The sequence below is a fragment of the Emydura macquarii genome, unplaced genomic scaffold (genome assembly GCF_026122565.2).
Source record: "Emydura macquarii macquarii isolate MOO-44397 ecotype Brisbane River unplaced genomic scaffold, CSIRO-AGI_Emac_v2 contig_1363, whole genome shotgun sequence".
Classification (NCBI taxonomy): domain Eukaryota; kingdom Metazoa; phylum Chordata; order Testudines; family Chelidae; genus Emydura; species Emydura macquarii.
The window spans coordinates 18942549-19067987 of record NW_027131500.1 but is presented as its reverse complement, the minus strand read 5'-3'; the positions used below and the strand labels follow the sequence as shown (position 1 = coordinate 19067987).

The 125439-nt window shown below is 41.3% G+C and overlaps 1 protein-coding gene and 1 long non-coding RNA gene across 2 annotated transcripts; one reads left to right on the top strand and one right to left on the bottom strand.

Moving 5' to 3' along the window:
* Nucleotides 1–15823: 15823 nt before the first annotated feature.
* On the top strand, nt 15824–16981 carry NPY2R (neuropeptide Y receptor Y2). The gene has a single exon (XM_067551991.1). The coding sequence runs from the start codon at nt 15824–15826 to the stop codon at nt 16979–16981; it is 1158 nt and encodes a 385-aa protein (XP_067408092.1).
* Nucleotides 16982–32772: 15791 nt separating this feature from the next.
* Nucleotides 32773–111507, bottom strand: LOC137155612 (uncharacterized). The gene is made up of 3 exons (XR_010920574.1): nt 111014–111507; nt 33877–34042; nt 32773–32973 (listed from the first exon to the last, which is right to left on the bottom strand). It is a non-coding gene; the product is annotated as an uncharacterized lncRNA (long non-coding RNA).
* Between the last annotated feature and the right edge of the window lie 13932 nt (nt 111508–125439).

Below are 125439 nucleotides of genomic sequence, written 5' to 3'. Positions count from 1 at the left end.
GAAGGGAGGCAGAAGGCACAGGGTTGAATAGGGATGAGAGGGGCAGGGACAAGCAGAGGTGGGAAACAGGGCAATAGCCAGGGGTGGGTGGGAGAAGGGCAGGCGCCATGGAGGGGGCAGAGACAGGGATTGAAGGAGATAGTAGTAGAGGTGGGGCAGGTAAGGACCTGGGGGGAGGGAGAAGCACAAGGGTCTAATTACTAGATCACAGTCCCCTACAAAACCTGCAATTGAACCCCTTATTCTCAAGTCTCAGCATTGACTTCTACTGGCAGTGTATGTGTCTCTAGCCCCCTCTAGTACAGGTTCACATAGACAGTAACAGCCTTCTACGGCTAGCAATTACTCCATCAGCTCAAGTGGTAGGATCTAAGGATCCTAGCCATGTTGATGACTGATGTAAGGGGTCAAAATGGCTCCACACGATGAAATTGTTTTTTCCAATGGCATCATAAGTTTTTGTTAAACGTATGAAATGACATAAAAAAGCCTACAAAAAAGAATGTTACGTTGGAACAGTCAAGCACTCAAAAGTTAGGAAATGCCAGGGGTCAGGTTGCTTGTGTAGTGCACAGGACGCACAATGCTCTGGGAATGAAACATGAAGGAAACATCAACCTTTTTTATTGCAGAATTTGGAAGGTGTGTGGTGAATGAGGGAGGGAACTGCAAGAAGAGAAAGAATGATCATGTGGCTATGGCAGCTGAAGAATTGGATTATACCCCTGGCTCTGCCACAGAATTCCTGTGTGATGTTAGGCAAGACATGTAAACCAATGTTTTCACAGTTGGCCACTGTGTTCTTATTTTCTGGGTACCCAACGCCAGATGACTGGGATCTGATTTGCAGAAGTGCTGAGCACTCACAGCTGCAGCTGAGGTCAATGGCAGCTATGCTCACAACACCAAGTGTTATTAAATGTTGAGTACTCTGAGTGCCCAATTTCCACTTTTCAAAGATAGTGGACACCTTTGACATTAGTCTCTGCGCTGCATGACTTGTCTAACGGATACATTACTTTTATTTCCAGAATAGAGTGTCCATACACAAGGAATCATTTTGGTCCATTCCCCCATGTAGACAAGTCCTTGGTTCCCCAGCTGTAAAATGGGGATGGAGCCTGTCATTGCACCTCACAGGGGCACTGTGGAGATAAAAGAATGTTTGTAAAGTACTAGAATTAGAGCGCAATGAAAAAGTTGATGAGGATGGTCAGCAGTAAAGAATGCATCATGCCACACGAGTTAGCCATTAAGTAAGCGCTATACCTTCCGTGCACTGAATGAGACAAGGGAGTCTGTGGGGAAAAAAATAGTCTTTAATTACATAGTCTCATTCTATCATAATACATATGCTCAAGGGAGGTTGAATCAAGGTCACATAGGAAATCCCTGAATTAAGGTTGCCTGACTTTTGAGTGCTTCACTTTGCAACTTTAGAATGTAGCATTTTTGTATGTTATAGAGTCTATACTTTGGAAGGACTGTGTTTGAAAACAAAGTGCTCCGTTCTGCAGCTGTTCAGTGCATTGAACTGTTGAATTTAATCATAGTCTACAGATGAACAGGCTACTGAGTCAAGCCTTTAGCAAGCTGAATGGTTTTTGAGCTAGTTGGTAATTTTTAATAGGCTGTAGCTTGCATCTTTGTGTATTGTTAGCAATCTGAAACTGGTACCTGTGCAGGTCTACCCATGTTCCGATCGTCATTTACTTGCACTAGTTCCATAATCTTCCAAGGCAATTATACTTTACCCGTGTGCACATACAGCTAAAGGTATGCCCTATTTTAGTTTGAAAAATATACAATCAAATATTTCATATTGAATCTCGTAAGAAGGGACAGGAAAAAATGAGTTTATATATGAACACTATGTTATTACAAATCTAAGTGTCTGGATACTTTAGTCTTAAAACATTTTTTTCTGGGCTTTACATTTTGTGCAGTGACAAGATACCAGGGTGACAGGCACCATATAAAATATCTTAGATAAAACAGATTTGTTTTCTCAAGGCCACACTTTCAGGAAATGCCAGGTGTTTTTTGTTTTTAACAGATCTACCATTGTTACATATAAAGCTCCATTTTGCAAACCCTCACTCACTTATGTACAAATAAGAATTTGTGGGATTTGGCTCAAATTTACATGCTGCAGAAAACTCTTAACTTTTAAAGATTAGTGCTCCCAGGTAGAATTCCCCCCCTCATCTCCAGTTCATTGGCAGTTCTGAACAAAAAGTTATTTGGGTTGAGCAGAAAATGAAGTTTAAAAAAAAATGTTCGTGAATTGAGAAGTTGAAAAAAATTCGTTTTGGGTTGAACTAAAGGTTTTAATCAACCCAAAATGTGTTGTTTAGCTTTTGAGTGTTAACAGATCATTTTTCATTTTAATATAATGGAAGAAAAAATAGAAACGTTTCATTCTGAAAATGTCAAAATAAAAGTTTCAGATTTTTAATTTTTTTTTTTTTTAAAATGTACCTGACTAAAAGCAGCTTGGCAAAGTTGATCTGAATTTGGTTGACCTGAATTTTCATTTTTTGCTAAAAAAATGTTTTGGTCAAAAAATTTCACCTAGCTCTGATTGGCATAATAGTTCTCCAATCTGTGAGTACATTTAGTGTAAGTGAATGAATAATAAAATTGGCTTGAACCAGGCGCAGTTTGAGCAGGCATGATGCAAACTTCCTTACTCACCTCTGCTAACGTTACAGTGTGATCCTACACTCCTGGCATTCTGATCTTGGGCATCTTATGAACAAAGTCTACCAGCTGTGGTGGCTGTGTGGTAGACAAACTGACATCTGCTGTAACCCCATTCACTTCTATGGAATGACACCAGTAGTGAGTATGATTTAGTGTCCATACACAGAAACCAAAGGACAAACTACCAAATTCATTTTTCAGAATTTTAATCTGGGGCTTATCTCACTGCTGACATAAGCAGGGAAACTCCATTGACTTCCAAAGATCATCAGTCCTGGAAAGCAAAATCCTCTATCTATTCATACAGTAAGAACACAATGGGCAGTAAATGTGTAAGCTTTCCCACCCTACCTCAATCCAGATGTGATAGAACCACCATGATTGATTCAATCTCGTACTTCTCTACTGAGGCTGCTGTGCCAACTCTGGTGGTTTGCTTCCCAGGGAAGCAGGTGAAATAAAAAAACCATCTTTATCTGACCCATCAAGAAGTGCATGTCTCACCATGTAAATGCACAATCATATTGTTGTTGCCCTGATCCTGCCCCCCTCCTCTGTTAGTAGCATTTGTCACGTCACGACAAATTGTTTGAAAGGTCTTCAGCAGCGGCTTTTTGTTTGTTTTGGTGTCTAGTACAATTTGGCATTATTATGAATAAAATAATAAATAAAACTCTAGAAACTGGAGTGATTTCATATGTCATTTCATATAAGCCACTCCACAAGTTACACTAATTTTCCAAACACAGAACAAAATATTAATTACAAACCGAACAAAAACATGGTCCATTCCACAAAGAGTTTGCAATCTCATCTATATTGTTTCCTTTCCCTAGTAAATAATTAATGCATGAAATCATTTAACAGAATGCACTTCTTTGATTTCTGAACCAACATATTTCAAGTCATCTGTTGAAAGTTTCCACTGCATTGCATTTTGAATTCCTCATTAAAAATATCTCACTCTTTAGTGGTGTAAACTTTATGAATCATTGAGATGTAAAGTACTCTTAAATTGCTTTCTTTTAAGTTCTCCTGCAAATTAACATTCAAAGGTATAAGGGTTATAAAAATGTTACACTGCTTAATTAATCTAACAAAAAAAATCAATAAAGCCTTCCCCCTACAAAAAATTAATATACAATAGAATTGGAGTGATTTTATCTAAAACCGTTAAAACTACATATATTGTAAAATACCTTAAAAAATAGAGTGCAATATAAATGTATTGAGAACTACTATTTTCTGTCGCCACATGACTTAGCTTTAGCATCCAGTGGGGTAACATACAACCAGACAATTGAGCAATTTTACAATATTTTGCAGCCTGATCTGGCAGATTCTAGTCAGACAAAATTCCTACTGACTTCATTTGGGAGTTTTGCCTGAGTGAAGACTGGATTAGGCCCATTACCTAGCAATCAGGGTATGGGTATGTGCTAGCTTTTATGGTACTTTTATTTAAATAATTTTATCATTTGCGTTACAATTTTAAGCATTATGGGTAAAATTTTCAAAAGCACCTACATCTCATTTACAAACATGGTCTATGTACAAAAGCCACACCCAATCAAAAGCAATGGTTCATACATAACCTAGGTACAATCTCTAATATGGCCCCCTAAACAGAGGGCCAGATCATGAAATCCTTCCTCACACTGGCCAGCAGTGTGGCTGGCTGATCTGAGGAAGGGTGTTGTGATCTGGCCCAGAATGGTTATATACTTTATTTAAACATAGGCTTTTTAATGCACTTTCAACTGCTTTTGGGTTATGTCAGGGCCAATATCTTACTCCATGATTAGTCCCATTGAAGTCACAGATACTAAGGTGTAACCAGCAAGAGTAAGCGGATCAGAATCTGGTGCTATAGCAGTAGTACTATTTACTTGGTGCAGAAATACTATAAAACAATATTGAACACTTTTCTTTATGAATGCCTGATTTACAGCCCATTAAACACTAAAATGAGACTTCTTATAAGGTGGCTGCTGCACCATGTGTGTAACCTAGATAATACTGTAAGCACACAAGGGACTTTCCTTTGCTCCAGTAGGATAGTGAACTTCTGAGATATTTACAGAAACATCTGGTCTTCCCTCAGGCAAAACTCCCAGGCAGGATGAGTTTGCTGGGATAGCTTTTTGAAAAGCAAAGGCTCATTAAACGTTAGGGTATGGCACAGTATGACATACAGGGGTTGGGGAGCTGTGTCATCCCTGCCCTGCCTTACATTGCCCTGCCCTGTCTTGGGTGCCTTACAATGCCTTGCTGAAGTAGCTCCCTCCTGGGATGCTCATAAACAGCCTTCCAGCATGCAAGCCACAACTGTGCATCTGTGTGTAACCATGGCCTGCCAGTTACACTCTGGTTCTTGGCAGACTATGGTAGGGTGACCCCAACATACCTCCGGTCCCAGATTTTTCCCCCGAAATGTATGTCTTGTCCTGCCCAGTCCCCTCCTGGACAGTTCAAATATATTAAGCTTGTTACTCCTTAAATAGAGTTACCCAGACACCTCAATTTAAACACACTGGATTAGATAAAACAATTGTATTAACCACAAAGAGATTTTAAGTGAGTACAAGTAATGAGGCTTAAGAGTCAGAAGTGGTTACAAGACAAATAAAGATAAAGCACTTACCAGTGCCTAACTTAACAAACTATATTTGATTCAAGCAAAATTTCTCATCCCATGTTTCCAGCAAGGTTACTGACCAAACTCTTCAGGTCAGCACCCATCCCACAAAGTCCAAAGGCTGTTTCCTTTTGTCTTCTCTGGTGCAGAGAATGTGATGGCAGGGGGAAGGAGAGAAGTGTCTTGGGGTGTTTGCCTCTTCTTTTTATAGTTTGCCCCACTCTTGAAAAAGATGTGCAGCTGGGAGCTAGGAGACAGTCTGCATAGAAAGATGTTCCCTGATTCCCTCCCCTCTGCCCCCCAGCAGTTTGAGCGGCAGTTGTCTTCCCTTCCTGCTCGATGACTCTCTTTACTACTTAAATGCAAATTAAGGAATACATACAGGCCTGGTCTACACTGCCGGGGTCGTCAATGGAAGATTCGCAAACTATGTACTGTAACCTGCGTAGCTCCCGTCAACTTACTAACATTCCCTTACCACGGCATCTCCACTGCACTGCATTGACAGGAAATGCCCTTCGGTCGATGCAGTGTTACTCTTTTTGGGAGGGGCTGCTTTACTGCGTCGGCCGGAGATCACTTCCAGGACCGACTGTGCCCGCTCAATCGATCCCGCAGTATTGATCCATGGAGCCTGATGCAGCCCTGCCAGTGTAGACAGACCCAAAGTCTTTGTTCAAGACAGGCCTGTTTGGTGCTATGTCAGTTCTGAATGTGCACTCTTAACATCCTACAGGGAAATCTTATAACTTCACGTACAATGTTGCCACAAACATTTTATCAGGACAATTTTGACCAGCAAATTATGAATTTTCAAATGATCCCTTACAAGGCATATTTTGTACAAAGATTATTACAATAGTGTATAGGGAGTGAATACAGAGGTATGTTCTATCACACACAGTTCTGGGTTAACTGCATCTCTGACCTCTTTATGGGCTTCTTGAGGACACCCCACTAAGGTCTCAGACTGTAGCGATCACCTTTCTCAGGGTAGGACCTCATATCACTCTTCCTTCAGACCAGGGATTTAGGGCTGCAATTCTTCCTACTCTTCATTGTGATCACCTTAGCAAGTCTGAGGTTTCTTCAGACTTTGCTGTCCTATTACTTCTCACGGACAATGACAGGGTTTACTAGCAATCAGCCAGTTTTCACAAAGCACAATAAACTTTCTTGGGATAGAAGCATTTCAGAGAAAACCTAGCATCAATCAGGGATAGTCAATAGGAGGACCGTGGGACAAATCCAGACTGCCAGATGCTTTTGAATGGACCCTGAAATCTTTTTATTTACTTATTATCATTACTGTTGTTTTATTATTTGTCTTTGGAGTCTGGATCTTGATATAGCTTGACCGAGGAATTTGGACCTTGACAAAAATAGACTACCCCTGTCATAAACCAATAAACAATTTACACTATGCTTACCAGTTGCCACCAATCTTCTACATAGAGACCATCGTAGGTTTCAAAGTCCTTGAAACCCTTCCAATAGAGTTTACTCTCTTGGTTAAAGTTTCATGTCAATTGTTGGATCAAGCCTCTAAGTCACTGCAAGCTGACCCTTTATGCCAGGGGTAGCCAAACTTACTGACCCTCCAAGCTGCATACGATAATCTTTGGAAGTTCGAGGGCCACAAGACACACACAACTTTTACACATGCATTTTAAAAATATTAACAACTTATTTACTGTTTCCTGGCTAATTACTGCTAGAGCTAGAGGTCTTGTGGGTTTCCATCCTGGTCATAAGTCTTTGGGAATCTGGTTGATACGTTGTCAAGACAGTATGGAGGAGCATGGTCAGATGTTGATTTGTAAGAACTACACATTTTGATTTTACAAACTTCATCATGGAGTGCAGCGATTGACAGCAGTATGTTGTGCTGAAAATTGAAATGAGTTGCACACTAGTCTTCTTGAGTTGAGGATACTTTGTTCCTGGCACTTGCTTCCAGAACTCAAGTGTAGACTTTAGAGCCTGGTCCTCCTGGAGTTCCAATAGTTTCATTTCTCCAGTAGATGTTTCCATAACCATGGTTTTTGGAATTAGACAGCCATCTTTGATCACATCAACCATAACTGGGTTGGCAAGAAAGGTAAAGCAGGATCTCAACTTCTGCAAGTCTTCAAACCTGGTCTGAAAGTCATCAAGCGGTTCTTGTAATTTTCCTCTGTACTCCTCGAGTTTGTGATCTTCTACTTCAAGTTCAGGGACTGTATTTACCCTGCTCTTGAGTTTGGGGAAAGTGGTTGAAGTCACTTAACATGATCTCTTTGCAGAAGCTTCATCTTGTTCTGGAAGTTGAAGACTGAATAAGGTCAGAAGTAATCTTATCCTTTCCTTGGTGTGCCAAGTTGAGAGTTTGCAGATACTGCATAATATCCATGAAAAACAACAGACCCTATATCCATTGCTCATCTTCCAGTTGTGGATAGGATTTCCCTTTTCTTCAAGGAAAGCACTCCAACAGTTCCAGAAACTTATTTAAGACATTGCTGATTGATAACTACCTCAAAGAGATGTTGTTAGGTGTATCTTCAAGATCCAGCTCTTTGATGACATTTTTTAACTGGTGATCAGTCTTCCCATTCGAGTGGATAAAATTGCCAATTTCTAGGATTGTTTTTGTACCGTGTTTTTACTTGAAGTATCTGCCTGCAAGATGTTCACAATGGATGATGCAATGAACAGGGCGAAAATCTGGAAATTTGGAACCACTTTTCAAGAGTCCAATAAGGCCTACTTTTTTCCCCACCATTGCAGGTCCTCCATCTGTTGCAACACAGACAAGTTTATCTAGCGGTACATTGGTATTTGTCAATGCTTTGTCAAGTGCATTTTTACATCAACACTGAGGGTATTTTCTTTTAGCGCCGCTACACCCAACATTTCTTCTTTCACGATTACGTCCATGGAAACATAGTGAACAAATATTGCTATTTGTGGTTTATCTTGTAATCTATGGATTCATCGACAGCTAGGCTAGAATTCTTTAGATCATTTTGCATCTTGCTTGAAACATCCGCAGAAATCTGTGAGATAAACATCTCCACGTTGTGGCACGAAATTGGAATTTGCTTTATTAGTCATTGAAGTTTGGTGTTATTTGGATCTAAAATGGCAACCACTTCTGCAATATTCTTCTTAACAAATTCTCCGTCACAATATGGACGTTTGGCATGAGTAATAATATCCCATGACATAACAAAATTAGATTTGATCATTGTGTCAGTTTCTTTACTCAATGCTGAAAGAAGTGTCTGTTGACTGTTCAGGCATAATTTTAATGCGGTTAGCTTGTTTTTCCTTAATTCTGATTCACGAGGGTATTTAGAGGAAAAGTTATTGTGATTCATTTTGTATTGACATTTGAAGTTGCTCGCTTTGTAGTGAGTGAATGATGCATTGCAGATAAGGCACAGGAGTTTACTGTCTTTAGCAGTGAATGCAAAATCTTCCTCTGGTTCTGGCTTAAAACTTTGGGTTTTTTCTTCATATTTGTGTTTCTTACAATTCGAAGATGTCTTTGTCATCCACGAAATTAGATTTCAATGTTAACCCTATTCAAAAGCAACTTACGAACAGTGTAAACAGCCTGCATTCTGTGGAATGCAGGGAGAGTGTGAGCACGTGAAGTCCGCACAGCACAACGTCTGAATACAGAATGATGAGATTTCCTGATAAAATGTGCGAACTTCTCTTGGCTTGGTCTCATTCTCCACCTACCAGACCGGAGGGGGCGGGGCGGTTGGGGCTTCTGCCGTGCGGTGGGAAGGGCTGGAATGGGGGTATATGGGGGCTGCACTTGAACTGTAAAGACCTACAGTTTGGCCAACGGTTTGGGGCTTTTGTTTACAGGTCCTCTTAAACCTGACCCCATTTATCCTGCCCCCTCAGCCTGGGATTTAATTATGCAACAGGTCAGGCTGGTCCCATTTCAAGGGGCCAGTCATCCTGTTAAACACGCCTCTAGCCCCAGTGATTTAGTTCCTGCAGGAAGCTTTGTAATCCTCCCCCATGGAGCCAGCATACAATCCCTAGCTCACAAAAACTGCACACAACATTTATAGATGCAAGAGGCTGAAGTTTCCATGCTATCAAGGTCTCAGATCTACCATCCATAGACTTGAGAAAGGTTAAGAAACCTCTATCAAGCCTTTTTCTGTAAATGAGCTTTGCGTCGTAACAAGTTTCATGGACTTTGTCTAGGGTAGCCTTCTTTTTCTCAGTAACAGAACTCTTCAACGACATGTGTACAAAGCCCCATTAACTAACAGGACCAGAGCTGCTCCTCATTCTTTGTCTTCAATCTGAGAACCTGAGAGGTCAAGTCGCTCATTTGTTTGACATATGACAACCCATGTTCCAGGGTGAGCTAGAGCTTGATGCTGGAGCTCTAGTGTGTTCCGGGCTGTAAATCAGGCGCTCCCAAATAAAAGTGTGCAGTATTGTTTTAACGGCAAAGAGGCGGCAGACTATTGTGTGCTCTGCAACAGCTCCGGCGTGCGCTCACTCTCTCGGCTATTAGCGGTGGGATTGTGGCTACCTGATTGCTTTCATGGGACCCGCCACTGCAGTTCCCTAACAGACCATACTCATTCCTATTAATTACAGGAGAACTCTTCCATCTCTACAGCTTCAGTGGTGCCTGAACCTATATTCATTTCCATACTACAAGTAGTAGAGTGTAAGATAAAATGGGTGTGGGTTGATGGGAAATTCACTTTACCAGGGTGGGAGCAACAATTAACACGCGCATTATATACATCTTATGCACCCAGAGAGGTTTCTTTTACTTCTAAAGAAGCAATAGTGAAGAAGCTAAGCTGCATGGTCTGGGTTTCATAGCTGTTTCCCATAGTTGATTAGCATGAAAAAAGTAAATGCGTAGACCATTAAAGCCAGTGTCTATTATTTCTCCTGCTACATATAAATGTACAGTTCCTAAGTGAGTAGTACCCTCATCATTACAGTTTGGGGGGGGGGGGGGGAGGGGAGAAGGAAGGGGTTGGCTCACTAATTTATTTGTAGTGGAAAGAATCCCCCCCTCTCCCTTTGAACTCTTTCCTGTTTCTGAATTTGTCATCATGTCACAGACAGGGAATGGATTTGCTCCTCCCTAGCCCCTATTGTCTGGGCTTCACACGATCCTGTGTTAATATCACTACATTATCCCGCTGCCGCTTCCAGGAACTGCTGAATCTCCCGAGCCGGCTCCAGAAGCACGTTCACAAATTACTCCCTGTGCTAAGGAAGGGCTGTCCTATGGCTGTAGTTCTATTGTGCTGGCTCCCTGGGGTCCTGAGAGTCCCACAGCCTGGCGTTGACTCTCTGTGGGGTCCCAGCTAGACAGCCCGCGCTCACCTACAGGGTTAGTTTTGACAGGGCTGTAAAGGTGTGGCGGGGGAAGGTGTTCGCTAGTGCATGGCAAAGCGGGGTTTGACTTGCCCAGCTAGCACGTGTTAAACGCACTGCCTGCCCTAGACGTTTAGCAGGTGGTAGTTACAACGTTTCAACACACCGCTTTCATCCTAGCCACGGGAACTCCGGAGCTAGTCGTGCCGTGAATGAGCAAAGTGCTCCTACCAGGAGAGGCAGTCACAGCAGCTCTCCGGCTCCTTTCAGAGTCTCCCACCCCCTGCTCCTTCCTCCGAACCACGCGAGATGGACAAGGGGGCGCTTGGGCCACCTGCAACCTTTTGGCTCCCACTGATGTTTGGCCCCACTTGCCCACATTTCAGCACCCCGCCAGCGAAGCTGGTGAGCCGCTCCTACGCCCATGTAGCCCCGGGGCAACAGCCCCACAAAACCCTAGATCCAGCAGCGGGGCCCGGATCCTCACTGGGCTGTAGGTGCTTAGCTCCCAGTGCCTGTGGGGCCCCGGGGCCCCGGCTCCATGTCCCCCCTGCCGATCTGCCACGTGCCGCGAACGAGCGCGCGTGCAGCCGGGGCCGCGTTTGTCGGCGGGTGACGAGCATCGCCCTTTAGTTTAGCGGGGCGATGGCTGCCGGGGGTGTGTGTGTGTGGCACGCTCGGGCTGGGGAGCCGAGTTTTTGCAGCACAGGGGCCCCTGTTTTTGTAGGGCCGCTGGATCCGGGGGCAATGGCAGCGGCACTGTGATGCCGCTCCCAACCCATTAGCCTTTGGGGGCGCTTAAGTCCTAAAGCTCCGCCCTCTCCCCTTCCCGCTCCCTGAGCAGCAGCCGCCCCCGACCCTGGGCACCTCCCGCACGCGGCGTAGCGGGGTCCCACAGCCCGGGGCCCGCAGCGATCTGGGGCGGAGCCGCCCCCTCCCCAAGTGCGGGAGCCGGGGGTGGGGGCAGCCAGGCCGAGTCCGCCCGAGCCGGGCTGGGGGGCAGGCCCGCTGCTGCTACGCTGCACGAAGGAGATGCCGATGCCGGCATCTCCGCCCCTCCCGGGCTCTGCCAGGTGACCGGCTCGTCACTGGCCGCCCCGCGCCGGCTCGCCCCGCCGCCAGCCGAGCAGGCTGAGGCCGGCGATGCGGGAGCAGCGAAGCCCGGTGCTGGGTGGCGGCGGCGCCAAACTTTGAACGCGCTCAGCGCGCTGGGACTGGCTCGCAGGCGGCAGCGCTGCACCGGGCACGGCTCAGCGGGGAGAGGCGTCCCGCGCAGCTCGGTAAGTCGGCCCCCAAACTAGCGCGCTAGGGCTCGGCTGGGAGGAGACGCCTGCCCGGAGCCTTCGGGTCCTGCCCGCCCCACTGATTGTCTACGGGCGGCTCCTTTCGAGCTCCGGACGTGGCCGTGGCAGAGCCGCTTCTCCGCCGCCTTCCCGCTTCGGACACGGGGCTGCTCAGCCCCAGCCACGCAGCCCCTGAAGCGAATAAAGCGACCTGTCATTGAGCCCAGTTTTCCCAACCCAGCAGCAGAGAAGAAAGGAGGCGCTCGCCTTCCACCGGGGTTGGCCCCCTCCGCAACCCTTTGAGACCATCCCCTCTGGGGCCAGGCAGGGGTAACCATCCCTTCCCCTCTGCGTCCGTGCCCGCCTCAATTAACCTTTAACATCAGACTGGTGAAAGTGACACGCTCAGCTCCAGTGTTTGAATGGCTCCTCACTCAATGAAGAGGGAGAGAAACGCACCTGTCATTGGGGACCCAAGGAATTTAATGTTCAGTGGGCACAGTCTTAAATACACAGTGCATGGCTCTGTTTTTGGTGCAAATGTTTAGATCCTGTTAATCAACAGGAGCAAGGTGGTCATTGGGGGTGGGGGGGCAGCTTCCCTAGAAAAGTGTACAGAGGATTTTTTTAATGAAGATTGGGGTGCATTTATTAAACATTTTTACATCCAGTCAAGCAAATTCCAAGTGCTTTCCACATGAAGCCATTATTTAATAATATATTAGATTGTTTATAAACGTAATAATGTATTATTCCCTTTTGATGCTCCTTTTCTCATGACTTCGCTCTAAAGCCTCTACATTCTATCATTCACCCAACGTTATAAACAGTTACATACATAGTTCTAATGGACCTGAGTGATTAGATATTCTAAAAATTATTTATGACAACGTCAACAATGCTGTGCAATAGATACAATTTGCAACTCTCACTATCAAAACTGAAGCGCTTACATTGGAAAAGGCTATATAGGTGCAGATCAGCTGGTACACAAGAGATAGTATAGATCAGAGAGATGTGTGGTTTCTCCAGTATTGTGGGAGAACTTGATTCTTCACCAGCTGTGCAAGCTAACAGTGTAGAGCTTGTCCAGTTTAATCTCATTTGTTACCAGAACTTTTATTTCTTCTCTGCTTCAGTTTCAAACCTCCTCCTCCCACTGTGCTGTGTTGACAAGAAATACTACCTTCAAAATGAGCAAACTCAGCACAATACAGGAACAAAGAAAAAAGTGGCAGGATGAAAGCTAATTACTTTTTTTTTCCTTAAAAGAGGGTGCAGGGAGTCAGGAGAAAGGAGGGCAATAGAGAAAAAAGTAGGGAGAAAGATTTTGAGAAAAGGAAGGATAAATGATTTGACATTGTATGTTTCCTCCACAGCTCGTCCAATGTCTCATGATGCAAATGGTTGGAACCCTGTAATGGGAATCCTGCTGTGATTTATAAACAAGATCTACTGGTATTCTCCAGTGCATAATTCTGAGATCTTTGGGAGTCTAGCAGTATTGGATTCTTACCAAATCTGCACTCCAATACCATTTACAGGTAGTTGTTAGTTACCAGGCCATTGTAAGAAGGAAAAGGCAGTTCTGAGGCTTTGCATAGGCTTATCTTTGTAAATTATAAAAAGTATTACCTGTATTTTTCAACATGACATTGACCAAAATAATACGGTAAGTAGGCACCCTGCCCTGCTAATGCTGCCACTATGAGCTGCTGTCTCAATAGTGCCATGCATGTCAGGCCTAAACCTACTTTTGTTGTAGAGTACATAAAGGATAGCACAATTCTTACTGGCTTAGCCCAAGGGAAGTGACTTTTCCGCTCACTCAGTCAAACTGCTGCTTTTAACCCACAAAAGCCTTCGTACAAATTTTACCTGTGATATTGTGTGAGATGCTTCTATAGCACAGAAGGGCTAGTCACCTGTTGGCAGACAACACTAGTTGTAGACGCCTGCTACAGTGGCCAGACTCTAATAACCAGAAACAAAACTGCAGATGTAAAGACAATCCAACTAGCATAGGCAATCCCATCAAAGACGTACATTTAGATGTTAAAACACGTTACCCTATAAATTAAAAAAAAAATATGTATTTTTATAGTGAACCTGCTGTAAAGAAAAGCAATATAAAATCTCAGATATTAATAGCAAGATTGTGTCTTTATGCTGACTGAGGGGTAGTATATAATTTGCACCATCCCAGGAGTAAAGGAGAAACCCCAGGAGGCATTGTTTCTCATAGACACCCCCTCTGAAGCACAGTTCCTTCGCTGCTTCCCCTGGCTCTGAAAAGGTGGTAGTGGGTGGGAGGAAGAGTTAATAACGTGCACGTGGCCTCTACCAGACATCTCCACACTGGTTCAGTTGCGCTGGCCAGTGCATTTCAGAGTAGACTGAAGGCTCTGCTTGTTCCCCGTCCAACACTACCCATGTACTCCAAAAGGAGGAGTAAGCAGACGCACAGTGCTCACTTGCTCTTTCATCCATCTGGGCAGTTCACACAGAACTAACTTTATGGCCCCTACTTCTCCTTACTCCCTTTGCACAGGTTTGTAGTGCAAGTTACAAATTAACCCTAAAAATGCTTTAAATACAGTGCACCAGATTAGGCTCAATTATATCCATGCAAGCTCATTGGAATCATAGTGTTGCATGGGTGTAGGTGAGCAGAATTTGGCTTAATATGGGCAAAGGCGGTAACAATATTTGATATCAGTGCCAAAAATCCCATTAGCCTCAAAGGGAAGAGGATGTGAACTGCTGTTCTCTTTCACTGTAGTCAGCAACTTCCAATGAGACAAATGGAGCATTTTTGCAAGCCTTAAACAATAAAAGAACCCATACCTAATTTTTATTTCTTGGTTTAAATTTGAAATTAATAGGTTATATAGACAACCTAGAACATTTCTGCTTGTTTCAGCTATTCTGCTTCTTACTGTGGTGTTCAGTTAAAGTAGTGTTTAACTGCCTTGTGATATTGGCTTTCTTAAAGGAAAAATGTCAAGAATTAGCCCTAATAGTGTAGATCAGCTTGTTTGTATTTACTAGATAGGAATATATGAATAAAAACGTGAATATTGAAAATACTTTGAGGAAACACTTGTCACTCTGCCCTTGGTGAAAGTTTGGAAGACCACTGTGTTGACATAGGCCTGTATTGGGTCAGCGATTCACTGGCAGATGTCTCATTAGTATTAATGGCATTTTTGTGTCAAAGTCAATAGTGGTTTGGAGTATTAGTTTGTGACAAAGTGGCTCAGCAGGGTTCACATCCTTCTTTTGTTCAAGTAAATATACTCCACTGTATTCAAATTGCATTTGAGCTGTTGTCCCAGATTTTCAGCAGGAGTTATGCCTGAGTAAAGATTATAGGATTGATCTTCACGCGAATGATGAAAAAGTGTGGACATACCAATTGCTATCTTGGAACGGATCACTGGCACATCTTCTGTAGTCCAATATCTCACCTCTGATAGTGGCCAATGCCACCAGCTTCAGAGGAAGAAAATACTGTAACTTTCAGGAAACTTCTTGCTGAACCCATTTATTCCCCCTTAGCCTGACCTAATAGCTCTTGTGATCTTAATTTAGCTATTGTAACATCAGATGCTCCTGTCACTCATATGAAAGTTTAACCTTTATTTGAAACCAGACTTATTAACAAAAACAAAATCCTATCGCTAATTCTACGTATTTTAACTTAACATTTTTGTATTTTTCTGGTGAAGTCTGCATACACAACCTTTGGTTTATTCCAATTTTCTATGTGTTTTTGCTGTGTTTCAGAGACAGCTCCACTGCTTATTTTGGAATAGTCCAGGTAGCTGCAAGCATGGGCCCTATGGGAGCACTGAATGAAGAGAACCACACAAATGATGTGAAAATGGAGTTATACACCAGGCTGTACTTGCCAGGTCTCACCACACCACTCAGTGAGCTGGCATCTGACCCCAAACCAGAACTGAAAGACAGTACCAACCTGGTTGAGGTGCAGATCGTCCTCATTTTTGCTTACTGCTTCATCATCCTGCTGGGTGTGATTGGCAACTCCCTGGTGATCCATGTGGTCATCAAGTTCAAGAGTATGCGCACTGTGACTAACTTTTTCATTGCCAACCTGGCTGTAGCTGATCTGCTGGTGAATACGTTGTGCCTGCCCTTCACCTTAGTTTACACACTGTTGGGAGAATGGAAGCTGGGCCCAGTGTTGTGCCACCTGATGCCTTATGCCCAGGGCCTTGCAGTGCAGGTGTCTACTGTCACCTTGACTGTGATTGCCTTGGACCGGCACCGATGCATTGTCTACCACTTGGAGAGCAAAATCTCCAAGCGAATAAGCTTCCTAATTATTGGAGTGGCCTGGGCTGTCAGTGCACTACTGGCTAGTCCCCTGGCCATCTTCCGTGAGTACTCTCTGATTGAGATCATTCCTGATTTCAAGATTGTGGTCTGCTCTGAGAAGTGGCCTGGTGAGGGGCAAATCAACTATGGCACCATCTACAGTATCTCTATGCTCCTGCTCCAATATGTTTTGCCCCTGGCGATCATCTCCTATGCCTACATCTGTATCTGGACCAAACTAAAGAACCATATCAGCCCTGGGGCGGGGAATGACCACTACCACCATCGGCGGCGGAAAACCACTAAGATGCTGGTATGTGTGGTTGTGGTGTTTGCTGTAAGCTGGCTGCCCTTTCACACTTTCCAGCTTGTCAGTGACATCGACAGTAAGGTGTTAGATCTGAAGGAATACAAGCTGATCTACACAGTGTTTCATGTCATTGCTATGTGCTCAACTTTTGCTAACCCCCTGCTCTATGGCTGGATGAACAACAACTACAGGACAGCCTTCCTCGCGGCCTTCCAATGTGAAGAGCGGCTGGATTCCATTCAACCGGAGGTATCAGGAGCATTGAAAGCCAAGAAGAACTTGGAAGCAAAAAAGAATCATTGCACTGGAGCCCCTTTCACGCAACCTACTAGTGTCTAAGAAGTCAGGCTTAAAAGAAGTAAGGAATACACTCTGGACAGAGAGATATCCGTTTTGACAGATGCACTTTTAATGCATAGTTTTAATCATATCAGATGGAAGAAAACCAAGTTAAAGCTTCTGTTCTATGATTCCATAAGGAACTGGTCACCCGTAACCATATACAATGACACAACTCCAAAGAAATATAAAAGAGATTTCATTTATGGCTGTCTGTATTGCGATTGGAAATAAAGCTCCACCCCAACCTTTTGCAAAGGTAGTAATGACAAAGGCAAGGAAAGCGTTTGCCATTCTTGCCCTAAAGAGGATGACTATATTAATTGTTTCTCAAGAGCCTCACAACTGGAAGTTGGCAGTGTGGACATTGTGTGCTGCAAATTGGGAATCCTTCAGAAGCTCAAAGGATACTCCCAAGCGTGAGGCTGGGGATTGGTGTACTCATATTTTCCATCTCTTCCCCACTGCAACTGCTCTCCAAAATGTGGGTTTCCTTAAGGAGAAGATACTTAAATATGAGGCAAAAATGGTGGTGCAATATGAATAGGATTGTCATAGAATAATTCCTAAAATCCAAATAAAATAAAATAAAATAATAATAAAGAATTTAGATCAGATGGGTTAAATTTCTTCCTAATTTGTAATCTGGTTTCTGCTAAAACAAGTGAAGTGATAAATAATTCCTTATGACTCTGGGGAGAAAAGTACAAATTTGGCACCTGATCCTGTATTCACTACATACCTAGACCTTTCATTCTGCATTAGAGATAGCTAAATAGGCCAATACATTTAAAGAGGAATTTGGGGCAGGTAGTGAATACAGGCTCAGGTCTATTGTGAACACTTCTTAAACTGGGAACAGCAAGTGCTTGAACTTCTAGACACTGTTTCAGTGTCTAAAGTACCATTAACTTTGTGGGTTTTGAATTATTCCTGCTTTATTCCTACATAATAAAGTAGGATGAAATTTGATCCCTTAGAAAGGCTGCTAAATATTAATGTGCTTTTCAGTGTTTGTGGTTTTCTGTCACACACATCCTGCCTTGGATCATTTCCTATCATCAGCCACTGTAAGATTATAAATATCTGAATGAAGTGAAAGCTAGTAACGGTATGCTCAGCTTACATATATTAACCAGTTAACTCTGCATGTTGTAGTAATAGTGAAATTCCTTTTGCTCAGGTAGAAAACTTGACTCCGTTTACTGTATTGTACATGGCAATGTGCAACGTTTCTGTGTCTTTGTCTAGCCTCATTGAATTCATTAAAGTTAAAGAGTTAAAGCTAATTTCAACCATTATTTTTTCCAATCTAATTTTGCTGCCTATCTTTGTGGGGAGGGAAAAAAACCCAAAATCCCAAGCTGCGACACTTTCCACGTCTCAGAGATATTTAGTGAGAGATATCATTACATTGCTGATCTTTATCAAGTGGGGAGATTCATCTTTATACATACAGTGTTGTGTGCTACTGGTGTTTACTCAAGTAAGGAAAGGTATCCATCATTTTTACAAAGGTAAATTAATACCTCATCTTGGGCTTTCATGGCCACAAATTTATTTTTGTCTCTGTGATAACAATGCCCAGAATGTAATTAGCCCAAGCTGTTTAAAAAAAAAACCCAAAAAACATACAGGCAAACAATTAGTGGGAGAGATTACTGATGTTTCAAACGTATGGTGCATACATTATTATTATTATGGAAATCAGTATAATTTATTGACAGTCAATTGTGTGAACTCTTTATGAAAAATAAATTAAAATGTTTATCCTCTTCACCCCCCCCCCCCAAAGCCTTCAACCTCACAACTCTTTAGATAAATGTTCTGTTTCAAATCTCAGGCTTGTTATAGATTATTATATAAACAGTCTTAAAGTAACTGTAGAGTGTTGTGCTAAAACTACAGCTGAAGGCCTGATTTTCAGTTTCATTATGGCTGCTTTGCATCACCTGGCAGCATAGGTGCTGGAATTAGGATGCTCCACGTCCCCTAGCTTGAAGTGGTTTCCATCATCTAATGGGTTTACAATTTGGTTCAATGGCTCTCAGCACCCCACTATATAAATTGACCTGTACACTTGTCTGGCTGTGTAAAGGGGCCTCAAACTGGGTGTAAATTACACATTAATTTTAAAGCATTTTTACATTACTAGAAAGGTGTAAAGCAGCTGTAGTGTCAATAAGAATCTATCCCGCAATGATCTGTTCTCATGGGAAAGCCAAGCCACAGTTTCTATCAGCCCAGTCTTGTTTTCCTTGTGCACCTAAAGCTCTGATTGATGAGGATTGCAGGCTCAATCCCTTATCTATTGAAATTAATTCTGGCAGGTCTCTCTGTGTAGATCCAACTGCATCTGCCACATCAGTTTTTACTTTGTACACTTAATTAAGTATATGTTTTTGTCTACTATGTGCCTCATTCTTATCAAAGCCAGCAGGGGCATCCTAATCCTTTATATACTGATGTATTATCTATTTAAGGTACTTCTCCATGGTCCCAATTACTGTAATATCTCAAATCTTTTAATGTACATATTCTCACAATACCTCTGTAAAATAGTGAAGTGTTGTTATTCCCATTTTAGAGGTGGGAAACTGAGGAATAGCGAGATTAAGACCCAGATCCTCATAGATACTCAGGCAACTAACTCGGATTGATTTCAGTGGGGAGTAAGGAACCTAAATTATTTTGAGGAACTGGGACTAAGTGACTTGCCAGGGTCACAGAAGAAGTCTCTGTTAGAGCAGGGACTTAAACCTGGGTTTCCTAAGTACTGAGGTAGTGTTCTAACCACTGGACAATCCTATACAAGAATTGTAAATGAAACTGGCATTAATGAGGATTAAACGGTCTTCATCTAGAATCTCCCTATAGTTCAGCCAAAATATGAATGAACAGGAAATAGATGTGTGAATTTGAAAAAAATAGTTATGCCATTATATATGTTATTAAAATAGAAGTTCAGTTATACACCAGAAGCTCATTTTACTGTTTCAGATGGGGCATTGTCTGCTGCGCAGTACAGCTGCGCAAAAATTACATAGCTGTGTAGGGCTGTGGATAAGAATATAGGAATTGAGGGTGTCTTCACTCCAGCCTAACCCTCTTCTGACTACACACATATCACGCTAACTCAAGGCTCGGATCCAGAGTCCTAGGACCCTGCGGAGCTGCAGGGTCCGAGCCCCAGTCATGCCAGGACCCAGGGTTCGAGCAATATTTCCTTGCAGTGTACATGCACAGCCCCACTTGATTCATGTTCTCAGAATGTGCTAGAAGTATTCCATATTCCCAGGGGCCAACTTCCTTTGTCCTCTCTGTCCCAACAATCTCCAGTGGACAATGGGAGTCACTGACCCCCCTACCCCCAGGCGTACAGCAGCAGCTCCGTGAGTCAGCAGTAACCCTTCCATTGTCTTCTCACCATTGAGCTGCAAACATACCCCTGGACAACTTTCTGTATTTGCAATAGAGATTGAACTGAATAAGCCTTTTGCAAAGTGAGCTGCTTCATGGTCACTGGAGCACAGCCAAATTTTGGTGAATCGCTGGTGCAAGGCCAGTAAAACTTGCACAAAAACACCAGGTATGACCATGGGTACCAGCAGATAGCTAAGCGGCTGGCAGCTCTGTAAATTCTCCAGCCTGGTGATCAATGCTAAGAGCAGATTAAGTAGCTCAAGAGTGAGTACCGGAAGACTATGGCCCAGAACCACATCTCCAGCAACTTGCCAACCTCATGCCTGTCTTATGAGGAGTTTGACTGGGTGCTGGGCTCTGTGCCCAGCAAGGCGCCAACCACGGTGCGTGATGACCTAGTCTGCCAGGATGGTGCCATGCTGTTCCCTGAATCCAGCATGGGGACTGATGGGAAGCTCCAAGTGAGGACCATGAAGTGACTCTGTTGCTGAAATTGGTTCCAGACCAGGCTGTGGAACAGGATCAACAGCAGATTTTGGGTGTTTGATGCCCCCCCCCCGCCCCACCCAAGGAACACTCCCCTGCTGAGCCTGCAGAAAACCCACAGGAGACAGAAGCCTCCCCCGAACAAGGTAACTTTCTGACTCCAGTTTAAAGTGTATTACTACAGTAATGGGAGGGATTTTCATTCTAAGGAGCAACGCAAAAGTTATGAGAAGCCCTGGCTACCAGCGTGGTGGATTGTATCCAGCACTTTGGTGTTTCCCATCTTCATCCCTCCCTTCCCCCCCAAAATGGTAACTGGGAATTGTAAATAGTAAAGAACCTCTTTAAAGAGTATTTTTACTGGAAAGTCACAGATTTTTGCTAGAGTCATTCATGTTTTCCTTTAAATAATGATGGCTTGAAGTTTGCTGCTCTGTAATCACTCATTGGTCTGATTGTGTGTGTGTGTTTGGGAAACAGTGTTATATTTCCAGATCTAGTTAATTTCAGTCCATGCAGTCCGCTGGAGACAAAAATCATTTCTCCAAAGTATAAGTGGGGTGTCATATTTTTGTCCAGAAACGGGCCGAGGGTGGAGAAGAGGAAGGCCGTGGAATTCTGCATGTCTGCATGCAGGCGTAACAGGGTAATCCATAGGTAAGCGAATGCAGCATTGTGTTAAGTCTCTCATAGATTTTGACCCACTCCTGGGTGCTGACAGCTGCAAATTTTTCCTAAAGCTGGAACTCCAGATAAATACATTCTTCCCTGCAATGTGACTTCCAGGGGCTCCTCAATAGCTCACTAGCCCACTGCACTCTCAGATGTGCTTTTCAGTCACTATTTGTGTGAATACATCAGCTGCATACAATGCTAGTTTCCTATGAGCAGCTTTGAACAGTTACATTCTCCAAAATGGTGAAAGGCCAGAAATTATAGGAAAAGCTTTTTGTAGAGGCCATTTGCCATCCCCTCACAACCCAAGTAGTTATGTATTTTTTTGTATAATACAAAAAGCTTGTAATTTTAAACTTACCATTGTCTCTGCACTTTTACAACTTTGATTAACCAGGCTGTGTCCAGAGAGATTCTGTGGACTGAAACATCCCTTTCACAATATATATTCGTTCAGTTTTGAAATGTAACATTTTATGTCATTGAGCTTCCGCAAGAATTAATTTTGTGCTCCTCCACTGAGCTATTTTAGACAACACAAGATTGTTTCTTGTCCTATTGTAGGCCTCTCAACCTCAGCTGGGTGCCATACAGCAAGAGCTCAAGCCCTGGCCAAACATACCTTCGCAGACCATTCCAAGAGGAAGCATTTCCTTGATGACATTATGGTTGAAGTTCTGAAGAGGGCTGACAAACAGGTCTAGTGCCAGAAGCAGAGGGATGTAAGACTAGAGCAACAGCATGCTGAGTGACAGGAGGAAAGACTGAGGTGCTAGGGCCTCTGGAAGATGGTTGGTTTTACTCAGGTCTCAGTGCTGCAATGTGGACGCCACAACCCCAGGTTTGATCCCAGGTTAGAAAAAAGTCTTAAGGTATGGTTAAGAATCAGCATAGACACTCAGGCCCAGGGTTCTTTAACCTGTGTTAGCTGACTTGAGTACCCTCAATCCTTGGTTTACATTGCAGTGTAGACACACCCTGATTCTTCATTGCCCTGCACCTTGTATAGTCATGTCTCATATGTAAAAGAGTCTAATAAAATGTGGACATTTCCAATATATTAGCATTTGTATTAAATTACACTTGGATTAGTAATTAAATGAAAACTATAATAAACTCGGTTATATCTGTTAGACATGAAAAGGAATGCTGTACATATGGAATAGTGTAATCCATTCATCGCTTTATGGACTCAAAAGTCCCTCAGAGCTTTTACTGTATAAATCCACATAGTGACCCACAGGGATGGATTCTGCATTGGGTACCCAAGTTATTTATATGGTCCTTTAGATGTAACTGACACTGGACAATAAGGTTACTTTGTGCCCGACAAATTTTAGGTTTCTTGCACCCAGAGACTAGGTGAGAGATGCATTAAAATCCCATGTACGTGTAAGACTATGAGAGATTGAGACCGAGACCATCTTTGTAGAATTTGCATGTATTTGTGCAGTGAATAGTGATATTCCTGTCCTAGCCTCATGGTTAAAACAATATTAAACGGTTTTGTTCAAAGGGCAAGTTAAAAGGTGGCATAGGGGACTGGCTGGGGGAAGGCAGGAAGAAGAGGGGAGTGTTCATTGTAGCTACTGTCTGACCAACCTGTAGCACCTCTCTGAGATGCAAGAGGGCAAGTGGGTGTAGAAATAGTTGCTTCAGACAGGAAAAATGAGGAAGCAAGATCCAGGGCTAGTGAGGAGGTGAAGGCATAACTGGAACCTTTAGTATGACTGAGGGAATTTTCCATTTTAGTGGCTACAGCTGGGTAGTCAGCAAAGTCCAATCCAAAGTGATCCAGGACAAATGAAGGTACAGAGGACCTCTCTGCAGAAAGGAGAGCCCCAAGGAACTACTAAGAGAAATTCCTGTGACTCTTTCAGTCTCATTGAAATAAAGTTCAGTTCATCTTACCAAGCAAGTGAATCTGTGTCTGTGTATTCCTCCCAGTGCTTCCTTCCATGCAGAGTGCAACATAAGCAGACAGCTCCCTATTGACTATGCATCTGAAGCAACTCGTGAGTTGTTAATTACAGCAAGTACATGGAATGAATAATGCACATGTGCTCTTAATATGTTTTTCAGGCAGGAATATATGAAAAATTGGTACTTAAGCAAACTAAAACCTTCCCCTTCTCAGACCACAGTCACTTCTCTGTATTATTGTGCACCTGTCCAGTGTAGCTAAGGGTGTAAATTGAAAACTGTGTTTGCACATCTGTGAATAAGGGTACAAACTGAATTTCTGATAATGCTGCATAAGAAGACAAGTCCTTGGTTTGACTCTCAGAACCGAGATTGAATTTGCAGGATTTGCAGTTAGAAAAAACATTTTTATTTGTAAACTGAGCAAATCTGGGCCTGATATGTACTCTTACATACAAGGAACCCCACAATATCAACTTGGCAGTATTTTACACCCATTTTGCACAGGTGTGTGAATGACTATAACAAGGCATAAGGCTTGTAGAACTAGGCCCATTATACCAACATCTGACCTCCACCTATATACAACCAAATTTTAAAAAGTGCACCTCACATTTGAGGGCCTAAATGTAAACAATTTAGGTGTCCCAAACTGGGCACTCAAAACCCATGGTCACTTTTGAATATTTGTCATATAACATTCCCAAACAGTCCCCATTTAGTAGTACACATCCTCTCCACTCTCCCTAGCATAGGTCTAGTGCTAATGACCAGAACTGAGCCCACAATGTAATTCTATGGAGAAAAAGCTGTCACACAAGGACAAGAGACGATAATAATCTTGTACTGTGCATGTGACAAGTGGTGGTGACAAAACCGAAGTATTTCAAAATATTACCTTATACTCTGAGATTTCCTCTGTGGGTTAGGCAGTGATTGCCATGGATTGGCTAGATAACCCATTCCTACTTTTTAGCTGGAAGTTTCCTGTGATTAAGAAGAGCTGTGACATGTCATGTGGTGTGCTATAGTACATGAAGCACCACAAAACAAATATACATAAGCGCCTAGTTCTTTTCTGCAGTACACTGGTGTAGCTCAGGAGTAACTTATGTCCATGACATAAATGGGTGTACAACTAATGTAAAGGAGAGGGAAAGTAGGCTTCTCTCTAAGGCCAATGCAGACAGGCAGCTGGTGGGGTTTTCAAAAGTGCTTGAAGCCCTATCTGCTTCTTTAGGCACTTAAATACCTTTAAAAATCTGGCACTCATTGTCTATCAAAAGTAAGCCCACCGATGGAGGGGAGGTCAAAGGGGGCAATTGCCTAGGGGCCTGGCAATTTAAAAGGGCCCGGGCGGATGGGAAGAGAGAGATGTATTCTTCTCTCTTCCATGCCCTCCCTTCCGCTGAGGCTCCTATTGCTCTCACTCTCTCTGCCCATCCCCTCAACTGAACTTATTTATTATGGAACCTGCATGGCACATAATAAATAAATAAAAACATCCAGCAGAAGTCCGCTCAGTCCTCAGCCATCCCTTTCAAGGGGGGGCCATTGACCATTTTGCCCTGGGGCCCAGAATTGCTGTCGGTGGGCCTAATAAAAAGGCAAACAAAAAGGACCACATCCATTACAAAACTTAGATTTACTTCTTTTAAATGTTGATTATAGGCAGATCAGTTTACAATCAAACTTATTTTGACACAATGGACATTTTTCACAGAGGAGTATTTAGATATACAGTACCTACACTAGGTAATTTAAGAAAGAAAAGGCTTTTAGGAAAAAGGGCTGTTATGCCCTTCAGTATTATAATTAAGTATCCAAGTTATCTGCTTGGTTTTTTTATTTTAATTATTTTGAAACAAGGGTTGGTAGCACTGGACTGGTTGCAGACTAGAGGGCCTTTTTGCTGTTAGGACTACATAGTATCATTTGACAGCTGCGTCTGTTCCTCCATGCAGGAAATCTGTTTTAACGTCATCTCTTTTGTTTGGTTCTTCTTTGGGAAGAGACATGATATTCTGACCTTCCAAGGTAACAACACACTTCAGTCTGGCAGCTTTGTAAATGCTGTATTTATCTCCAGATTGAAAAGCCAAAGGGAGTCCCCAAAGCGGGTTTCTGAGCTGCATTTCCTGTCAGTAGATTTAGCACAGGACATTTTCAAAGCTCTGTACACACATTAATGAATTGATACCTGGGCGAGGTAGCGCGCTGACTCCCCATTTTAAAAGGTGGGGAAACTGAGGTAGAAAAGTAAAGAGAGCTATAGAAAGTCACATGATAAGCCAGCAGCAGATATGGCTTAGAATTTGAGACTGACTCTCATTTCTGTGCTCGTTCTGCTGGACCATGCAATGTCCCTATTTCAGTGGCGTCTATATTGGGCTGCTCAGCATTGGTATTAAGAATACACTTCAGGCCTCCTAGGAATCACCAGCTGTGGATATTCTTGGCACTTATTTGACGGTGTATGTTCTCCAATACTCTGCCACTTGTAATTTCAGGACTAAAGAAGTCACTGTTCTCACCAACCACACTGTGGGACTTGCAGCTGGTTTGCACATCTCTCCATTCTCCTGTCAGCCCTTCTACTTATTTGTCAAAACTGTTCAGGTTGTCAAGCTTTTCAGTCTCATTTACACAGACATTATGGCCACTCTGATCAGATTTGTCACTCCTCTGTCTGGAATTTCAGGGAGCTTTCCAGGTGATTTCAGTCTCAGCTGGGGAAAGGGGTGGCTGAGTCATTCACAACGGACTCTCTCGAGATGAAATCTAAACTCCCTTGTTTCTGCTCATTATTAGCTTTTTTTTTTTTTTTTTTTTTTTTTGACAGAAATGGAAGGTTGCTCACCTTCCAGCTATTGCTTCAATTGGGTTTCACTTCAGTTTTTGTGTTTTGAGAAGTTAATCATTTGAAAAATTAAGATCAGAGCTTCCAGGTATTGATTGTGGTGTGTGGAGTATCCTGTTAGGCGCCCCACCTGCTTGACATTCATCTGTAAACTGGACAAGCTCAACTCTGTGGGTTTGTTTTAAAAATCCAAGTAATCCCTTTTCATTGGCCAGACAAATTCATATTTTTTTCCCACTGTTTGCAATCTCATCTCTGCCAGCTCATGCAGAGGAGTTAATTATTTCCCAGCACCATGAGTTCATTTGAAACTGCGAAGGATCACGAACAAGGGTGGGAGCATTTCTTGAACGCAAGGACTTGCCACTGCTTGTGCAGTACTGCAAAAGCACTTCTTGTGTTCCCACATTTTATCAAGCTTTAGGACAAAACAACTCCTGGCTGATTATCTGGAAATTGGTCCATATAACTGGGTTATAAAAATAAAGATTCAGCATGGATGCCACACTTTGTGACAATTAGCTTAGCGGCTAGAAGAGGCCCTGAAAAAAAAGATTTCATACCTAAGATTAGAGGGACACTGTTTAATGAAAGTAGAAGATTTATTTTTCAATCACATTGAAGCTTTTTAAAAAAAAATTATAACATGAATAGGTATTTCCATTTATTTAGGAGTCTTTCAGATAAGGCACAGCACACAAGCACAACCTCACACAGTTAAGGTATTAAAACTAGTCACTTCTTTCTATATGAATGCCTTACTAAATGGAATATTAGGCAGAGCTTTTAGGGAGACACAGATCTCTGGAGAAACTTCATTTTACATTGTAGACTAATAGTGGGGAAAATATTGGGGATCCTACAGTAAATCAAAGTATCTAAATGCTAGGCATAGATTTGGTCTAGGCATTTAATATTGGTCATTGTTCATGCTGTATTTCACACCAGTATGTTTAAACTCAATTATTCACCTGCTTGTCTGTGCTATAGCGCCAGTGAAGGAATATGTATCACGTGCTTTGACAGTAGCACATAATTGAAAACTTTAGGTTGGAAGCATTAACTAGGCCACTGTTCTTTGGGATACTAGCCATCCATCTAGTGCTCTCTTCCACTACTAGGAAGCAGGAGTCATAATAATTATTTGTGCTTATGTAATGCTTTTCATTCAAAGATCTCAAAACTCTTTACAAAGATGGATTAGCATTATCATCCCCATTTTACACATGGGAAAACTGAAGCACAGATGGTAAAGTGATTTGTCCATTGTCACCCAGTGAACCAGTGACAGAGTTGGGTCTTGAGCAGGAGTAGAAAGGGTATTTTGCCCCTGTATTTGGCACTGGTGCGACTGTTGCTGGAAAACTGTGTCCAGTTCTGGTGTCTGCAATTCCAGAAAAATGCTGATAAAGTGGAAAGGGTTCAGAGAAGAACCACAAGAATGATGAAGGAATTAGAAAATATGACTTATAATGATAGACTCAAGGAGTTCCGTCTATTTAGCTTAACAAAGAGAAGGTTAAGGGGTGGCTTGATGATAGTTTCTGGGTACGTACAAATATTTGATAAAGGGCTCTTCAATCAAGCAGATAAATGCGTAACATGATCCAATGGCTGGAAGTTGAAGATAGACAAATTCAGACTGGGAATAAGGTATATTTTTTAACGAGGGTAATTAAGCATTGGATTAATTCAGCAAGGGTTGTGGTGGAATTACCAGGAGGTAATGAGATCATTCTGGTTAGCATGAGCTGTAGTCATAGCACCCCAGCTATCTAACTAACTAAAGACTGTTTTCTTAACCGATTGGGATAGGTTTGACCAGCACGGTGGTGTAGTTTTTGGCCTATTTTATTGAGATCCTGGGTGTATCATCTGTTACAGACCACCAGACCAGGAGGATGAGGTAGATGAGGCTTTCTTTACTCAACTGGGGAAAGTTTCCAGTTCACAGGGCCTGATTCTCATGGGAGACTTCAATCACCCTGACATCTGCTGGAAGAGCAATACAGCAGAGCACAAACAATCCAGGAAGTTTTTGGAGAGTGTCGCTGACAATTTCCTGGTGCAAGTGCTGGAGCAACCAACTAGGGGCCGTGCTTCTCTTGACCTGCTGCTCACAAACAGGGAAGATTTGGTAGGGGAAGTAGAAGTGGGTGGCAACCTAGGCAGCAGTGACCATGAGATGGTCGAGTTCAGGATCCTGATGAAAGGAAGAAAGGGGAACAGCAGGATACGGACCATGGACTTCAGAAAAGCGGACTTTGATTCCCTCAGGGAACTGATGGGCAGGATTCCCTGGGAGGCTAATATGAGGGGGAAAGGAACCCAAGAGAGCTGGCTGTATTTTAAGGAGACCTTATTGAGGGCACAAGAGCAAACCATCCCGATGTGCAGAAAGAATAGCAAATATGGTAGGCGTCCAGCTTGGCTTAACAAAGAAGTCTTTGGCGAACTTAAACGCAAAAAAGAAGCTTACAAGAAGTGGAAGCTTGGTCAGATGACTAGGGAGGATTATATAAACACTGCTCGAACGTGCAGGAATGAAATGAGGAAGGCCAAAGCACAATTGGAGTTGCAGCTAGCAAGGGACGTGAAGGGGAACAAAAAGGGTTTCTACAGGCATGTTGCCAACAAGAGGAAGATTCGGGAAAGTGTAGGCCCCTTAAAGAAAGAGGGAGGCGACCTAGTGACGGAGGATGTGGAGAAAGCTGAGGTACTCAATGCCTTTTTTGCCTCTGTCTTCACAGACAAGATCAGCTCCCAGACTGCTGTACTGGGTGGCACAGAATGGGAAGGAGGCAAACATCCCGCAGTGCTGAAGGAACAGGTTCAAGACTATTTAGAAGGATTGGACATTCACAAGTCCATGGGGCCGGATGCAATGCACCCGAGGGTGCTGAGGGAGTTGGCTGAGGTGATTTCAGAGCCATTGGCTATTATCTTTGAAAGCTCGTGGCAACAGGGGGAGGTCCCTGAGGACTGGAAAAAAGCAAATATAGTGCCCATCTTCAAAAAAGGAGGAAAGAGGATCCGGGGAACTACAGACCGGTCAGCCTCACCTCAATCCCTGGAAAGATCATGGAGCAGGTCCTTAAGGAATCCATTTTAAGGCACTTGGAAGAGAGGAAGGTGATCAGGAACAGTCAACACGGATTCACCAAGGGAAAGTCATGCCTGACCAACCTGATTGCTTTCTATGATGAGGTGACTGGCTCTGTGGATGTGGGGAAGGCGGTGGATGTGATATACCTTGACTTTAGCAAAGCTTTTGATACGGTTTCTCACAGTATTCTTATCAGCAAGTTAAAGAAGTATGGGTTGGATGAATGGACTATAAAATGGATAGTGAACTGGCTAGAGCATAGGGCTCAACGAGTAGTGATCAATGGCTCCATGTCTAGCTGGCAACCGGTCACAAGCGGAGTTCCCCAGGGGTCGGTCCTGGGGCCGGTTTTGTTCAACATCTTTATTAATGATCTGGAGGATGGGGTAGATTGCACCCTCAGCAAGTTTGCGGACGACACTAAGCTGGGGGGAGTGGTAGATACCCTGCAAGGTAGGGATAGGATACAGAGTGACCTAAACAAACTGGAGGATTGGGCCAAAAGAAATCTAATGAGGTTCAACAAGGACAAGTGCAGAGTCCTCCACTTAGGAAGGAAGAATCCCATGCACAGCTATAGACTGGGGACCGACGAGCTGGGCAGCAGCTCTGCAGAAAAGGACCTGGGGGTAACAGTGGATAAAAAGCTGGATATGAGTCAGCAGTGTGCCCTGGTTGTCAAGAAGGCTAATGGAATATTGGGCTGCATTAGGAGGGGCATTGCCAGCAGGTCACGGGAAGTGATTATTCCCCTCTATTCGGCATTGGTGAGGCCGCATTTAGAATACTGTGTCCAGTTTTGGGCCCCCCACTACAAAAAAGATGTGGACAATTTGGAGAGAGTGCAGCGGAGGGCAACCAAAATGATTAGGGGATGGAGCACAGGACTTATGAGGAGAGGCTGAGGGAACTGGGCTTGTTTAGTCTGCAAAAGAGAAGAGTGAGGGGGATTTGATAGCGGCTTTTAACTACCTGAAAGGGGGTTCTAGGGAGGATGGGGCTAGGCTGTTCTCGGTGGTGGCAGATGACAGAACAAGGAGCAACGGTCTCAAGTTGCAGGGGGAGGTCTAGGTTGGACATTAGGAAAAAGTTTTTTACTAGGAGGGTGGTGAAGCATTGGAATGGGTTACCTAGGGAGGTGGTGGAATCTCCATCCTTACAGGTTTTTAAGCTGAGGCTTGACAAAGCCCTGGTTGGGATGATATAGCTGAGGTTAGTCCTGCTTTGAGCAGGGGGTTGGACTAGATGACCTCCTGAGGTCCCTTCCAACTCTAATATTCTATGATTCTATGATTCTATGATTCTAAGTCAAATAAATAATTGCTGCAACAACAACCAGTACTACAGATGAGGAAACGGGTCAGAATATAATAAGGGAGGGCTGGTTGCCTGCCCTTTGATTCTTTCATAGATGCAGTTTCATAATTTACATAGGTACCTGTCATCAAAGTGTGAGAAAAAAGACGAAAGAAACTCATTAAGTTCAACAACCTAATTCATCTACTGCCTTAGTTTTAATGATGTAGAATGAAAGCTACTGTCCAAGCCTTGCTTATAAATGACCACAAGGATATAATATGAAAGAAAAAAGATGGGGAAAAAACCCTCAACCCACTCAAACAGCAAACTGGAAATACATAATACAGAGAATTTATGTGGGTTTATAGTTCTCATTCATAAACAGTTTTCCTTCTAACTCTGATTGAGAAACTCCTAGAGGTGAATAAATTCTATTTCCCCCCACACCTTAAAAGAGGTCCATTTCCTTTCAAAATAGTTGGAAACATTATCACTGGCTTGGTATATTCTGCCATAAATCGCTATCTACAGTCATTTATAATTCTTTTCTTCTGGTTTGGGTTATAGGACTAAGATCAGGGAAGGTAACCTCCTCTGACCCCATTTCATATAAGATACCACTTTCGCTCCTGCAACACCTGTTCACAGTCTGTGGAATGAGCGAATGTAACAATTAAAGCTTCTTCCAGACCCCTTTTTCAATGTATTCTGGTCTGTTGGGGCACAGCACTCATAATCTATAAAAAATATCATCCTTCATGTTTATTGCTTAGCTTTTTACTCCTGTGAAATAGAAATGGCAGCTCTTGGTGATTTTCTATGAGTTTTTTATATATGGGGGTGTATTGCCTGCTACCAAAGGGTTATGTAGAAGATCACAGCCCTTTGTTAGTATGGCTGCAGACTACTCATTTTGATTTAAATATACAGAGGACACCTCCTGAAGGTCCTGGCCCCAACAATTATTTAAAACAACAATCTACACAAAAGAATAATGACTAGGCAACATGACATAAAACACACACAAGAGCACATATGCTAGCATTTCAGGACGACGACGACTCGGGCTTGCCTCTAACTACATCCCTTCCTACTCCTCATTGAAAGGTGTTGAAGTTTGACTACTGAAAGCTATTTATTTATTAATGCCTAGTTTGTAGTTTTCTGTTCTTGCCCCTTGGTGCTCAAAGCTGGTTTTCACACTGTGGGATCTCCGGCTCAGTGCACTCATTGTAAGAAAGCCAGATACCATAGCATTTTGTGATGGTGATGATGCTGATTGTACTATAGTGAAACTGAAAAAGCATGGATTCCCTGTCCCTCCCCCCATTCACCATGAAACAGTTTTGCTCCTTAGATTTATACATCGGGGTATTCAATGTATTATTGTTAGAGCACTACATCTTTCCAAATCTACTGACATTTAAACAACAGGCTACAACTCTATCACAGCAGAGCTTCCCCTCTAAAGTAATTCTGAAGCAGACCTATAAAGACAAGACTGTTAAAATGAGGGGGAGGGGCATAGCATAGTCACCTGATCCATTAGGTCTGGGCAGTCAAAGGTGGATGGATGTGATACTGGCCACAACACTGCCTCATGTACCATTGGCTTTGAAACTGATGTGCCTTAACCGTATCAGCCTGATGAGCCATTGGCTTGGGGGAACTTTGACTTCTGATAGTCATTGTTCAAATAATCCCTGAATTTGTCTGTGTATATGAATATTTACATGCATAAGTATTAACCACACCTAAATACTCTGGTGATTGGTGCCAACTACAAACCTTACATGGATAAGTACCAGCTTCTATGAATGGTCAGGAGAAGATCTTCAAAAGTACCTGAGGGACTTAGGAGTCCAAGTCCAGCACTGGCTTTCAGTGGGACATGTACATTTCAGTGGCACATGTGTGTTTATCTCACTCAGCAGAGAACATTTTATTTCTTACCAGTCAATGCAAAATATTCTTTTTTCAATGCAAAAAAGCCAGGTAAATAAAAACACTTCCCAATAATTGCATTTATTCAAAATCCTCAGCCTAATTTCCCAACAGACTGTGATTTAAATAAAATACCTTATTATATGAAGAATCAGAATGTCTGTGTCTCCAAAACCAGGCTTGCAGTGAATTGCCCTGTGGTCTCTAGAGAAGGTCAGATGATGTCCAGCCTCTCTGATGATCTGTGTGCTCTTGCATATTCCTGCCAGCCTAGGGCTGATAAGGAAGAAGACAGACAGAAAAGATAGGGAACCGAAAAAAGTAATCCAACTGCTTCAATACTAGTGAGGTGAATCCTTCTGCATTCACAACTGCATTTCAGGCAGGGTTTTTAATCTAGTTTAGGCAGAATGGCTGGAGGAACACTAATTATATCATTCCTACATTTGTAGGAATCCAAATAAGAAAGTTACTATGGGATCACACAAAAGCATACAGTACTAACTCAGTACTAACTGCTGCAAGGAGGGATCAGATGCAGATGATTGAAGTTGTAGTGAGACCTAAAAGCACAGTAGCTCTCTCTCTGATCTTATTACCAGAGGAGAAGAATGAATTGTGAGGCTACTGTATAGCCCCAAGCAATCCTTTTATCTGATTCTTTGATTGTGCTTATAGATAGCCAGGATCATGTGTTCTGCCTTGACATCATTTCAAAATTATTTCAAAATCCTCATGACACTCAGGCAATCACTGATGAGAGGTTTTTAGCTGAATTATCTAAAAAGTGTGTATTTTCTTGTATTCCACTGATATATTTGTTCACGAATATATCTGCAGCACCTGATAACTAATCAGTCAATCTGGCAGCCTGGAAAAGCACAAGAGGCAGTGATTTTAGCCCTGTCTAGTTGTGCTGAGGCAGTTTCAATGTCCCCTACTTTACTGATCACCACTGCAGATTTCTAACTGTCTAGCACTGAGATGAAGCCAAGACTTCCATAAATGATACTTGATTGTGGCGGGACAGTAGGCAAAATAGGTACCCTCACAGGTAGATACAGCTGATCCTCAGTCTCTAAAGCAATACTGTCAGATAACGTAGGCACAAAACGTGAGATTTGTTTTCGTTAAAAAAAAAAAAGTAAAAATATTTTTGTGACTTAAAGAATACTGAACCTTTTGAATGGGGGAATTTAAACATCCCTCTGCAGTATCTTTCAACCCCTGTTGACTTCAGTGGGATGGGAAGGTATTCAATGTCTCACAGGATTGGGTCCCAGGTGCAGGCGAACTAGAAACTGACACTGAATAGAAACTAATCAGTATAGTTTCATTGTCCAACCTAAAAGGAGAACAAAAACCAACCAAATGAAGAGTGAATGGGTAAGTTAAATGTATGTTTTCCCTCCAATTTTTAATTGTCTACGATGTTAACACATAGGCAAGTTTGTTTTTGTAATAGATTATTTAAAAGTCACAGTGGCCCATAATATACTTTTATAACACAACTGCAGGGATAGTAGAAGGTCAACTAGTCTATAAAGGCACAGTTGGGTTCATATAAAGCTTATGAGCGTGAAGGCACTCAGTACATGGAAGATTCAGTCAGCTCTTAACATTGTGGTACCCAGTAACTCAGGAGCACTGCAGTCCTGATATGCTTTGGCAGGTATTTAATTCTGATGAACAAACATGCAACACAAAATTCTCCAGGTCATGGCTGGTTTGTGCATCTTTACTGACGGGCTGTATTGAGCTTTCTAAAAGCTGCGTGCCCATCAATTGGCATCACAAAAATATTCTTTTGAAATGACAGACTGTAAACCCAACCTTATTTCCTCTCCCTCTTGTTACCCCCACTCATTGTGTCAGGTGTCATGTCTAGTAAAAGATTGCAAATTGTCTAAGGCAGAAACCTGACTATCAATTTGTACTGTGAGGTGCCTATTACTTTCTTGTGCGTTGCAAAATAATAAATGATAATGATCTGAAGGTGGAGAAGAAAACTCATACATGAGAAAATGGAACTGAGGAACATATTACTGGGAAAAGAGGGAAAATGTTTCTCATTTGTTTACTGATTTGATTTATCTAATGCACCTTCTCATTGAGGTCAGGGTGCAGGTAATTTAATAAACACAACTAAACAAACAGCTGCACCTTTTTCAGAGGTGGACAAAAAAAAAATCTACTACAAACAAAGGGCCAGATTTTCAGCTGGTATAAATCATCAGCATAGTTTTGTTGACTCCAGTTGTACTATGTCAGTTTACATCAGCTAGTGCATTTGGCTCAAGGAATTTCTCCACCTCTTCATCAAAGTCAAATGCTTCAGAGAAGAGATGGGCCATGTACCATAAGAATCCTCTACAAAACACACCCTGCCATTAACACTGTCCAATTTAAATCTTCGTACTGTTAGCTCAAACCCCTCAGCTGACCTTCAACTGCAATGGCAAATCCTAAGGATTTGAGGTCACGGATAGCCAGGCCCCAGGCCATTCTTATGAGGTGCACAGGGAACTACATCACAGTAGGTTTATAAGCTGTTCAAGAGACAGATCCCTATTATTTGTACAGGCGTAAATACCTGCCCTTTCCTGGTTACTATGCGGCCAGTCCGCCGTCCAATCTAGTATTCAGTAGCTAAAATAATCTAAAATCAAGATCTAACCTATAAGTAATATTTATTATTCAATTAATTTTAAAATTAAATTAAATTACATGAAAGGACAGTTAAACATAGTCAACAGGTCAATAGTATGAAAACTAAAGCCCATTGATAAAATTTAAAATATGGAGAATAAATATATCTATATCTAAAATATATCTAAAATCCACAGGATACACGAAATGAATGTTCGGATTCACTGTTTATCGCTAAAAAGAGCCAACATATCCGTCGTAGCATACACAGCAAGTCTGCACACACTTTCTTTAAAACTTTTAAATTTATCAATACCTAAAATTTTTAAAATTTCATCATTTCTTTCACTCCATTTACCTCTCGCCCCAACCACAAATCCAAAGAAGTGGATGATCTTCCCACCAGTGAGCTGCAGCACCTCCTCCTCCAACTCAGAGTAGTATGCCTCCTTCTCAATGTGGGCTGCCTCCACACTGTCAGCGTTGTCTTCCCATCTAACTGTGACATCCACAACGGCTGCCACTCCTTCCTTTTCAATAATGAGGTCGGGTTTTCTCAACTTCCCTTCTTTATTATGAAGGTAAGGTTCAATCCAAATTTTACATCCTTTATTTCCTACTTTATCAATTAGTGCTTTAACTATTCTATTATGTCTTTTAATTCTTGCTTCTTTCATTTTTATGCACTGGTCATTTTTATGACCAGAGATATGAGGAATTGTCTCTTTGACCTTACCACACCATCTACATAACCCTTCCTCCATCTTCTGTCCTCTTGCTAGAGCTTCCCTGGTGGGAAAAACATTCGCTCTCGTTTGCAATGCCGCAATCAGAGAGGAGGACCTGGCCAAGCAAGGATATTTTAAAAAAGAATTACTAATACAATCATTTTTAAAATATTTAATACCAATTCCCTGACATCTTAAATTACTCCATTTTAAAAACTCTTCATCTCTCCACGTTTTAGGATTAGCCGTTTTAGCACTATATATTAAAATTTTCCCCACTAAATTTTCCCCAGCATATAAAAATGAGAAATCTATCCAATCATCTTTGGAGACAATATGTCTCCTCCATTTACGAATGGAGGAACGGGTTAGTTTCCCCCTGGAAAGGGTAAGCCTCCCCCTGTGAAGGGTAGTATCTTTTAAATCTATGGAGAAAACAGAAATTTTATTTCATACCGAATTGGCGCTGGACCGGGTTAAAAACGCCCCCGCTACTAGTTTCGACGCCCCGGCTAGTAGTGTTAAATTGATTAGGGGTATTATTCATAGAGCCGGACCGATGCTATCTCCTTATGCTATTGATAGAGTAAAAGATGGAATAGCTGGTTTTATGGATGATTTTAATCTCCGAGTTGGAGAGAAGAGCGTTGTTCGGGAGGAACAAGAGGATTTTAGTGAGAGCCAAGTTTTAGATTTTAATCTTTTACCAATGGCTTTTACGAATGTTTTATATAGTGACCTTAAGATAATCGATTCTAAATCTAGCTTTTATGACAAATATTTAGATTCTTTTGATGATCCATATTTAATAGAATTTAATAATCTTAATAATAATAATACCAATTTTAATAATTTACAACATGATTCTATGGAAAATAGAAGAAATATTTTAGGAGATAATTTTAATACAAATTTTATGAATACAGCTAGTTTTAAAGAGAGTAGTTCATTTAAAGAGGGAATATTTTATTTAGAATATCCCGTAGATTGTTTTAATTGTCCTATATGTTCACAAATTTTAGCTAGTTTCGGTAAATGGGCGAAGCATATAAATAATGTACATAAAAGCACTTCAATAAGAGTTATTTGCAAAAAAATGTGGTAAATATTCGCAGTTTCATAACATAGCTTGCCACTACCCCAAGTGCAGGCCCAAGGAGGTGGATAACTCAGAGAAGAAGTATGCCTGCATGGTCTGTGGGTCTGCCTTTTACACTCGCTCGGGGCGGAGTCAACACATCAGACATAGGCATCCTGCGGTGAGGAATGAGGAAAGAAAGGAAGCTAGAGTGGTTGGGAAAACAAGTCGCTCTCGGGTATGGACAGAAGAGGAAATTGAATTATTGATTCAGCTTGAAATAAAATATGCAGGGATTAGAAATATTAATAAGTGTATAGAAAGTGAATTAAAAACAAAAACAAATAAGCAAATATCAGATAAGAGGAGGGACCTGGCCAAGAATAAGGTTAAAAAGGATGAAGAGTCTATGGTTTTATGGGAAGAGGGCAGGATGGGAGATATTTTAGAAGATATTCCTCCACGTGAGAAAATTAAACCTTTAAAAGATAAAATTTTCATTGATAGGTTTTTAACAGGAGTTAGGTGTAACGGGGCTCGTATTTAGAGAAATTGGATTTTATTGAACAGCAATTAAATGCTTCTGCCACTGTAGCAGAAGGTTGGGGATTATTTGAGGAATTATGTAAATTGTTGATGAACTCTCCTCATGAAGATGTAGAGAATTTGGAAAATAATAAAGAAAATAATATACAGAATGATAATGGGAAACAAGGAAGAAAAGTGGGTAAGCCTCCTGATAAATATAATAGAAATAGAAAATATGCTGGGAGAAAAGCTAAAAAAAAATCTAAGGCTTTGTCTATACTGGAAATTTGGCTGGATTTAAGCCCTCAGTGGCTGACCACTAGTGCACCTGCAGCAGTCTAAACTCCAAACTCAGACAAGGCAAGCAGTTTATTGCTAGAGGACTTTCAAGCAGGGATAAGTTGCACCAATGCAAATTGTGACTAACCTTCCCTCTACTCGGGGGTTTGCATTAGGGCAGCTACATCAATGGCTATAAACTGATGGCTGAAATCGGGGCAAATTCCCAACGTAGGCAAGGCCTTAGTTGTCGTCACCTGTCATTTCACCATTATTGTATGGCCCATTGGGATGCACTACCTGTGTAGCCCATGCACATTATGGAGTATGCTTCTGAAGGCCAAGAGCTTTCAGTCACTGGAGAAATGAAGTGCCTCACATACAACGGTTCTTCAAGTACACACTTGTTTTTATTAAATAAAAAAATATTATGAAGTATTTGATTTCTTTCTTAAATTGTTTTGATGTAAAACAGATCTGAATAATTCCTCTTTAAAAATTAATTTAAAATATTATGCTTTTTCTCCTAAAGTGAACCAATGTAGAATTTAGGAACCTGATCTATCCCCATGTCTGCAGGGACTTTTTGCCATATGGCACTTGCAGCTTTCCATCAGCAGCCAATAAAATTTACTGGAGTTCTAACAAGTAAGCTCACCGCTGACAGCTGCCACTTACTTCAGTTGGTGTTCCCATGGAAACAGGTATCAGCTAGCCAAACACTAGATAAGAAGCTTAAAAAAATTAAATCAAGTGCCTCAAACCATTTTCAGTGTGATTTGCTACCCATTTCCTTGATCAACCAACCAACAACAGAACTGTAAGATCTTGTGCAAATTGCACAGGTTATTCAAGATAACTAGAGCTTGTTGAAAAGTGGCTCAAAGTATTCATAAAATTTTGCACAAAATATTTTTGACCAGTTCTAACGATAATGATCTTGGGAACATGATCTTGGGAGATGCTGAGAACCCATCAATCCTGTTGTCTTCAATCCTCAACAGTTTCCAAATCTGCTTCTAATACAGTAGGCGAGTTAGCTATTGAGATTGCAACTGGTAGCACTAATAATAGGCCTGAGGAAAAACAAAAAATCTCCTGTCTATTGCCAGGAGAAACATCCACCCCCACACCCAAAAAAATGCTGCAAATGTCCATGGGACAGATTTCAGTAGGGATGTTTATTAATTATAAACATTTTAGGATTTCACTTTAGGGGTAAACTGCTAATATAGGCCCTTCCTTTTGTTATCACCAAAAAATAACCTCTCTCCATCAGAGCAAATGTTATCTTAATAAGAAGTCAAGGGACCTTGAATTCTGTCTCTGTTTAAAATCTTTGGTAGGCACTACGCCATTCCAGTTTGCAGCAAATGTTTCAAATATAAAGAGTTAAAAATGCTAGTGATAGCTTTGTAGAAGACAGATGAATCTAGAATACCTGCCTCTGTAAAAAGTATTTCCTTTTTTGTGTCCTCTATGCCAGCTTATTCAATTTCCCCTGAGACTGCCCCAAAGACCTGAAATTTTAGTACAAGATTTAAGGCTCAATTGTAAGCTTGTTTACATGCATGAGCTGGGACATAAAGGGGTATGAAGCATCCTTTTACTCCAATGTGTTGGCGACTGACATCAGAGGTCACACACTGTTTATAGCTGATGTAAACTGGCATATAGAGGAAGCTATTTGTAATACCAATAAACTTCTTGTTGTGTTTTACAAAACCCAAGACAATACTACATATTCTAAAGCAGGGGCATGCATGGGGGGCGGGGCAAGCAGGGACATGCTCCCCCCAGTAATTGTTGGGGGAGGACCTGAGAGTGAGGACCTGCTGGGGCTGGGTGGGGGGACAGTGAGTTCCTACCGGATCAACCTCTTCCTGAGGCCGGGGCGGGAGGGGGGGAGAGCGAGCTCCTCCCAGAATCAGGGTGGGAGGGAAGAGCAAGCTCCTGCCAAAGCCAGGGCAGGGGGACACAGAACATGCCTCCCCAAAAGGTGTCAAATTTGAATTCCTGCACAAGCCCCTGTTCTAAAAAGTGTCATCTACTGGCATCTTATCTATAACAACCATTTACATATACACAGATATAGAACTGTCCTGTAACAAATGCAGAGACTAAGCAACCTTCCTTGGACCACGACTGCTTCTCCCATTCAGGTGGAGCCATTCAGCCATGGTTCACGCTTCCCCACAACATGTCAACCAATACAGCTGAGACCTGTGAACCAGGAGGAGGATGTGCCAGGAAAAGGGCTGATACAGTTCATTTCTCCCATGGACCAATTGTGACTGTTAGAGCCACACACTCCATCCCTATTTCTCTCTTGCTAAGAGTCACAGTCCGTTTTCTGCTCCGCTTCTGAAACACACTGCCCTTTGCCCAAGGTGGATTGTGAAGTGCCAGTCCAACTCCGAAAGAATTAATGCACAGGCTATGACGACACAATGCAGGAGGATCTAGTTTTATGAGTAGGTTGGAGGGGAGTCACCTGCACTCAATCTTGCATTTTTTATCTGTTTGGTTTTTTTTTTTTTTTAAAAGTAGTTTTCTGAGAAAAGAGGAATCAGCTTTAGAAAAACTGATGTCAGACACAGTGCAGGTATTAGTTTTCTCATTAAATGCCAGTTACTGATAAAATCTTGACTGCCCTATATAAGACTTACACAAAAAAACTGCATTTCTAAAATGTCCAGGGAAATTAGCTAGAGTGAAATTTTCTTTAGACTTCAGAAACTATTTCTGCTTTAGAATTTAGTAAAGTTGCTGGATTTGTGCCAGTCCTGCAGCCCTCCCTCACATTACTTGTTCCATTCAAATCAATGGGCCTATTTCATGTGAACAACCTTATTAGCCAATACATAGAATCATACATAGAGTTTAAGGCCAGAAGAGACCACCAGATCATCTAGTCTGACCTCCTGTATATCACAGGCTACCAGCACCACCCAATATCTGCATGTTAAAGCCAACAACCAAAATTAGACCAAAGTATTACTGCCCACAGGAGACTAGACTACCATGTGCCACAGGAAGAGAACAGAAGGCACCAAGGTGCACCAGTGCCCGAGGCCTCCACAGTGGCAGTGAAATGACTAAGTAAGATACCCATATAACTGGCAAATAATCTGCATCCCATGCTGCAGAGGAAAGGGAAAAAAAACACCACATTTGCTGTCAAACATTTATGTTAGGCATAGCATACAACACATTAGTGGGTATTATGTGCATGGTATTAAGGTAATATACACTCGATATATAAATAAGTGTTGGGAAGTTATGTTAACTGAACATATATATATTCTCTCCCCAGTTCTGTTCACCTACGTCAGGTATCCCACAACACTTTGCAAAACTGAAGTCAGCCTTGGCACTAGAAAATAGGAAGCCTGTCAAAGCGCAGATACCTGAATGATCTGTCCCAGCCCAGGTTGGAATATACATCTATGCCCAACTGGTTTGGAGCGTAGTATCCAAAACAAATATAAGAGAAGTATGGAACAAACCAAGAAGTTAAGGAACTGTTACAAACTGGTGAGTTGGGTTTTAGTGACATGTAAAGAATTTTGTCATTTGTAAAATCAGACTATAAATATTATTATTAGCTGAAATGCATATCTTTGAAGCACACCTTCTATGTAAGGTGAACACACTGAGAATTTGCTTCTTGGAAGGAGGATATGTATGTCTTTTTTTCTCATTATACTGCTTTGACGTTAGACAATAAATTAGACTAAGTTTGATTATTTGAGCTTTTTCAACATTTTTAAGAACAAACCTTGAGTATAGTTAAACAACTGGCTGCACCTTTCAGTCAATAATGAGCTCGGGGACTTTCAGTACTTGTTTCAGTCTGGACCAGGATGATGATAACCAAAAACTGACACTGTTCCACAGTTCTTTCACAGCCCATGTGAAATGAGTTGGTCAATCAATCCAGGTCCTGGTAGACAGATATCTACATAACAGAAATGACTACTACTGCATGTGCTAATTGATGACAAGCCTTAGCAGTAAGGTCAAGATTCTGCAGTGTTCTGGGACCTCTCTGCTAAAACCTGCTGTCAAGGTTAAGTAGTGCACCCCAAAGTGGAGTGGTCATTCGTTTCAACCCAGTGCTAAAGATGGCTCCTCCAAGTCAGGACTGAAGCAGGTTTGTCCTGAGTCTGCATTCTTTCTGCACACAAAATTCTCATTGAAGCAAACAGCAATTTTGGGTGTGCAGGGAATGTGGTATTGGGCTGATGGGCAGGAAAGCCTGTATTGCCCTTGCTGTACCAATTCTGTGGATGGATGAAGATCCAGCACCTTTCATGAACAGCAAACACACAACAACAAAAAAGGCGAGGACAGATTTGGAAACAGTGAGATTTTTCTGTTAAATTCTTATGTCTTGAAGAACAAAATGTTTGCTGCCTGTCTTCAACAGATAGCTAACTTGCTGCTTACTTTCAGGAGAAATTATTTGCTGACTAAAAATCAGACAGCAAAATGCTAAACCTATTGCTGTATAATATCATGTGAAGAGAGAAAGAAAAACAGCTTGCATCACTGAATAAAAAATATATTGATTTAGTAGTAGTAGTATTTTCATGGTGGCAACTGGGTGTTTGCTGCAGTTTCTGTGAACTGTATGTACATTGTGTGTAGATGCAACCCCCCTAAGTAACTAGAGTGGTCACATTATTCCAGTGTGATACTTCAATATATTTTATAATAATCACCAGTGATTTGGGGGTCTTGAAGCTAAATATGATGGGGGGGGGGGGGGGGGAAGGGGAGAGAAATGAGGGAAACGAGTGGCTGAAATTATCAATACCTACCAAATGGATGTAATAATATGCTTATAGGAATATTGCTGGATGCATTAAAATGATGGATTGGCTCAATTACCTCTAGACCACAAAATAATTCTTTATGTAGCCTATAGTGTACCGATGCTATATTGTTAAATGTAAAAACATCTGTGAATGCAGAGTTAAGGTAGCAAATCTGTACATAAAAAAGTCAGGCATTATAAATGTTAAGAGTTAAATAACTCAGCCGCATTGCACATATGAGGACTGATTCCCAATCACACTGCATAGTGCAGAAGCAGATGCACAACTACAAGGGCCTGATTCAAAGATGTCAATGGCAATCTTTGACTTCAGTGAGCTTTAGGCTCAGGCCCCCAGGGTGCAAAGCCCTACTTCAGGTGTGGAAATGGCAGAATCTAGTTTTGTTCAGCACATCAGCGAGAACAGTTTTCAGAATACTGTGAAATCCTCATTGGCTGCTTGCTTAGCTTTTACTTCCTGGTAGAATGCTCCACCACAACACGCTCTCAATTTGTTTAGAAAAGGTGAGTTATATAAAATAACGAGAATGCATGCTCCAAAGGAAAATAGTCTATCATTTATGATAAATCAATAGAATAAAAATCTTCTTCCCAATGTTGGGGGAATATCATAGGCTGTAAGAAAGTCTTGGTCTTAGTAATGTGAGTCAAAACTGCTAAGCTGTGATTTTTGGCTTCCACGTTATCACTGAACAAAACTACATTCTTCTATCCTAAATGAGGCCCTGGCCCTGTAAATACTTATGCATGTGCTCAACTTTCAGCACATGAGAAATCCCACTTAAGAGTGACTGGTATGGTGGGGAATAGAGGTAGGGTTTATCTCGCTCCCTGCCCCCCTTTACCTCCTCCCCATACAGGAGCTTCAGTGTGGAGCATTGGGGAAGTAGCTCTCCCTATTACATCCACAACAAATCTGAGCAGGAGAGTTATGGGGGTGAGGTGTCTTACTCCCCTAAACATCTGAGAAGGGACTGTGACAACCTAGTTCAACAGAAGCAGAAGCAGACTCAGTCTTAGGGTAATGGGATATTCTTAGATGGACTGTCAACAGCAGAGATTTAAAACCACGAGCCTTTACTATCCAAGCTCAACGACCCAGACATATGAGATCAAAGGCTGGAGCAGACTCTAAACCTCTATGTATTCCAGCATCTAAAAAGGGACAAAGAACTACACTGAGTAACCATGGATTATATTAGGTTTTTTGCCTTTCTGTTACTATTCTTAAAATGCATTGGTAGAAATATGCTGTATAAAATTTAAACAAGTCAAAATCCATAGTTTTTGTTTCCAAAGACATCAACAGACAAGAAAAATCAATGAGAGCCCCTCTGGAATCAAATCAACAGACAAATATGCTGCCTATGAGCCTTCCACTCGCAGCATATGTTTTCCATCCCTTGAAGTTCTCAGCCAACTATATTTGCTAAAGGCAAAGAAGCAATTACTATTTATAATTATTCATGAGACTATTGTAGCACCATACGATCATGCTCTGTTCTCAAACATTCTCCTTGTCACATTAGTTCTTCGATTCATTTGTAACCCACTCCTGCTTTAAAATGAAGTGGAGGCTTTTTTTAATGTAAACAATTAAATACTTGAATTTAGATAGAAAAAAAGAATAAGAGTTAACACATTAGAACTAGGTAAATAGTTGATGATAAATAATTAGAGTAGCAGTTTCATCTGAGAAACATATTTTGTTCGCACTTCCTAAGTGGTCCAGAATTCTTTAGATGTCACTATACATCCAGTACACAAGATTATTCAACAGCCACACAGGCAGTTGTACACTGTGTACATAATGAAGCACTGTACTAGCCAGCAGGAACAAAAATTAACAGATTCTCTGCAGAGCTTGACAAAAGACAGAAATATAATGATGTCTGCTGGCAAAAGGAAAGAGACATTTATAGAGTTTATGGTGAAAAGGCTTTATTGTAAGTAAATGTCTCATCATTTGTTGGTGCTGTTTCCAAATAAAAGATAGTAAATTACAATATGCTGCAGTCAGGAAAAATGTCAGTCAGAAAAAACCATTTAGATGATGCAACTTTGGAATCAGCTCAGGGCTATTTGAAATTGATTTTTTTAAATGTTATTCTTGTATTTAAAAGTGCCCCATACATTTGAGCATCCCAGACACTGTGGAAATGTAGAGGACAACTTGCAAGGTGCTGAACTCCTGAAACAAACATGGACTTCAATGGGAGTTGAAGATATTCGGTGATATCTAACAGGAGATACACAGAACACTTAGCAGGATCAGGCTATTCACTTTGTATAAATAATTAAATATTCATTGGGCCAGAGAAAGAGATTGACTCTATACAGACTTATGGTTAGGGATCCACCTGGGAGTCGGATGACCTGGATTCCAGTTGATGTTCCAATTAATTTTTAATTATTTATACAAAGTGGAACAGGTCCAACAGGAGAGCCTGAGGCCCATACCAGAATGTCCACTTGGCCAGTGGTTAGTTAGGGCATTCACCTGGGCAGGGCCCAAGCACAATTTTTTCAGGCCCAGTACAAATTTGTAACATGGGCCCCCTCCCACACACATACCACAATCCCTCAATCCATACATACAATCTCATGATCCATGAAAAATGTTTTCCTCATGGTAATGGGGGTTGCAGCCTGGGCCAGGCCCTGGTAAAGTGTACCCTTTTCCCCCCATGTGGGGGCCCTGCACCTCGAATACAGAAGAACTGGGTTCAAATCCCTATTCCAAATTGGGCAGAGTAGGGATTTGAACCTGGGTCTCCCAAATCCTAGGTAACGGCTGGGCAATTTTGTATAAGGGATGATGACTCCACCTTCCCAGGTTTTTTGGGGGAAAAGCAGACCTGGTATAGGTGTCTAACTCCAAGAGAGGGTTCCCAGCTGTGAATCATGAGTAAAGGAGTTGCATAAGTCTCTGAGAGGGCCTTAAGCCATTTCTCTTCTCCATACATTGCCATCAGGCAGTTTCCACCTCACCATTAATCTCATGGTTTGGCACCTTACTCTCTCCATGCATGATATAGGGAGCCCGGGTGCCAAACTCAGAGCTGTAGAGTCCACTAAGATTCAGAGCATCTAAACTTAGTTGTGGCCATGCCAAGACTAAATTCCCTTTGTGCTTCTAGCTATTTGTGCTTTGTGCTTACTAATCTATTGTCCAGGTTTGAAAACAGAGCTGGATGTCTTTTGGCGAAAATTTTTTTTTGGGGCCAAAAATGCAGATTCAGGTTACTAGAAACATTTTGTGAATTTGTGTCAAATTCACCTTTTTTCTTTGTTTAAAAAAAGAAAAAAATCCAAAAAAAATGTGAAACATTTTGTTTCAACGTTTTCAAAATGAGGTGTTTTGACTTTTCAATCCAACCACTTTTTGTTTAGAATTTATTTTACTTCGTTTTTTTAAAAAAGTTTACAGAATCCTCAAAACAAAATGTTTTCATTTGAATTAAATTAAATGTTTCCTTCAACCCAAAATGAAATATTTTGACTCTCTTAGTTCACTGACATTTTTTTTTTTTTAATTGTTTTGGGTCAACCCAACAGGGTTTTTTTTTCCCTTCTGATTTTTCAGATTGGCCAGCAAACCAAAAAATAATTTATTCTCAGAGCCCCATTTGAAATCTCAGTAAAGTGGCATATTACAAGTTTTGTACTGTTAGCTAAATGGCTTCTATATTGTTGCAAAACTGTATTGTGTAGGACAGCCTCCGTCAGAGGAAATTATTTTCTTGTACTTTAAGCGTAAATAACACTTTGTAATCAAAACATTTAAAAAATGGGATTTATTAATGCAGTGAGCTAGAGAGGAAGATAGACAACAACAAAGAAAAAGACAGGATGCCATGCAGCTAACCACAGAAGAAATGCACCTGTTAGAGACATACAGAACTGAATCAAGATGTACTCAAACCACGTGATTTAGCACAGGGAAATCCCAAAAGAAAAGGAAGTGAGGAAAGGGATTCACGGCCTAGCAAGACTGGAGGAGGATAAAATATAAAACCAATTAAGGATATTACAGGATTAGGATATAAATATTACAGCATTATCAGCATTAAGAATGAATATTCAAAAGATGAGCATAACTGACAATGATTACATACTGTATAAATTTGAAGAAGCATTATGGACTGCAGAAGATTAGAAGTGTTAGACAAGTTATGTTAAAAGAAATAAACAAGCTCCCTCCCACAACCCATGCCCTGCCACATGCACACTGCATATCCACTAAGGCTGGATGAAAATTTTCCATCAAAATTGTTTTTCAACTGGAAAATTGGAGCTTTGATTAAAGTAAAGCTTCAGCAGAAGGTGCCTTCTTTTCACAGGAAAAATGTACTTTTCATTGAAAAAGCGAAAGCCTGAAAATCAATTTGAGTTTCTAAATGAAAAGTCAGCTTCATGCAGGAAAAAAAGAGCTGTTTTCAGAATAGCGCTATTAGTCAGTTTAAGCACCTGAGGAAGAGGCCTGGAAGAAAATTCATGCGGTGAAGAGCAGAGAGATGGGTGGGGGGAAAAAATGGAGAAATCCAAATGTTATGCAGAAAGCAGAAGGAACAGTGGAAAGGAGAAATAAACAAACAAACAGAGAGCAAGATTTTAAAAAGCCATATGTGGTAGGATGGTTCAAACAACATGAGTGGAGGGAAAAAGAATGGAAAGCTAGGAAATAGGAGTAACAAATAGAAAATTATCTTAAGGAGATATAGCACATTAGCGCGACCCACAACTCCTCTTCAGAGGGAAGCCATCAGGACCTCTACAGTCTAGTTGAGCTCAGCGGTTGGCTGTGTAGGAGAAATGGAATCCCAAAGGGGGATGGACACCCATCACAGCTGTCACATAGCTGCTGCACTCCTCCATCTCCCAAGCTGTCCCATCTGGCAGTAAGGCCAGGTGGGAGTGACGCAGAGGGAGAACAGAAATCCTTGACTAAAGTGATGTCCAGAGACATGGGTGCTGGAAGAATGTTTGTAGTGGAAATTCTGAAAGCCATTGAACCAATCTGTAAACCCTGTATAGCAGTGGCTCTCAGCTTTTGCAGATTGCTATGCCCCTTTCAGGAGTCTGATTTGTCTTGCATACCCCAAATTTCACCTCATGAAAAGCAACTTGCTTGCAAAATGAGACATAAAAATATGAAAGTGTCACAGCACACTGTTACTGAAAATTGCTTACTTTCTCATTTTTACCATAACCTTATAAATAAGTCTTTTGGAATATAAATATTGTATTTACATTTCAGTGTATGGTATATAGGGGCAGTATTAACAAGTTATTTTCTGTATGAAATTTTAGTTTGTACTGACTTTGCTAGTGCTTTTTATGTAGCCTGCTGTAAAACTAGGCAAATATCTAGATAAGTTGACGAACCCCCTGGATACACGTACCCCTGGATGAGAACATCTGCTGTGTATAATGGAAACCACTTCAAGCCTGAGGGGGCAGGAGTAGCTATATCCAGAGGGACAGAATGCCCCATTCATCTGCTCTCCCACATCCCTCTCTCTGCCTTTTTTCATGCCACTTCCCATCTACGGATCCCCTCCCAAGTATGGACTGCCAAGCAACTGCTTAAAACTCAATTCATCTGCAGGGCCAGCAATAAACAAGTTAATAATAAAACCTTTTAACTGAGCCTCTGCACATGCCTGAGTAACTGCATGATCATCCATACTGCTATAACCCTTCCACTTCTACTCTGCTACCCTCATTCATTGTGTCACATCAAATTAGATTGCAGGCTTTTCATGGCAGGGGCCATGTCTTTGTTGTTTGGTAAGCCACCCAATACACTTTGGAGTACAGTAAAAATATTAATTATTAATGCAAAAGGTGCAACTTGCCCCTGTAGAGCATCCAATGGATGTTCAGGTGAGGATTACTAACGTTAGATGGGATAGGCAAATGGGATGGGCAGAATCTGAAAATGTAGCATAGCTTGAAGGAAAGGACGGGTATGGGACAATGATAGAGGAATGAATTGGTGATACAAGCTAAAGATTTCCTAAGGAGTACTGTACATTCAAACAACTCTGTGCTAGTGTAAAGCTGCTTCAAAAACACAGCAGGCAGCTGAGGAAAGGGTGATGATACACACGCCCACCAAACCTTCCCATTCCCTGCCAGCTGTTTTCCACAGCAGGGTGAATGAACAGTTCCATCTCACTACTCAGTGCATGGTTTTAAAGACAGCAGTTTGGTTTGCAAGAGAGTTATATTACTTCATGAGCTTAAAAACAGAACATTTAAGTTCCCCTGGGTTTAAATGCCATCTCAGGTGATATGTGAACATTGATTTGATCAAATGTAGTCCTTTGAGGATCCCAAAACCTCCAAACTATCTGGCACATAGCATGAATGTCAGTCTGTTCCAGACTGCAACAGTAGGGTTGTTGCAGGTCAGTTCTTGGACCCCCCCCACACCACCCCCAAAGAAAGAGGAAACTAGAGACAGAGAGAGAAGATATAATAAATACAGTAGAGAAATCACATGCATACCAAACAGTGATGGATGAGGGCTGGACCAAAACGACATTTTTCATTAAACGGTGGCAATATATTATGTGTTTTCAATAAAGAAGTAATAGCCATTCCCATAGAAGCTTGTCTGGGATTTATTGCTAAATTTGGGGACATAAACAGCTTGCCATTGCCCCTCTCCTGTTTCTATATTTTGGTCCCAATCCAGCAGTCGTCCTTCAGGCAAACCTCACACTGAAGTCACAAGTAAGAATAAGAAAAGTCAGTGGACTGACTGAGTGTAGACTGCAGCGCAAGCCTTTGTTTCACACCCTCTGACAAGTGGCAGAGATAATAGGGGGCAGCTGTCTCCCCACAGTGCCCTTTAAGTGCACCTGGCACCTTTTCAAGCACAATATGCAATTGACAAAAGGAGATATACAACACGCGTTTTTACAGGAGGCTGGAGAGTGAGCCCAGCCCACACTCACCCGATAGAGGTAGCTCCTGTCCTGTGGGGCTGGGCCTGGCTCCCCACTCTGTGCATTGCAACAGGGCACATGGGGTCATGTGGCACTGCAACCCCACGTGTCCTGTGACAAGGCCATGCATTCAAATTTGACATGGCCGCCCCTCCGTCATGACAGAGGGGTGGCCAAGCCAAACCTGAATGGCTTTACGAGCCCGTGCACCAGGTCTCAACACCTGGAGTGGGAAACTGGGCCCAGCCCTGTGGGACAGGAGCTGCTGCTGCTGCCAAATGAGGGGAGGGTGGGCTCACTCTCTAGCCTGCCACCCACACCCCATGGCCTCCCCTCTGCACAGGGCTGGGATTAGGGTTGCAGGGAGTATTGCTTAAGGTGATTGGTGCCCTCCTGGCAGGGTGAGGAGGCGGTGGCACAGGTGGTAATGGAGGAAAGCACCCACTGAATAGGGAGACACTACCAATGACCCATCACTTCCCTGGTTGCAAAATCTGGCTCTGTTACTGCTCTGACTTCCTAGAGCTCCACACATGTGGGGAAGAGAGAAATGGCAGAATATTGTGGCTGTAGGAATTTTATTCTTATAACTTTCTTTTGTTACTGTCTAACACATGAATTCTTGGAGCGAGGAAGGCACATTCAAGCTGCCATCTTCACATCAGGTTATTTGCTTTCTGATTTTCATGGCCTTCTTTGAGAAGAAGGCTTCAAAAATGTATTATTAGCACTCTGTAATAAGTACCTAAAATACTGAAGCAGAGAAAATCATTCATCATTAAATAACTTATTTCACCAATAACCTATTGACTTTAGTTTTTGGCATATGAAACAGAAGATAACAATTTTTTTCTAATTTGTTCATTAACTTAAGTTATTTTGTATCGTTGGGAGCGGGGAGGGGTTGTTTAGCTCTATAGAGTAATCGATGGCAAACTGTTCTCTACACGTTTTTGTTATGTTTGCTCAGGTACAAACAATTTCTGTTCTCAGATAGCCTGTTGAGAACAGCCTAAGCACACAAACACTTCTGGCACAAATATTCATCTCTGGGAGACTGTAAAATTTAGTTTCTGCAACTACAGAAAAATCTGACTTTGAAATTAATTTTCCATGAATGTTTGTACCATCAAAATTTGATCATTTCAGCATTTATGGAAAGTGAATACAAAAAAGTTGCTAGTGAATTCATTTTTCAATTTAAATGAATATTCACAGAGTTTACATTATTTACACAGCTCTGTAAAATATCTTGTGGGCAACACTGTGCCTTTATGCTGCTATACCTCATGATTGATAGAGATCTTCCCCTTGGCAGTATTGTAGAGTCCCTCGTGAAAAATTCCATCATTTCTAGCAGAATTTCCCATTGTAGAGAAAGGAAATATTGCTGGAAATGGTATACCCCTTTAGAATGGCAGAAATATTAAGTATGTGCACAATCTGTCAGCACAGGTGATTATGCCAAACCTTTGAGTGTCTTGAGGTTTCTGAGAAAGCTGGCAACATTTTTTCCATCAGAAAACTGCTTTGTCACAGAGCGCCTCTGTCACTACCCCATGAGCATTGTTACCTGGCCAGTTGAGAGGGTCTCGCAGTCATTAACCCATTCCAGGCTGTTTATCTTTCATCAAGGTGTGCATTTCTTACATCCCTATAACATGCAACATAGGCTTATAGCAAGGACAGGCTTCCCTACAGCCTTCATTCCCAGGCTCACCCTTTGAGCTCCCGCCTCAGATGCCTTTGCTTCTGTTTCCTCTCCTTATATTCTCCGCAATTATCTTTTTAGCCCAGTGACTGCCACCCAGGTGCTCACAATCCCTCACCAGAAAGTGTATAATTGCCCTCAGCTGGGCCTGCAGCCTTCCCCAGGCTACTGAGAGGGCCCTGTCACAGGCTGTTCCCTTCATTGTCACAAAAATTTCCATTTTCATCAAAACCCCAGAAAAAATAATTGTTTTTGGTTCTGTATCAGATACCTGGGGAAAAAAGTCAAAAACATTTGGATGCCAAAAATTGATTTTTTGTCACATTTTTTCCAATGGGAAAAGTATGTCCCAGACCAGATCTAGCTTCATACTAGGTACCCATGACATCGTGTACAAAACTGGGATAGACTTTCAGACATTTCAGCTGGTTTAAAGTGTTGGAGCATTGCCACTGTACAGTAAAGCCTACAAGGGGGAAAAAAGTAATTACTTTCTTCCCTCTTTCTGCTAGTTGTCAGCTGCAATATGGAGCAGTGCCTGGCTGTATAGTTTGTATTGAGCCAGGCTACTGTTACAATGAAGGAACTGTTCAGGTGGTTGTAAATGCAAAATCTTATGGCAAAATGTTGCCATTATGCTCCATTCTTTTGCTCATGTACTTACAATGAGTTTATCTAGGATAACACAATCTGATGCAATATTAATTTAATATTAATTTAACATCAGGACCAAAAATAACTAAGCCCCATCAAGATGGGGGTGGGAGGGCGGAGGCTAGATCATACAATCTGTCCTCAGTAGGAGCTCTGCCCCAAGAGCTGACGAGAGAACAAATTGTTGACAAACTTACAGTTCCTTCCCTGCTCCCACCTTTGGCCAGGTGCGGGGAGTGATTTACTTCCTTCCTTTTTGTGCAGCGGTTTACACACTCCCTGCACTCAGCCACCTAATCTGGCCAGCAAGCAGCAGGAATTTAGTAGGACTCCTGCTAGCCATTGCCCCTCTATTCTTCCCTCCACCTACATACATACTTGGGGACTATCAGGTGAGCAGTCCCTGCTGTACCCCCATGGCTGGAGTCACAATTTAAAGAAGGCCAAGGAGAAGATTAAGGGATCTGATGCTTACTTCCCCATAATACCCTCTGTGACTTAGTAAGGACTGTGACTATCTAGCCCTCAGTGAATAGCAAATAAATCATTCTTTGCCCTTACCTCTCACTGGCTGGAATGCCAATGCCTTCCTGATTGGCTGCCCGACTGTTGGGATTCTTGGTAGCCAGACTCCCCCCTAACCTAATTCCTGACAAACCAACACACATCAGCCTCATTTTCTCTGAGTCTCCTTCATTTAAAAAAAAAATATACACTCCTACAGTCCAAATAGACATGATGCTAAGAGAAACGATAGACGTTAGCTGCTGTACCATAGTGTTAAAGGTAGGGTGACCACCTTTTCAAACTGCAAAAATGGGACACATGCAGGAGCCTGGTCCCCTTTGTGGCCCTGCCTCCGCTCTTCTTTTTCCCCCAAGACCCTGCCCCCTGGCCAGGATGGAAGTCAGAGCCAGGCCATGATAAGAGCCACCTAGGGAGCCTGGGCCGCTGTGAGGAGCTCCAGACCCTTCATCTTCATCATCCAGCACAAAAGAGACTCTTTTAAAGTTCCTGATGAAATATTTAAAATTCTGATTGATCAGAAAAACTCATTTTCTTTTATTAATTAGAAAGATGCAGATTTGGAAAAGGACAAAATAGAAATATTAGACCAGAGCCTGGAAGCTATGTTGGCTTACAGCAACTGAAGTTCTGGCCCATTGACTATGAAATCCAGTTGGACTGAATAAAAAGGTAAGAGTTTCCTTGGGTATTAAATAAGAATTTTATTAGACATGGACTAAGGGAGTGAATTCTATTACAGCATTTGTTTTTGATAACTATTAACTCTTCTTCCTGCTCTTCCAAATAGGAGCTGGCTTTGAACTTCTGGTGTTTAATCTGCTGTATCCAGACCTTCTGTTTAAATGGCAGTCAATTGGAAGAATAGATTTAGTCACATGAATCAGAAAACTTCCACTCTAAATGAACTCTGCACAATCCCTATGTTTCAAAAGAGAACCAAACAGGAAAAGATTGAAGAATCCATATTTCCTAATTGATTTCAAAGGCTCTGGAGACCTAGACAGCCAACCTAGGGGACAGCCAGTGCAAAATTTGTTCTGCATCCAGACAATTTTGAAGAAACTCTGCAATCAATGGAAAAAAACCCCCACAAAACCCACCCTGGAACAAAGTTATTAGTTCTGGTCAAAGTATTCTCCTTTGACCATATACTTCCATGAACAATATGGAATGAACTGAAAAAAAATTGCTATGGGATACACTAAGATATTGAAAAGCTCCTGTATTGGAGGAAAAAATCTCAGCAGCATGATAAAATAGGAGTCCACTTCAAAGTCTTTGTCCTGATCTTCAAGGTGGTCAGTGGCCTGGGCCCTGCATATCTAAAAAGTTGCCTAAAGCACTGCTAAGAAGAGTGTGGTAGATAACTTCGCTCCTCAGGCATGTAAGAAATACCTTTTCAATTTGTCCACTTAGGACTAAAAAGGTTTAATAAAGAACATCGGATATAAGCGGGTAAAGAGTAAAAACAAACTACTTTTATTTCTTTAACAGGTTTGCAAAGCTGGGCACAACTCCAGAACAAAAATCTATTCTGAAAGGCGCGCGCCCCCCTTTCTTTGTTTAACAGTTTATATTCCCTATCCCGGCCGAGAAAATCCCTCCCTTCGTTCCCCATTGGCTGGGTAATAAAAGGTTTACAACTTTCGCGACCGCCTATTACATACATTTTCTTCCACATACAACATATATAGATCCATGTCCATGCTAATAAGCGAATTTTCTATGCAAGGTGTGTGCTAATATTCTATTACCTTTTTAAGCATGCGCCTTTCTACTTTACCCCTTGTCCTTTCTCTAATGGAATTCTTGTGCTGACATTATCAGATAAGAAAACTCTCCCTCCCTTTTACCCCTGTCTGGTTAAATTCCTGAAGTCAGAATTTATGACTAGATAAGTGCTTCCCCCTTTAGAGAAAAACTCCCTTTCTTTGTCAGAGGGTGAGAGAAGAACTCCCCTTCTTTATCAGAGGGTGAAAGAAAGACAGACTCCCTTTCTTTAGCAGAGGGTTAACCCATTGTTTCCCTATATTAATTTCCTAATATTGGAGCCATGAATTCCTTTTCTATTACTACAACTATTTTATTTCCTTTAGACTCTTAACTCTTTCAGGCACAATGGAACTTTTTACCACAAGGGTAAAACTCAGCTGAGCTGGAGACAGAGTTTTCTTGGGGGCTGGTCTGAGATTGGAATAAACTCCTAAAGTAAACAAGGACCATCAAAAACCTCACCACCTTCTGCTTAAAATGCTAGGCACACTTCCTTGATCTGCCGTCTCTAAAATAAATGCATAGCAGTGTGTACTTTTAAAAACAAAAACCTGAAGACAACCCGCCCACCCCCCAAAAATCAAAATGGAAGCCTAACACCAAAACAAAACACTACATTGCACACTCAATTCTCTCCCTGGAGAGAGGATGAGAGAAACAACAAATCACAATTGATGGATGTTAGTCACATCAACTAATGCACTACTGGCAGGCACTCAGAGGCTGCAGAGATGAGGACAGTATAGAAACCTATCTCGAATAGAACTTGATTAATTATTTTAAAACCACAAAAGGCAGCAGTATGTTGAAGAGAGCAAAGGTGGAAGATCAGTTTAAAAGAACACTGATATTTCCTTCTGCTGAGGGCAGACCTAATTGTCCTTTCTGCTGTTTGTTTGCCATTACAAAGTGTGATAAACTGACAGTGAACCATTCCTAGCTGTGTAGGTTTGGCACCTGACCCACAGCTTTTCTGTCTGTATGGGGCTGTTTGCAGACTGGTGGTGGTGCAGAATGAACTGTCAGAGTTGTTTTGTCATTCTCACTATTTACAAAATATTGTATGCAATTTGGGAGTTTACACAACTAATTTTGATCCAACTCACTGCTTGGTAGGAAATGAATCTTGCACAAACTTTGGACAGACTGGTGTAGTACAAATAATTCTCCATTACTGCACCTTCCCCTGAACTATCTGGTATATGTCAGTGTTAGAGACTGGATTCCAAAAATAGATGGACATCTGGTTCTGATCAAACATGGCAGTTCTTATATTCCTAAATACTTTCTAGGATATATTTTGGCTTCATTTAACACCTGTTAAAGGACATCATAAAACCTTCTGACAAGTGCGCAATTCAAAGACAAGTAGTATAAAAATCATGCCGCTGCAAAACATAAGATTTAATGGGGGGTGGGGAGGTTAAATTATTTTCTCATCTAGTTTTTCTCATTGCTGCTATTTGTTCACTTATTAAACTTTATAGGTCAAATTCACTCTGTTAAAATCCCCTCATGCCCAAACAAAGTGAGGGTTCATAGGCAAACTGCATTCCCTAATGACCACAGTGGACCCCTGGGATAACCAATAATACACACAGACAGCAAATTAATATATCCCAGCATGAATATGGTAAATGATACAGGATGACACATGCTTGCTACAGAAGCCACAGGACACACACCAGTCTATTAAGGATACAGATTACATAAAAACACAGTAACATCAGCATATTTGTATGGGACTAGGCCTTCCTTTAAAAGAGTCATTGACTTTAACCCATGAGTCCTAGTCTGTCCTTTTGGTAACTTCCCCAAAGAAAGCACACTGACAGAATACAACTCTATCTGGGGTGGAACAGAGAACTATATAATGATTAATGAGCAACTAATTCCTGTAAATTGCACTAAGATACCCTGGGGATTGATGAGCTAAAACTGCGTACAGATAGCTATAGTATTCTGGGAGCTGATGAGGTACAACATGCCATACAATTAGCTCAGTTTAAGCACATCAGTGTCTGAAACGGATAGGACTGTAAGCACAGCTATATACCTATGCTTGATGGCAGCCTCTGGAAAGGTAACAATGCACCATTTTTATTCAAGTTATTCTTCTTTTGGGCATACTCAGGCCAGGTCTACCCTAAAGACTTTTGCCTGTCTAGCAATGCTGGTGAGAGGGGTGTGTGAATTTTTTATGATTTCAATTCCAGCAGCAGGCCTAGTGAAGACACTGTAATGCCTAGCTTATTTCACTTGCCAAACTAGTAAAAGCTATGTTGGCAAAAGCACATTTTGCGGATATAAGCTGCATCTATACTAGGAGGGTTTGCCAGTACAGCTATACTGGCACAGCTTTTAAAAGGTCAACTAGGCCTAAAACTGTGTAGGCCACATACTTTTTTTGGCTTGCATGAAGAACAAATCTGGGGAGGAACTGGCCTTCAATTCTCCTCATTTTATAATATATCTGTAATAGAATATTAATATACACTTTAAGTTTATTTCTTTTTTAAAACTGCATCATTTGAATTCTACAGTAAAAATATTAAAAACAAGCAGAAACCTGTCACAGTTTAGCAAACCCTCCTATCGCTGGTGTGACAGCTTATCAGCTAATTGGTTAAGTGCTATAGTTTTAAAAATAATCATTTTAGTTACCTGACAGTAATTGTATTCCAGACACCTTCCCCTCCCCCCACATCCCTGGATACACTGTTTCTTCACAGAGCAGCCTCAGATTGTGCCATGGTGCACATCCCTCCCAAATTAACAGTACGAATCCTGAAGCTGTGGATGCACTGGCCAGCTTCCCAATTGCCCTGGCAGTGACAGCCATGACAATATCTGGCTCTTCATTAACGCATTGAGTTCAGGTCCCATTCAGCCAACCTCCGTTCCAGAGCTACTATACAGTAGACGCAACGCCTTGTAAGAGCAACTGCCGCTTACGAGCCATATTTCTCCTGGGAACACTTTCCCTGCCAAGAATTGTCCACTCGGTAACAGCAACATAGCCCCCCTATAGGAGCAACATGTCTGATGTTGCAATGTCACATCTAGGGGCGGAGACGGGGGGTATGTAGGGACTTTGCTTCCCCACCCGCCCCAAACTCCCCTGTGTAGGAGATTGGGGAGGGGGTCTGGAAGAGAGGGATTTTTCAGGGTGGAAAAACTGGGCTTGGGGGAGCAACAGAGGCGCAGCTGGAAGGTTTCCTCCTCCCTTCCCTAGTGTCTGTCTTGCAGGCGGCGGGTTGTGTGTGTCTGTTTGTATTTTGCAGTGGGAAGCATCAAGGACCCCCCCGCCCCCCATGCACTGAACTGTCTGTCCCCTGCATCTCAGTTGGCAGTGGTAGGTTGTGGGTGTGCTGTTTTGCCAGGGCACTGACTTGTCCCCTTCTCCTCTCCTGTCTGCACTGTCTGTGGTAGGAACCACCCCATCCCCACAGGCTGCACATGGTGCCCTCCCCAGCCAGCCATCCCTCACCAAGGTGGAGCACGAAGCTGCTTAGCCTGTCCCCAGCAGCTGGGCTCACTCAGTCGCTTTGCGACTGGGGGATCTGCTGCACCATTCCCTCCAAACTTGGGGTTCCCACACCCCCTAATGCCCTCCCCCACAACGTGACTGTCCCACCCCTTCTGGAACACCCTTAACTCTTCATATATTTTTGGTCAGACGACACTCCCCATAACAGCAACAGCCACTTAGGAGCAATATAGCAAAAGGACACAGATACGTTGCTACTAATGAGGATCTAATGCACTAATATTGTGGTTCAAATGTATGCAACTTCTTGGTAATATTTTCAGATAACAGGAACAACATACAGAAGAGTATCACATTATATTTTAATATTATCTATATAGATCTTACAGCACCTTCAGTACAAAAACCTCGATAGAATAATATCCTTAATGTTTTGTGTCTCTATAATTTGTGTTTAATATTGCATCTGATCCAGGGGGGAAAAAACAACCCAGCACTCAGGATAAGATTTCTTAGTTGAATGACCACCACCAATAAATTCATGGAACTGGATTTATTTCAAACAATAAAAATCAGCGATGCAATACCACTAATCTGCCAATCCAGAATATAGGGTCCAATTGAATAAGAGGTGTCTTTTCATTGACATCAGTGTTGGATCAGACTCAGAGTTCCCAGACAGAATTGTCAGATATTAAACTGGTAAAAGAGCCTACTCTTGATCTTTTTAATTTTCACATGTGTATTCCTGCCTCACTGACCATTCAGCTCAGTTTGCAGATTCCATTTTTGTGACCCAGAAGATGAGTTGAAATTTATAAGAATTGCATGCTGGAGCACTTGAGATGGTAGGATTCTTAAAAATGTCAATTTCCTGCTGACTATAAGAATGGAAAGGGTAGAAACGAACAGATGGTTCACTGTGTACATCCTACCAAAACACCCCCCCCCCCCCCAACACAAATGCATCCTTATAAATCAAAACAAAACTGACCAACTAATTTCAAATATACTTTTTTTTTTTTTTTTTTTTTTTTAAAGGGACAGTTTTTTGATCTACTGCATTTTAACATGCAGCACCTGATAAAGAGGTTTGTTTGGGGGGGGCTTTTTTCCAATACAATATATGCATGATATCAGCTGATATCATGCAATTAACTTCCAGCACCTCAAGGTAAATTTTCATTACCGAACAAACGGATTTAGCTACCTGATTATTTTTGTGCCAACAATGTAAGATGTGGGTGCTGGAAAGAGTTATTTGAAGTACAATAGGGTACCACATTAACTAATCATCAGTTGAGACCACATACCATTCATATTATCTTAGAGAATATTTTTTATTTTGATTTTGAAGTAGCAGGGGTACCAATCTCATAGAAGTTATGTGTATTTGCCTCTTGATGTACATGCCTGCACAAGTCTTGCTCAGCATTAATTTTAGGATTGTGCTGACAATCTATTTCTGAAGTTTTTAAAGGAAGGGAGTATTTGAGGCTCAGTTAAATACAGAGGTTTACTTAAATTCTGTGTCAAAGGTCTGGTGCAGTGCTCCCTCTTGGCCACTCACCAGATTGCTGTATGGGAATCCAATCACAAGATCCCTGAGTGGTTTAAGCCTCCAGGAGTCTGAATGGAGTCTAGATACTGCCCCGGTCTTGGAATCCCTAGGCATACTTTTGGGTTTCAGGCCCTGTGTCTAGCACCACCTCCTGAGAGCTGCAGCCATGTGGTCCAATTACCCAGCCCATGGAATCAGATTTCCACTGTAGCTTAACACACGCCCTCTCAGATTCCCACCAAAGGTCTGAGCCTTCTAGGTTACAGTTTAATGCCTCCAAGGTGTAGCATGTAACAAGGTGTAGCACATAACACACTGACAAATTTTGTACGTACTTACTCTTTACTTAAGCATAAGAAATACACAGAACTATACAAAAATGATAAACCCTGTATCATGCATTTTGCTGCCAGTTTCTTCAACAGTCCAGAGCAGTCTTTGGGCTGACATCAAGGTCGGCTGGAGCTGTCCAACATGTTTGTAGTGCATGGCTTGGCTGGTCTGCACCATTACCCTCTCCTGCCCAACTTCTTGTGGGTCTCTTTGCGAATCTTACCCCTGGAAATCCTTTACTAACCTATTTAGTCACCCGTCTCTTTGTCCTGCTTGGGGAATTTCCACTCTCCAAACTCTCAGGCTCATTGCAGTGAGGGAAGTTGAACAGAACTGATTTCCCCCTAGGATCAGTTCTTCCGAGGCAAGGCCTATACAGGGGTTGGTAGCCCTTAATGATTGTCAATGTCAGCCTTGTATCACTACACTATGAAATTTCACTCCAACTTGGAGGCAAAGAGGCCACCGAGACAGCAACTAGCCTCCACATTCAAAATGGAATTTGCAGCTTGGTAAAGATGCATACAGAGCATTCATAATCTCAGAGAAACCAAATTGTTCAGAAAGATCCCTCAAATAATCACACCGCACACCACAACTTCTGAGTGAAAGAATATAAAAAAAATGGGACTCAAGATAATGTCTTGGCGGAATATGCTCTCTTCCATTCTGTAAAGGAGAGTGAAGGGGTGAAGAAATACCTCAAAAGCACATAAAGGGGAGCCACAGTTTCTTATTCTTCTGCAAACTAACACTATGCAACTGGGCCTTCCAGATTTGGGGGACAGTCATGTTGGAATAGAAAGAGAATTGCAGAGTAGCCAGTAGGCTTCCTAAAATGTAGATTATAAACTCTTTGATGGAGGGATTCTGTCTCTTATTTGACTTTAACATGTCACACAGTATATAAATAACAAAACAATATTTGTCTACCCTGCCAGATTTCAAAGCAGAAATCCGTGCATCAATTAATACTGCTGAAAGCAAAATTAACTCTACTCTGTGGCTTCTGCGTCCTTATTGTCTCTGCTTAGAGAGGAAGGATGGATATGGTTAAGACACAAGACTGGCAGTCAGGAGACACGGATTGTTTTTCCAGACTGTGCCACTCCTCTAGTGTGACCTTGGGCAAATTATACAGGGCCTCAGCTTCCTTATGTTTAAAATAAAGATAATACATACCTTTTTATTCTGAGCTTTTGTCTTTAATTTTCTATAGACAAAACAGTGATGGGTGTTATATGCAAATCTCTTACAGACAGATACCACACAGACAATTCATTATTGCTTGCAAAGTGCTTTGATAGATTAGGATCAGAAGAGCTATAGAAATGCAAGGTATTAGTATTAGTGCCAATAGCAGCTGTTGCTAATAGAAAAGGCAGCAAGTCATCTTTAAAGAGCAATAGATTATCCTGGGTATATAGGCACATAGAGCTTGCCTTCCCCATGGACCCTCAGCTTCTGCAGGAAGTTCATGCTCCCTGCCTCTTCCACAAGGCTGCAGATCTCTGCTCCTTGAGGGCATCATACAGTGGAAATGGTGCAAGATTAACCTTGTGGAGTTTTCTGAGCTCTCTCTCCTCTCCTGTGTTTTGGGTTTGTTTGTTTGGTTTTTTTAAAAAACAGTAAGAGGGGATGATTTTAGCCTGTAGGCAGGAGTGACTCAATTGTCTTTTCAGTGTCAAAAGAACAGCAATAATAAAAAGTTCTTTCCTGGCTGACGAGGGATTGCAGATAAATAGCCCTTAATACTCTTAAAAGGCATACTTGTATAATTATGACCATTTATGCTGTATTTTTGTTCAGGAAGAATAGATGACCAAGAGCTCAGTTGCAGTGGACCAGATGTTATTACAAAGGAGTAGGGAGGTGCAAGGATACCCCCCTTATTTCATTGCATAGATTATTTGCATTGTAGGTAGCAGCGCTGGGAAGAGAGCAGACACCATGGCACTGCTACTCTGGAGTGGGAGGAGCCCAACTGGCTCCACCTCACAAAAGCAACAGCCAGCACAGCTGAGCTGACACACTAGGGGAAGTTCTCTGCACTCCAGATGGGGTGCTGCAGATGATTTACCTCCACAGCAAAGGGATAACTGGAACCAGACTATGACTTTGAGTCATAATCTTGTCCCAAATCTGTTCCTGGAGCAGCACAACTACACACTGCCCCATGCTCAGGGCTTGTGGCAAAGTCACAACTAAGCCCTAACTGATGACCAAATATAAAGGGTAAGAGCTATTTTGCTGGCTTTTTGAAGTGCTCACTCAAGGTGAGGGCACACAAGAGAACACATAATGGGCAGCTGAGGCACACTTGCTGCATTTGTTTGCAATGGGTTTGTGTTCAGATATCAGCCTATCAATGTGATTCAGAAGGAAGTGACTTGATAAAATGTACCAGCAAAGTACTCTGCACTGAATAGTTTTTAGTTCTTAAAAGAAAAATTCCTGCGGTAAGCGATTGAGGCAGTGTCCTTTGTTTCCCACATGTCTTTAAATTGTGTGGCCTACAAACGTCACTGGGGCAAGGGAATAGAATTGAGGAATAGAGTTAGGTTCTCGGTCTCTTCAGGGCCAAATGTGTCAGATTTATTCATTTTGAGGGGTATCTTGCTCCTCAAGTAGTCCTACCCAAGGTACATTTTGCCACTCTTATTCATGTGGAATAGAACTAAAGTAACTGTTACTTCAGGTAATGCTCTTCAGCCAATATTATCTACCACTGTACTGATGTATTTATACTGCAACACACTCACTGTAGTATGAAACTATGGTGTTCTTCCTGAAAATTAGCCCCCTTATGTTTGATCTGTAGAGCATCCTCACTGTTTGGCTTCAAAGGGGGGCATTTCCCAAATATAGTATTCCCATCTGAGTGAAAACTGTTAGCAGTAATAAAAAGTAATGTATACATAATTAAATTTCACCTCAAATTTAAAGTTAGCAAAAATTTCAAGTGAGTAGGTCAATGACTAGTTTTTCTTCTAGGGACAAGATGGGTGAGGTAATATCTTTTATTGGACCAACTTCTGTTGGTGAGAGAGAAACAAGCTTTCAAGCTTACACAGAGCTCTTCAATTTTTCTCAGGCTTTAAGACTCCAAGAGAGACCAAACCACTGATGAAGCAAGATTGAATTAGTCAAGTCCAACTGCAAAAATAAAGAGGTGATGCACCAGAGTTTAGTCAGAGCTGAGAATCAGAATCAAATTTCTGGGTTGGAAAACCACAGAAATTTTAGGGATGAGCATTTGAAATCTGGATCTGCATTTTATAGCTTGGGCCATTACTTATTATTCACCTCAATGGGCATAGTACAGTTAAATAAAATCCTCCCATGTCACTTAGACTAAAACTGGAGATACTTCTAGCAATAATGCATTCTTCCGACACTCTTTTGTTGAGCATTTGTATTCATGGCCAGATGCTCTTGCCCTCCCTTTGGTTCCCAGATTAAGCTGAGAAGCCAACAGTGTTTAAAAATCACTTGTCCTTCTCCTACCCATATGGAAGGCCTTAGAAAAGGGACCCTACAATTTCAATGAATCTGAGCTCCATTTAACCTTAATCTCAATCTGCTCTTGGACTGTGGCACAGCAAGGGAGTGGTTCTTTGCCAATATCTTCTTGTATGCTAATTAATTGGAATTCCTTCCTATAAGGGATAGCAGTTTCTCTCAAACACATTTACTGACCAGCCTAGTGGCCATTAATGTAGTATGTGAACACTTTGAAAACATTCGGTTGTATTTTTATCATAGTTATCAGAGTTGAAGGTATGAGGGGGAGGGCGGAAGAAAAAGAAAATCTGACAAACCAGACAGTGTAACACATTGAGTATAGACACTGATTAAGACTGTTTTAGTTTAAAGAAACTTACCTGGAGCCTTTTGGGGGGTGCGGGGGGGGGGGGGAGGAATCAAATTAAGTTTAACTGGAGGGTAGCACAACTTGTTGCTTTTCTAGACTGAGACAGATAACATTTCTCTGGTTGAGGACCAAAATGTTGGTATGTGTGTGGCTAAAGAGTGGGCAGTATACACCAAAAGACATTTGTGATTTATTACAGTTAAAGAGATGAAATTTGAACTCCTTTGGTTGGTTGTGTGTTGAGAAAGTATTCTAGGCAAAAGCTTTAAAACTGGAAGACTATCTATTGAAAATTGAAGCTCTATTATTGTGCTTTTCATCATCTAAAGGGGATTTTATTTATTATTATTTATTTATCATGCTCCAACAGGATAAAGGATGACATTCTTGATTTGGAGCCAGATCCCATGACATGCTGAACACCTTCAGAACCTATTGAAGTATCAGGATTTAAAGGCAGTCAATATCTTACTGCACTGGAACCTTAATAAGGGGAAAACATAAGGGCTCAAACCTGTTCTTAGAGAATTAAATGGCCAAGTTACCATTATCTGCAATGGGTGCAGGACTGGGCCCAGAGTGATTAGTTAAAATAGAAGATTTGGGAAAGAAAAAAAAAATGCAAAAAATATCACAAATTTGAAGCATGAACAAATGGAATTAGCACTGATAAAAAAGTATGGAATTTTTATCCCATAGGAAATTCTGACATTTGTTTTCATCCCAAATCTGGATAAAGAGTTGAAATATCAAAACTTTTCATTGAAGAAATTCTGAAAGATGTGTATTCAGAAATATATAAATGTTTCTTTTCAACATTTTTTATTGAAACAAAAGATGGACATTTCCAAATCCAAATATTTCAAGTTAACTGATGTTCTAGGACAGTTCCACATTGATCTCTGAATCTGCCTTAGCTGCCATATCCCAGGAGGCATTGCGGTGGGTCAGTCATTGGGAGAGACACTGTGTATCATGGGAGACATAGGCCAAGTGGGGACTGGATCCCAGAAAAGAAAATGTAGGCACAAGAGACGTGGGACTACAAGTCCAATGTGGAACCATGGCAGTTCAGGATGACACAGAAGTTAATGTTGACCATACCTGAAACTAAACGTGTCTGCTAATGGATCTGATCTGGCAAGCTTCCTCTCACATGTAATCCTGGTTTCAATAGAACTTCTTATAAATCCAATCCAGCAAAGAAAGAACATATAAATTTAAGCATGTTAGAGTGACAAAGTGGGTGAGGTAATAGATCAATATCTGTTGGTGAGAGAGTTAAGACATTGCCTGAATAAGCCCCACAGGAAAACTCCCACTGAAATAAGATCAAGTCCTCAGAGAGGGGCAAACCTGCCCCTTCCCACCAACAGCACATTAGTGTTGCAAACTCATGATTTCATCGTAAGTCTCACAATATTTGGTGTTTGTCTTAAAGCCCCAGCTCCTGGAGTCAGCTGATTATATAAGAATCTCAGCTCTCTCTCTCTCTTTTTTTTTTTTTTTTTTTAAAAAGGAAGTTTATCACACTCCTGATTATGGGGACAAGCTTGAAAATATGGCCACTAAGCTCTCCAACAGCAGAAGGCAAGACAAAGAGACCAAATATATATAATTTTTAAAAATGTCATGATTTTTAAGCCAATTTATGATTTTGGGGGATCTGACTCAATTGAATGCTTGAACTTGGCAATATTGAAATCCACAGAGGGATGGGCCAGAAAGCATGCATGAAAGTGCGAATTTAAACTTCCTAGAGTTCCTTCTCAATTGGGAGAGGTTTATGGCCATATGGAGGAAGTCGGGGTGCGGCCTCTAAATCCACTCATTCATAGGTAAATCCCAAGGTTCACAGTGCCTTGGTCTGTAAGTGTATAGGTAATATGCAGACAGTTAGATATTTTTAAAATCTGGCCTTACATCTCATGCTCATAGTTTATAGCTGTAATTATATGTCACTATCTAACATGCAAATGCAATTAAATAGTTAAACATCTAAGTGGTATTAACCCTGGGTGCAAAACTGCACCCAACAACTGCAGGCACAAAAATTAGGTCAGGTTTGAAAAAATATGCCCTGCAGTATTTAAAATGCTGGAATACATTGTATTAGCCTATGTTATGTCATCATTTGTTTCCTCCCCAAATGAGCAGATTAGCATGAAAACTTTTTTTTTCAGTACAGTGTTGACAAACCAATGTTATATTACTCTCCAATAGCAGTGTTTAGTTATGCCTCAATTTTGCTAAGTAGGCTTCTCTGGATTAAAGGTTAACCTGTAAGTCAAGCAGATGTGAAAACACTTAATAATTGAAATAATTGAAGTATTTTTCTTTTTCCATCTTTAAAATACAGAACTACTCTAGGACAAGAAACAAATTGAAACACTCCTATGAGTCTGCCTTTTCATAGAATAAATTATTCTAATATTCATTAGAAGAAAAAACATTTTATCTACAGAAAAATAGTATCTCTTATATTTTTCATTATGAAATAAGACAAAGAATAACTACTGCACATGAAGATCCATGGGTTTAGATTTAGTACAAATCTTCTAGAGTCAAATGTGTTCAATTCTCAATTATTGAGATCTTATGTGGCATCAGATGTTCCATCTCTTTTCATTTCACTTATTGACAAGACACAATCATGCATTCAGTGCAGTCATTTTACTATTGTGTTGCCCTTATCGTGAAAAATGAGCTCATCTGAAATGACTCTTAATAAGCCTGAACAGAGGCTGTATTTTAAACGAGACACAAGGCAGGAACACTCCCTGCCCTGACCACTTTGAATTATTTCTAAATTACATTAAGTGCCTCTTGGACCTATATTTATCATTTATCAAGATAGGTGTCATATTAAAGCTTATTTTATGTTTGAGCATAAAGACAAAAAATTCATTGGGGAGCCTAGGTGTCCTCTCAGCACTTTCCATGTCAATAACACTTGAAAGGTCTGTAAAATATATTAAGGGAATAGGGATTGTTTTAATGAACTCTCCAGAGGGTTCACTAAAACGCCAGGAGTTAGTGCATGCTCAAGGCCTTTTTTCCTATTTGAAACCAAAATGCTAGTTCATTCCTATTGCACGCCAGAGATGGGGACTTTGCACTTTTTCATTCTCACTTTATTCTACTCTTGTGATAGTGGATCCAAGTCTAAGAGGTGGTGAGAATCCTCAGCTTCTGTGGAAGTTCAGGGAGCAGAACACCTCACAAGAGATATTCAGAACCTTGCAGTGCCTATTGTTTGCACTGCAGGTGTCAAAAGCAGTGACTCGGTGATGTCAGCTTATCCTCCTAGACTCCAGCAATATCGTTCTACTCCCATTTCCTTTTTTAGAAGCTGGAAATGCGATCAAATTAAAACTTCTCACAATTAAAAGCCATTGCTAATGCTCAGCTGTGCCTATCGAGCAAGGCAGGTCAATTTTTAAGTGCTCTATGTGGTGGTAAACACAAGTTTCTCTAAATGTAATAAACACACATTTCTTATTTAGATAACTTTACGTTAATGAAGAGCTCGGAAGCAGATGAGCCTAAAATGCAGTCACAGTGCCATTTATGAAAATATTGACAGGGTATTGGCATTAGTAGAGGGGATGGGGAATAAGTTTGAGCATTCTGGTACATCTTGAGGCTTTTTATTTATTTTAAAATGTTTTATGGGATAAAACTGTAAACCCTGCATGTTAAAAGGGATATGCCGCCATCACTCAATGAAAAAGAAGCGTTATGGCTGAAAAAGGAGCATTATTTTGCCTCTGGCTTTCCCTGGAGTCCTCACACAACCCATGCAGAATTGCACAAGCAGAATACTCATGTCAATAGAAGGATCTGTGCAAAGGAGATTGCATAGGGGATAAGGGAAATAAATGGAGGACAACATGGTTGCTGGAGGACCTGGAGGGAGGAAGACTTGTGAAAATGATTTCTCCCACTCAAGTGAACAGATCCCCCCATTGCCCAAACAGCCCATTCATTTTAATTTGCAGTGAACTCAGCAGGGCTAGAACCTGGGACCATTCAGCTCCAAAGCATCACTTGAACTAAAATAGTAACTTCATTATCTGATAAGAAGGACATGCTCATATCTGTGTGGCTCATTCACACTCATACACTTTAAAAACATTACATTTTACTGTATGCTGTTTAGGGACGTTATTCACTTGTTTAAATCAATATTGGAAGAATAAATAAAACTAGTCACAGTTGGTGTGTCTGATTTATCAACACTATTGCATATGCCTCATCCTTACACCCCAACTTGTCTATGACAGCAATTAGCTGACAGACACTATTCTCAGAGGAAGAAAAAAAAAGATATTGTAAATCACTGAGGTTTTCATGTGTGTGTTTGTTAAACTGAAGTACAAGGTGTTTTTCTTGTTTTTTTTTTTGTTTTTTTTTTTAAATAGCATAGTATCTGCAACTTTGACTTAAAATAATTCCGAGTCTCCTCCACATTCAGATCCTTGAGTTCTTTAGTTCAGTATACCTCCCTAACTAATCCCTTCATTTTTTTAATTTTGCCCTTTTAAAATCAAGGACCCTAGTTGCAGGCCTATTTCTTGTTTATCCTTCCATTTAGCTTAAATTGAATTAACTCATGCTCACTCAAACTGAGGTTGTCCTCTACAATCAGTTTTTCTAGGAGGTCCTCTCAGTTTACCAAATACTAAATCTAAAATGGTATCTCCTTTTGTTAGTTTGGTGACTATTTGGTGAAGAAATTGGTCAGCTGTCACATCCAGGAATATCTGGGCCCTACCATTATTGGTAGCACTTGTCCTCCAATCTACATCTGGGAAATTAAAGTCTCCCATAATCACACATTTCCCAACAACATTTATTTAATTAAAAATATTAACAAGAATCCATATCTAAATCAGATTCTAGCAGTCTGCAGCAGACACCAAGCACTATCCCAGTGGAGCCTCTGTTACTTTTCTTCTCCAAAGTGATTTTCACCCAAACAGATTCCGTTTTGTCCATTCCATCACTTCTAATTTCTTTACAATCTACCTCGTCATTAATATGCAATTCTACTCTACTATCTTTATTTCTGTCTTTCCTGACCAGCACGTACACGTCAATACCTGTATTCCAGTCATGACTACTATTCCATCATGTTTCAGTTATCCCTATAATATCTGATTTCAGTTCCTGCACTAGTAATTCTAGTTCCTCCATTTCATTACCCAGGCTCCTGCAATTGATGTACAGACATCACAGTTGTTTCTGCTCGGCTTAACCAAGATTCCTCGCCCGATTAGGTACATTAATTTTACTGCCAGTATTGTGTGTCGGACTGTTACTGTCATTGGTACTGGCACTATCTTTCCTCGTTATCCATTCTCCTACCCTCCTTAATTCCTTTCTCTTTGATGTGTTCTCTTACTTGATTTTCCTCCTGCTCTATATCAGAATCAATCATGGACATTACATGAGCATCTCCCAACAGTCTTCCCTGAATTACTAGTTTAAAGCTGTTTTAATTTGTAGTGCCAACCTACACTCCAGAAATCTATTTCCCTCCCCACTCAGAAGGCGTCCATTCCATGAGAATAATCCTTGGTCCGTGTACACCTCCCAGTGGTCAAACATGCCAAAGCCCTTCTTATAATATCACTGCCTGAGCCACCTGCTGATCATCATAATCTTGTCTTGTCTTCACTGAAGATCATCACCTGAGCCTCTATAATTTTATTTGTATTAATTCTACTTTCTACACTCTGCCAGTAAAATTCATTTTTAGTATAGATGGAATGGAGGCAAAAGCTGATAAACTGGGTTTAAATATATTAGGGTTTCATGAACAGAAGGAACATGAACTCCCATCTCAGAGGAGACTGGATTATGGGAAGAAATAATGAGCTTAACCAACAGATGGTGATCCTCCATCTCAAATACTTTTCTGAAGAAATTGTTAGTGGCTATTTTGGAAGATGGATTGTTCAATGCAACAACAACAAGTCTACTTGCAGGGCTACAGGCTGGGAACTTGCTACACTATTTAATTGCATCACAGTAGAATAGGGAGAAAACTCCCAATAATTAAACAGAAGTATGGAAGGGAGAGCCCAGAGCTCCAACCCATAATACTCTGTGTAACATAGTTAACCCATTGAGGGCCACTTTATTACATCCAGTGTAGCTAAACTTGGCAGGATTAGATTTTTATCAGTAAATGTTGATAAACATCAATTTAACCCACAAACCGATGAAAAATATTTCCATTGATAATAATAGAAATTTACAGATAGGCAAAGTAAAAAAAAAAAAGTTGCATGAGAAGTTATTAGAGTGTGATTTAACATTGTATATTTTGACATACAATGTTGACCATTTGTCTTAACAGTTATAAAGTGTTAATTTTTTTAAATCTCAAGATCTACTGTCATTAAACAATTGTCTGAACCTACCCTCATTGTCTGACCTCCACCCCCGTAACTTCCCACAACTATGAAAATTTAAATTGATATAAAGAGAAAAAATGCTTAAAATAATCAATATTATCTGTTGAAATTATTTAAAAAATTAAAATTTAACTGCCAAGCTTAAGTATAGTCAGGATCTCCCTGCTCAAAGGGGTACTGGTATTACACCTCACTTAAATAACTACTGGTCATTTTCAGAAAGGAGCTTAGTAGAAGATAAACATTCTGGGGCTGATTCTGCTCTAGCAGTGACTGTTAAATGTAATGAAGTCACTTTAAGGCTCTTTACACTATCAGAGCAGCTTCAGTTCAGGGCATATCACCGCACTTTGGGAACCCCACTGCTCCAAATCCATCCACTATGTCCTGCTCATTGCTGAGTCGCATGACTGTATAGCAGGACACAATTAGCAGTCCTGCACACTTGCATGACAAAGGCTGCCACAGTGGATTTTCCAACTCTAAAATGGATTTCCCAATGCTGCAAACTTCCACGATGCAAGGGCCACTTGCTTCTGACAGTGCAGTTCTCATTCTGGTATCCCTGCACTGGAGGGCTAGGATGATCTTGACACACAGATCCATGAATGTGGCCTTGTGCAACCGAACTTCTGCAGCCACTGCTCGATGTCCCAAGCCTGCATTGTGATGAGATCCCACCAGTCAGTGCTCGTTTCTCAATCCCAGAAGCAGCTGCCCCGCAAACACCGCCACCAGTCTTGTATCGGTTCTTGCTATGTCCCACAGTAAGCTTTCCTCCAAAAAAATCTTCAAGTTGCCTGCTGATTTGGTTCTTCTTTTGGTTCTGCCAATACTGGAGGATTGTGCATTCTGGGCTTGCAATGCTTATGACAATAGTGCAGAGCTGTGCGGGCTCCATGCTTCTGTGAGATATGGTGGGTAGTGAGGAGGGCCAAGTGGGTTTTGGGGATTTTTTTTTAAAAAAAGGTGCATAAATGATGATATAGATGACATTAAGGGATGAAGAAAGTTGCAGGCTGGGAAGTTGACCCCTTGTCCCCAATCACCCCTGCATGACTCATTTCTGCCCCACATGCATTGCCAAAACTTCTCAAAAGACAGTGCACTGGACTGTGACAGGTTGCACACTGGGATACCACACTGTGCAGTGACACAACCACTCCTGGTGAGTCCGTGCAGCACCTGATACAAGGAGCCAAGTATGCCATGCACAAAGTGATCTACTAACTGCAGTGACTTTATGCCAACACAAAAGTTTGTAGTGTAGACATGACTGTAGTGCAGGCCAGGGTTAAGTGTAAGTCAGAAGCAAGACCTCTGATTTGTAGCTGATTAAGAGTCATTTTTGCCAAGAAGAGAGATTTTCCTTTTAAGTGAGAGGCCCAAGAAGTAAGGATTTAGGTTCCGAGTCAGCAAAGCACTCAAGCATGTGTTTAACTTTAACATGTACTTTAAGTACTTTGCTGACTTGCGACCTAAGCAGGGCTCTACTTGCATCCCTGTGAGCAGCTTGGGGTACGTTATTTTTGTAAAGGGACCTCTCAATGCACAAGAAACACACTTTACTCTCAGTTCCACAAGCTAGGAACATGCTCTTTGTTCAACTACATACAGAGTAGGGGAAAAAAACCCACACTGACTAAAGTAAGAGAAGGATGGAGCATGGTTCCAAGCCATAATACTGAGTCACCCAGTTAAACCCTTGATGACCACTATTACAGGTATAAAGTGATGTAATTTTAACATTACTTCTTTGAAAGTTTTGCAGAATTCTTCCCATCTGGATAGCTTACATCACAGACTGATCCTGGTATTTAGAAATGCCATCATTAAATGGTCAAAATAAATAATTTCTGCCTAGCTTTCTCACTGCTCTTGTATTTGGCACGGAGAATCACCACATCTCTGGCTGAGCACTGCAGAAATCCGAGGTGTGTATGTGTGGGGCAGGGACCAGGGGAGAAACAACAGTGAAACAAAAAACAGCTTGAAGTTAGAAGCAGATAATTTGCCGAGTCAAGTCCCCCCGTGTCACTGAAATACTGTAGGGGGCAAATTTTATGAGAATTACCCTGTTAATAATGAGATGCCGTGCAACACGTTCAACTGAGAGTAGAATTTGGCTCAGCATGTCCCATATACATTAAGCACAGGTCTATCTACCATTATTATGTCCTGCCCAAACTGTGAGAGGGGAGTAATTGTACACCCTGTAAGGTCTGAGTGCAGGATGTTACTGAATAAAGCGGTTTGTCTAATCTCTAGCTATAACAACAAGGGTCCTTCAGTTGTTGGGTGAAACAAAATGTCATGTCTCTTGCCCACTTAAATGAGAAATGCAAATCAAATTTCATTTCAACCAGCTGTGTTCACAGTTTTACACATTTGTCAAATCAAATAAAAAAATTCCTGGATGCAGAAAAAACTAAACAGAGCACACACTGTCATTCAAATAAATAATGTATCTGCAATACAATTGAGGTGATCCCAAGATGACTACTTTTTCCACTAGGTAAATATGGAAAAAGCGCTACAATGCTGATTTTTTTTGCTAATCCCTTTTTTCAAAGTCTACTTCAACAACATGGCAAGGCTATATATTAACTCAGTTATTAAAGATTCAGCAGAACAGAAACATACGAAGCAACAGCAGCTGAGTCACGATAACACAGGGTGGTCACATCTACAGTGGAGGTTGGAAGTTTCATGCCACAGAAACAAAATTGCTCATTTAAATCAATCTGGCAAACCATTGCTCAGGACTCCCTCACAGCTCTTTTTCCCCCATTACTTATTTCATGTCCTTTTTAGTTTTTTTTTCCACAAAGCAGCCTTAGATTAACTCTGTTCCTTCTGAATCTCCTCACTTCTAGTTGATGACCTCTCATTTTTCTTATTAACGGAGGCAAGTTATAATTTTTCATATGTGGGGAAAAAAAGTCCCACAAGGTGACAAAGTGGTTAACATTTTCTCTTTTTTAGGTCCTAGCTCAGCAGAGCAATTATGCCTGTGCTTCTATCTCATTGACTTGCATGGGACATAAGCATGTGTTTAAGTGCTCTGCTGAATTGGGTGAGGGTGGGGGGGAAGGAGGGAGTCTATTGAGAAATTTCTCAGATGTTTCAACCCGCCTTTAAGAAAATAATCTCTGTTTGTGGATTAATTTGCTGACTTCTTCTCCATGGTACTGTTGCTTTAAACATATGACCGGATCATTATGCTCCTTCAACATTAGTACCTTTACTGCTGTTCTAGCCTTTATGTCAAGGGAAATAGCTCTTGAATAATTTCTCTCGTGTAGCCAGCACAAGCAGAGGGTGGTATTTCCAAAGCTGCCTAAGGGATTTGGATGGCTAATTCCCATTAATTTTTAAATGGGAATTGACTATCTAAATCCCTTACATAGCTTTAAAAATCCTGCCCAGAATTATGGTTTTCAGATTGATTCTGGCAGCGTAAGGAAAAAAAACTTTCTTGCTTAAACATATTTATTCAGGCAAATGAGGAATGTTCCAAACTCTATTTACAATATAGTATGTTTGAAATCCCATTTCTTCTCTCACTGTGAAAAATGCTGTCAAGTGCGGAAGGATGTTTCCTCTTTTCTTTACAAGACTCCCTTTCAGAACCTTAGGGGTCAGCAGGAGCCATGGAAAAGGAGCTTCTACTTTAAAATCCTAATTTGCATTTAAGCACACACAGCACTCATGGTGTCTGAAACAGATTCACAGATGAAAGGCCAAGGGAAAAAGGTAAAGGAGGCAGGTAGAGTGTGACACTGGTCCCTCCCTCTTATATGATTGGCATAAACATGTCCCATGAAGGAGGAGTAGGAGTGAATGAAAACAGGAAGAAGGATTGAGAGAGGGCAGAAAATAAATGAGGAATAAGAAAACAGAAAAGAGTGAGTGAGGAAATAAATATGTAAAAAATGTCGGTAGAGTCGGAGGAAGCAATTATGTGCATAAGTATTAAACTTGTGCTCTGACAGTTATTCTTCATACACAAAATAATACAGGGAACACTGGCCATGAGGATGTTTTGTTGAGACAACATCAGTTATGTTCTGGAACATTTGGCATTGTATGTTAGTAGCGGGTTAGCTGGGAATATCAATGCAAAACACTTGGGCACCTCTAAACTACTAAGATACTTTAAGCAAGAGCAGCAGATATTTTCAGAACAGGGAAGCGATAAGCAGCAAATGTGTCATCAATATCCCCATCTGGTGCACAGGTTACAAGGGGAGGGAAATCCTTCCCTGGGTAATATGCCATGACAATAGCCTCCATGGCTCATTATCATCAGTAGCACTATGTTAACTGGCAATAGCAAAGGGCAGCCAGCATGCATGAGGACAGAAGCAACTCTTAGGGAAAATTAAACAAGGCACTAAATAACATCCAATCCATCTGAGGTCGTTCTGTTTAAGAGTATAGCAGCTAAAACATTGACACTTGACATTGTCCTCTCACACATGAAGGAGAAGGCAGGGAGAAGGTTTCTAGGAGATGATAGTAGCTGCAGTGCAGGTTTCCAGAAATATTTTTTGCTACAAATGCAGCCCCCAGAGCGCTTTACAGTAGTGCAGGCAGCTGTGTGAGTTCCCTTGGCCAGCTCTGAGGACAAGATAGGTTCCACTGATGCATGTCAATTGCCATTTGGTCTGCTTTGGCAGTACCTAACATCATGCTATGTATGAATGATAGCTTTGAGCAATTGCTTTCTGCCAACAATCTTTGAACGGATTAGAGGCAGTCATAGAATATAAAAAATATTGACCATCTCTTCTCCCACAGATTATGACATTGGCCAATAGTGCCAACCCAGAGTAGCAGTAGCTGAGTGGAATTGTTCGCGGGTTCTCCCTGGCACACTGTCATCATCATCAGCTTAAATACTCACCTACATTTTACAACTGAGATTACTGTAACTGAAAGATGAGGGGAAAATATCATTTTCTGCTTTTTCCCAGTTTGTTTACTTTGTGCATTTGACAGCATATACTTAGGGAGGCAGTAGGAGTAGCCAATTAGCTCCTCTGGGTTCATGGCCTCAAAGAACAGAGTCAATAGTTTGCATGAGGTACCTGACAGCAGGTTTGCCCGCTTGGCATGTTTTGCATACTTACTCCAACTGATTGCAATATTTTTCACCTGCATGACTTGAAGATCATTAAATACTATGGTGATGGTGCACTATGAATGTCTTCAGGAGAAATACAAAAAAAAAAAAAAAATGAGTAACATCAATGAAGCCTTTTTAGGCATTAGAAATGACTTCAGCTATTGCAGGGAAAATATACCTTGAATTCCATCCATGGCAGGTTAAAAGTTTATCTTTAATGACTGGTAAAGAACCTGAAAATTGCTATCATAATTAGAAAGTGATCTCTAATCTCTTCTGTAATTATTATGCTGCCTTTTTTTTTTTTTTTTTGGTTTGTTTGTTTTGCTTACAGGCGATCTTCACTGGGTCCCATAATTACGGCAAATATGCATGCATTCTACAATTTTTGGAAAACTAAACCTTGTGTTTCATATTAGCTATGTTTATGGTACTTGCAAAATCCAAGCAGTTATCACTGTAGCTTCACATACTAACTCATCTATCATTCACAGCTATCCTGGCTTGCACTGGAACAGGAACTTGAACTGTAGGCCTTGTTTAACAAAATAACAGCCATACTGGGTCAGACCAATGGTCCATCTAGCCCAGTATCCTGTCTTCCGATAGTGGCCAATGCCAGGTGCTTCAGAGGGAATGAATAGAACAGGTAATCATCAATTGATCCATCCCATTGGCCATTCCCAGCCTCTGACAAACAGCAATCCCTGTCTATCCTGGCTAATAGACATTGATGGACCTATCCTCCATGAACTTACCTAGTTATTTCATTATAGTCTTGGTCTTCACAAGATCTTCTGGCAAGGAGTTCCATTGGTTAACTGTACCTTGTGAAGAAATATTTCCTTTTGTTCATTTTAAACCTGCTGCCTAGTTTTTGTATTATGAGGAGTAAATAACACTTCCTTATTTACTCTCTCCACACCAGTCATGATTTTATAGACCTATCATATCCCCCCCGGTCATCTCTTATTAATTTTTCCTCATATGGAAGCTTTTCCATACCCCCAATCATTTCAGTTGCCCTTTTCTGTGCCTTTTCCAATATATCTTTTTTGAGATTGAGTGACTAGATCTACATGCAGTATTCAAGATGTGGGTGTACCATGGACTTATAAAGAGGCAATATGATTTTCTCTGTCTGATTATTTATCCCTTTCCTAATGATTCCCAACATGTGCGCCCAGTACATAAGACCAGGGAAGGCTAAGCTAGGCTGGCCCTGCCCACATTTCGCCACCCTCCTGCCATATCATATGGACTTAGGAGCGGCAGTTGGAGGTCTTAGCCAACCTGGCCCTGGCCTGTCCGCTGAAGCAGCATGGGCCGGCAGCCACTCCAGCAGTGGGGCTGGGCTGCCCACCAGCCAGCCTGAGGGCAGGGTGAGCCGGCACTGTGGCGCGTTGTGGGCTTCTGGCACTCTGGGGATTGGAGCGGACTGTCCAGCCTGGGACCAGGGTGGGTCAGCGGGCCACAGGCCAGCTTAGGGGTTGGGGGAGGCTGGCACTCGGGCAGGCTGGAGGCGCTTGGGAGCGCTTGGGCCAGTGGCACTTCTGCAGCTGGGGCAGACTGGCCAGGGCCAGCCCTGTGGTGCAGTGCGAGTTGGCAGCGCTCTGGGGGCTGAGGGTGGACTGGCCAGCCTAGGGTGGGTTGGCTGGCCAGCCAGCCAACCAGCCACATGGTAGCCTAGGGTCTGGTGCTCGAGCAGGTCGGCACGGCGCAGTCTGACCGTGCTCCGGTGGCTGGAACTACATGGGCTGGCAGTGCTCCAGGGGGCTGGGGCAGGCCAGTGCTGGTGGTGCTCTGGGGGCTGTGGCGGATTAGGGCAGGGCAGTGCTTGGGTACAGGCTCCGGGGCACTCATCACCTGCCCCTGGTGCTGGGGTGGTCCAGCACTTGTGTAGGGGGTGCCACCTGGCTGGTTTGGCTGGTGCTCAGGCAGCTGCCTGTGGCCTGGCACGGGGCGGAGCTGTGACGGGAGAGAGGGCGGAAGGGGCAGGGCTTCTGGTGGAAGGGTTGGGGCCGGGGCCTAGCCTCCCCAAACAGGTTGCTTATGATTCCCAATCTTCTGTTAGCTTTTTTGACCGCCAGTGCATGTTGAGTGGCAGTTTTCAGAGAACTATCCACAATGACTCCAAGATCTCTTTCTTGAGTGGTAACAGCTCATTGAAACCCTATCATTTTATATGTATAGCTGGGACTACATTTTCCAAATAGCATTACTTTGTATTTATCAACATTGAATTTCATCTGCCATTTTATTGCCCAGTCACCTGGTTTTGTGAGATTCCCGTTGTAACTCTTCGCAATCTGCTTTGGATTTAACTATCTGAGTAGTTTTGTATCCTCTGCAAAATTTTGCCACCTCATTGTTTACCCCTTTTTACAGATCATTTAGGAGATTTCTCACATGCTTTATTGTGACCAAATGTAAGGTTTCTTTCAGAGGCCAAAGACTTATTATCTTTTCATCTCTAAACTCAAGCTCCAAGTAAACTGATCTTGTATTAAGTTTGTTTCCAGCACCTTAGATTAGTAATTGCTAGGCTTCAAAATTCACTTTAATAATACTAAGAACCAGTCAGTAAATTAAGTCTCTCCTAAATCTACGTTTAGCATTTGTTGTACACTCATATTTAACACCATGTGTATAATAATTCACTCATTGTTGCTATTAGTAAGTCCCATTCATCCTTTGCTATTATTACCATCTGTTCATTAATTGAAAAAGCCTCGTGAAATAAGGCTCAATAATAAAATCTTTACATTTTAAGGGCTCATCCCATCTGTTTGCATTAGGAGACCTCATGTGGCGTTAATCAATAATTTAGCTCTTCAGAGCCCTCTCTGTCAATATATCCTGACAGAGCTGTAAGAGAAACCATTAGAGAAAGAAATGTCATGCTACTGACCCTTTTTATTTTAAAGACATACTTTTAGGTCACTGGAAAAAATACTGAATTACAGTTTTTGCAGCACAGAATTTACTTTGCTTCTGAGCATTTGTGACTAAGGCTATAGCTACGCCTGGCTGCCCACAGAAATTCATTTCCATCATTAGACTACTCTATGATGGGATGATTGCCCCATTCTGCGGAATGACTCAGAAACTGAACCATTCATCATTCACACTGGTGTCAAGCAGGGCTGTGTCAGTGCTCCAACACACTTTTCCATTTACCTTGCCATGATCCTGATTCTCATCCATGACCGCCTTCCTGACAGAATCAGGATGGATTATTGTATGGACAGCCAACTCTTCAATTTCTGATGTCTCCAAACAAAAGCTAAGATCATGAGAATTGGCATTTGACTTTCAATATGCACATGACCCGAGTCACTCTCGCACACACAGAGGCTGACCTGAAAAAAACCCTAAATCTTTTTTGCAGATGCCTATCACAGCCAGGGTCTCTCTCTCTCTCTCTCTCTCAACATTGGAAAAAACAAAGGGACCCCAGCAGCCCTCACCTGCACAAACTACTCTTCGTACTCCACAAATCACCATTGGCGGAGAACCTCTGGAAAATGTGGACTCTTTCCCAGACCTTGGCAGCCACCTCTCCCACACAACCAGCACTGACAAATTGAATACAGGATCTGCGGTGCCAGCACATCCCGTGGAAGACTACTTAAACAAGTCTTCAGTGACGAAGATCTGCAAGCAGGCACCAAGATCTTGGTCTACAAGGCAGGTGTCATCCCTATCCTCTATAGGTGTGAGACTTGGGTGATCAATGACATCTCAAGCAGCTGGAGTGGTTCCAGCAGCACTGCCTTAGGAGGATCCTCAGGATCAGTTGGGAAGACTGGTGCAATAACATCAGTGTTCTCTCTGCAGCCAACATCAGCTGTGCAGAAGTGAAGGTCATGAAACACCAACTCTATTGGGCTGGCCACTGTGTATGTATGGCCTGACACTTGCTTCCAAAGCAAGTTCTTGTCTCTCAGTTAAGTAAGGGAAGAAAGGCTTGCAGAGGCCAACTGAAGTGCTTCGAAGACCTTCTGAAAGCACACCTTCAAAAAGGGTGCTATCAATCCAACAAACTGGAAGGACTTGGCGCAGAACAAAATGGTGGCACCATACCATACACCAAGCGACGGCCCATTCTGAGGAGAACAGATGTGCTCATGAGACAGAGAAGTGACAAATGAGGAAAGAAATGACACAACTTGACACTCTAGCCAAAAACAAGGTCTCCTCCAAAAATACATCATCTCTGTGGGAAAATCTGGAAGGCATGTATTGGGCTCTTTACCCACCTAAAAATCCACCAATGAATCCTTTGTGAAGGCATCATCCTCCTATCAAGGGATAGCTGAAGAAAACATCTATACTTGCAAGAGAATGTACAGGTAGCTGTACTGTATCCACACATACAGCACTGGGCATGGGTACCTGCTGTGTACATGCAAATACCTGCATCCACACCGCTCCTTGCTAGTACGTGATGTTCGTGTTACCTTTTCAGGGGTGGTATCCCAGAGATCGGTGCATCACAGGAGACATTCTACAAATTGCTTTGCTGCATGTTGCTGGAACTGTCTGCTGCCTTCACATGTTTGGCAATGACAGCTCTCCCTCACTTCTCCATCCTGCCAGAACCCACGGACCAAGTCCTGGATGATGCAGTTCTGCTCCTGCTATTTGTTGCAGGAAAAACCACTCATAAGGTGCAGTACTTTATATGCTAGATGCTTGATGGAATTGGGCCAGAACTTTTGGATATGCTGAAGACTGAGATGCTGAGTGACAATCCATTGGGGTCCCCTGGAACAAGTTACCATCGCAATATTAGCATGATATGCCCAGGGATGAACTGCTGCTTCTGATCCAGGAGATCCAGCATGGTGTCCTGGGATCACATTGTCACCCTAGGTTTTCAGAACAACCAGTGGGGTTTCAGAACTTCCAAATGAGGAAGTGGATCTTCCTGGAGCTGTGAGAGAAGTTTGCACCAACTCTCCAGTGCCAGACCACTTATATTCAGAAACCCACACTGCTGCAGAAGTGGGTGGCTATTGCCCTTTGAAAGCTGGCAATATCTGATGACTAATGGTCAATTGCAGATCAGTTCAGGGTTTGGAAATTCACAGTTGGAGAGGTGGTTGTACAGAAATGCTAGGCAATTGATATCATTTACTCATGGGTGGTTGCCATAACTCAAGTACCAGAAATTAGTGGACCACAGGAAAGGAGTCTTGACACCAGGGTGCTCAGAAGATCAGAATCATACTTGAGGGGGAAGAAAGGACTTTATTCTACAGAAAGTGATGTGTTCTATACTGTATTTCTGTGCCAGTTATTTTGGGGGAACCCAAATAACGGCTTCTGACTTGGCTCATGAAGCTGTACTCAAACATCAAAGGACCCAGCCAAAAGGAAATTCAGCTACAGACTCAGTAGTTGCAGAATGACTGAGTGAGTGTGTATTTGGGCAGCTAAAAACTCAGTGGCGATGCCTGTGCATCCATCTGGATACCATGTGGCCAGCACAGTTCACATAACTGAAGCATGGTGTGCCCTTCATAGTGTACGAAAAGGAGACTACTGCCAAACACAGTGGGCAGAGAACTGGTTTGCAAAGTTTGTACAGATATACGGATCCCACATTGGTCCGGATTCCCAGCAGCCAAGTGAAATCCAGGATGCAACATGCTCACACATCCTTGAACAGTAGGGAGCCACAAGATAACTTCCGTGAGTGTATTGGCACTTCATTGTGTGCCCACATACCTTTGATCCCCTGCAGCCAACATTTACAGCTATTGACGGCAGACAATTGTGAGCGAGTGCCTCCTCACGGTTAACAACTCTGCATCAAAATCATGCACAGCACAAACCCAGAACCAATCTCATTCCCATCATTGCACAATATTTTTGTTTTATGTTAACACCTATGTTGACTGCTTTATTGAGAGCACTTGGTTTAAAAAAGGCTGTTAAACCAGCTCTGTAAGGGGAGTGAGGGGCATCAGCATTTTTTTTTTTTTAAATCACACTTCACTGCTAGCAGTGGTTACTGCACTTACTGGCTATTTAGCATGACAACACCCAGGGTTGAGAGAGGTGAAGGTTTGATGCAGGTGTTCATGGTTTCATGTTTTCACTGTGAATTTACTGTTTTCCTTTCTCTGCACAGAGAGTTAAGGAATTACCAAAGCCAAGAAGATCGCTAGGTAACCTTTTCTTGTGTTTTTAATTCTACTGCTGGGAGCAGTCAGTTCTGAGCCCAGTTTGCCCTTATCTCTGCTGTTTGGAAAAAAGTATATTTAGGGTAAGGGGTTGAATTTGTTGCAATGTTAGAGATGTCAAATTCATGCGCTATAAATCTTGGGCACCTATGTCACTCAATCAGGAGGGAAGGGTTTATACATAAATTGAACAGTAACATTTATTGAAAGGGAGATATGCAACAAATTCTTAGAAATTAAATGAAAATGGAAACAATGGGTCAGACTCCCAAACTAATGTACATTAGGTTATTGTCTGAACCTGTCTCCTTGCCCTTCCCCTCCAGAAAAGGGGTGAATGGATGCAGAAACTTTTCTGATGGGACAACCACGGACATCTTCAGGCCAGGGTTTGGAAGACTACACATGCTGGGCTTCAGGGACTGATGGGCTTATTGTTGCTCTTGTACATGCTCAAGAGGGTTCCCCTTGGAGGGGTTTTGGGTGCTGGCAGGGATTGTTGTACTGGAAGTGAGTAGGTGCCTGTCTGACAGTTGGGGGAAAGAGGGGCTTGAATCTTCCAATGCAGCAACATGCTGGGTGGCAGCTGGAAGAGGAGCCCAGTAGTTGGGATGCCAGTTCCTGGAGAGGAGCAGCAACCAAGACAGCAGATGGACCCTGAATGTGTTCAGTTGAATGAGTGACAGTATCAGCGCATGATCCTATTCCCTGTAGTGTGCATCATGCTCCAGCAACTGGTTGATCAGTGCATCCTCCTGCCAAAGAGCCCCATCCCCTCAGGAATTGAAATTACTGTTAGTTCCTTCTATCCATGCCAATCAGGAGGTCCAATCTCCATCTGCCTCCCTTGGGGTGTTGCTTCCTGTCCTCGCAGTGGAATACTATCCCACTTGACAATAGAAGGTCTTCCCAGTTCAAACACAAGGATACCATTATATTCTCCACTGCCCGCTTGCTTTGAAGGAAGCTAAGAAATTCCCCACCTAACATAGGTGCACTGCTAAAGGCTACAATACGGATACTTTAGTATTTCAGGAATGCACCTATTACACTCTCCTTTCATTCTCAGGAAACTTTTGCAGCCCTCAAGGAAAAAGAGCAGAGGCTAATAATTGTAAGAAACCTGTAGTAATCTTATGATGCTTGCACTATATCCATGAGGCAGCTGGTCTAGAGTTCAGTTCTTTCGAGGGCTACATTACTAGTTAGCAATTTCTTCTTTGAAGTCAGGCCATCATTTGGTGATCATAGCTGTTTTCAGGGTACCAGAATGGTAGGGGGTAGCTACCCAGTTTCAGTGAAAAAATCTGGCCATCTGTGCCAGAGGTTTCTGCCAATGATCAGCCCTCTACATATTGCTGAATGGAGGGATTTGGTCATCTACCAAGTTGGCCTACCATATTTTCACTGCCATATAACCTGAAGAACCATCTTGAAATGTCTGCTAAACCAAAAATTGCTGAAATATGCTTGCAGGACAAGGAGGCAATTTGAGAGAAAACGGACTGTAGTCTTAGCTAGCAGATTGGAGTTCCCTTGGAAGAGGAAAAGCAGTCACACCCCCCGCCCCATAGTCAACTGCTCCTGCATTGCCAGAAAATCCATCCTGTGTCCAGTTAACTGTGGTTATAGGGACAGGGAATAACGTCACTGCACAACTTAATTTTGCTCCCTGAACTTTCCAGTGAACATTGCAAGCCACTGACCTCTCCAGTAAAGCAGGATATGGCATAGTTTGCCCAACTACCAGAGTGAATCCTTCCCCCTCCTTATTTCTTCCAGCTTTGCAGCATGGCTCAGAGTGGGGGAAAGGCAAACTGCAGGGACTGAGGACAGTAAAAATAAATTGCCTTTTATTTTATTTTATTAAATGTTCTCAGGGAGAGAGAACTACTTTGACGTTTCCCAGACAACCAAAAGGTTCCCTCTCCCTTCCTAGACACAGGCAGGCCCATAGCTAAACCACTGATCCTGCCTAGCTCCTGCTGCACAGCTCCTCACTGACTTCCTATCCTGTTACAAGCAGGAGGTATTCAGTTTTTGAACACGGATTGTTCTGAAAACTGTCCTATCCACAGTCAGGCCTTTTCCATACTCTCCTTCCTTTTCCCCCAGTCCATGCAGCCCTACAACTCACTACTAGTGTGGTGGCTGAGTAGTGCCCAACCAGGGGAAGAATAGTTCAGTAATCATCTTTCTTGTAACTTGCCTTAATATACTAACAGTGGTTTATGTGATTTTGATAAAATTGATTTACAACCATATCATGGTTGGGGACTACGTTGGAGTGGAGTGGGGGCTGGGCTTCAGGAATGGAGCATCAGACCAAGAGGGGAATATTTGCTAACTCAAAAATAAACCCTCCCACCTCAGAGGTGGGTTCCAACTATGGTTCAGGGTGCTCCTGAGGGGGTGTGTGTGGGGGATGGGTTTGAATGCCTTCCTCCTCCAGCCTCTCTGAAGTCTCCCATACAGTCATGGCCCTGCTGCTCTCTGAGAAGTCATGGAGGACTGCACTCCAGCCCCACATTGATCTGGGCATGCTCAGTGGACCACATGGTTGGTCTAGGAACATGATCCATACTCCCCATACTGACCAGAGCAGTGGTTCTTAACCTACCATCTGATTGTGGCCCACTCAGCACACAGCTGTGGCTCATTAACATCCTCAGGGCCATCCAGGTAGTATATATATTGTGTGGGTGCAGCCCACAGAACAGAGAGCTCCCTATGTAGCCCACAAAGGTAAATAGGTTGAGAACCACTGGACTAGACTGTAGTGGAAAAGGTTCTGAAGGGGGTCAGTGCAGCTCATTACTGCTGCTGAGCACGTAGGGCTAGGGACCCTTATACATTGGGTAAGCAGGAACCTAGTACATGTCCACACTTCACTGCAGCACTAATACGGGACCATGCCACGGTGGAGGAGTGTACATACCCACTCTATGTGATTTACTTACTAGACATCATGAAGTTCATGAAGATGCTTTAGGGGTTTTGTATGCCACCACCCCATACAGACCTTTGCACCCCAGCAGAACCCCATTTTCTTCAGAGAGAGTACTGGAAATGGTTTGCTAATTCCATAGTCATTGTGGAAAAAGTAGATCTTATTCAAATTTTGGAGCCAAAAGTGTCAATGAGGGGCTGTTACAATGAAGTGTCAGCTAGAACAGCTCTGAGGCTGCTCTCATTTACTCCTAAGGCCAAATAGTTTTCTGTCTGCTCCTAGAATCAGGGAGTGTAAAGGCAGATGTAAGCTTTGTCCTCCATACAGATTCTGGCACAACTTCAACAGACTTTAGCATTTGGGCCTCTAACCTCTTTAAGAAAGAAAGAATTGGTTTTTAACTCTAAGTCATGAGTCTGACTTATATTCATAGAAGATTGGGGTTGGAAGGGACCTCAGGCGATCTAGTCCAACATCCTGCTCAAAGCAGGGCCAATCCCAACTAAATCATCCCAGCCAGGGTTGTGTCAAATTGGGTCTTAAACCTCTAAGGATGGAGATTCCACCACCTCCCCAGGTAACCCATTCCAGTACTTCACCACCCTCCTAGCAAAAAACCTTTTCCTATTATCCAACCTAGACCTTCCCCCACTGAAACTTGAGACCATTGCTCTAGTTCTGTCACCAACACCACTGAGAACAGTCTAACTCCATCCTCTTCATAACCCCCCCTTCAGGTAGTTGAAGGCTGCTATCAAATCCCCCCTCATTCTTCTCTTCTGTAGACTAAGTAAGCCCAGTTCCTTCAGCCTCTCCTCATAAGTCATGTGCCCCAGCCCACTAATCATTTTCATTGCCTTCTGCTGGACTCCCTACAATTTGTCCACAAGCTTCCTGTAGTGGGGGGCCCAAAACTGGACACAATACTCCAAATGCAACCTCACCAATGCCAAATAGAGGGGAATAATCACTTCCCTCCATCTGCTGGCAATGCTCCTGCTAATGCAGCCCAGTGTGCCGCTAGCCTTCTTGGCAATAAGGGCACACTTGACTCATTCTGCTTCGGTCCACTGTAAGCCACAGGTCTTTCTGCACAATTGCTGCATAGCCAGTCAGTCCCCAGCCTGTAGCAGTGCATGGGATTCTTCTGTCCTAAGTGCAGGATTCTGCACTGGTCTTGTTAAGTCTCATTAAATCACACCAAATTTAGTGAAACACCTGGTATGCCTACTGGGGTGTGCACACACAGTTTATATGCCTCTTATTTTTCCCATAGATATTTCTTACATTTTAGAAATTGACCAAGGCACAGATAGGAAAAACAAGTTACTTCAAATGAGAACTGCAGTCTTTGAAAGGAATAGTTAAAAAGGTTTTCAATAATGAATCAGTACACTGAGTTCTTCATTCCTTCTAACCTTATCGCTGGATGCCAGAGTAGAGAATTAGAATAGTCACTGCATCTGTCAACAGAACAGCAAAGCAGACCTGAGACAGTTTCATTAGATTTCAGTGTCTATTAAACTCAGACTTCGTTTTTCCTCACAATGTATGTTTTATGCATTTGTCAGAAGTCTGAGTAATCTGGATACGGTATTTCTGACAGCAACAGAGTTTGACAAGCCTGCTAAAGTGCAAATGGCTTAACTCCTGTCTTTAGGAGTCTTCAATATACATAAAACTAGTGACAATGGAGTGGTAAAAAAGTCATATGGCTGTGTATCTATATTATATCGGTTTCCTACAGCTCTAGATTCCTAGAATGCCCATTACTGTGGTTTGTGCTATTGTAAAGGATAGCATTGGTCATAAAAATAATGCAGATGCTTGATGAAGCTTGGACATAAAACTTTACTTGGCTGAAGAATTGACTACAGAACTCATCTTTGTTACAAAAACTACTTCATCATCAAAGCTCTTGTTCTAAAATAAACTGTTTCTAAATCTTGCAATTTTGAAAATCTTCCAAAACTGACCCAATTAGTGTTGTCTTGATTGTTTCAGACTGTCTTCCTATAATAGCTGTAAGACTCATGAACCACTTCTCTTCATCTCAACTAAGTGTTAACTCAAATCTAATAATTACTATCTTGATACCAGTTTTAATTATGGATTACTAGGAAAAAACCCTATGTACTCACTGAAAAAACCCAAAACAATGCCACTGACAGTCAATAGCTTGCCATAAGAAGTCCCTCATAAAAGTCAGATGCCATATAATGGTTTCATCTGAAACTCTGAAATTAAGTTTTTTAGGGCAGGGGACCATTTGTTGTGTTTCTACAGCACCTAGCACAATGCAGTCCCGGTCCATGACTGGGGCTCCTAGAGGTTACCCCAATGCTGTTAACAACCACCTCTCCTTCCTGGACACCTATTGAATTCTGGGACATGGGCAAGAGCAAGCCTGCCCAAAGCTGAAGGCTCCTCCTCCAGCCTAAGAGAAGGAGCAATTGAACCCAGGATGCAAATGATTTTAGGTGACAACCAATACAAAACAGGGACAGGAGTGAGGTCATAGGAACATAAGCAGGGAACTGGAAGGAGGCACCAAGCAGAGAACCCTGGACAGCACCCACTGCTCCTCAAAAAGGTATCTAGGGAGCCAGCAGACCCAGCCCAGAGGAACTGTGCCCAGGGAGGAATGGAAATGGGCCCCACAGTTGCAAAACACCTCCCCATCTAGCATCCTCCCCTTGGTATTATAAATGGCCACCTTGGCCAGTGCCAGGAGGAGGTTGACAAGGAAGTCCTGTGACTTTGTGGGGCCATGAATTGACTGTGCATAAATGAAGTATGGGGAAAGTGCAGCCAGAACCTTAGGAGAAAGTTCTGAAGAAGCTGGAAAAAGGGCTGTAACTTGGCACACTCCAAGTAGACGTTGTGCCAGGGTCTCCCTCATGCTGCAGAAAGGGCAGGGGTCGGGGAGAGATGTGAACCACACCAGGTACATGCCTGCGCTCAAGGTTCCATGGAGGAGCTGCCAGCGGGTATTTTAAATGACCTGTGTTGCAGCCACAATTCTTTCCACTATTATTTGTGTCCATAAACTGCAGGCACTGAAATGAAGGATATGGTTTTTTAAGATGTGTCCTAATATTTTCTATTGCCAAAAGCATGGTATGCAGATGAACCTACTTAGAAAGCAGATTAGCTTAAGTTTGAATTCTGCGGCCCTGGGAAGTAACTGGAGTTATTTATCATCCCCATATCCAATGCTAGTTGAGGGAGGGAACAAACTGAAAACAAAAAGTTCTCAGGATACAGAGTACGTTCTTCCCCCATCACCAAGAAAACTAATGAAATGCAAAAAAAGGCAGCCATTTACAAAAAAAAAAAAAAAATAGGACTGTATGAACTAAGGTTAGCACATCTGTGTTAAACCTGAGCCATTACATTGCTTTTTGCTTAATGAGTCTCCATTGTTAAGCAACAATTGCAATGCAGGGTATTTACTGAGGATTAATGACCAGCAAATGACTTTTTGCTTAATGCAGTTTCAGCTGGTATATGTAGAGCATTTCTAGAGAATTAATGAGTCATGAAACAAGTCATTTGCTTGGAACGTCTCTCAGCATGTCCCTTTATAAACTGAAAGGATTATCATTGCTGGAAGTGGGATGGTTATTCTATCTGTGTGATTCCATGCAGGCAGAACAGAAATGCATCACCAAACAATGCTCAGTTCTGGTCACATTCATTAGCATTAGTAAGCCAAAATTCCAGCTTGGACCATGGATTATGCCTCACTGGGTTTTATCTTCTACCAGGTTGTTGTCATCAGAAACGTCCATGCTCCCTTCTGTTCCCAAACAGTACTTGCAGTAATAGCTACTATCAATTATGGAAAATGCCTAGTACAGAAACAAAGCTAGTAAATTACCCTCCAGCAGCTACACAGGGATACATTTCTGTCTCTCTTCCTGATTTCTCTTCTCCCTCCTCCCCCCCATCCTCCGCCCGCCACCACCACGGTTTTAAATACAGGTCTAAAATACCAGCTTGCTTTGCTTAGAAGTAATTCTGATTTACCAAGCCTTATGCTTGGCCTAAGAGGACTAAACACTTCCAAGCACACATGACTATTTTTATTGATCAAAAGCCCAACAAAGCTCTAAAATCCTTGATTTAATAGAATTTGCCAAGTTGTTAGGACAGAATGTAAACTGGTTTAAGACAAATTCTCCATTACGACAAACATTTTCCTTTTGCATAACTTGCAAAACAAAATGTTAGAAAAACAATACAGTTGGGACTGACTTAAATTCTTGACAATGGAATATAATTAGAGATATCGACGACAGTTAAGGACAACCTCATGAGACACACTTTTTCTGAACCTATTCTAGGACACAGTGTTAGCACAATGAAGATAGTTACAGTTCTAAAAATTAAATTGATTACAAATGCTACCAACACCTTCCAGCAATGCTTTTAAAAGAAGTTTACATTTTTTTCTTGTAGAATAGCCATAAATCCAGGATTCATAGTTTCAAACCTTTATAGTTATTGACAAGAGGCTTAGAACTAGATAGCTTTTGGTTATACCAAATGTCTTAATGTAGATATGGGATAGCTCGGAACAAAAAGTTTATTTTCAATTTAATCCAAGAAAGAGGACAGGACGTGGACACAAGATCTTTTAAATTTTATATAAGGCTCTTCAAAAATCCAGCAGCCCATTCACATTCTTGACTTGGATATTTGGGAGCAAGTTGTACACATTACTAAGATACAATCACATCAGCGTGAAACTTGTATTCTATAAATGGAAAATCAGACACATTCTGCAGAATTTTTAACTGAATACAAGATCCATGTCCATTGGAGTTTGATAAACTATGATTTAAGCATTTGAGAAAGTTGGTCATGATATTTTTCATAAATTACGAAGGCCTTCTGACCTTTAGCTACCTCAGTCCATGGACTCTAGTTTCAAGCCAGTTAAAAATCACCTCAGTTACAAAAGGCAGCATTTATAATCTAATTAATTTATAATCTAATTGCAGCAGATCCAGACACAAAGGTAACAATATAAAACATGAGTTGGTCAAAGCCTGAACTCTTCCTGGTCAGAAGCTATTTGGAGCAACATTCTAAATTCAAATGGCAAATCCATAGTGGATGAAAGCTTAAAAAAAAAAACTACATATTGCGAGATCTTTAACTAGTTATACTAGATGCATAACAAGCTGAACAAACTGGATTTTGGCCATCAATTTACACTAGTGCTGTTCCACAGGCTTTGGATACGAGAGAGATAATTAGTTTTTGGAAGATGTTGCAAAAACATAACATCTGTGTGTACAAAGTGATGGCACAAATTTAATTCCATCATCAGTAGGTAAAGCAGAGTTCTGGAGAGCAAAAAACAAAAACACTAACCTTATGGATAAAAATGACTATAGTGGGACAATTGTGCATCCCATTTGAAACTAATGGTCATTAGTGGTGTCAGATGCACTTGCTAGCAACCCATGGACAGGCTGTAAAGTAACAGATGATTAATGAAATCTAAGGTTTCTCTCTTGAATGTCTAGATTCAGTAAATTGTGTTAATCTATAGGTATCTGTCTGGAGTGCTATCTTTTAATGTTTCAGAAATGATACCTCCATGCAAAGTCAGAAGGCTTCCATTTGGATCTCATTTTCTTGAGTCGTATTTTCTCACCCCCCTTTAAAAAAAAATAAAGGGGTGCGTGAAGGCCCTTTCAAATTCTGAAAAGTGCTTTAATTAACCAAACAGCAATCAGCAGCTGTGAATGGCAAACTCATTGCACTAAACATAGGTTTATTACAATGTCAGCCACAGAAGATGGACCAGATCAATGTGGTATCTTTACAGGGTGTCAGTGTGTAAATTAGATCTTTTAAACTTCATAACAGCCTGACGACCATTTGCTAGCTTTGGAGCGCTGAGTCTTCTTCATCTTGATTTCTCATTGAGTCAAAAATCAAAAATGGTGATTTTCAGACCGTGTCAAACTCAAATGTGGAAGGCCAGCTTGTGATAGGACCTTAAGTGAGCACGCAATAGCCTCACCTCTAGCTTGCACACTGCATAGAAGAGCCTGTTACAGTCCTTACACCCTCCTGCAACTTTGAAGGTCCCCAGGGATGCCTAGGACATGGAAGAGATGGGGGTAATAGCCCCACTTTTATTGTGTTATGAATGGGCTGCACTGACAGAATCTGTGCCTCTCTTCAGTTTTGCCTCTGCCTCCTCATATTGCCAAAGCCAGAAGGGGATTAGAGGAAGTTTAGAAATCACGTGTTGTCTTGTCAGGTTTGTTACATAATTTTGTAACACCACACTATTTCACTATTCTCTATTTCAAATTCTCTATTTCAATGGTTTCAACTTCTCCTTTGGTTACACTCCTGTGACTAAAGTAAGTCGTGATATGAGCTACAACATCCAATTTAAAGTACATAAAGATACGCAAGCATTCTAGAAAGAAAGATTTCAGTGGGTCCATTAAGTGTACTACTTGTAGAGAACCATTCCAACCAGCCCCTTGTCCTGGGCAGAATAAGAGACAGCTGTTAAACCTTAGTAAATGTGTTCCTGCTAAAGAAAAAGGTGTGCATGCGTGTGTGTATAGTATACACGTTTTTCATATGAAATAGAGACAAATAGTTTTAAGACTAGTGATACTTAAGAGAAGTTCTCAGTTTGTTAACACGTATTATACATTCCTATCCCATACTCTAGGCACACAAAGCAATACAATGAAAAATATATCCCATAAATTCAGATTAGCCTGACAGTCAAAATTCTCTACTCCCACCAAACCCCAATGACTTATTCTCTGCTCAACCAAATTCTGTCCTCCTCTGCTACTGCCTCAGAAGTCTGGTATAACAGGCAAGCCTTTTAGTTCATTCTAGAGTTGAGGGGCTTTTCCTGAAACTGCTCTGCCACCAGTTTCTTCTCATCTAAATTAAGGGGAGTTAGTTTGAGTACCTCAGCTCATCTCAGCTGCAGCAGTATCACATGAGTGGTGTAAATCATAGGGAAAAAAATCAAATATCTTGAATTTCACTCAGAAGGCTGTTGTCAGACAAATTAATTTTTTTTTTTTTTTTTTTTTTTTAAACCACAAGACAAGTAACATGCCTGAACTATTCTCTTGTAAAAAAAGGATAGTGAAGACAAAGCACTGTAGTTTTACCACATGGTAAACTGGGCAAGATCAAACATTGCCACTGGTATGGTGCTGACATTATGAAACTGGTGTTTACTATGAGGTAGTTAGAGCTTGAGTCCCTTCTGGGTTTAGATCATCTATTCTGACCTTCTGGATTTCACAGGCCATTTAACCCAGATACTCCTCTAGTAAGCCCAGAAACTTAAATTAGAATAAAGCATTTCAGTCCACAAGAGACTGAATGGTGTACCACAGGTGGAAAAGACGGAGTGTGCCTCCAATGTTGCAGGCTCTTGCAATAGCAGGGAATTGATTAGCTGAGCTATGTCCAGATAATCCCAGCAGGCAAACCAAGCCCTACACTGCAGAGGAATGCAAAAAACCTCCAAGGTTCCTGACAGTCAGATCTGGGGGGGAAGTTTCTTCTCAACCCTGAATTGGATGATCAGTTGGGCCCTGAGCACGTGAGCAAGATACACCTGCCAGGCATCTAGAAAGAGGATTTTCTGTGCCACTTTGGAGCACCCATTCACTACAAGTGCCTGTCTCCATTTAGGCTTTTGTAGCAGGATTAGTAATTGTTAAAGGTTGTGGTGGGGTATGGGAGGTTGTCAGCGAAGACAAAGCCCTTGATCAGTGGCTCTCAACCTTTCCATACTACTGTACCCCTTTCAGGAGGGCAATTTGCCTTCCATACCCCAAGTTTCAACTCAAGAGTACTTGCTTACAAAAGTCATAAAAATACAAAAATGTCACAGCACACTTCCTGAAAAATTGCTTACTTTCTCATTACAATATTTATATTGCGATTTTTTTATGGTACTTAGATTTCAGTGTATAGTCTATAGAGCAGTATAAACAAGTCATTTCCTGTATGAAAGTTTAGTTTGTACCAACTTCGCTAGTACTTTTTATGTAGCCTGTTGTAAAATATAGCAAATATCTAGATGCATTGATGTTCCCCCTGGAAGACCTCCGGTTACCCCCAGGGGTATGCATACCTCTGTTTGAGAGCCACTTCTTTAGAGTGCATATCACACCTAGCCTCCATAATCTAGGGAGCAATGCTAAATCAAGTGAACAGCCACATTCTGAAGTCTCCAAGGTTTTTCAAGTGTAACCACAGGTTGGGCACATTGCAGAAATTAGGGTGACCAGATGTCCTGATTTTATAAGGACAGTCCTCTCTTGTATAAGCACTTACTACCCAGCACCCTGTCCTGATTTTTCACACTTGCTCTCTGATCACCCTAGCAGTAATGCAGTCTGGAGTTAAAAGAATGGATCACTGTGGCCAGCTCCACATTATGCCATTCCGGGGTGCAGTCCAGACCCATGATGGGCTGTGTCCACCTGCCCTGCAACCTGCAGTGCCTCACAATGCTTTGCTGCTGTAGCTCCCAACCTAGGCTCTTCAAACAGCAAAACAGCATGCAGGCCACAGCCTGAGGGCCTGTGTATAGCCACAGCCCTGATCCAGCAGCTCTGTCCCCAGCAGCCTGTCGCTAAACACCAGCCACACTGGCTTCCAGCAGCCTTGATTAATACTTGCAGGGTGACCCCAACATTCCCAGCCCCAGATTTCCCCCAAAAAGTGTGTTCTGCACTGTGCAGCCCTTTCCTGGACAGTCCAGTTATATTAGATCCTTTGTCCCTTTAAGGGGATCAAAAACTCCATTTAAGGTAGCAAATGGTTGTAATCTAAAGAATTCACAACACTATTAGTTTTAATTTAAAAGTTTACTTACAAAAAATAGATTAAGAGAGTACAAGTAAGGCATAAAGTCAGAAATGTTATAAGAAAAAGATAAACACTTACAGATGTAAGCTAGACTTTGTTCAAGATGAAGCCTTTACCACATGTTTTCAATATGTTGCGGACCAATCTCAGGCCAGGATCTGCTCCTAAAGTCCAATGGTAGTTTTTATTTTAGGAGATTGGACAGATGTGTAGGGAAAGACAAGCTGGTGTTTTTGCCCCTCATTTTTATACTTCAGTCACCTTCTGAAACGCATTTTCCTGAGCGTGACCTCTAAATAAAGTTTTCCAGTTGAGAACAAGGAGCCATGGAGTCTGAGAGGGGAGAGCTTTCAGAATGTTTGGAGAGAAGAGGAAAAAAAAAATTTCTTCCTGCCCCCATTCCTTGCCAAACAAACAATGGCCACTTAATAGATGATAGCTCATGATCTGACTGGCTGGGATGACACCTGGTTGGGACATCAACTTGTCCTTTGCCTTTGAGAAGTAGGTTTACTCACTTTCCAGTGGAGACTAACATGGCTACCTCTCTGGAACAAATACATAGGAAATTATGGTTCCAACATAAAGAAGATTCACTCCTCCTTCACACCAAAGAAGATGGCACAAGGAACTCCTCGGTATGCCCATTCAGAGCCTTTCAGATAGATAAGCAATTGCCCCAAACACCAGTTAGTATGCAAGTGTTTTTGACAGCTGAACCTCAGTAAATGTTTCTTAAACAGAACATATTAATTTGACCTATAATAAATATTGTGATTTCTAAATGATCTAGCCACTCTCCCTTTAAGGACATCATACAGCTACAGTTGGAGAATTCCATCACAGCTGGTATAGTCAGTAGCACAAGCTGTTAGAAAGCAAGGAGCCGGTTGTACTGGCAGAGCTCTAACATTAGCATTGGACCTATTTCATTGTGTATACTTTCTGAACATAGCAATATAGCTAGATGCATATAGGGTATGAAATTTAAAGTGTTCCCTTAGATCAATACAACACTTAAAGTTTTATAAAAAAAGATTCAAAGCAAATGGGATCCTGAAAAATCAGGCTCTATTATCCTTTATTTACCTGTGACAAGAACATCATCTTCTCTTAATGTCAGGATGAAGATTGTAAAATGTTACTCAAAGATGAGGCTTCCTGTTTTATCCTAAAACCCCACACACTGAAGGATTTTCATTGCCAGCATAAACCAAAACAAGTATCAGTTGAAAGCATCTATTATTTATCTTCCTTCCCCGCCCCCCACCCCCAAGTATGTTCTCTGATCTACCCTTTGCTGAGTTTAATGAGCTTTATACAAGTTTGCCTTATTTAAAGTGTGCCTTAAGAGTCAAGCTTCTTTCTAAAAAACTGTTTTATCTACTATTGTTAGAAGTGACATCTAGATTACTAGAAACCTAAAGATTAGAGGAGAAAACTTAGTTCTCCATTTTTTCAGTTCTTTACTTTGTACTGTTGACATTGCTTTGTCTACTCAGTTTTTTGGTGAGAAACATTTAACCATATTCCTTTAAGCACATTGGAAAGACTGCTACTAGAATTATTTCCATCGGCTCATTCTGATTCAAATTTAATGGGCCAAATGCTCAGCTAGTGTAAAATAAAATATCAGGTATGCTGATTTACACTAACTGAAGATGTGCCTCCACTCCCCACACCTCCCTAGCCAAGAGTTGTTCAGAATAGCACAGTAAATGAACTGATGAAATTAATGCACAACAGTAATTCTAATGTTACAAAGAAAGTTAGTAACAATGCAAGTCTTCTTTCACACTATCTATTAAATGACATAGATTAACTGTCAGGGAAATTTTAAACCATGTAAGTGGAAACAGATGGACAGAAATAGAGCAAATCAGAAACTGAAAAGTGGCTTTTGGTAAATACTGCAGGGCACATATCCATTTTAAATCCAATTTACACACGTTGCATGAAAGCCTGATTCAATTTTCACATTGATTTCCTGTGAAGTCAGTATTTTGCCACTTTGTTTCTTGGCAATACAATGGGAAAGAGGTCTATTACATGTGGCTATGGCAAAGTCCAAATAGCAAAGTTGTTTCAGTTCACAAAAGATACCCAAATGAGTCTGCAACAAACATATCCAGCAAAGGTGGGCAAAGTTCTGATTAACTGTTAATATTTACAGAGCATTCCTTATTAGGTATGGGTAGACTACTTTGGCTTAAAATAATAAAATAGCCCTAATCTGTTGTCTTTAACGGAATCAAAAAAGGTTTAGATTTTATTAGAAAAATATATTGGTCTGAAGGTTTTTTTGGATACCCTCTCAATCTACATTTCAGATGGGATTAGAAATGGAAGAAGGGGCATCCTTTGAATCTAAGGTTCAGAAAGCATTAGAAATGACAAGAATGATTGGTCTGGAAACCTCATGAGGACAAACAACTTTCAAAAGGGCAGATGCTCATCCAATTGTTTTTCATGTAAAGATTGACTTTTTAATACAACTTCTCCAATTTAAAAACTGGTTGGCCAGCTACACAACTGGTATAAGTCAGTGCACCTCCACTGACTTCACATGGCTTGTGTCAGCTGTGGATCTGGCCCAATGTGTTTCCTTCACCATCAAGCACATTTTTCTACTTCCATGGCCCTTACTTTCACTTTGAAGCATGACATTTTCTTGAGAAATCATGTAGATTGTGGCTCCAATTGTAGCAGAAATAAGGAGAATGAGTGAGCAGAATGTCAAATTATCTGCTGTCATTAGTTCCATGTTTTGAGGATATTCCTTAACTGGCATGCAAAAAGCTAGAATTTGGCATTTCTTCCGCAAGTGTGTAGTAGCCTCATGATAGACTAATCACAGATGCCACTTTTTGAAACAGTGATGGCTTCTGAAAGTAATCTAAGTATTTTATCCCCTGTTGAAGGGTTGCTTCTATGAAGAATGACTCCGAGCCCGATTACTTCAGGTCCTTACATACGTGTACTGTGGAGACGACCATGCAAGGAGCTTTCCCCACATCCTGGAATGGCCTGCATAAAAGCCAGGCAGAAATGCGGGTCCTGAACTCAGGGGTGTTCAGTGATTGGTCTGTTCATACTACTGTGGATGCACTGATATGCAAAGGGTGTAGGGGAAGTGTAAGGAGGGTACAGCCAACTCACCCACAAAACACTGGTCAGCAGCACCAGCCATAACTGGGAGCAGGCTGTACCCTAGAAAGGTATGTGATAGTGGCATGCTCCTTCTTGGTATTTCCCCCTCTGCACTGACTTCAACACTGGGCTTTGCCTAAAAGGCAAGATTTAGGCCTCAATGTCATTTGTATTGCAACTTTAATCCAAAGAGTTCCTGAAGTCATTTATATTTGTATCTATCTATAAATACAAAATAAGATCCCTCTACCTGCGTGCATCAGCCGTGCAAAGTTCTATGCACCCACTCATGTGAGGGTGAGTACAATTCTTCTTTAATGGTTGAAAGACGTACAAGGTCTCCCTCTCCCACATCATGGGAGGAGGAGCAGAAAGAAAACCCATCAATTTTAAGACAGAAATTACCCCAAATAAGATATGTGAGCTAATGATCACAGAAATTATATATGGAAAAAAGATTAGATATGAACATTTATTCACTGTCTAGGTAGCAAACTCATTATCTTGTATAAACTAAATCAATTTATATTACTTTAACTCATTTGTGTTCCTTCCATTAGTCTGTGGGCAAATGGTATTTCACAACTGTACAACTTGAAAAGCTAGAAACATGTCAGCTAGTGAGCTACAGTTCTGTACCCAGGTTACTAAAAATATCTTCACTATAATAGTGAGTCTATATCAGCAAAGATGGACTTACTATACATGTTTTTAAACACAAATTTTAAAATTGTATTTTGGATCATATCTGCCTAAGTAGAGATGGACATTTCATGAGACTGTTCTTTTGTAGTGTGGAAATTCCACAACATGAAGATAGAAGAAGCAATGTTACCCGTCAGCTCTGTGTTCCTGAGGACACAGTACCCAGCCTGTCTGACTCAAGAAGGACCTCGGCCCCCGGCCCCCGCCCAGCCTCTCCTTGAACCAGAACTGATCAGAAGAAAGACTTAACAAAAAAACAATAAAAAGGCAATGGCAGATACACCTAAACCCCTCCGGACAAGGGTGACAGGATTAAGGCAATTCCCCTAGCCTCATCTACATTGAAGATGTGATAAGGAGGGATCTTCATTAGCACACCGAAAGGAAAACAGCCTCATTTGCATCAAAGATAGAACTAGGAAACATTTATCACTGCTGATAGCCAGGAATGATCAGTTCCTATTGTCCAGCCTAAACAAAACTCTGGTACAATCCCTTGAGTCATCATTTACCTGTAAACAAATCTAGTGTTCTCCCTTGAATCATTGTTTCTTCCCTACCCAAGTTCAAATTCTGTTCTGATGCCTGGATCCAAAAGCTGCATCAGTTCCCCTGGGACTTCAACTTAGGGTCTAGAGTGCTTGAGACAAGCAGAACCCCCAACACGATCAGTCAGGAAAAGGTGAACAGCCTGTCTCTTGGGAACTTTTGACCTATTAAAGCTGTGCTGAGTGGTGAGACCCCAACTCACTTTCTCCCTCCCTTCTGGTTAAGCCCACTTTTTCTCTCAGACCTAATTTGATCTCTCTCTCTCTCTCTCTCCAGGTATAACTTCCTAAACCTGACTTGTAATCAAACTTGGTCTAGATTGCCTCAATACCCCAGTGAAACCACGTAATATTGTTACAGTTTTGTTTATTGGTCTCTCCTGGTATGGCTATTACTCTATATATCTGGCAATAAAATAACTTTTATAATCAAGCTGGTCGCTAGACTCTCTCCAAACTTCATTTACTCCTGCGTGTTCTCAGCTTCCCTATCTTGTTTTGCAGCAACGCTTCTCTTACCTAAGCCAAAGATCCCTGTAATGCCCAAAAATCCTGTGGGGTTTGCTCATTAAGGGGGTTACTACCAGAATAATTGTAGAATGAAAGCAGGGATAGTGATATGCTGGATCTGTGGCATATAAAGGTGGCAGCTTGAAAGTTCTGTTCTGCCCAGCCTGTGGAGTTCAAGGGCATAAAGGTGGCAGCTTAAAATAAATTGTTTTGACCCAGTCTGCTCAGATGCACTGTTAATCTGTGGGTGAATGTGGGTGTTTGAGTCTAGGGCTGGAGGACCCCAGCCCTGGGAAACTTAGGCCCTGCATGGTAGCTCCATTAAAAGGGGACTTGCAGAAGGGAAAGTAAAGCTCCATATGAAAACAAGTGACACAAAGCAGCACATTGATAGAATTACAAACTGCCTCACACACTCCACACTCCCCCCCCCCCCCCCCCCCCCCCCCCCAGGACAGTAACCCTAATAAATGAGCATACCCCAAGGTGATGGGCAAATCTGGTAACAGCAATGCTTATCAGTGACAGCTACTTCCTGAGCAACAGCAAGAAACATCCCAAGAGGGCTCGTTATCTTTAACTCTCAGACCACCACATACAACTACAAGTATGTGGAACAGGTCCACACACTGACTTCTGGAGCATGAGAAGTTCAGGAGAGTTTTTTCCTGAAGGAACCCTCTCAGTCAAGGAATCACCACATATTCCTAACCTCCCCCCACCCTTCTAGTTTAGGGGAGTATCAGGAAACTTATTGGGAAATAATGCAAGAAAGCCAAAACTATAAAAAAAAAAATCTGATGACAGCAATCCAGTAGAGTGGCACCAACTACAGTGACTCCACAACACACACACTACCCCCTCCATGAAAAGCCATGGTACCACTGAGAGAAAATTCATTTTGAAAACCCTTACTTCCATTTTGAATACGCAAGCATCACTCCATCATTGACTGATACTAAACCAGTCATGTAGCACCAGAAATTGGTGTGAAAAAGTAGCAAATAGTAGTGAGTCAACAGATAATACTGAGTGGAAAAACAAGTGTTAACCAAAAATATTGACATGCATCCAAAGTTTCGGACTACAAGATTATAAATAGAGCAAGAGTCAATTAGGGGGAGATTAGACAGATTGTGGTTTTTAACTTGAAAAGAGGAAACTTGTGGGTGTGGTGTGCAACAGAATGAGAAGAGATGGAGAGATTTTACAGACGAGACAGTGAGCGACAGAGCAACTGGTGTATGTAAAAAGTAGTGAGACAGATCAAGAGAAGATAGACAAAGAGGGAGACTTGAGAGAGCTTTAAAAAAAAAAAAAAAAAAAAACCTATTAGAATTGCAGTCATCATTCTCCGCCAATGACCTGTTGAATACTAGTCGTCAGAAATGTTGCCAACTCAGCTTTGCTTCTAATTTTATGTAATCATGATTCAGGGTGCTCTTAGTTTATTGCAAGAGGGATTGTGTTATTAAAAAAGGTGTTATATGTTCAGAGTGGTTTGTGTCAATCACTTATTGGACAGAGGTGTCATGTCCTCTAGGAATTCCTGAGACCCCCTAGCACAGTAAAGCCTTGGGGTAACACCAGGACCCACCACATGGACATTACATGACACCCCGATATTAGTCAAGATGATCCATAACTGGAACTGAATTATCTGTACTCTGACTAGAAGCATTCTTTTCACATTTCCACCTCAAAGAATTTTCATGACAATGATTCCACCACATCCTCACTAACAATCATAAGAAAAAAGAATGATTGAATACCCCACAGTGGATGAAACCATACGCTTTATCGTTACATTGTCTGAAATCCTTAATCACATCCACCACAATCTCTCCACCTTTGAGAGGACAGCTGTAGAGTCCCTGAAATCCAGCCACCAGATAGTGGTCAAATCAGGAGAAAAAGAGGGAGCCATTGTTACTCAACCAACTACTCTAAAGAGCTGAAAGAGGAACCTTCACCTCAGTTCACTGAGGATTTGGCTGTCTACAGAAAGTCTGCAGCCTTAGCCTCCCACAGATCATCATCCTTGCCACCATAGATGTCACCTCCCATATACCAACATCCTCACAACAACAGAATTGCTGCCTGCTTCACAGGTCTACAGGACAATTGGCAACACCCAGATATCCACCGCAAACACATCATTAGATCCTTATCCATAAGGAATTTTACATTGAACAGAATATTTTGTCCAAACTATGGAACAGCCATGGGTATTAAGATGGCTCCCCAATATGCCAGCCTCTTCAGGGTCCACCTTGAAAAATTTCTGGACAAATCACTACAAAACCCAATATACATCAATGACATTTTGATGGACACTCCCTCCCAGATTTCACTTCAACCACAACCACCACCCCACCTCTCTCTAGAACACTCCAGCACCAACTTTCTGGACACCATGATCCGCTTCAGCAATGGAATCCTACAGACAACTATATACAAGAAACACAGATCACCACACATACCTTCATAGATCCAGCAACCATGCCAAATACACCAATAAATGTATACGCAGCCAGGCACTCCAGATTCTCCTCAGAGCACATTCTGTAGTAAGGCCAGGATATAAATCTTAAACTCAAAACCACCTTCAAAGGACATTCCAGAGAATTAGATTGCATCATGGAATGGGCCACACAAAAGCCTTGAGAGAATCTGCTTCAATACAGGAAGAGTCCTGACTGCACACTCCTGCATGTCACCTACCACCCCACACTGGAAGCCTTATGGGTATAATTAAACAATTATAATCAATACTTGATGGGGACCACATTCTGAAAGATTTTCCCCAAATCCCTTCATCTAGCTTTCAGGCAACCCCTCAACCTCACCATACTCATCATGAGAAGGAGGATCCCCATCAATTCAGAGTAGCCAGAGTCCAACCAGAGTCTGCCAGAACAAATGCAAAGCCTGCAGACATCTCTCTACTCCCATGATGATCAATCCCCCACCCCTCCCCAAGCACTTGTCAAGATCCATGGGTCCTACACATGTCTATCCCAACATGGGGCATTTAGTGCCCTGGATGAGGTACACCACAACACCAAAACTACACTCTTGAATGAGCTTGCAAAGAAAATATGAGACCAAAACCACCATGTCATCATGGGTGACCATTTTTCACAAGACAGTCACTGTGTATCTGACCTCTCAGTCCTCATCTTTAAAGGTAAACTGCATAACACTTCCAAAAGTGGAGCCTGGGAGCATAAATTCACAGCTTTTGCTAGACACTAAAAATCAGTCTTAAAGACACTGGATTTATGGCTCATTAAAACAATCCATAATCCACTAACTTTTGTTTTTTGTCATATGATTGCAGAGGTGCTAACTGGCCACATATGTAATTACAATATATGTTAACTACTTATGCTAAACAATCTGTTCCACCTTCTGTTTAGCTGTGCCTTGCCAAGTATCTTTTCCAGACCTGGACTGTTGTGTAGCTTGATCAATGGAAGTTAGTCCAATAAAAGACATTACCTCATGCTTTTTCTCTCTAACAAGGAGACAGGGGAAAATTGTGGGATGGTCAGGAAGGGACTACACCATTTTCTTGCAGATTACTGTACTATTATTAATATCTTGTAAATATTGAGAGGAGACATGACATCTCATTACTGAAAGCAAGTAACCCATGAAAGTTTTAGTCTCTTTATAAAAAAAGTGCTTTCACCAGCAATTCTAAAGAACACAATTATTCCTGTTTACTTCCGCAAACTCCAGTCAGCACCCCCTCCCCCCCCCCAACTCCTATTTGTGGCTTGTTCTAAGTCTTGCTGCTTTCTTGGAACAATTTTTAGCAAGCTGGTAGTGTTTGAGAGATAATGGACATTACATACCAAGACAGCTAAACAATTACAGTAGTATTGCTTGTACAAAGCCCTGAAATTGGCATGAACTGAGAGCTGTCTTCATAGAATCACAAGGTTAGAAGGGACCTCAAGAGTCTAGTCTAGCCCTCTGCCAAAACGAAGCATTTGTTGTAGCTAAACCATCCAAGACAAATAACTATCCAGCCTCCCTTCAAAAACCTCCAGAGAATAGAGCTTCCACAACCTTCCTAGGCTGTCTGTTCCATTATCCTACTGTTTTTACCAGTTAGGAAGTTTTTCCTGAGATTTAATCTAAATCTGCTATCCTGTAGTTTGAACCCATTGCCTCATCCTGCCCTGAGTGGCCAAAAAAAACACACACCAAACAACTTTTCTCCATCTTTTTTTATGGCAGCCTTTCAAATATTTGAAGACTGCTATTGTGCCCACCCCCTTAATCTACTCTTTCCCAAAATTAAACAGCCAGTTCCTTCAGCCTTGGGCATATGGCTGGAATGACAGTCATATGAGCATTTGATCATCTGTTGATTGCCTCTGGATCCTTTCTAGTTTCTCTACATGCTTTCTATATATTAGTAACCAAAATCAGACAGTACTATCATTGAGGCTTAACTAGAACCAAATAGAGTGGTACTAATCACCTCCTGTGACTTGCATGCTATGCCTCGGTTTAATGCAACGTAAAATTGCATTTGCTTTTTTTTTTTTTTTTTTTTTTTTTTAAAAAAACAATAGCATTGCATTGGTGACATGTTGAGGTTGTGCTCCACCACAACCCCCAGATCATTCTCAGCAATGCTGCCGCCACGCCAGTTTTCTGTATTTGGTTCCCCTCCCCCCCAGTGTAGCACCTTACATTTGTTTTTGTTGAATTTCATTTTGTCCTCCATAGCCCAGTTCTCCAATTTATCAAGATCCCTCTGAATGTTAGCTCTATCCTTATCCTTTCAAGTGTTGACAACCCCCCTAGCTTTGTCTCACCTGCAAATTTGCTCAGTATGCTCTCTATTCCTACATCCAGGTCACTAATTGGCCCTTGCAGCCCAATCAATTCCTTGGGAAAGATCTACGCTTTGATTTCAAACTTTGGCACCATAAGAGATGTTCAAATTGTATTTAGATGCTGGAAACATTCAATTGTCTAAATAAATGACCAGCCAAATGTGGTAGACAGGGGCATGCACAAGATGGAGCAAGCAGGAGACAGTCCCCCCTGGGACAAGCCCCATCCCCCCAATCACTGGGGGGAGGGGGAACACAGAACTCCTCCAGGGTCACAGGAAAGGAAGAATAAATTCCTACCAGGGCTGGTGGGTGGAGAGAACCACAGTATGTGCCCCTCCAAAAGGGGCAAAGTTAAATTCCTGCTCATGTCCCTAAGTACTGAGATACCCTAGTAAGTTGCCAAAGTTTAAAAGCCGTGTTCTCCAGACCAGGTCCACCATGAAGCTGCACTGACTTAGCTGGTGTAAAATCTAGTCACCAATATGCTATATTGGAAATATACCCATTACATTGTAGCATACAACAATATTTGTTCTCCATGACACAGCATCTGCTGCTGTAGTCTCTAATGGCAGTTCCTGTACTTAGAATAGGAGATAAAAAATTCAGGTTACTTCACTGGGCTTTCATCACAAAACCAAAAACATTAAAGCTATTCTTCCCCCCCACTCCCAGTTTTTGGTGTTTTGATGAAAACCCAAACTATTTCAAAGAAAAAAAATTTAAAAACACAATGACATATTATGGGAACAAAACCAAGAGTTCTACTTGTTATTATTTATAGCAGTGTCTGAAGTACAAATAAGTATAGGTGCCAAAAGACTCAAACAGCTGATTCAGAGACATATCAGGGAATACCAGTGACTATTAGTCTCACTGAAAGTACAATATAGAATACAAAAAGGCAATGGAAGTCACAGAAGTTAGTGCAACTACACATACTTTGATGTGCATGCCCTTTGGTGAGGAATCCTGAAATTCAGGTTTAAACTAGAGTCTGATCGTAGAATTGTTAGGTGGTGCTTTGGATTCCTCATGAACGAAGATATTTTGGATTGTTGGAAAATTGGTCAGCACTTCTACAAAACAGTAAATATGCTGCACTTACTAAGCATTGCATTTTGTACATTCATTTTGTTATGGTGGCTTTAATGAAAGTGTCCCATGCTAAGAGATGCCTACTAATTAAGTCTGCATTTAGAAGACAATCAGTGTGGATGGATAGGAAAGTTAATATATTGAATATTAATGTCTGACTTTTTATAACCTTCAAACATTTATTCAGATAAATCTTCCAACCCTAAGTAAAATAAAAATATTTTGCCAAAGTCATTTTCCCAGGGAAAGGGGGCTCACCAGTTAGGAAACCTCATGGTAGGATTTAAGTTTCAGTTCAAATTCTACTTTAAAAATTATCAATCTGTTACATTTCAATCCTCTGGTCAGTTACTGTACATCTTTATGATATTATTCTGGATGTTGTGACAATGTTGGTTACAGCATAGGTTTGAAGTGGAGGGGACTGGAATTCAAACAAGGCCTTGATCCAACTCACTGGAGTCTTTCCAGAGACTTCACGGAGCAATCAAATGCCTGCTAACTATGCTCTTCACAAATGAATCCTGTTTTCCATTAGTTATAGACTCATACTTTGTCCCAACTAGCCTTATCCATCAGTCTTACCCTAGTACCAGTTAAAAAAAATGTCACTTCGTATCGCTTTTGACCAACTGCCTGTTCATTAATAAGTGAAATTATTGGACTGTCAATCATTGATTGTGCAGTGTGCTGTAGTGATCCTGCATTTGTGGATGAGTAGGTGTTCACCCATCCAGAGGAGTTTCTCTAATTTGCAGAATGACCTAGATAGGTTATAGAAATAGAGCACACAGATACAGTACTAGCAATAATGAAGCAGCATAGATCACACCATAAGCAAAGGATTTGATCACGGTAACATGTTTATATTTTAGAAACAATTTGCTTGAGTATATTTGACCAAGTGATTTATGCACAGCTGCCAGAATTCTCCAAGCCCCAAAGCAGACATTTCCAGTAGCAGGGTATGTAACTGATATGCATTTACAGCAAAAAAGTGTTCTTTTGTGGTTGACCCTTGGTATATTTCACCCACTCTAAAGTCCAGCTTTTTCCAACCAAAGGTACTTCAGGTTTCTTCCATGTTATCAATAGTGTGTTGCAAAAAGGGAGATAAGTGATGATAGTATATAGGTTATCCATGTCAGCACAAATTGCCAAAGTTTTTTATTAAAAACAATTTCATCTAGTTATTTATCATTCAGTGCCTAGAACTAGGTTCCTATGCAGTCACCTTATCCTGGTGGCAAAGTTGTGAGATCACAATTGGTGGATCATGGAAAAAAATCTCCATCTCCTACCCCTACTTCCAGACACTAATAGAAATGGAAGAAATTACAGACATAGCTCATTCTGACAAGGTACAAAGTAGTCTTGCTTTGAAGTTGTAGGCCTGGCTTGACCTCATTTCTTAGTGGGAAGACAAATGGAAAGTTAAATTGTACATAAGGGCTTAATAAGCAGTATGCTGGAGTAAGGATGTCTGTGTTAGCTAAGATAAGCAGAAACACCCTGAGGTTGTTACATTCTGAGTGCATCTTGTCCACTGAAAAGATCAGATTCTACATAAACAGCATACAGACAGAGTATGCTGCACAGGGATTGGTGCCTGCAAAGTGACCAAGCCAATCCTAACACATGTGATGCAATATACACTAAATGCAACGTAATGTAAATAAAAGGAAGATGTTTTCTGTGTAACTTTGGGTGGGTGGTACAGCCTATGCCCACACATTATGCTTGAGGCTGATCAACTCAGCATAACTTTGCTATATGCCAAATAAAGAAGCCTGAATGACTAAATCTGGAGTCAAACTGAGTTTTTTTGGATCCCAGAGAACTGGATTAAGTGTTCTCCCACAACTAGAGAAGGTATTCTGAAAAAAAAAAAAAGTCAAAAAGGTCTTGGAGGGACACCTAATAGAAGTTACAAGCACTAGCGTTTCCAAGGTGTCAAACTCATAATTTCTGTTTGCACATATGAGAACAATGTGGGGTTGTGCAGAAGTGCACCAATGTGACATATTCGACTAATAAAATTTACACCATTTCCTCTAGCTTTGTGATCGAATTTAAACACATTATCCCAGCAAGAACTTGATGTAATGGTTGTAAGCAATTATGGGTTTACTATGAAGTGTTTGCTTTTCTTCCTTTTCTTTTCCTAACCTTTCCATTACTGGGTAGTCTAGCCTCTTTATTTTGGCTAAGTAGTTCTATTTGTTCAGACAGGTTTAATTGTGCTGCAAGGTGCTTTAGGTCTTGTACAACTGTATTAGTTCTATTGCCTGAAGTACTTATGTCACTCATGTATTTTGTCAATGTCTGAAGTCCTTTTAAACCGTAGACATTTGAAATTAAAAAGCTAAATAGGATTTCCACTACTCATTCTTTTTGAAGGAGTGTGTGTGTATGTAACCCAATGGTGAATGTATTAGTGGTCCCCTGCTTTAGCATTCCATGTAAGATAGGAATTTTTTACAGCCTCCAGCAACAAAGCCATGGCTCTTTAGCTCAGGCTGCTGCTTTTAGCTCTGGATGTCCCTGGTGTGTCAGCCTATGAGGGGAGCCATTTAAAGTGCATAACAATTTTAGCCGGTGTTCTTTGCATCTGAGACTAAATATAAATTTAGACCTTGGATCGCTGGTACTTCGCCATCTACCTTAGTTTTATTTTTTGCACATAGAAATATTGGGCAGGGTTAATTTTTAGCCCTTTTCAACTTTACTGCTAATGGCTTTGATCAACTTTTAAAGTTGATATCAATTTCTGAATTGACAACATCTGGTGTTCAGCTGCTAAACATTTATTTTGAAAAAATAAACTCATTCTATGGTCTGGCTGCATAGCTACTGACCTTCTTTAATGGCCCCAGGAAACAAAAACAAAAAAAAAAAAAAAAAAAAAAAAAGGTGTTATTTGGCCAGCTTTGCAGTTACTTGTTACAGTTTGTACACAATCTTGTCATTTTATTTGCATTTTTATCACTATCCAACAAGCCACAATTATGAGACAATTTCCATCTTAAGTCACTTGCTATACTCAGCTCTAATTGTGGCTCTCTATATCACATTTTGAAGCCGCTGAAAGTGTCTGATAGTTATTCCGGAGTTCCATATGATAGTCCTGCAGTGCTGTTGATTTTATAGCAATCTGAACTTAAAGCCAGATTGTTAAAAGATTAGATGAAAACATTGCTATCTGCTCCTTCCAAAGCTTTGAGTTTTCTTTTCTGGGAATACATTTCATTTCATTTCACCCTTCTTATCATACAGCTGTGTGATATACCACAAGAAGAGTAACTTTTAAAAAAATGAGTTTCAACACATACAGTATTTCCAGGCTGCAGTAACAGGCCGAGTGCAGTAAGGAATTTTAAGGATTCCATTTGCAATATCTAATGGACGTTCAGTATTAGAGACCTAAATCATTGCCTGGAACATGGCATAAAAAACCACACACACACACACACCCAGGAGATGGGTGAGGGCAATGCAATTTCCACTAAACAATTTAGAGAAACTTTTAAAACTAAATAGGGTTTTCTTCAATTTTGACTCCTGTTTCGTTTTGCTTAACTGCTCTTTTTCCAGTGTCTGATTTCAAGTTAATACAAATTCTGTACAGTGACTCATTCTCCTCCCCTTCCCCCCTTAAATTTGATCTCTCAGGGCTTCACAGTTTAAGTCACGCTCTCATTATTAAATATCAGGATAAAGCTTAATTTGATGAGCAGATTATCCCATATCTACCTACTGTGTGGTTCTTACACCATCCTCTGAGGCATTCTGTTTTGGAGATTGTTGAAAACAGGATAATAGGCCATGGGTCGGATCAAGAGAGAAACAGTGGAGAACACCTGTGAAGGCTTCAAGGGATTGCTACATCAAATATTATGTCTCCTCATCTCCCTTTTTCCTCATATCCCCTCTTCTCTTGTTTCTCCACCTTTCTTCCTTTTCACCACTTTTTTCTTTTCTTAATAAGATGCGGCATTCGCTAGAGGGATATATGCCCATGCACCCTTAGACAGGTTCGACAGAGTTCCCCATCCAGCAGAAGACATTGTTTGGGAAGTTAGTCAGACACATGCGAATTTAGTGCGCATATGCATGTATGTATTAGATGGTGGATTGTTTTAATTTATTTTATTCTGTATGTTGTGTAATTGTGAGGGGTTAACCCCTCCTGCTCAGACATTCAGCTCAAAGATATACACCTAATTAACCGACAATCTGCCAATGGCAGGGCAGTTCTGATTTTATCTTAGCGTTGGTAAAGTGTGCTTAGAATAGTGGGTAAGTTCAGCTCCCACAGGAGAGCACCAGCAGTGGAAGCATACTGCTACTGCCTGGCTAACATAATGGATCAAATAATCACATGGAGGAAGATAATTTAATGTCTGTGCTAAGTTATGTTTTACCCCTTTACTAAAAAACCCCTTTACTGATCATAGGTACTCACTGTAATAGTGTGTGTGTATGGATATCTTCCTACCAGGAGCTAAACAGACTATCAAACTCAATTCATATAGGCCACTGAACAAGGAGTTTTGAACATTAGACCATGACAGTAAACAGAATTAGCATAGAAAACCCTTAGTGTTTAATTATCAGTGCCCTGAGCCACCTGCTCACCCTCTCTCACATCAGAACTTGGTTTTAAGTCACTCTACAGAGATCATTGAGTTACACATGAATGCACATGGGGGAGGAGGTCATTTATGAGTATTAAGACCTATAGTTTCAGTGAGGGGAAAGAGGAATTCAAAAGGCTCCAAAGTGGCTTCAAAAAACTGTTTGTCAGTTTCAAAATTAAATGACCCTATAGAGTTCTTGTCCAAGGTCTCATTATTCTTCTGATCAAGCACTTTGATTGAAAAAAAACTATTCATTTTAAAATTAATTCTTAATTACTATACTCATTCAGCACTTCATTTTATAGTCACTCTAGGATTGTGAATAGGAATTACTGTTTATTTTATCCCAACGTTCAGATTCCTCCCCAAGTGTCTTAATGTTACCATGCTTTATTACAATATGAAAGTGTTTCTCCCTAGTCCCCATAGTAGGAGGCAGAAGACTAAAAGTCTCATTCAGTTTTGAAGATGCAAACAAATTGATCATGGTGGCAGTTTTAGATTTCTTCCACATGAAGGGTCATATTCTGCTTTTTCAGTGATGCTAAGTATTACCAACTCCATTTACAAGAGATTTTTGCTCAACACCAGTGTAACAGAACGAAGTTTTGCCTAACATCTTAATTAAGATAATGGGTTCATCAGATTTTGAAATAAGGATTCATTTGCTGTAGTTATCTAAAACACAGATGGTATTCAAACCAACTGCACTTCACACAGCACCAGAGATGCAGCCATCTACAGGGCTGGTGCACAGAGCCTGTTTATCTTAGGACAGGCATGGTAAACATTTGGCCCACCTGATGTGGTTAGAGAGCCTGTACAACACATTCAAATCCTACAGAATCTGAGCTCTCATGTAAGAAAGGTTCCTAGTCTTCAGACCTGCACAGATAATGTTCCAAGCGTGAACCAAAGGGAACTAAAACATTTGATTTCTTGCAAATGCAGACAGCCTGAAAAAAGTGACTAAGAGGTTGACCTTCCCTAACCTCGTTACAGCAGTAATTCTAAAGCCCAATGAAGACACTAACAAACATTAGTTATTTAATTGATGATGATTTTAGTGGCTGGAGTGCTGCAAGGCATAGCAGCGAAGCCCACAGGTAATGGGAGTAAGAACAGATGAAATAATGACAAGGAAGAGGGAAAGCAGTAGAAAGGAGGATGAAAAAAGGAGAGAGAAGTAACTAACTGGGATCATTAAATGAGCTCCTTTTCACTGTAGATTCTACCCCTGATCTTTGTGCAGGCCTCTCATTGGCAGAAATTTCTGCTGTGAACTCAGAGTAGTATGTAATCCTAAATTATATTCTAGCCCATAACCCCAAAATAAGGGTAGAATGAAGCCCTCTTCATACAATTAGTGGGACACATCTGGTTTAGGCACTGAGAAATGTTCCTTTAGAAAAGAAAGATAGTGTCCACCAATACTCACATCTGCACTATAGTAGGAGCTCCCAAAAGTCAAGATAGGGGTTGATTGTGTGGTACATAGCTGAAGGTGGTGTGTCTGCACTATATGAGCGTTCACACGGACCATAATTCTGTCCTAGAACGCACTGAGTGCAGCCTCTTTTTTAGATTATTCCAGTGCTAATCAGTGTTCTTGAGGAAATATCTACAGATAACAGGAAACCAACTGATCTGGGCCTAAGAGTTGATCCTTGAGCCACAGGAAGGTAAGAGATGCCCAAGGTCACTGTTGATATGCTGTGAGCAAAGTTATCCTTTCTAGCACTAGGTTAAGTAGCTCATGCCAGCACCCTAACATTCTGCTCTCCAGTTTTGTTTCCTCCATCCCCATATTGATCCCAGTAATACAGATTTCACCAGTACTATATGGGGCACAAAATTCTAGATTTATTCTGTGGGAAAAGAGCCCCCAGCTGTATTAAAAACCACACACAAAAGGCTTACAGTAGTTACTTTTCCTATTTCTTCCTAATTCAGGACAGTGTTGGCTAGTAGAAATGCCCCTAAAAATGCCTGTTCTTTCCCATGTCATTGCCCCATACAAATCCTATACTGCTTGTCCAACTATAGATTAACAGGGCATGAGTTACAAAGGATAATTCTAGCCCTTTATAATCCAGCATAAGGAAAGTTATTCTTGTTCTCCAAAACATGGAGCTGCTAGGTTATCAGTTACTTCCAGATAGTCTTCTGTATCAGATTTTAAAGGATTGAAGAGAATAGAAGGCATTATAAAGGGGCACTTACCTCAAGCACCTCCAAGCAGCTAGGTGTAGTACCGCAGTCCTTCTCTTGCCATGCTGACCCCTCTAGACTACCAACCAACATTGATAAAAGTCTTCAGTGGCTTGGCCCTCAGCCAAGCCACAAAGCCCAAACAAACACCTTCCAGGGAGTCCAAAAAATAAACACTATTCACCCTCAGTAGGGTCTAAAGGCCAGGCACTGGGTGCTTTAAATTCAGTCCTTTGTTCACAATTCCAGATAAACCCTAGCCCCTTCTTGGGTTTAACCCACTTCACCTGCAGCCAGTAGAGAAACCCAGGCCCACCCACTTCCCCCAGGTTCCAACCCAGGGACCCTACAAACAGCAGCCACAAGCTACTATTTCTCCTGGGCCTCTTGCTACTGGACCCTTCTTTTTCCAGCTCTACCTCAAGCTCATTTTGCCACAATCCCAGCTATGCAAGTTCAGCCAGGCACCAAGTCTGTCTAATAACTAGACTGCTTTGACTACACAGAAGAACCAACCTATTCTCAACCAAGAACTGCAAAATTAAGCCCAGACAGCTCCTTTTATCTGGGCCAGCAGGGCCTTGATTGCCTGTTACTTTCACCTCTAGCCCTTGGAGGACCAGGTCTCTGTGGTTTCCAAAATGGCTGTTCCAGAGAGTCCCCTCTAGGCAAGCCTGCAGTACCTACCTTTGCTGTTCTTTTCCTCTCAGCTTGCTGTTTCTTGACAAAGGGAGTAGTAGGTTGGTGGGGCCCCCAAGTGGGAGCTGCAGTGGTCAAATACACCCCATCACTGACATGTTTGAAGCAATATCTTGTTCTGAATCACTTAACCATTAGATCAAATTAGAAGCAGGAGTTCAGTTATTTTGTTAAATGTCAGAGAAGTGATACTGGTCAGATAGTGTCTGAATAGATCTTCAGTGTCCAAGAGTGAGACAAAGTTGTTCCACTTTGTTTTTAGCTACCTTCATTGAAACTGAAAGATGTGTGTCTGGTAGGAGCTTCCTATGGAACATCCATGAAAGTGAACGGGACATCTAGAGACATAAGCTGTACAGGACCCTTCTTTTCCTGTTAGGTCACATAGCTGCTAAGTAACTAACACATTAGCTGTATATGGTCATAAGCAAATAAGTTTTGATGTTAACATGGCATTAAATTGAACAAAGCAATCTTGTTACTTTTTGAGTGTTGTTATTCCAGTTTGACTGCTATCTCAACAACACAACTGTGTGCTGGATTGTATTTTAAGGGTGATCTTTGTAACCAGCAAGACTATAAGCTTCAATTAACAGCAAAACAAATAAAAAGTTTTGATGCCAGGGAAAGCAAAAAAATGCACAGGAAGAGTTTAAAGGCTAAATGTCAAAGTAAGCCAACTAAACAACCATTAGAATTTGCATGCACAGCCATTCCTCAAGCAAAACCTGCATTTGTGTGTGAAAAACCGCACTTTCATCCAGACGAACTTTTTTGTGCATATAAGTTCTTGTTTTATATCTGCACGTATTGTACAATTCATGGTACCCAGTATCAGCAGAATTGTACCCTAGAGCTATAGACTGAGATTTTCTTGGCAAATTATTTACAGAAATAAGATATTCCGAATCTTTTTGCAAGTACTTGTTATATTATTTAAAAATTAAACATTTAGGATTTTGGTAATTATTGAAGTTTAAGATGTTTGAATGAAAAATTTGCTTTCAACATCCATTTTGAGCGCCTACAGCTGCCTGCAGTAGTTAGAAAGACTGGCAATTTCTCTAGTTCTAAGGCTATTGTTAAGCATCTCATGTGGAATATTTTTCTCCCCACCAAGAGTGGAGGGAGTATGGTTTAGTGGTTATAAGTGGAGACTGGGAGTCAGCATTCCTCGGTTGCACTGGCATTTGTGACATTCACTTAGTATGTCTCCAATTCTTTACTATGCTAATGGTCCCTTTAATTCAATGGGATTCCAAGAAGAGCAAGCATGTGCATGGAAGGCAGAAGCAGGCCTTTTGTGACCTTGGACAAAATCATGTAACCACCCTTTCTCATTTCAGACCTCTGTAAGTGGGTACCTCCCAAGGTCACTATGAGAGTTATTGTGTGTTGTTTAGCTTTCTGATGTTATATAAATTGACACGTGCAATATTGAGTCATTATTCAGCTGTACTCCAATCTACAGTGATAATGTTATATCCAGAACTATAGGGTTATGTTGCCAGTGTATAATTAAAAGAACCGTGTGATGTCTGTGGGGGAAGAGGGTATCAAAGATGGGCAAAAAAGGTCTTGTGCATTTAGATGAGGTTAGAGATGCTGGAGGGATAGGTAGTCCCATCAGGTTACCTTTTTATGCCCAAACTACTCCTAAATAACACACACAAAACAATCAGATTTAACTGCTTTAGGGTCAGAAAGTTGACATGCTACACTGATAAGGTGTATTCACTTTTGTCACTTAGAACTGTAGTGTAATTTGTGCCGCTTTATACTACCATGGGATTTAATTCCTCAATTATAAAAACAGAATGGAACAGATCTGGAAGAGTTTGGGTTCTGTGCACTACTGAATCAAAATGTTTCCTGAGCTTCATGTTCCCAGAGCACTGAATGGAGGTAGACTGTAGCAAAGCATAGTGACCTTGCAATGGCATAAAAATAAGTACATCGTGATGAACATGCTAAGATTTACATGTGGCTGGTTGGATTATTGAACCATTTCCTGGCATTCTCATAAGCTTGTTTATTGTGAAACTATGTCATTTGTGGTCACTTGCCTAGCAAGATAAAAAAGTTAAATATAGACCTAGAAGAATGTTCAAAGATGTTATTGACAAGCTGTTGATCACAGGGTCAGAGAAGGCAACATTTTTAACAGGGCTGGACTAATGGACTAAGATACTAACAGACTTTTAGAAACAAGCTAAGTATTATTGATTTATCCAGATTCAAATCTCTGCTTCTTATATTAGAAACCATTAAGTCTTATAAAGAAGCTTCACCTGAAGAGCATGATTGGCTGTTTTGCATTTTGAAAGGCTAGATGCATCTTCCCTTGGTTCAGCTGAGCCACTTTGTGCAGGCTGCCAGCTAGTACTAAACTAGCTCTCTCAGAGCACTCTAAGAGTCTGTTAATCGTTGAATTTTTTATACTGAATGAATAAATCAATATATGAAACTGTGTTATAAAAGGGCAACACTCTAAAATGACTGTTCACTAGATCTCTTTGGTTTATCTGATGAAATGAAAGGGAAAACACATTTATTATCCACGCACAGTGCTTTATTCCATATTTGTAAAAAGGGACACGAAGGGACGTTTTTTAAACACATTGTTAAGAGATTTTTCATTTGTTCATTTTGACACATTTCATAGGATTTCTTGCAATGGGTCTTGTTCTTTGATTCACATTTCCTGCTTTGAAAGCTGTTGAAAAAATCTTGTTTATAAAGTACTAAACTCTTCTAATTTAACTTTTCATCAGCTTCACAGACAGGTGAAACAGTCCAAGATTTGTCTGAGGCCAAACCTTGCATATTTTACTCAGCTCAGTTCTTATGTCAAGCAAAACCTGTGGGGTGAAATTCCGTGCCTATGTGAAGCAAATGGAGTTTTGCCATTAACTTACTTCACCCTTGACGTATGGACTTTAAGGTTGAGCTCCTGGTGAAATTTTACTGATTTTCTCTGCAGTGGGAAGCTGCCCCTCCAAAACCAGTTTTCACTAGCAAACCCAGAATTATTCTCCTGCAACTCATATTACACTGAGGACACCCACTGAACTCAATAACAAAGTATCAGCTACAAGGGGTAGGGAATCAGGCTCCAAACATACACTTCTCTCACTTGGAAGTCATGCCATGTCCTTGAAAAGCAAACAGCCCATTGCTGTGCTGCCTGACGTGAAATGGAAAAGCATTAGAAAGTATTTTAGAGCCAGGACGGGTATTAGCTTTGATTAAATTGCAGTGGCAAATTAACTTGAGATGAACTGCCCCTCAAACTCTGCAATATGTTGGGCATTAAAAGGAGTTATTATCTATGTTTGAGTTCTAAAGTGTTGACAAGATTTCCCCTTCCCACCACTATTTTAAATGGGCACAAAATAGTTACAGAAGACATTAGGAAGAATGATGTTCTATGGCCTTTGCTTCCATTTGATGCATACTATAAATGGCAGGTTAGGGAAGGTACACATAGTGTGTTAGGTGGTGGTGCAGAAGCATGTGAGGGAGAATGGTTTTTGGAGCACTGTGTATTTTTAGCATACCGTCTGTTTTTCCAGTATAAAGGGTACATCACCAAGCCTATGAAAAGTTAATGATTCTCCAGTAAATCTGATTTTATTTGACAGTACATGCTACTTTTTGGAAATGCACACAAGGGAGTGAGAATATAATTAAAATATATTCTTTGGCAGAGGAGGAAGTCCCTTCTTTTTTTAATTACAACTTTAAGTAAGTAGGATGACTTTGGAATCCTTTAAATTTAAAAAAATGTGCAAACAGTTAGCCCAGCGACCTATTCTGGAATAAAAATTATCTGAGAAGTGACACGCCGGCAGAAAAAGACTTGAGATAGCAAGTGTAAGTACAGCAACAATCCTATACCTGCCATCCATACAAATACTGCTAGAAGGTGTAAAATATGGTTTGAGAAAGGACACTATAGCAATGCCTATAGGAACAAGCTATTGTATTGAAACCCTCAGGATGAAGAGTTAGCCAATTTATTAAGCAGAGAAAAATCAACACTTTTTAATATTGGATTTCTTTTAAGAATGTTTCCTCTTAGGTAATATAAAATAAGCTTTCCTGTTAGGGGTTACATCCTGCCATACACTGAATTCCCAGATGGAAGAAAAGAGATTTTGTGAGGGGAAAAAAACAAACAACCACACCCTCCAGTGGTCAGAGATGACCCATATATATATGCAGTAACTTACCGTTTTTGTACTTAACCGGGAATAAGTGAGGACTAACTAATATTTGTATTGGATTCTCTTTTCCCTTCATATTTCAGGGAATTAAGACACTACAGTGAAAGACAGGTGCTTGGATACTATAAAGTTGAGCACAGTATACTTTTAAAATAAAACAAACAAAATCATCTCTCTCATATTTAATGTATTATTTTTGGCTTAAAAATGACCATACAGCCTTTTTAAAACCAAAGTATTGTTTAATCTTAACAGTAGGAACAAAGGATAAGAGAAAAAGGATTTATAAAAAACAAAAGGACTACATATGTCTATTTTTCCTAAGCTCTTCCACTACGTGATGGAAGTCTTCAAGTAGGTAAAAGATTTGTTAAGAATAGGGTGATAATCTGTTCTCCTTATCCAGGGAGGACCGGACAAGGAGTAATGGGCTTAAATTGCATCAATGGCAATTTAGGGTAGACATTAGGGAAACTTCTGAACTGTCAGGGTATTTAATCACTGAAACAGATTGCCTAGGAAGGTTGTGGACTCTCTGTTATTGGAGATTTTTAAGAACAGGTTAGACAAACACTTGCCAGGGATGGTCTAGATCAGTGTTTCTCAATTGGGGTTCTGCGGAACCCTAACAGGGTTCCGCGAGAAAGTGACATCGTGCCGCTGAGAGCAGCTGTTCTCCACGCTGCTGAAAAAGGAAAGATGTCCCGGATTTTTCGGCGGAGGGTATCGAGTATGAGTGTTTTAGGTTCCGCAGGGAAATTTAATTGAGAAACGCTGGTCTAGATCATACTTAGTCTTGCTTCAGTGCAGGGGACCAGACTAGGTGACATATCGAGGGCCCTTCCAGTCTACATTTCTGTTATTCTGCAATTCTTTAGACCTGCCAGTGAGACTATCTCTGTGTGAGAACAGCTTCATGGCCACAGCTGCCTCCTTTCCCTAGAAAGATACTTTTCATCCAGACAAAAGTCCTTTGTCTTCTCCGTTTCCCAGGGTTGGTCCTCCCCTTTGACAAACTGGTCCAGTGAGCTCAGCAGGAGGCTGAAGGTAGAACATCATCCTTATCATCCTGTTGGTTGGTAGGTGGATGTCTACTGGAAGCCATTGCACTTTTTCCTGCCTATGTCCAGTCAGCCTCTTCTTGAATTAAACCCATACATTCATTTATAAAAGTCCTTACAACAATTAGACAAGCATATAATACTCAAAATATTACAGAGCAATCCCATTTCTGTCCCAAGGTGCCTGGAACCAGGTAGGGAAGAGGGAGAAGGGCAAGGAGAACAAGAGCTGACGGCTATGGTCTGGAAGAAAAGTGGTAGCAGAGTATTTGCAGAGCATCCTATTTCAGCAATAGAGATCTAGAAAGTAAAATGTATTGTGGAGAAAGATTAAAATGTTATATAATCTGGTTCCATTTATAACCTTTTCCTTTCCAGATCATGTTAACATAAATTCAGTGCTCGGATGAAGAATCTGTTCCTAGCAACCTGTCCTTGGATGGTATGTGGAAGGCTTCATAGTTACCACTGAAATGTAAATCTTTTCTTGACGGAGCTGCTAAAAGCAATGCAGGTTTTAACTGTGGAAGCTCTTCCAGGGTAGTTTTTCTTCATTAGAGGGTCCTTGGCATTCAATAGCAGGAAAATATTGCACATAAATAAGCTCAGAAGGTGTCCTACCTGTCAGAGTTTACTGAGTTACAGACTTTTAAAAGAAAATATGTTCTGGAGTGTTCAGATAGAGAGGACACATGCTTTTGGTCTCTCTCTCTCAGCCAGTTGTCTGCTTCTCTCTAATATTGGGACTTCATTGTTTTGGCTGATTTACTCTGTCCCTTCTCTAGTTTAACCATTTCCTGAGGTAGATTACAAAATATTTCCCTTTGCTGTCTCTTCCTTTCGCTTCCACTACTCACTGTCCACCTAGCCACATCGGGCCTGATTGAAAGCCCCTGAATTCAATGGAGTCTTTCCAATGGGCATTGGACCAGACCTTTTATCTCTTGCTTCTGTCTGACCCCAATGCAGCAAACACTTCTACATATGTTTATCTTGATAAATTTATGAATGGGGGTATATGACATGAGTGACTGCAGTAACAGGGGACTCTACTTGATGACCCATGGGGTCCCTTCCAGGACTATGCTCTTATGTTCTTAATTAATCACTTTATTTCTTTCCCCACTTTTCATCATCTACATAAAAGAAGACTCAGAACAAACTTCACTGATAATGTATAATTTTGCTATTTCCACTCTTTTAAAATAGTTTATATTCCCACATGCAGGTTATGTGAAGTTAGAGGAAAAGGTTAGTGAATTTAATTTCTCCTAGGGCATTTTATTAGGCCCATACTGATCCCTTGATTATGCATGAATTTCACATATTTTCTTCAACTATTCTTATTTATTTGTAAGTTTGACAATGAATTCTACAGCCAAAAATACACTGACTAGAGAAGACACACTTTAATTCATCATATAAAAACTAGTCCAAAGTAATTTTCATTCAAGTAACACGTGATGCTGCAGGTTCCAAGCTTATTTTTCCATGTGAGGTCATAAGGAGCTGTAGCTTTCTCCACAATTTCTCAGGTAGACACAACTCACATCAGGTAAACCATTTATTTTGTTCTTTGGAATTTTACTCCCTTTCATTTCAGATTTGTTTTTTCTGCTGCAGGCGGCCAAGTCACTGGCAGAAAAGATTCTGGCTAGAGCCATGTGGGCTGAGGATAGGGAACTCTAATGGACTCAACTGGGGCATGACTGACCACTTAGGGGGATTAGGAAGAAACCTACTGTAGGACTTTATTTATCTTCCTCTGAAGCAGCTGGTGCTTGCCATTATTGGAGACAGGATACTGGATTAGATCTGAGGCAGTATTACAATTGCTGTTTTCCCCTATGCATGGGTAGAAGTCCATGTGCATGTCTTCTGTTTATACCGATTAGGGCTTCCTTCCCAACAGAGTGCCAGGTTCTGTAGGGTTGGGAAGAACTGCCTACTACAAATCTTGCAACTCCTTAAGCACCTCCTGTTGAAGAGGGTACGATGTGTGAAGCTAACAGAATGGAGCTCAGGTTTCCCAGGGCAGGAAGGATTTGGCCCTGAGCTATTTAACTTTCAAATGCAGCTACAACATAAATCCTGCTTTTTCCAAGCATTTGCGATAATATTCAGTAACAGGTTTAACCAATATGATAAAACAACAGGTGAACTAGTGTGTGCTAGTGCTGCAGATGTTGCCAATGCAACTAGGCATGAGTAACGCAGTTATTGCCTGTGGAACATTTTATTGTGACGACAAAATATTCCCTTTTGTAAAATATTAATGTTCATTAAAGGTAAACCTGATCCTCTTCTCTCCACAGACATGGAGGGCTTTGCTTTCTGGGAAACCAGGATAGTTTGACTACAGGAGGGCTGGATTGCAGGACCCCAGAATGCTGTTCAGCTGAGTTCCCCAACATGCAGGGCATCTTGGAGAATAGCAGACAGGCAGAGGAAGGCCAACATTCAAATCCCCTGGCCATTTTCTTTTTCTCCTCTCCGTCCTGCTGTGCCCCTCCTCAGCAGAGGGGAAGCATGCTGGCTGTGCATGTTATTGCAACCCTGTGCTCTCCACACCTGTGCAAGACACCCTTGCACAAAACCTCCTTATACAGGAGTGGTGCAGAAGTAGTGGTAGGGAACTGTATTCCTACATGATACAAACTAAGAAATTTCAAGCAGTGACTGTAACCAATGCATTGCTTTGAACTTCAGTTCAGGACAATGATTTTTGAGTATTCTAGTCATGGCTCAGAATTCTCTTAGCCAGTGAAATTTCATATTAATTTTTTCTGCCCATTTAATGGCCTTGTTTATATATGTAGTTTGTAGTAGTCACAGCAACCCACAGAAATAATTGTCTTACAGCACTGAGGATGATATTACTTAAATACTTGCCTACTGCTGGACCAACAAGAATTCAGTATATAACACAGCAAACACAACAAGAGTTCTGTAGCACTTTAAATACTAACAAATTTAATTTCAGCAGGCATAAGCTTTCGTGGGTTTCAGCCCATTTCCTCAGATACAGTTGGTCTTTAAAGTGCTACAGAACTCTTGTTGTTTTTGCTGTATACAGACTAACACGGCTACCCCTCTGGAACTCAAGTATATAACACAAAGATCTTTATACTCTTGAGACTATTCTAACCAGTACATAACGCTTATTGAAGATAAACAATTGGGGTGGAAAGATGAAGGTGAATCATAAAAAACTTCTGGAGTTTGTAACATGAAATAAATTTAACTTGCAAATCTGTGTGTAGGCTTTCTGAAAACACTTAACATCCACTTTGCTACGTTTAGCTCTGTACTATTAATCCTGATTTTTCCACTTACTGTTGGCATGGTGTTATTTTCACATAACCTCACTCTTTGAAATGCTACTTGTCAAGCAAGCCAAAATGTACAGATTGCTGGTCTTGCTCTGAGCAGGTTACAAGATCACAATAATTTTCAAACACTAGTTCTGTCATGAGAGATTCCAACATTTTGTTGATGCACATGACGAAGATAGTTTTCCTAAGCAGAATCTAATCTGAGAAAGGTAACAAATTGTTTCACCCACCACCACTATAAAGAAACGCCTAAATAATGAGTTAATGTTGCATAGCTGTTTAATACTATTTGCAATAGAATACCAAGGACAAATAGAAGGCTTTCTGGAATAGAAGGACCTAATATGAAGTTGTCGGATAACACTGATGAGTGAGACTAGGCACAATTTTTCAAAGTCAGAGGAAAGACTAAGAAACTTAAGGCACTAGAGAAGGGGAAACCAGTAGTGGTATTAAAAGAAGGAGCTTGGGAACATGGTCAGAACAAGGGACGGGGAAGGTGATCTTGGAGGCTGTGTTTTCTGGGGGTGAATCAAGAAGTCTAACTGCTGTGACCACTTAAACCAAGCTGGAGACAGCTACCTGCACAACAGAGCTGCAGCTACTGTGCTAAGACGATTGCCCATCATGCAGCCCAATATCGTCTCATTGTTTCCTTGTGCTCCCCAGTCTAATTGTCTGTTTGTATCCATCTGTTGGTACTTGACTTACATTTAGATTGCAAGCTCTTTGGGGAAGTGACTGTCTTTTTGTTTGTGTTTGTACAGCATATAGCACCATCTCCAGGACTAGGCCTCTTAGGCTATACTGCAGTACAACTATAATAATAATATTACTGATCAACTTGTAAGGGCATCTATGTATTTAAAGTGGCCTCACCCTCTTAGACCAGGACAGCTTTAACCTAACCTGAGGCACTGAAAATGATTTCATTTGCTCCCTGGACTTCTGCAATTGAGGTCCTAGCCAGCTCTCATTAAAACCAATGGCAAAACTCCCTCAACTTCAGTGGTTCTAGATCAAGCCTTTGTTGAGCAGAAAAGATTTCAGTAGTGCTAAACCTAGGTAAAACACAACATGGGGAGAAACGAAGTGTCCATGACATAGAGTAGTTGGTTGAGAATAATTCTTGCTAATATTTTAGCCTGCAATTGTCAGTAAAGAGATAGAAGTTATAGTTATAGAGAAGACACAGTGTGGTTGCATTGGGGTAACAGAATGGAATTTGGACCTCTATGTCACCTAGAACCACTTCAAAATGGAACTAATCATTCTATCTGCCTGCAGGGGTTTATGACCAGACATATATAAATGGATTCTAAATAGCCCTCTGCACATAACCTTCAATTATACTTTCTGTTTTGACTGGACACGAACTAAGACGCGTGCAGGCACTCAATGCAGCTAAGGAAGTTTGTTCTAAAGAGACATTTCTGCTTCAGAACCCTGTAGTATTTACTTGGAGAGGATGAAGCCGACTAGAGGACATTTTGGAATAGTTTTACATCCTCTAACAAGTTATTTCTTCTTGTTTGTCTCATGACCCCATTGCTCGAAAGAGATGCACAGGCCATGAATTCTGTAGTGCAGTGATACAGATCTAAATGGAAAAGGGAAATGTAATCCCACATGATAGCTCTGGTGAATGTTGACAGCATACTAAGGCACTGAAACAGTTAAGCAATGCAATGATCTAGTTGTAGTTAGTGCACGCTTCTGGAAAGCAGCGATGCCTGAAGTAACTTCAGCATCCAAGTCATGTGTTGTCATCCATAGGCTGGACAGGTAAGTTTATTTTAATGAAAAATGTGATTAGCCTATAATGGGAATGTGATGAAAAAGAAAGGTACCACACATGACATTTCTTTTCTAAAGAGCAGAGATTTATAGACTTGGCTGTGTTTTAAGCATTCCAGTCAGTATCTACCCAGAAATAAAGCATCACACAAGCAACTCATTCATCAATGAGCAAACCACAGTGAAGAAATATACTTTGCAGCACCAAGATGTTTCATCAATACTTACTCTTCCCTGCTGCAAGAGCCGTGATCCAAAACCTTTAACCCTTGGTGCTAAGACAGCAAATGTATTTTAGCCATATGAATTCACTGGTAATATGAACAGGTAAACAGCTCTCTAAGCCTGATGCTGAATCAATGAGAGAACAGGTAGGCAATCACTAGCACCAATTAAAGAAATATGTGGGCACCAAAATTTTACTAACCCCCCCCCCCCCCCCCCCAACTTATAAATTGTTTTTAAAAAAAGAGATAGTATGGACTCAATGAAAATAAAAATTGAGAAATAAGGTGTGGTTATTCATGATGAAGACACATTTTGAAAAGGCTACTCATTGTTACAATGATTTGGGATGCTGAACTTCAAAAGATTTGATCCATAATATTTGCTCTTTTGGCAGCCTTTTATTTATTTTAAATGCCTCGTGCCAGGTTTGCCAAACTTCTCTTATTTAAATTGGGGTCTATTATCTCAAGCAGTTTTGGATGATCACAGATGCCTCAAGTATCTCACAGGAAGAAGGGTGGTCACTCAGTCAAACAAGACTATTTCATAGAATCATGTAAGATTAAGATTGGAAGGGACCTCAGGAGGTCATTTAGTCCAATCTCCTGCTCAAAGCAGGACCAACCCCAACTAAATCATCCCAGCCAGGGCTTTGTCAAGCCACACCTTAAAAACCTCTACGGATGAAGATTTCATCACCTCCCTAGGTAACCCATTCCAGTGCTTTACCACCCTCCTAGTAAATATTTTTTCCCTAATATCCAACCTAGACCTCCCCCACTGCAACTTGAGACCACTGCTCCTTGTTCTGTCATTTACCACCACTGACAACAGCCTAGCTCCATCCTTCCTAGAACCCCCTTTCAGTTAGTTAAACGCTGCTATCAAATCCCGCCTCATTCTTCTTTTCCGCAGACTATGCTGCTCATATGTCAGGGTGCATAACTTTGAAACACTGGTGTTCCACAGCAGTTTCTCTGCATTGGAACAGAAGTAACAGAAAGGTAGAGTCAATGTGCCAAACAACCCTAGATTCCTAGTATGAAGGGTGGAATGAAAGTGGAGTTCTGCCTCCAAATCTAAGGCCTGGATTTGTCCCTCTGTTCTATTTGTAATATTAGCAACTATGAAAGAAAGGTTTGTGTTTACTGAAACTGATTTAAATACATAGAAAGTTTCTAATAAGATTTCATAAACTAATTTCAAATGAAACCAGATTCCACTATATCAAAACAAAATGTATTAAATATTTCGCCTACTACATATAATAAATATATTTACAATATTTGCCTAATTAAGGTAAACTGACAAGATTTTATACAAGTTAAAATATATTTATTTGTACTTTTATCAGATCTTTCTCTTGCTAAGTACATGTCAACCTATAACTTGGCCTAGCACTTAGAAGATAAATTATACAAGACTCACAACTGTTCACCATAATATTTGAAACATTGAATTTAACACACTATCAATGGCCTTTGCATATCTATAATACTTATCCTTCATCAATGGTAGAAGTGTGCTCTCTATAGATGATACTGGAGAAATTCCCCAGACTCCATTTCATATTCCTAATCTCCATTTTGTATCCCTAGCTTCCTTCTTGAATAAGCAGGAGTCACTTCACCACTGAGAAGCTGTAGGTCACATACCATTGGATGCTTTAGGTAACATGACCAGAGCTGCAAGTAGAATGAGGTACAGGCACTAAGTATTTCTGGGCTGAGCATGCCCAGTAGATTGTAGGTTACTAAATGTGGTATGACCACAAGTAGGGAAGATCTGGAGCATGGGGAGTAAAGTCAGATGAGGTAATCCATGGCTCTGAGGTAAAACACCACAAGTGAGCATGTGCAGAATGAGATAATGCTTGGCAATGAGCATGTGCAATATAAGGGTAGAGAGAGGTCACACAGCTCCAGCCTAGGCTGGTTTGGTGCTGCTTTTTCCACTAGTTAAGATGCAGTTATATTTAGTAGTGAGCATGCTCAATAAACAGGGATGAGGCAATGTTCAACAGTGAGCATGCTCAACAGAGGTGTGACAGTAAAAAAGGCAGATGATCAGCAAAGACTGGAAGTCTGGAGCCAGCGAGAAGACCTGCCGGAAAGAAGTGAAAAGCTGAAAGTTTGAAGAAGAGCTGACTGACCAGAGCAACAGTAGCAGCAATAGCAGACAACGCAGCGGAATCAATGGATAGTGTAAGCCTGCTAATTTTTAACTGTAGTATAGCATAAATATAGTATATTCTTCTCTTTGCTATTTCAGTAAGATTTTTACGAAATAAAGGTTTAATGTCCACCTGTTAAAACTGAACTCTGCAGTGCAACCTTAACTAAGGTGCAGTTTTGCTGCACTGTAATCTTTCCAAGACTAACATAAAAGAACACTTCTATTTAAAACTCTTTAAAATCTTTGATAGTCTCTTTAGAACCCTTTTCTCTGGGAAATCCTGCTTATCTGGGCTAGATTATGCCTTTAAACACAGTCTTGAGCAAGTGGTGAGAGTGTAAGAAGCACCGTCGAGAAGTAGACCAAAGAGGCACTGTACCTCAGGGACATCCCTCCGAAGTACAGTTCCCTCAGTTTCCTTCTTGTTCTGGGATGAGGGGCAGTAATTTCCTGCTGCTCAATACCAGCAGCAGATGATAATGCCCCAACAATGGCTCAGCTGTGCTAGCCAGAGTGTTCCCTTACTTCCCCATCCACTTGTTCCAGTACGGGGAGTAGGGGATGCACAGTGTCCACTTATTCGTGTGTGCTCCAGTGCATGGTCCTGGTAGCCCATGCAGGGATTCCTCCACTACCCGTTCCACTTTATGCCCGTGTGTGAGCACATAGTCCAGATCACAATATGAGTATATCATCTAGGCTGTTATGACAAACATATCACTGAGGAAGCTGCGTGGTTCCTATTTTTCAGTGACTATTAAAAAGCTTTAAATTAACTACAGACAGTTAGTTCAAATATACTTAATGTTTGGAAGCTATGGAAAAGATTATGATCAGACAGAATTCACTTCTGGCATGACCAAGCACAACTCTGATGTCAATGTATTTTTGAATACCTATAATCAGAGGATTTG

What these genes read in the sequence shown, in the direction of transcription:
- NPY2R (XM_067551991.1), top strand. Translation starts at nt 15,824, where the DNA reads ATGGGCCCTATGGGAGCACTGAATGAAGAGAACCACACAAATGATGTG.